This window comes from Protopterus annectens, chromosome 9.part0, assembly GCF_019279795.1.
Source record: "Protopterus annectens isolate FY-2018-M chromosome 9.part0, PAN1.0, whole genome shotgun sequence".
NCBI classification, from domain to species: Eukaryota; Metazoa; Chordata; order Ceratodontiformes; family Protopteridae; genus Protopterus; species Protopterus annectens.
Window position 1 is genome coordinate 695,757,687 of NC_056743.1, and position 144,179 is coordinate 695,901,865.

Consider the following 144,179-nt stretch of genomic DNA (forward strand, 5'->3'; position numbering starts at 1 on the left):
AGTTAAAGGAACTAGAGTGATTGTTGCAGCCATGGACCCTAAGGCTTGCAAATCTAGTCGTATTAGAGGAGAAGAATGCGAGATCACTTCCATGACCTGGGATATGAGTGTTTCTACTCTTGTTGGAGGAAGTGACGCAATCTAATTGGCTATGTCTAGACAAGCACTTATGAACTCCAGACTCTGCATAGGTGTGAGCTGTGACTTGCTGCAGTTGACTGTGATGCCTAGATGCCTAGAATGAGACATAATTGGAGCAAGTAATCCCTTGATTATAAAAGTAGATGCCTGGTTGGGGCAGTCAGGAGCCAGTCATCTAGATACAGAAATATTCTGAATCCCAGAAGTCTCAAGTGAGCTGCTACCACCCCAATGCATCAACACCCTGGGGGTTGTGGTAAGGCGCCAAACGGCAGTGCTCTTAACTGGTAATGACTGGCTCCCAGCTGAAAGTGCAGATATCTTCTGGAGTGCCTGCTAATTTTGATGTGATAGTACACATCTTGAAGACTTGTTGAGCACATCCAATCATCCTTTCAAAGCAGAGGCAAAATAGACTGAACTGTGATCATCTGGAACCTTGAATAGTTCACATGTTGATTTAGTTTGCTGAGATCCAGGATAGGACTCAAGTCCCCTGTCTTCTTTGGCACTAAAAAGAAACTTGGGTACGTTCTGGATCCTATCTGGTCTGGGGGACCTTCTAGCCATTTATTTTTTCTAGCAGCTTTTCTATTTCCAAGGCAGCTGCCTCCCTCTGATTGGGTGGGAGATCAGAGATTCTTTTCATTTTTGTAGGAGGAATTTGAGAAAATGGTATAAAATAACCTCTGAATATGATCCTCTGCACTCAGGAATCTTTATGATGGATGTCCATGCTTTGGGGTACAGATACAAGAGGCCCAGACTGTCTTCAGAGAACAGCAGCCGGGCAACATTTCAGGAGCACTATAGTTGCCTGAGAAGGAATCCTAAAAACCCTGGTTCTGCATGCCATCTCTGCCATGAGGGTGGCATCTTCTGTTAGAGTTCCCTCCATTGTCTATGGGGGAACCACCTCCTCGTGAGCCTTCAAAAGGACTCTGGGACTTGCAAAACCACATCTTTCTGCTTCCTCATTGATTCTGAGAAAATGGTCTCAGAGGAGTACAGAAATGAATCCCAATGGCAGAGAAGGTCCTCCCATCTTGTTCACTTCTGGACTGGAGAGTATTTCCTTCACTTTTGGGCCAAACAAGAATGATCCATCAAAAGGAGCACTGATGAATAAAGACTTAAACGGCTTTGCAAAATTGCACAGGTGCATCCGGGCATGTTTCCTGAAGTCTGTGCCCAAATCCACCACCTGTGAGATATCCTCTGTAGTGTGAGATATCAGCCTCATGGACACGTTCGATAAGGGCTGAAGAGTGGCCAGTTGTGAAGAGACCTTATTCTGGTCCTCCCCAGACATGGACATGGAAAGAGGTTTGGACAGCTCTTTGGTCAAATCTCTTTGCAACCTTGTGAATTGTGCCAAATAATTCAATGACTGCAGGTCACTGAAACAGAAAACGTGCTTTTCAAATCTGTCCAAGGCCCTGGACTCCCTGTTAGGAGGATGGACAGATGAGCTCTGCGAGCTCTTTCTTAGAGACTGTTGCCACACCCATGGCATCTTCTGGGACCCTCATGCTCCAGTGTGCTCTGTCCTTTGGGGAAGCTAATATTATGAGTGCTTGGGGATAGGCTCCACAGTATCTATCTCCTTCCATGCATTTTGGTGAGGCATATTAGCTCATGAACTGGTGGGGGGGGGGCATCCAAGATGTAGCAGGGTCACACCTGAAAGCCAAGCCTCCAGGAGCACTGTCTCCTCCGGGGAAGGGGTGTTGTAAGACCAACCACCGTTTGATTTTAGAAGTTCCAGGATTTCTCCAAGGGAGAAGTCCTCAGGTGGAGATCTAGGAGACCACTCCCCTTCATTGAAGTCAGTGGGAATCTGCCTCCTTTTGCACAGTCTGTTCTGTAAAAGTAAATGGAAAAGATTTTGAATTTGGGCCCTTAAGAGAGATTTGGACTCCTTTTCTGCTCCTATACCAGTTGTCCTTGAATTTTTAGTTTCAATTTTTTATGAGGTGGCTAGTTTCTCTGCTATTAAAATGCAGTTGGCTGCCATTTCAGACTTCCATTCAGGTGAAAATCATTCTTCATTGTCTTTTTCTAGGTTGTGCAAGGCCTTTCTGAAATGCATCTTTTTACTTAGGCCTCCAGTCATGGACTCTGCTCCTCCTTGGGATTTAACTATCTTGCTTCAAGGTCTGACCCAAGGACTCTTGAGCCTTTAATCAAGACAGACCTAAAATTTATGTCCTGGAAAACTATTTTTCTAGTTGCTATTACATCAACTAGATGAGTATTTGAACTCCAGGCTCTTTCCTTCAAATCTCCCTACCTGTTTTTTTATAAGGATAGAGTTCCTTGCGTACAAATCTGTCCTTGTTTTCCTAACATGCCTTCTGAGTCTAACTAATCAAGTCATTAATCTCCCAGTTTTCTTTCCAAATTTCTGTAATAAGGGAGAATGTTGTTGTATCTTTCGGCTTTTCCCGGTTAGGGGTCGCCACAGCGGAACTCCGGTCCGCTAATGATTGGCAGTAGATTTTTACGTACCGACTTTCCAGGTCTGACGCACAACCTTCAACGAAGGTATGCCCATTCACTCATGTCTTCACACAGAAGACACTTTAGCTGAAAATCGAACAGGACAACGTCTTACTGTGAGGCGACAACGCTACCGCAGCACCACCACGGAGAATACATGCTCCATCTTTTTTTTTGATGTGCACAGGCAACTTCCATTTTATCTCCATTGGACCAAAGATTTCAGGAAAATTGGAGGGACGGAAACTGCACCTGCACTTTCTCTTCCTGGATGACATGAACCTAAACAGACAATTGTACTTTTTCTCTGAACAGATTGGGTATGGCAGTTTTCAAAGTAACCTTAGCCAGATGGTTAATTGATTGCATATCCTTTGTCTATAGCCAGAGAGGATTGTGTTTGCCTAAGCCCCCATAGAGCACATTCCACGAGGTCTGTGGCTGCTTCTTTAGCCTTTTGGTCAAGAACATCAGTAGCTGACATTTGTGTCACTGCCCCTTGCTCCAATTATCATACGTTTATTGCTTATTACAAGATTTGGTCTCTAGGAACAGAGCTGCCTTTGGTTCGGTAGTACTCCAAAATATCCTTCCATGAGGACCACCCAAGGTTCATCTAGCAGGGGACTATGTCCCTTCAGTTGAGGAATGAATGAAAAGGACAACATCAAATACAAAAACTTATGTACTGACCATAATGATGCATCTGTGTTGTCCATTTTCATTCTTATTCAACTTCCCATCCTCCTTACCCTCTTCACGTTACACCTGCAGAGACCTAAGGGATATTACTTTGGGAATCTATTGTTTCTTATTTAAGCTCTAGTTTTATCTCTGTTGTCCTTCTTTTCTTATGTTGCAGGATTCCAAACCCTTGGGTTATCCTCTGCTATGCTTTCTGAACGTCCGGCCAGTATACAAAAGCTTGTAGTGACTGCTAGGTACGTGGGACGTTTGACCTTGGCCTAGGGAGCGTGGGCCATAAAAGTGACGTCTGCATGCACCTTTCCTCAGAACTTCTCTGCCAGCAGTCAAACGTCAGTGCTTCCTGCCATCTTCACTGTTGGATATTCAAGTTTCTAAGATAAGTACCCCATTGCGGCCGTTTTCTGATTCCTTTTTGTCACTGCATGTCTGTTTAGGTTCATGTCATCCAGAAAGTGAAAGTGCAGGTGTGGTTTCCATCCCTCCTACAAATCCTTGTCTTGACTTTTATTTGGGCATCTTCAGGAAGTCTGATATCCCTTTCCTTGTGTGACTTCCAGAACTACATGCTGTGCTCATTGTGTGGCCTTGCCAGGGTTCAGTAGAATGGAGGTCTTGCATCGTTGCTTCTGGAGCCTGTATTCTGAGCATACATCCCAGCATTCTGTTCCCTGCTTTCTCAGCCATTTCACTATACTGGGTGCCCATTACAGGAACAGTAAGCACCCCAATTGTTTTTCTGCTCTGTTACCATTAGTTATTTTTCCTGGCTAACACTCTATGCAATGGTATTTGAAGCCCAAGTGCAGTACTTTGCATTTTTCTGCATTGGATTCATCTGCCATCTTTGTACCCACATAGACCCTTCTCACATGCCCTTCTTGTGCATCTACGTTTTATCAGCTACAGAGCTGTTAACTCTTTTCACTTCCTTCATATTTGTCTGAAATTAATACATGGATGAGTACTGTTCACAAGACTGATCTTTGCAGTACTAACTACTCATGTACCTAATTACTGACAACATCCTTCTCACTACAGCCTTTTCTATCTTACTCTTTTTTTTTTCTTCAGTTCAGATATGTAGCCATAGTGACCATGGATGCTTCCATTTTGGGACAGGGAACTCACTTTTGGAAGTCTTCATACAAAGGTTCTGGTTCTTGGTGGATACCAAAAAGTGCATCACTATTTTTTGGACTTGAGAGCAGAGATTCTGTGTCTGCACAGGCTCAGTCACTTCCATACAAAGGATACATCATAGTCTAGTTAGACACAACACCACCTGTACCAAAAGGGCATTTTCCTCCAGGAGTAGGCCATTGTTCATAGCCATTCCCCATTAGCTATACATATTCCAGAGATTGCATAAAAAAATAAAACAGAAAGATATCATGGATAAAGGCAGATCCAAATGAGCTTCAGAACAAATAAAGTAGAAAGGACTGACAAACACAACTCGTACCTCTTAATCAAGCTCCATATTTTTATATATACATTTTTGCTATTTTGGTCATTCCTTTCTCCATTGTATATATTCTGGAGATTGCAAAATCCTTATTTCAGCAGGGATTCTGTCTCCTCTCATTTTATTTACAAAGATACTATAGCTTAAGTCTTTTGCAAATAGTCCTGTCCACTGAGCAATCATTAGGAACAGATATGAACTCAGTTTCAAAATTCCTTGCACTGGTAGCTTCTCCACAACAATCAGCAAGGGATGACTTCAACATACCCAGTATGAGTACCGAAGCATAGTCACCTTATGATACACTGAGCAAATCGTATGTGTTGAAAGACAGAGCAACCAGAACTGCTTCTGACATTAATTACAAGGCATTCTTTGTAGGAAGAAAGACTTCCAAGATGGCTGTACATTGAGTAACAGCTTAATTCTAGCTCTTCCAGTCTGAAAACTGAAATTCAGCAGAAAAGAACTTTGTGTTTCTTGGTAAATTTAAGTAACTAGCTAGTAAGTGCACTACCTCAATGCCAAGAAAAAAGAAATACAGAGGACCTGAAGGAAAATCAGCTACAAAAGGTGAGGAAAAAACACTGACTGGAAAAAGTTCTAAAGTTGTTCAGCAGAAAGCAGTGCAACCTCCAGACATGACTTCCAGTAATCCAGAGGAAAGTATAAGACAACTGCAGACAGACTCTGTTAAAATAAAACACTGATGGAGTATATCAACTCAAACAACAAAAAGCTGGAAAAAAATAGAAGAAGCTTTAAACACCTATTCAGCTGAGGAGATAAAACTGCAAAACTCAGAGGTCAAAATGAAGAAAAGGCTGGCTGAATATGAGACAGTTCAAGAAGAGATGTTTCAAAAAATATTAGAATTGCAGGACAGAGAATGTAGGGAAAACATGAGACTATTAATTTTATGAAAGCACAAGTAAGCAACTGGACTGGTATTCCACAACAGAGTTGTTAGTTGGAAGGGCAGATCATGTGTATGCTCCAAATCTGGCTATGAGAAAGCAGCCTAGACTTTAATAGCAAAGATGCAAACCTTTGTTGGAGTTGATTCTGACAAAACTGTGGCAGAAGGACAAAGTACTAACAGTGTTTGTGGAGAATGATTGCTCATTGTACACCAACTAGAAAAGGAGTAAATTTATTCCACTATTGAGGGAATGTCAAGAAGCAGGTGTGACATCCAAACTGCTATACCCAGCTATCTTCAAAATATTCTTCCCTGGAGAGACAACAATTGTTTTTATGAAGTACATGCTAAGGAGGAATTACAAAAATTTGTCCAACAAAAAGTGAGCTTTGAGACAGAAGGAGATTCTGCTTCTTATTCTTCTGGTAATAAACACCACAGAGAGATTGTGCCAGAGAAACCTTTTCCAATGTTTCAGTGTAAAATGCTGGAGAAAAGGAAGTGAGCACAAGTGTTGACTAGAAGAATCGAGAGTACATTGGAAAAAAAACAGAGACATGATTTGGAAGATGGAGATGAACAGGAATAAAAACAGTAAGTTGGAAATTGACAAATGTGGGATTACAAAGCAATAATTATATTTGTGAAATATGGCAGAACAAGAAAATCTGGAAATATTGAACTTTTTTGGACTTTGTTGGACTTCCGGAGGACTCTAAACCATATGCCCTACTTCATGTCATTAATGTTTGGAAAAATACTTATGACAAAGGAAGAGGAGGGAGAAAGTTAACTGTAAGTAAAACAAAATTTCTTAACAGTACTATTTTTATAGTATATGATTTTCTTTGCATGCTATAAAGTTTTCTCAGTTATTTTTAAGTGTAATGGGGGTGCTATTGAAAACAGAGGCTTCTGAGTTTTTTCTTTTTTCTTTCTCGCTTTCTCTTTGCAGGTGCATACATTTCTTAAAACTGAACAATGTGTTAAAAGGCAGAAAGGTCTGGTTAAAAGAACATGGCAAAAGAAAAATTAGTATTTTTTTTCTAATTCTTGCATGGGGGAATGACTGGATTAAGGTCCTTGCATTGATCTAGTAACAAGTTTTAAGAAAAAGAAAGCAAATGAAAAAGAATATTGAATATTAAGTTTTTTTTTTCTAGCAAATGTATGCTTGGTAGCAGTTCTGTATCTGTTCCTCATGTATCCATGGAGACAATCTGATAAAGAGAAATTGGCTAAAAAAAAGAAATTAACTAGGAGATAATGTTCTCTGAGAAAAAAATTCAGATGTTTTCCCAGTCGGGAGAGGTATACAGATAAGACAATACCAGACAGAACTTAGTAGAAGCACAGGCTGCACCATGAGTCTTAGCATGGATAACCTTTCTTTTAGGTTAACTCGGGTCTATCAGTGTGGCTGTCAGCTTGGGACATTTGTTCCTATTATGAAGATAAAACTTCAGTATTTGAAGATATACATAGTTTTGTGCATTAGTATTAAGTTAATAGGATTTGGGGTATTAGGGGTGTGTTTGTTTTTTTATTTGAGGGTTTTTGATAAAACAAAAAGTTTTGTAGACTATGACACAGATTCAAATGGATATGACAAGAAACAACTGTATAAAAGTTCAACTTGCCAAACAGTGTATGCTTGTAACACAAAAGCTGGAAGTAGACATTTAACAAAAAAGCTGTTATACATAAAACGTGGGAATAATAACTTTTTAATACAATGATGCTATCTGTAATGTCTTTAAATGCCAATGGTCTTACAGATAAATACAAAAAAAGAAATAGTGAACTATATTAAAAAAATGTAGAGTGCAAATAGCTGTGCTACAGGAGACACACTTGGAAGCAACTGTGGATATGCGAATTTGATAAAGGTTTTCTGAATGTTTATTCAGAGGAATACCTAGGACAGAAAAAAAGTGGAGTACTTATATTAATTGCAGGAGGAGCGCCAATAGTGATAGAAGAGAATAAAAAAGGTCATGATGGTAGATTTGTAGTACTAAGGGGCTACTGGCAAGGAGGATTACACTGACATTTATTTATTTATTTTATTTTATTGCATTTGTTTAATGGAAAAGTCCACTGGGCCTAAAAAAGCCCATTTTATATTCCACCTAAAACTGATATAATGGAGCCTAAGTAAATTCTGTGAGAAATAATCAGCTTTCAGTAAGGAATATTGTTTACAGATGGGCAGTGGAATTTGATTTCCAGCAATGAAGATGTGTCTCGGGGCCGAGAAGGGAAAAGTATAACAAAGGAGGGTCGACTTTTGAAGAACTGTATGAAAATATTTGGCATGGAGGATGTGAATTCAGTAATAACAACTTGGAGTGAATTTACATATTATTCCCCAATATACAAAAACTGGGCTAGGCTATACAGAATTTACATTTCACAGCAACATGTGCATTTAATTGAAGGTCTTGATATGCACCCGGTAATTATTTCAGATCATGTGCCAATAATAACTAAAATAAAAACATAAGATAATGAAATAAAAATGAGACACTGGCATTTTCACACCTATCTGTTGAAAAGAGAGGAATTTAAGTAATGGGTAGTGGAAATTATTCAGGAGCTATTAGAGAAGATTGAAATTTCTTCTGAAAATATAGCTAGGGAGCGAGATAAAATTAAAGTGGAGTTTAAAAGTAGGGTGAAAATGAAAGGGAGATATGGTTAAGAAGTAACAATAATTATTTAGAGGAACTGTCAAATGTTAATGCATTGCAGAATGGGAGGGATCTCACAGAAGAAGAGGAGCAACTTCAGAATGTTAATCAGAAAATAAGGGATTACCTCAATAATATGCATGAGTTTAGAAAAAATGCTGTTATGCAACTGTTTTTTGATAATAACTCTAGGGCACAAAAACTTTTAGCACAACGACTCAGGCAATAGAAAGCAGAAAGGGCTGTCGCCACGCTTAGGGTGCCTATAATAAGGAAAGTAATGAGATCCTGTAGAGGGATTAGAAATAGTTCAGAAATTCAATGAAAGTCTGTATAAAGCAGAAAAATATGGAAATATAGGAAAGGTACAAATGGAAATGTTTGTGGAAGACCTAAATATGCCAAGGTTAATGGTAGATGAGGCTCAATTTCTAACAGCTAGGATAGGATGAGATGAGTTAAAAATGGTGATGTATAACCAATCTACAGGAAAGTCCCTAGGAGTAGATGATATTCCCATGGAAATTTGGGAGCTAGGAGGGAAAACTGATAAAGATCTGGAAGGTTTTGTTTTAAGAAGAGGAAAAGTACTACCATCCTGGAAGAAAGTGGTGGTAGCTGTAACGCCTAAAAAGGGTAAAGATCCAGTTTCAACAGGCCCATTTGAATACTAAACCATGGATATAAAGTGTTTGTCTATAATGACTAAAAGAATGGCAAAAATGATACCAAAATTAATAGATTTATAGATTTGGATCAGTGTGGCTTTGTGGAGGGGTGGCAAAGATTTGACAATATTAACAAAACATTCATGATCCAGAGGGAAGCAGAATATAAGAAAATGCCACTGTTGGTGGGTCTGGACGCAGAGAAGGCATTTCACATAGTAAGCTGGGACATTATGAGTGGGGCAGTAGAAGCATTTGCATTCTCTGATAAAAGTATAAGGTTGATTAGGAGGATTTATGACGGATTGGAGGGGGAAATTAAAGTGGGTGGGCTTCTCTAATAATTTCTGCTTGAGGAGAGGAACCAGGCAGGGATGTCCTCTTTCCCCTTTATTTGTATTATATTTAGAACCATTGGCAAAAAAAAACAAGGGACTCAAAAATTCAAGGATGTAATTGGCATGGTATAAAGAAAAGCTAGCTGTATACATACATACATACAAATATTTCAAGCACGGGCATTAATGCCATTCTAGCTTTCCAATATCCCAAAATACTTGTTCCCATAATAAGTATCCAGGCTTTTCTTAAAAATATCTAAACTATTACTTGCTTTAATGTAATTTGGTAGTCTGTTCCATGCATCAGCTACTCTGTCACAGAACAAATTAATACACTTCTCATTCCTATAGAATCTTCTGCATAGGTTGTCTGATGATTCCCCAGTACTTTTTGATAACCCCAAACATTCCCACAGGTAATTGTCTCTAAATTCCATATAAACCTGAATAAGATCTCCTCTTAGATGTCTATAAGAGGCACTGTACAAGTGCAGATATTTTAGTCTTTCATAATAACTTAAATTTTCACATCCATGGATGCCCTTGGTATATTTCCGCTGTACTCTTTCCAGTTTATTCATGCTTGTTTTCTTATAGGACTTCCACGTTGTTATTCCATACTCAAGTTTGCGTCTAATGTAACTAACCAGTAATGGCTTCATAATTTTTGATTTCCTAGACTTTATAAATCTTTTTTGCACAACCTACAGTTCTATAACTAGCATTAACCAACTGGATTAGAAAAACTCATAGCTGAATCTACCTATATACCCCGGTCCTTAAATGAGTCTACAGTTTCAATCACTGTGTGCTATATTAAATATTTATCTTTCAATTTATATGTCCCAAATCTCATATGCTTAGTTTTTGGTGTATTTATCAGCATATTATTCTCCTGTGTCCAAATGATCAATCTAATCACGTTATTTTGCAGACATGCAAAATCTGTAACACATGTAACCAGTTTACCCAATTTCAGGTTGTCTGCATATAGACTGTAGAACACCTCAGATGAAAAAGTTAGGTCTGAAAGATACAGTCTAAACAGGTAAGGGCCTAGGACAGAGTCCTGTGGGACACCCTGACTAACCAAGGATTTCACCTGTCCAGTTGCTGTATGATACTTGACATGTCCTATTTGTAAGCCATGCAGCTATCTATCTTATCAAGAGTACATCAGTACCTAGTTGTGCTAATTTATTGATCAGTGTTTTGTGCATGACCCTGTCAAATGCTGAAGTTAAATCTATATAAATTACATCACAACACAATTTTTATTCATAGCTGTTATTATATTGTTATAGAACATCATGTTACAAGTGGTAATAGATCTATTTTCAACATATGCATGCTGATATATGGTTTCAAGTTCCAGCCTATCCAGTTCTGACAATAACTTATCCAATATTACCGTCTCCATTATTTTTCCACAACATGAAAATAGACTTAAGAGTCTATATGATTCTGGGTTTGTCCTATTCCCTTTTCCCTTAAAGACAGTTTAATAAGCGCATGTCTCCAGTTTTGAGGATTCTCCCCATATTTATATAACCTAGTGAATAATAGGGTTTTCTATCAATATGTCCCTCTTGTCAAGAACTTGTCCTATATTGTGTATAAAGTTGTAAGTGTTATTTTTTGTTAAGGACTGCTTATGTGCTGAAATATCTGATATGTTCATCTTTATGGTCCCTTTAGCAGCCTTATCTCATTGTTTAATAATTGTATTTGTCTTTGGAGCTTTTCTCCCGGGGCCTCTACTGTAAATGGACATATATCCAGTTAGACTAGCCTGGTCAACAAATGTAAAATAAAAAATAAATAAATAAATGTTGAACGTCAAAAAATGTTTTGACAGACATATTGAAAGTAAACTGCGAAAATCAAAAAATAGAACAAGTCACAATGACGAATCTGCTGATCAAATTTAGCAGATTCGACATTTTCATAAACATCACGTGATGTCAGTATAGGAGCTCACGTAAAGTAAACTCCTATACCTAACATCATGTTCTTGCAGGGGGCCAAGCCCCCCCCCCCCCACACCCCCTGCTAACTATATATTCCAACTCTGAGATCGCACTACAGTGAGGAAAGGGATGAATTTTCCAAACTGCACTGTACCAAAATCTCTGTAAAGTTCTGCCAGGTGAGAATTCGAACATCTGTGTTTCGAATTTTCCACCTGGGGACATCCCAACCACAAAATTTTAATAGTAAACCGAATAATAGATATAATGGTACTGTAAGTTCGTGCTGAAACTCTATTTGCAGATGATATTATTTTATATGTGACAAAACTGGAAAGTGAAATTACAGTGTTGCGGAACATTTTGAGACGGTTTCAGAACTTTTCAGTATGCAAAATTAATGAAACTAAAACAAAGGCAATAGCGGTAAATTATGTATCCAGACATGAATTGGTTCAGTAATATCCATATTTATGAGGACATGATAAAATTAAGTATTTAGGAGTATGGATTAAAAATTATTCTGATGTGGCTGCTAAGGATATGTGTGAAGAGACTAAAAACATGATGCGAAAACTGAGAAAATGGAAGCTCTTTAATATGGATATGATAGTAAGATATATGCAGTAAGATACAAGCAGTTAAACTGTATTTAGTCCCTTTAGTCTTGTACACAGGTCAGGCATATTTTATCAACCAATTGATAAGTTGTGGATAGCAATTAATAGAGAGCTGACGAATTTTATCTAGGAGGGGAAGACTGCAAGAGTCAAGTGGGATAAGCTGATTCTTCCAGTAAAACAAGATGGATTGGGATTACCCAATTTGAAGGTGAATTTCAGAGCAACAGAGTTAAGGCTGATATACATAGCACAATCAGAAAACTGTAATTCAAAGTGGAAAGGGGTGATGATGAAACAGGGGAAGCTCAAGAAACAAGGAGAGACTAGAATTTTGGATGCAAACCTTTAAGGAGAATAACAGCAATCATGTAAAATATTATATTCATAAAGTACAAGAAAGTATTCTAAAAACTAAGCCAACATGGGAATGGAGAAAGGAGATTCTGACGATAGGGGACTGCAATTAGGGATATAGACAATAGGTAAGAGGGGGATGGAATTTATTGGAGAAAACTGGCAAAGGAACCAAGGTATTAGGAGCAATTAACTAGAAAGGGAAAGGTAATAGAATGGGAAGATGCCAAGAATTTATTTGGACTGCAGGTTAGAGATTGCCTTCCTTATCAAGAATTGATATCAGAATATAGGCAAAGAAAAAGAAATATGGGGGGGGGGATGTAAAAGAAAGACCAGCACTAGTAGAGATTTGGTAGACTCTAGAACAGAAGCTGCTGCTAAAAAAAGGAACAACTAGTGCAGCTTATAAAATATTGCATGATAACTATAAGAATCAATCAGAGGAGGTTGGAACAGATTAGGAATAAAGATTGGATAAGCAATTCACAAAGAAACAATGGGGGATAAACGTATTTCTCCCAAATATGCAACAAAATCTAGAAGATTTAAGATTTTTGGAAATGTTTACATGGATATTTTTATACCCTAGGAAGACTCCAGAATTTTTTTTTCCTTAAACAGAAAATGTTAGAGGTGGGATTGGGAAGAAAGAGGTAATTGGGAACATATTTTCTGGGAGTGTAATGAATTGGTAGACTTTAAAGATTCCCTGCGGACTACTCTATCATAGATGCTGGGTGGGCAGATTGGTGTAACTAAGGAATTGATTTTTGTGAGCTATGATACAGAATCAGAATTGCCTAAACATAGTAAAGCCTTGCTGAGTCTCAATTGTGCTGGCTGCCAAAAAAGCAGTTACTAGAACATGGAAATCAAAGTCTAAACCAACCTTACTAGAAGTAGTGAATATAGTAACAGATAAAACAACTGGAATTGTGATTGTTAGAAAAGGGTAGGAGCAAATTACATAGGAAAAAAATGGGAATTGTAGGGACAGTACATACAAGGGCAGAATGAGGTTTAAAAGAAGGCAGGACTTGAATAAGCTATGTAATCTTTGACAATGACTTCTGAGTAGATTATAAGTGATGTATAATGTTTGTAACTGGGATTGTGTCAGTAAAGTTTGTGGTGTAAAATGCTTGCAACTAGGATAGTGTCAGTATGGTTTGTTTTCATTTATATAAATGTATAATTGGCTATAAGTGATAATTTAATAAAGACGTTTTTTGTTTACAAAAAGGCATTCTTTGTAGGAAGACAAGCCCCCCCCTTGTAACCACCCAACATGGGGACTTCACACACCCTTACTGAAGTATATACTAATTCAGTGGTCGCATAGCTGCAGGGAAGAAGAGAAATATCCTGCAAGATTGGGAAAATGGCTTATTCAACTGCTATCTTGCAGTGGAGCTGATGAATATAAAATTTTCTAGGATATGCATATTTGGGAGTTGGGGTGGGGTAAATTTACCTGCCTTCAACAGCTGTTGGCCAAGTTGCCTACTCTGCACTTCCGTCTCTGACCCAAATAGCTTGTCATGTAGCTTTTACTATCTTTAAGGAAGCATAAAAAAACACTTCATTAATAAAGTGTTGTTTATACTTTCTAGAAGACAATAAGATATCAGAAAATTTGGTTTAATAAATATTGGGTCTGTCTTCGGTCATGATTTGTTTATGTATTTATTATGTAATAACCGCAACACTGGTAGATATCAGTGTAGTTAAGCTAACAACAGAGCATGATTCAGTTGATCATTTTTGTTTTATTACAAAGTTCTTCAGAACCAGAGTCAACCTAATCATGCTCTATTATTTTTTGGCTCCAGTAATATCTACCTGTTTTGTGATTATTAGTTTTATTTTACAATGGATGAACTGACTGAGGTTTTTATTTGTTTTTGTCCTATAGCATAGCCTGTACTGGTGTTACTGTCAATCTGATTATTCTAACACCATTTTGTTCTAACCAGTCATGGTTCTCAGAACCTCTGAGTTGCACCAAGGCCTGTCCTTAGTGTCCTCATAATTTAAGTAGCACCTGACTTGCCTTTCTTGGACTCAGCATCCATTTGTATGGATGCTGAAGATTAATTATTTAGTCCTTTAATTCACTTAATAGCCCATACTCCCAGTCTTTTTGTAAAGCTGGTGATAATTGTCAGGTTGGCCCCAAAGCATTCTACACAGAAAAAATACATTAGAAAGTGGGTTAGTTTCTGTCACTGGTTGTTTGACAAATTCTGCTATTCTACAGCAGTATGTACACTACATTATCTTGGATGATTTGTTTTCCATGTTTGATGTAGGTTTAACCTATTAAATCTCTGAATACTACCTTATTTTCATATTTACCTTTTAGATACAGCATCATCAGTCATTATAATCAGGTAACAAATAAGAAAGTGGCCCTAAGTCACATAGTATGAATTAATTTTATTAAAACAAAGGATGATTTGCATGTCCCTTATTTTTTTTTCTTTTCTTTTTTGGCCTAGACCATCCCCACACTACAGACCTATTTATTCCCCTGTCCTGTGTGATATTATATTGCTGGTGATAGATCTGCCTTTTTCACTGGAGTGTACCTTTCAGTAATCTTATCTCATAGCCTGACTTTGAAGGCGAGAGAGTTGAATGGTGGTTGCTGTCTGGTTCTTTTTTATTTTAATGGCCTAAATGCAGACTAATCATGTGAGAAGAATATGCTATGCATGCGATGTTGTCTTATTTGTGGCATCTCCATGCTACTAATTTTGTCAACTCATTGTACAGTTATGCAGGCTAACTACCTACTTGTGCCTAGAATTAGACTCAATGCTCTACTACAGAACCCCCCCCCCCTTAGTGGAAATCCACTGCCCTTTGCACATAAGAAGAATGCTGATTTCTAATTACTCAGTCATATTTCTTCAAGTTGGCTGTATATGTGACAGTATGTAGACCACAGATCACCTATATCATAGTCAAGGTTTCAAGTTTGTCCACCAATGGAAAGGTTTATATCATGCCTATCTCCAACTTAGAGAAACAAAGAACATTAACATTACAGCTATAAATTTGTATACAGTATAACGAAAACTTAAAATTTGAGACTTACAGCTATATACAGTACAAAGTTTCTTGAGTAATTTAAAACAGAAATGTATTGTTACTCGTTTGTCAGAAAAAAAATGTACAAATTCAGTGTTCATTTAAGTCATCCAGAAATTGCTTACGCTTCATCAGCTTTTCTATATCAAGAAGCATATCCAAAAATGCTTAAAACCCCAAAAAAGATTTTTAAGCCCCACCTGCACCCCGTGTGAGGGAGATCAACCCTTCACATGCCCTGATTTAAACATACCCATTACAAGGCCATACAAGAATAGGAAAATTTGAAAAGTCCTACTAAAGTGCATTGCCAGCTTGCAAAATGTAAGTGAATTCAGTTTTGACAAACTGCATCAACCTAAAGCTACTCTTACAAACTACAGTGATTGCAGTGTAGGACAACAAAAAAACATTTTTATAAAGTAATTATTAAGGTCTTCATTTTTATCTGAACTCAGTCTAATTTGCACTTGGACTTCAAGGAAAGAACCCTCTTACTGTGAGTTGTTCAAGTCCTTTTCCAAGGAGTGAATCAGGTAAGCCCAGCACTTCATTTCCAAATTCCTTTTTGAATCTTGACAGTGTTCTAGACTTACTTTTTTTGAAAGTTTTGCTAGAAGAATTTCTGATTTGTATGCTATGTCCATTATCTTGTTTTTAATAAAGACAGGGTTTTGCTTAGGACAAACACTGCATAGACTATTATTTCTGCAGAATGTATGCTATTCACTTTCCGTTTTCCTCTCTTTCTGTAATCCAAGTGAAATTAAAATTGATGGATTTACAGTCATCTGTGCTGTTAAACTGCAGATTAAGAGAAGAAGGATCCCAAACAATAGCTGTGTAGATGGTTGGTTAACTGTATTCTGTTCTACTGTGAAAAGTATGGAAAGTCACTGTAAGAAAAACAAGAGGACTCCATCTTATTTGAATGTTTCCACTGAGGATAATTGCACATATACTTTATATGCTTTTTTCTAAGCAGTATAAATTGAGAGATATTTTCATGTCATGGAATCCACAGCCCAAAGAGGTCTGGATCTTAGGCAGTGCTGTGGACTCTGTATCCTATCACTAAATGTCTAAAGGTAAGTTGCAAGTATTGTGGAGGCTGTTACTGTGACAAACATGGACTAATGTCTCTCGATTCACACCACTGAACCAAAATTTATCCAAGATTATTTTTTTATTTTACACATGCATGCACACACTCATGCACATGGGTACACTCGTGTGCGCACGTACACACACACACACACACACACACACACACACACACACACACACACACACACACACACACACACACACACACACACACACACACACACACACACACACACACACTGTTTTCTAGGAGAGGTTAACAATAACTCTTCAGTACCAACATCCCCTTAGCTGTCCTTATCATAACACTGCCAGTGAGTAGACTAATCTGACATAACTATCACGTAGTTAATTTTTACCATTGAAATAAGCCAACCATTAAATATTTCTGTAGTAGCAGTAGCTTTAAGCTGTCACTCTTCAAAATGTAGATGCTAGCAATAGAGATGTCACCAGTTCTACCTACATACCAGAATACTAATAAAAAAAAACACCAGACACAACTTTCTGACGTGGAAGAATAAACTCTTAACTTGAAGTAAATAAAATTAAGCAGTGCGCTTTATAAAATTAAATATGGAAGCAGCTGAACGCTTACACAAGGAATGCAAAATAAATGGGTTCTAACAAACAAATGGCATATAGAAAAATTCTAATAGTGTATTTGATCCTATGACTAACAGCAGCAAAAGATTTACCAGACACTGTCTCCCTCTGACTTGGATTTCCAAACAGTAGTTTTACTGCATTTTAGGCAGAGAATTCCAGGCTTGAGCTTCTGTCCCAGAACTGTAGTCTACTGTTGTACAATTCAAAAGCAATGTAGAACTGAGAGACTTAATCCCTTTTTATGCTTAAAAGAAACCAGAAATCTGCATTTTCTTGTTTGTTTTTTAACTTGAATTAAAATTTTCTGTGTCCACAATAACTTAACTCTGGGGAAAACAGTTCAAATAAGGTAATGTATCCTTTGAGCTGGAACTCTAAGCTTTAAGCACTGAAAGCATCTACGTGTTCTGTACAGTATTAACGTCTTAGTCGTTATGCTTACATGCTGCAGTTTTTGGTGGAAGCAACATCCACATCCTGTTTACAGTTCTATTGATGTCATAGACCAGGTTGAGGTCGAGCGTGTGGGTTACTTGAGTGGAGCTTGACTTGCAATATGCAGCAGTCCCATCAAGGTGGGGTCTGACATTGCTTTGTGTGTCAGACAGACGTCACCTCTGAGGAATCTGTAGGAGACTGAGATAAGGGACAGAGGCTCTGTGATCTGTCCAGCTGCTGCATGTGCTTTGTGAGGTACATGCTGAAAGGGGCATTGTACTCAATAATGGACCTTGTAAGGGAAGAATATAGGAATGTTATGACCACCTTGTCCCTGGCTGAGATACCCTTACTAATGAGGTGGGCCATGTAGAAAGCTTTCTGTACAATGGAGGCAATATAGTGGTCAAAAGTCAGTTTGCTATCAACCTGGGTGCCCAAGTCTCTCACAACTGATTGCGTGCTTAGGACCTTGTTATTAATCTGATAATTTGTGGGGACGTCACTCTCCCCAAAGGAGATGATGTATTTTTTGGCATTCAGTTTGAGGCCATGTTTCTGGCACTAGTCATATGTTTGGGTGAGACCCTCTTGGAGGATGTCCACATCACTAGGGGAACTGATGGCAGTTTGTGTTTCATGATTAAAGAACAATGACTGGAAATTAGTCCTGTCAGAGTATAAATGTTTTGCTGTATCAAACATTCTAACAACAAATCAGGTGGAGGTGTTATAATAGGGATTAAAGACTGTTATGAGACCTTTGGAGATTACATGTTCGCTGATAACACCAGCACTTTAGCTTCCATAATTGTGACAATAAAGATAGCCGTGGAGTGTATAACAGTTTTGGAGCACATAGACCAGCAAAGTCAAGGGATGATGACCTACAGGAATTCATACATTTCTTGTATGAAACATAGGAGGGAAAAGTAATACTAGTGGGTGGAGATATAAATTTACTAGAACAGACTGGAAGAATATTGATTCAACATGATTAGTAAGGAAAGTATTTACAATGTTATGTTTATGAAGAACAATTGCTTCAGATTGTAAAAAAACTTACCAGGGCATGGAACATACTATACATTGCTTGTGCTCTTAAGGTAGTGACTGTTAATTCATGTCAGGTTTTACCACCATTGATGTGCAGTGATCATGGGGTAATAAAGGTTAAATTGCTGCTGGATAATTCTGCCAAAATGATATCTAAGCCAATATGCACATAAGGAGCGGCCTTAGGTCAACTGGTGCCCTAGGCAAAAGGGGTCCATGGTGCCCCCCACCACACCACCCGGTGCCCTCATCCTGGTCTACCTACACCAAATAAACACTGAAAAAGTGCCCCTGCTAGAGCGGTGCCCTAGGCGGCCGCCTAGTTGGCCTATGCCTAAGGCGGGCTATGAGATTAATAACAGATTATATGGAAGCAAAACAGTCAGCATGTAAAACTAAGTGGAGTGATGTAGTCACTGGAAAAACTGCAGAAGGAATGTGGCAAGTTTAAAAAAATAAATTGTTTGAATGAAAAAAATAAAAAAAATGTTTAACATCAGGATCTAGGCACACAAGGTCAGTAGGATGTATTTCCATGAGAGCAAAATACTTGTTTAAAATGAGAAATAAATTAAGAAATGGAAAACTGAAATATGTTGGACAGGGAAACAGTGTAAAACAAGATCAAAACATTTTGAAGAACATTTATATAAAGTTATTGAGTATAATAGGAAATTATTTTATAGGTACCTAAGATGTGGTAGGAGTAAAGATATACAAATTGATAAACTTTGCAATTTATTGATAAACCCATCAGATTATAGATATATTTACAAAATCTTATGCAAAGCAGTTTGGTTCCACATAGAGGGTGATAAATTGTCCTAGTAATATCCAGGTAACTTCAGATACTGAAATTAGATTATACTGACAAAGAACTATGCAAACTGGGCCCAAATGAAACATAGGGAGGAAACGGAATTGGTAATAATGATCTGAGACACTTCATCATGAGCCAACAGCACCATCGTAATGTGTTATTCACTAGGTCATTTAAATATAGTGAGATTGCTCAGTATTTGAGACATGCACTTTATCTTTGAGGAAAGGGAGTTGGACAAACCCAGAGTCAATAAAACCCATGAGTTCACTGTCTTGTTGTGGATAATAATGGAGAAGGTTATTTTGGATAAATTATTATCCAAATTGGAAAGATGTGAATTAAAACCATACATCAGTATGTGTAAATTGAAAACAGATCTATAACTATCTCAGAGACTGATATTAACATCAATTTGGTCTGTGACTTATTGGAATTGATATTGGGAAATAACATATTTGTTCATTGTGAAGACTACTATTGGCAGAAGTGGGGGGTAGCCATGGACACCCCCTGCGCCAATAGCTATGTTAATTTAGTGCTGGCTCAGTGGGAAAGACAATGGGAGGAGGAAATTGGTAATTGCCGGAAGGAACATATTATAGTCTGTAATAGATTTGTGGACAACATCATTATTGTATGGGAAGGAGAAGAAGAATTGCTCCTAGAATTTATAGAGTATTTAACTAGCACCACCAGTTTTTTGAGGTTTGAAATAAAATCATCAGACCATGACATTGAATTTCTAGATGTTAAATTAACTTTAGAAAAAGGGAAGGCATTGAAACAACTCTATACAGGAAACCAGTGTGGAAGAACCATATGTTGCATTATTCAAGCATGCATCCATGACATATTTATAAAAATGTAGTGGAAAATCAAGTTGTTCGGGTGTCTAGATTATGCACAAATGATGATACTTTCATGATTGAACAAACTAAGTTAATACAAAACTTTGCAGTGAGGGGTTACAGTAAAGGAAGACTAAACATGGACCCCGAAAAAGCCATGACCTTACGTCAACAAAAAGGAATGCCACTTTACTCCAAGAAAACACATATGGTCAATCGTCCTAACAGGAATAACAACAATATCCTAAGATGTATGCTTGCATTCAGTACTGATTTTTATGATATTTGCAACATCATTAAGAAATATTGGTCTGTTCTTACAGCAGATAATAAGATCAAGAATATTGCAGGGGATTATCCCCTCTTTTCATTTAAGAATAAAAAGAATTTAAATAGTCTGCTATGCAACTATGGTGGACAACTGGATACAAGTACAAGAGTGAATAAAGTGATAGGTACATGAAAATATGGCGTTTGTAAGGCATGCAACTTCACCAGTACCACAAATATTTTTGAACATCCTAACACACACAAAATCTATAGATATTATTGTTCTGCTAATTGCAACAGTTAAAATGTGATTTATGTGGCTCTATTTGATTCTTGTCAAGCCTACTACATAGGCAAGATGAATAGAAAATTTAAAGAGCACATTCTGCGGCACCAGCTGGATATAAAAAATAAAATAGATACTAATGCTTTGTACGGACATGTATGGGAGTGTAATGGGCACAAGTTTACTTTTATGGTGATTTCCCAAGTAAATGATGGAGTCCACAGGGGAGATCTTTTTAATAGAATGGAAAAAGAAGAAATGAGGTGGATTATGAACTTAAGAGCCAATCTTCCACCAGAACTGAACCATATTGTACCATTGAAACCAATACTAAAACAGCATAGTCTTAATAGGAAATACTAGTGGCATTCTGATTGGCTTAAAAGAAGGTGTGTTCAATATGGGCATTGCTGTTAGTCTGCATGGTTCCTCACTGGGATACAAGACAAAGGGGTATGTCAATTACTTGAAGTATTTGGATGATGTTCATTGTGTTTCACTGTTGCAGTCCTAACTAATGGGTTATCTGGTTCCTGGTATCTCTCGATCGGCCAGAATACCAAAGGTAAGTAAAAATGACATCGGCTGCCATCGGTTGTAAAGGACGTCAGGGCATCTGATACAAAAGGAGGCAGCCGATGTCACTTCCTCAGTTTTCCATGTCGCAGAGCCCGAAGCAGAAGCTTTTTATGCACGAGTGCCAGTCGGCAGTTTACCTTTGTTGGTTTCCGACTACAAGAGTTAAAGTCTACTACAGTAAGTACCCCATTGGAGATCTTCTATTCTTGCTTTAACGAATGTCAGAAAAGGTTATTAATTGCCTTACCTGTGGAAAGCAGATTCCCCATCGAGATTTTCATTCCTATTGCATTATTTGTTTAAGCCTTGACCACGGCGTTCCCAATTGTGATCTCTGTGCCTTCTTTAATCCGCGTACTATCCGTTATTGGGCTAAGATTTTGGCTAGGCATTTTGGAGTTTGGCCTAAGTTCATTGGTATGGCGTCTGCTGGTCTTGAGGCTTCGGATATTCTGAAGAAATGTAAGGATAAGGACCATGACAGGCCTCAGAAATCTATGTCCTCGGATGATGATAAGTTGGTTGTCAGTCAGGCAGGAGCCAGTGAGACACTTTCACAGTCCCTGCTGTCCACAGATGTTCAACCGCAGGCCTAGATTGAGTCTGAGTCCCTTAGGCCTTCGGTCTCCATTTTGTCTCCCAACCTGTCGCCGGTCACCTCTTTTGCTGGAGCCGGAACCACTAAGCTGACTCTGGTGTCCGAGGCCTCCATTTTGCTTCCTGACAGCAAACTTCTTCCTTTGACTTCTGCTGCACCTTCGGCAGTTGCTAGGCCTCCCGAGTCCTTCAGGCTTGCAGATAAATCTTCCATTTGTAACCCTGTGAAAAGGCAGGCTCCAGTTCCTTCTTATTCCCCTCAATCCCAGATGGTTAAAATGGCTAATGATCTGTTACCTCTTATTAGGGGTTCTCAGCCTCCTCCTTCTAAAAGGAGTAGGGATGGTTCTCCTGAGGTTTTGTTGCAGATCTGTTTCTTCCAGCATTTCTGCTGATGAAGAGGAATTTTCTCAGGCTTTTTCTCCTTTTGAGGATTCAGATGCAGAGGAGTCCATCACTTCAGCCTCTCCTGCAGAGGATTTCTCTTTTGGTGACACTTTAAATACCCTCAGGGAACATTGTAAATGGGAAAGTCAGGATTATCCCCAATCTAAGAAACGGATTAGGGAGTTTCTGGATTTGCCTCAGCATAAGCGTCTTGCTATCCCACCTGTGTTGGAAGCTGTTTATTATGTTTTTCTGGAAAATTCCTGGTCTCCAAATTCGGTTCCTCCTGCTCCCAAGAAATATGACAGGTACTACAGAGTCCCTGATTCTCATATGTTTCTTTTCAAGAACTCACTGGCAGATCCAGAGATTATTTCTCAGGGTCCTAAAGGAGTTAAGGCCACTGTTACCAGAAATCCTGTTCCTTCTGACAGGGAATCTATGAATCTAGGTAGGTGGGGCAAGAAAGTTTATACCTCTGTCACCCTAGCTATTAGGGCTACTAATAGTCTTTTTCATATGCTGAAGTACCAGCAGCACACCTTGGAGGCTATTAAGTCTAACACAGCAAGTGTACCTCTTTTGGCAGAGAGTAAAGACATGCAGGATTTGCTGAATTCAGCCAGGTAAATTCAGGTCAATAAGCATTCTTTGCATTATGGTTTTGACATCCTTGAGACCTCCAATAGGGCTATGGCTACTGGGTCTGTTATTATAAGGCACACTTGGCTAAGAGAACAGCCTCTTTCAGAACCTGTCAAGGCTAAGCTTTTGGCTGTACCTTTACATAAAGACAATCTTTTTGGCAGCAAAGCTGAGGAAGTACTTAAGAAGATGGAGGATAAGGCCAAGTCCATGCAAACTGTTAAGGATTTTCTGCAAGTTCAACCACCTCGCTTTAGCAGTAATTACCCTTCCAAGAGTTGGAGCAGCAGACAAAACCGTTCCAGGACTAGAGGTTACAAATCTTCTAGGGGGCAGGTGGCTACCCCTTAAAGGTCTAGACGTCAGGCTTCCACTTCTAAGGCGGGAAGCTCCAAGCCTGCATCTCAATCAAAACACTCGCAATGACTTTTTACAACTTCTACCTGTTCTTACTTGCCTGGAAAGTCCTTTATGGGGACGAAAAGTGCTTTACATAAATTAGTCTGAGTAATTCTGTTTTGAGTTTTTAAATTGGAGTACATGTGTGTACTTTTTACTGAGTTGCAGTGGAATTTTACGCTTAAATAAAGCCTTGGAGAGTACTGGTGCATTTGAAAGCTGGTGCTTTTGTGGATTTTCTTTAGGGGGAAGGTTGGCCCTTTTTTCAGATGTCTGGGCCACTATCACAAACAATAAATGGGTGCTCAGAACGGTGTCCCTAGGGCACAAGTTTTCTTTCCACAACTTTCCAGCTCCCAAGGGATTCCCAGACATTCCTCCAAACCAAAGGGCAGAATTAGAAAAGCAAATTTTGTCTTTGTCTCATCTGGGAGCAATAGAATCAGTTCCTGCTCAGCAGGTAGGCCAGGGCTTTTATTCCAGGCTTTTCCTAGTTCCAAAAAAAGAAGGCACCTGGCGTCCTATCCTGGATCTTTCCATTCTGAACTATTTTCTAGTAATCCCAAAGTTCAGAATGCTCACTCTGCATCAGCTGCTACCAGTGCTAGAAAAGGATTCCTGGCTAGTAACCTTGGATCTCAAAGAGGCTTATCTGCACATCCCTATCAGGGAAAGTTGCAGGCAGTATCTTTATTTCAGAGTGGGCAAGCAACATTATCAATTCTCAGCGCTGCCCTTTGGCTTATATACTGCTTCCAGAGTCTTCACAAAGTGCCTGGCCCCAGTCATTGCTTTTTGCAGGCATACTTGGATGACCGTCTGATTCAAGCAAGTTCTGAGGAACAGCTACTAAAGGATCTGGAATTCATAAAGACTATTTTCTCTTCCCTGGGCTACACTCTCAATGAGGAAAAATCAAAAATGGTACCATCCAAGGACATAACATTCCTCGGAGCGAGTCTGAACACAGCCGCCCAGATGATATATCTCACCCAGGAAAAGCAGACAATCTTTCAGTTTACTTCAAGGACTTGACAAACCTGTCCCAGCTCCCTGCAAGGAAATACCTGCAAGCTCTGGGATTCATGGCATCTTGTATTCTCATGATTCCATATGCAAGACTGCATATGAGGAAATTGCAATGGTACCTCAAGAACATTTGGTGTCAACACACACAGGACCTGGATATGATGATTCCTCTGCTTCCATCTCTGCAGACAGAGTTTCTATAGTGGGCAACAGCCTGTCTACAAAACAAAGGCATGCCTTTTCAACCACCTCCTGCCACTCAAGTTCTGACTACAGAAGCATCAGACTATGCCTGGGGAGCACACCTGGATGGCAGATGCATACAGGGACATTGGAATGCCCAGCAGATGCACCTGCACATAAATTTAAATGTGTGGATTGCAGTTCAGCCGGTCTTACTGGCTTTCAAGCATCTTCTTTCTCCAGGGACCCTGCTTGTCAGGACAGACAACACTACAGTCATGTGGTACATCACCAAGCAGGGAGGGACTCACTCTTACCCCCTGTGCAGGCAAAGCATGAATCTTTGGGCCATGGCAGTATCCCTGGACCTGCATCTCCTAGCTCAGACCAGTTGAGCAGGTGAACCCTGGATCTCACAAGTGGCAGCTGAACAGAGCAGTCTTTTACAGCATCATTCAACATTGGGGCACACCTCAGGTGGATTTTTTTCTCCTCCCCAGACAACCATCTTCTACTTCTCTTTTGCACCAGACAGCATCACAGCAGAACCTGGAGAGTGGATGCTCTGTCCTTCCCTTGGACGTTGCTATCAGTTTATACCTTTCCTCCTCTTCCTCTTCTTCTCAGAGTGTTATTGAAGATCAGGGATGAACAACAAAGGACTATTCTCATAGCTCCAGACTGGCCCAGACAGCATTGGTATCCACTGCTTTGCAGTCTCTCCCAATTTCCTCCTTGGCATCTTCCTTTGAAGCCAGATCTTTTGGTTTAGGAAGGGGGAATCATTCTGCATCCTCATCTTCAGTCCCTCCATTTGGCAGCATGGCTAATTGTCTTCTTCCCTTTCCCAGCAGGTGGTTGACATGCTGAATGAGGCCAGGAGGCCTAGCACTAGGAAGTCCTACGCTGGGAAATGGGAAAGGTTCTCTCATTGGATGCAGGCCAGAGGTGAATCTTCTTCTCAGCCTACTCTTCCTCTGATCCTGGAATACCTGGCTGAATTGCTTCAGGGTGGTCTTTCTTTTTCCTGTATCAAGCTCCATGCTTCAGCCATTTCTGCTCATTGTTCTTTTGAACAACCCATTTTTCTCTCATCCCCTGATAAAAATGTTTCTCAGAGGTGCTTGCAACTTAAAACCTCCCAGAAGGGCACCTACTCCAGCCTGGGGTCTTATTTTTGTTCCAGGGAAACTCACTCTTCCTCCTTTTGAGCCAGCTGCCACTGCAGATTTAAAGTTTCTCTCTTGGAAGACTGCCTTCCTCTTGGTTATAACTTCAGCAAGGAGGGTTTTGGAGCTGCAAGCTTTGATGGCTGTGGAGCCTTTTCTTATTTTCCATGCAGATAGGGTCTCTTTGAGAGCCAATCCCTCCTTTATGCCTCAGGTGGTTTCTAGCTTGACTCTTAATCAATCCATACACATTCCTACCTTCTTTCCTAATCCTCAAAATAGAGGTGAAAGGAGTCTACATTATTTTGATGTGCACAGACAGCTCAGGTTTTATCTGGACAGGACTAAAGACCTTCGGAAATCAGCATAGTTATTGGTCAGTTTTGCCCTTGGAGCTCAGGGCAAGGCTGTTTCTAAGCAAACCATTTCCAAGTGGATTGCACATTGTATCACCTTTTGTTGTTCCTTTCATGGCAAGGTTTCTCCTCAAGGGGTTAGGACCCACTCAACTAGAGCAGTTTTCACTTCTGCAGCCTTTTTAAGGGGTGTCCCTACTAAAGATATTTTGGAGGCTGCCACATGGTCTTCTGTTCACACTTTCACAAAATATTATAATTTGCCTCAGTTTTTCAGAGCCAGGGCAGGGTTTGCCACTGCTGTGTTGCAGGGCATTATCTCCAACCCTTGATTCTGTTGGTTCTTCCTCCCTTTTCTCTGGGCTTTGGTAATCAACCCGTTAGTTAGGACTGCAACAGTGAAACATGATTAACATAGTACAGATGTGTACACTTACCATAAATGTAGATGTTAGAGTGTATTCACTGTTGCAGTCCTGGTTTCCCTCCTTCCCCCTTTTTTGGTCCTTTCCTATTCTCTTTTCCTGAGGTGCAGGCTAAATTGGATATTATTTGCCAAAATTGCTTTTGGTTTAAGCCTTATTTCTGGGGGCTTCTGACTGTTATGGTAAGAAAGACTGATGAAGTGAAGTCAGCTGCTTCCTTTTGTATTGGACGCGCTGACGTCCTTTACAACTGACAGCAGCCGATGTAATTTTTACTTACCTTTGGTATTCTGGCCGATCGAGGGCTACCGGGAGCCGGATAACCCATTAGTTAGGACTGCAACAGTGAATACACTTGAACATCTACATTTATGGTAAGTGTACACAACTGTACTTTTTAAATATAAGTAACTCAGGGATACAAAAACTAAGGATCTGATGAAGGTTATACACTGAAAGCACTTATCATTTTTTCTGGTTTTGGCCTGAGACCACTTCGTATGCTTTTATGATTTATGTTTTAATAAAGAAGAATTTTATCCCCTTATTTTGGTGGAAGCCGCTTTCTACTTTTGCTTTATCTATAACATGATGTTTCATTAGCAATATAATATTAGCTGTAAATGAAAACTTGTGTTGCAGTGTCATTTTTATAAAAATTAATTTCTGCATTTGATAGGGTCAGACATAAACCTCTGATCACTAAATAATACAGCTAGGTATCAATGTAATCTTGATAGGATCAATAGTTGCATTGCTTACAAACAGGAGATGTCAGATGTCATAAAGCAATTGAATGGGTGAAATTCTTGGTTACAGTTAGTGTCCCATAGGGCTCTGTCATAGGCCCATATGTGTTTAGTTTGCATCTTTCAGATCTGTCTTTCTCATTTGAAGTCTTCCACAGTCTGTATGCAGATGACTTGGAAGTGGATAAACTAATTAGATCTGTCACAGACAGATCATGCACGCAAAAGAACTTAACTAAAGTGACCATTTGGGCACAGGAGAATAATAAGCTGATAATTACATCAAGCTAAACATATGAAATTTAGGGGACATTATTTGCTGTATTACATATTCTCCTTTCAATTTGTGATTTGAAACTGTAGATTCATTTAAGGACCTGAGTGTATCAGTAGATCTAGGTTTGGGTTTTTCTAATCATATCCATCAATTGGTCAGTGATAGTTGTAAAACTCTAGTTTGTATAAAAAGATTTCTAAAGTCTATGAAATCAGAAATGATGAATCATTGTTTGTAAATTACATTAGACCCAAACTAGAGTAAGGAATAACAATATGGAAACCTTGTAAGAAAATAAGCACAAGTAAATTGGAAAGGGTTTAGAGAGAGAATATACCTAGGGCATCCATGGATGTGAACCTTTAAGTTGTGAAAGACTAAAATATCTGAACTTATACAATGTTTCATGTTGTTATTTAAGAGGAGACTTTATTCAGGTGTATAGGACATTTAGACACAACTACTGGGAATTTTTAGGTTTCTCAAACAGTAGTAAAAATTATCAGGCAATCTACATAGAAGACTATGTAGGAATGAGAGATGTACTAAATAGAGCAGATGATGCATGGAATGTACTACCAAATTATATTAAAGCTAGCTGTAGTTTAGATATTAAGAACATCTTGGACATTTACTATGGGAATGATTGCTTGGGTATATTGGCAGACTCAAAAGGCAGTTTTGCCCGTGCCTAAAATGTTTGTATATATGTATGTACTTTGCAGATCAATTGGTTGGTATATTGTTCAGCACTGAGTTGCCCTTATTAATATATTTGTGTGATAGAATTTTAAAATTAAAAGTATTTGGCATATAAAAACTGAGTCAGTTTAAATGTCTGAAATGTTCTTGCTTGATGTAGTTCAATATGCTGTGAATATTTCAAGTGTTTTTCTTATTTCCTTCACAGGTGACATCACTTCACGCATCACAACTGATACTAACACCATGAGTGAAGCCTTGAGTGAGCGACTGAGCTTGTTGATGTGGTATTTCATGAGATCTGCCTTCCTTCTCGCCTTCATGTTTGGCTTGTCCTGGAACCTGTCTGTATTCACCATCATTGGGCTCCCTATCATTATGGTTATTCCAGAACTGTCTGGAAAGTTCTACCAGATATGCAACAGAGTATTCAGTAGCATCAAGAAAAAAATCCAGATTATTTTCTTAACTCAGACACATATATATGTTTATTCTGTCCTGTTTCTTTGTTTTTACCTAAAGGTCACCCATCCATTTCCTGTACTTGTAATTACAGTGGAGGGTAGTACACAAACATCATTTGTAAAGGCCTGCCTTAGGCTGACAGACGTATTTGATCCATTAAATTGTATGGTGGTTAAGATACTGTTTTGATATTGCACATTAAATATTCTAAAAGATTAATGTTTGTCATAAAAGCAGATTGCCCTTGGGACTCCCAAGATGGCTGCACATTGAGTAAGAGCTCAGTTCTAGCTTTCCCAGTATAAAAACAGAAACTCACCAGAGAAGGCCAGTAGACTTGTGTTTACGGGTAAATTTCAGTAACTGGCTAGTAAGTGTACTGCCCAAATGCCAGTAAAAAGAAATAGAGAGCACCTGGAAAAAATCTGCTACAAAAAGTGAGGAAGAAACACTGAGGGAAGTTCTGCAGCTGTTCAACAAAAAGCAGTGCAACCTCCAGACATGAATTTCAGCAACCTACAGGAAGATATAAGACAACCGCACACAGACCTGGTTAAAATACACAAAACACTGACGGAGTATATTTACACAAACAACAAAAGCTGGAAGAAGTTTGAAACAAATGTTCAGATGAGGTGATCAGGCTGAAAAAAATCGGAGGTCAAAATGAAGAAAAGGCTGACTGAACATGAGACTGTTCAGGAAGAGATGTTTCAAAAACTAATAGAATTACAGGACAGAGCATGTAGAGAAAACCTGAGATTTTGGGGTATACCTGAGAAGCTGGAAGGAACACACTGCGTTAATTTTATGAAAGCACAAATAAGCAACTGGACTGGTGTTCAACAACAGGAGTTGTTAGTTGAAAGGGCACATCGTGTATATGCTCCAAACCTGTCTGTGAGAAAGCAACCTAGACCTTTAGTAGCAAAGATGCAATCCTACCAGCTGAAAAGGACAAGGTACGAAAAGTGGGAGACAGCAGTGTTTGTGGAGAATGATTACTTATTGTAAACCAGGCAGAAGAGAAGCAAATTTATTCCACTGTTCAGGGAATGTTGAGACGTAGAGGAAATGTTGAGACACAGATATGAGATTCAAACTGCTGTACCAACTGTCTTCAAAGTGTTCTTCCCTGGAGGGCAAAAGTAATTTTTTGATGAACTACATGCTAAGGATTAAATACAAAAGTTTGTCCAACAAAAAGTGAGCTGTTCTTGTTTTTCTCGTGGTAAAGACCACAGAGAGACTGCACCTGTGAAACGTTTTCCAATGTTTCATCAGTAAATGTTGCAGTGAAGGAAGGAAGTGCAAGAGTTGACTAGAAGAATCAAGAGTACACTGGAAATGAAGCAGAGACAGGAATTGGAAGATGCAGATCAACAGTAATAAAACCAGTAACTTAATGTGGGATTAACATGCAATCATTATATGTGTGAAATATGCCAGAATAAGAAAATATGGAAATATTGGACTTTTTCAGAATTTGTTGGACTTGTGGGAGACTGACAAGGAGGGGATTACACAGGCATGTATTTATATTCTACCTAAAACTGCTATAATGGAGCTAAAAAAAATTCTGGGTGAATAATCACTTTTCATCAAGGAGTATTACTTAAAGGTGAGTGATTTGCAATAGTGAAGATGTGTCTGAGGTCCCCAGAAGGGAAAGTGTAACAAAGGAGGGTAGATTTTTGAAGAAATTTATAAAAATATTTGGCATGGAAGACGTGAATTCAGTAGTAAGAGTTGAGAGTGAATTTATATATTATTAACCAAGATACAAAAACTGTGCTAGGCTACACAGAATTTACATTTCACAGAAGCATGTGCATTTAATTGAAGGTCTTGATACACACCAAATAACTATTTCAGATCATGTGCCAATAATAACTAAAATAAAAACACAGGGTAGTGAAATAAAAATGAGACACTGGCACTTTCCCCACTTATCTGTTGAAAAGAGAGGAATTTAAGGAATGGGTAGTGGAGGTTATTCAGTAGCTATTAGGGAGGATAGAAATTTCTTCTAAAAATATAGCTAGGGAGTGGGATAAAGTTAAGGTGGAATTTAAAAATAAGTTGGAAATGAAAGACAGGAAGCTATAGTTAAGAAGTAATGAGAATTATTTACAGGGACTGACAAATGTTAAAGTATTGCAGAATGGGAATCTCACAGAATAAGAGGATCAACTGCAGAATGCTAAGCAGAAAATAAGTGTTTACCTTGATAATTTGTACGAGTTTAGAAAGACTGCTGTTAAGCAACTGTTTTTTGATAATATTAGTGGAGCACAAAAACTTTTAGCACAATGACTCAGGCAACAAAAAGTAGAAGAGGCTGTCACCAAGCTTAGGGAGCCTGTAAGAAGAAAGGTAACAAGAGATCCTGTAGCGGTATTACGGCTATTTTGGAAGTTTTATGAAAGTCTGTATAAAGCAGAGAAATATGGAAATCAAGAAAAGCTACAAATGGAAATGTTTATGGAAGAATTAAATATGCCAAGGTAAGAGGTAGATGAGGCTAAATTACTAATGGTTAGGATAGAGAAGATGAGATAAAAATTGTGATGCATAACCAGTCTACAGGAAAGTCCCCAGGAATAGATGGTATTCCTGTTGAAGTTTGAAAGTGAGGAGGGAAAAAAAAGTGATAAAGATCTGGAAAGTTTTGCTTAACATTATTTTAAGGGGCAAAGTACCAATATTCTGGAAGAAAGTAGTGGTAGCTGTAATACCTAAAGAGGGTAAAGATCCATTAGACCCAGCTTCATACGCGCCCATTTCAATGCCATACCATGATTATAAAGTGTTTATGACTATAATGGCTAAAAGAATGACAGAAGTAATGCCAAAATTGATAGATGTGGATCAGTGTGGTTTTGTGGAGGGGAGGCAAACATTTTGACAACATTAACAGAACACTGATGATCCAGAGGGAAGCAGAATGTAAGAAGATATGATTTCTGGTGGTGGGGTTTGATGCAGAGAAAGCATTTGACAGAGTTAGCTGGGACTTTATGAAAAGGACAATGGAAGCACTTGCATTTCCTGAAAAAAATTATAAGGTTGATTAGGAGGATATATGAAGGGATCGGAGGTGAAAATTAAAGTGGGTGGGGTCATCTCTGATCATTTCTGCTTGAGCAAAATAACCAGGCAGTAGTGTCCACTTTCCCCTTTGTTATTTGCATTGTATTTAGAACCACTGTCAAAAATAATAAGGAACTCAGAAATTCAAGGATACAATTGTTGTGGCAGTCAATGTCTGTATTTATGGAGACATTATAAAATGAAATATGTAGGTGTATAGATTAAAAATGATTCTGGTGTGGCAGCTAAGGATATGTGGGAAGAGACTAAACAAAAGATAATACAAAAACTGAGAAAATGGAAGCTTTGTTGTATGGATATGGATATGGATAGAAAGATAACAAGCATTCAAAGTGTTTTAGTCCCTTTAGTCTTATACACAGGTCAAGCATATTTTTATCAACCAGAGGAGAAGTTGTTGACCTGGCCTTAATGATTGTCTCTTGGCTCTTTGTTAAGGTTAAAATCAATGTATTTTATTTAACAATATTTATCAGTGGTTGACTTATGTAAATATAACAACTCGTATGAATTGATGGTCTTTTATTCATTTAATATTTTTTCAGGGACATTGTACCTATGAACTGTGGGTGTTTTGACCTTGAAGTAATGTGAAAAGGTTTTCATAAATGTATATGTGGTAGGGGAAATGATTTCAACTTATGTGTGATTTATTCAACCTGTGAAATGCTGAATGTGTTAGGGGAAATTATGTCAAGTCATGTGTGATTTATTCAACCTATGAAATGCTGAATGTGTTTTTAAAAAGGAAATTTCATTGATTTATTTGTTATTCTGAAGAGGTCTTTTGACGAAAACGTGCTCAATAAATCTTTTATTTATTTTATTAAGTATGTGGTGTGTGGTTCTGTTGCCTTTCTGTGCATATTTTCCTAGTTTTGTTGCTTGGATTTGGTGTTTTTTAGAAGTTGTGGATAGAAATTAATAAAGAACTTAAGGACTTTATCTGGGAGGGGAAGACTGCAAGAATCAAGTGGGATATGTTGATTCTTCCAATAGAACAGAGCTGAACTTGAATGGGTATTTCAGAGCCAGAAAGTTAAGGTTCCTACACTTGACACAACTAGAAAACTATAATTCAAAATGGAAAAGAGTGATGTTGAAATGTGGGTAAGCTCAAGAAACAAGGAGAGACTGGGATTTGGATGCATGCCAGCGATAATCATACAGAATATTATATCCATAAAGTAGCAGAAAGTATCCTAAGAACTAAGCCAACACGGGAATGGAGAAAGGAAATTCTGCTGATAGGGATGACTGCAATTAGGGATATAGACAATAGGCAAGAGGGGGCTGGAATTTATTGTAGAAAACTGGCAAAGGAATCAAGGTATTGGGAGCAAATAGCTAGAGAGGTAAAGACAATAAAATGGAAAGAGGCCAAGAATTTATTTGGACTGCAAGTTAGAGATTGCCATATCTATCAAGGATAGATATCAGAGTATAGGCAGAGTGAAAGAAATTGGGGAAGGGGTTCTAAATGAAAAACCAGCACTGGTAGGGATTTTAGTCATATCTAGAACCAAAGCTGCCATTAAAAAGGAATAATTAGTAGATCATATAAAATATTGCATGATAACTATAAGAGGAGGTTAGAAAGGATTGGGAAGATAAATTGGATAAGCAATTCATGAAGAAACAGTGGGAGGATATATGTATGTCTCCCAAATATGCAGCAAAAACTAGAAGATTTAAGAGTTTTGCTTGGAAATGTTTGCATAGATATTTTTATACTCCCAAGTAAACTCCAAAGAATTTTTCCTCAGGTAGACAGGAAATGTTGGAGGCATGATAGGAAGAAAGAGGCACTTGGGAATATATTTGCTGGTAGTGCGGTGGGTTGGCAGACTTTAAGGATTCCCTATGGGATGCAGTGTCATAGATGCTGGGTGGGCAGATTGGTGTGACAAGAGAGATGATTTTTCTGAGCTGTGATACAGAATCAGAGTTGTCTAGGCACAAGGCCTTGCTGTATCTAATTATGGTAGCTGCCAAAGAAGCAATTACTAGAAAATGGAAGTCAAAATCTAAACCAATTATATTAGAAGTTGTGAATATAGTAACTGTAGATCAGTGAGTACAGTGCTGTCTGCTGTATCTTTAAGAAGCATGTCAAAGACATAACATGTATATATAAATGCCAAGCACATGCCATTTTGATAGTGCAGCCAGAGAGTAAGTACGTATGACTCCAACAGTTACTTTGTATATAAGTTACTTAAGTTAGTCAGTAAATTTCTACCATGCTGTGTTTGTATAAAATAAAGCTGCCTGAACAGAACCCACAAAGACTTTTTTGTTGTGTCCAAAGTAGGAGAGCGGCAGTAACAGAGATAAAACAACTGGAACTGAGATCTTTAGGAAAGGGTAGGCGCAAACTACATAGGAAAAAAATGGGAATTGTGGGAACAATACATACAGGGGAGGAATGAGATTTAAAGGCAGGACTTAAATGAGCTATGTAATGTTTGACTGAAAATGGTTGGGTAGATTGTAAGTGATATATAATATTTGCAACTGGGAGTGTGTCAGTATGGTTTGATGTAAAATGCTTGTGACTAGGATTGTGTTGGTGTGGTTTGTTTTCATTTTTATAAATGTATGACTGCTTATGTCATAAGTGATGGTTTTATACAGACATTTCTTGTTTTTTAAAAAGGGGGCAGGGATTGAATAATTTATGTAATGTTGCTATATGATACATAGCAATATATGTGAAGTATAATGTTAATTTTAATTTGTTAATACACTTTGATTACTTTTGTATACATTTAAAATTGCCTATTTCACAAGTGATAATTCAATAAAGGTGTGTTTAAAAAAAAACAACTATTGTCCTTATTGTTGACAGGAAGATCTGAATACAGTGAGATGCATCTGTACACTAGTCACTATTCAGGAGAATGTTCAAGATTTCCCCGTGTTCTGACCAGCTTTTTTTCTTGCCATTATATATACCAGTCCAGGCCATCGTTCTTGAAATGCTAAGTAAGAGGCATACAGTCCATAAAATGCAGTGTATAAGTCATAATATTTTTTGAACATTAAATGTACTTTCTTGTGTGGATTTTTTATTTGTGATTACGGTTTCCACACAGATAATTGCAGGTTTTCCTTTTGGTACAGAAAGCTAACTGCCCGTACATGCACTGTGTTCATTCTTCAGTGCTGGCACCTACTTATATGCATGGATTCTTTGCTTTGTTTGTAGTTTTAATTTCATATGGCTTATTGTTCATACAGAAATAACTACAGATAGAGTAACTCAGCAATAGGTGTGTATGAAGGAGTCGGGAAGATTTTTTAAATACTGAACAGAGAATGTATAGACATGTTTTAAGTCAAGTTTAATAACTATAAAACCAACTAAAAACAGAATAGTTCACAACAATAAAATATAATAAGAGTAATAAATACAATATTTCACGTACAAACACTTTTTCAATTAATTTAAAAGCTCCACACTACACTGCAGAGATTTATATATATATATATATATATATATATATATATATATATATATATATAAAAACAACAGTCAGTTAATCTAAGAATCACATGATCAGTGTTGTAGAATCCTTTGCTTTAAAAAAGATTTAAGGGGACAGGATTAATTAATTCTAGGTGTACTTAAAGTGTTAAGTGTGCTAATCCATTCATATTCAAGCACTTCTGTTTTATTTACAATGTCTCCTCTTCTAATACCATTAAAGGTCAATTGTAAAACAGAAATGCATCTTTCATTAAAATATGCTTAGCTAAGGCATTCATAGTGTTCATTTTTTTAATATCATATATGTATGCTGAGCTATTCTGTCTCGCAGTCTTCTATTAGTTTTACCTACATAAAAAGACATGCAAGTAGTGCACTTTGCTATATATCTATATATATATATATATATATATATATATATATATATATATATATATACTGAATATATACTGAATTCATACTATTTCAGTCCACATGGTGATAAACTTTATAAATATAGTTAGTTGTAGGATGTTTAAAACAAGCCATAGAATCATTATTTTGGCAATAATTACAGTTCATACAGGAACAGTTCCGTTTGGATAGTCAGATTCATATCCCTCATGCCCTGTGTTATTAAGTTCACCCTTCTGTAACATACCTTTTTTTTAATTAAGTTTATTCTTAAACACTGTCCTAGGAGAGGGACATATTATCATTGTGAAGACTGGTAGAGATGGGTGAAGGCTGCCAGCCTAGTCAAATTGAATTTGATACATAATTCTGTCATTTGTGGATATATTGAAATACAGGCTTGTTTTCTTAAACGAAAGAATGTGCTGTGAAATGTTGAACTTCAAAAAAAAAATCTAACAACATTGCCCTCTGCTGTAAAGAAAGCTAAGACAAGCATTTTGTGCCTGTCCTTTGAAATTAACATTACTTCCTGTCTGTCCTTTGAAGTTAAAGATTCTGAGTCATTCCATCTGGGCTAGCACATTCTATCTATTGTTTTAACCAAGAGTTAGATTGCTAGATTTAAACATGCAAATGTATTTTAATGCTCTGGTTTCTGCCTAGGTGTAAAATAATGTAGATGCAGTTTCTGTGTGACCTGGGAACACAGGAAGGTGTAAAGAATGATGTAATGTTTATCAGAACTGCAATTTCAATTTAAACCGAGAGAACCAGAGATTATTAAGCATTTTTGTCTTAACCATCCAACTCACAACACTTCCTGTTGTCACATGTAAGTTATCTTAGACTTGTGTTTTCTTTTAGAAATAGCTAGAAACTAGAAATATTAGACCAAGTGTTTTTTATGTGATGTCAGAACTGTACTACTGAAGTATTTTAAGTAGTTCTGTGTGATCTCTGAACTCTTGACTAGCACTGTGTAGTAAGAATTATTGTCTTGTATTTTTATTATTTATTATTAAATATTTTAAAACCTTTCAACTGTGGCTGCTTTGTGTAGAGATAAGTTAAGCTCTGGAGTACATTGCATGCTTATATTCATCCTGTACCAAGTCACTCTAATAAGCCTTGCCTGTTTAGTCATACTTACCAATTGGATAATAATATTGCACAGTAATAATTGGGCACCCTTTTAAGGGCCTTTGAGTAGCTGATAATTATTAGCTGGGTGGTGGCAGGATTTCTACTGTATAGTCTGGGTAAAAAGGGCACAGCTGGAGAACCCGTGCCAGCCTTCCCCAGAAGTGTCTGTGTGGTTGTATAAACTCTTATCTCAAAGTGTGTGTGTGTGTGTGTGTGTGTGTGTGTGTGTGTGTGTGTATGTGTGTGTGTGTGTGTCAGCTACTTGGGCAGGGCCACAAAACACTGCTTGGACAGAGAGGGTGCAAGAGATTTTAGCTTGCCCAGCTGGCTGAGATCTGGACCCTATAGCCAATAAGTGGGGAGTCTTATTGGGGACCTGGAGAGCAAGGGAGTGACCAGTCCCAGACTGACTGTGATCTCTGTGTGCTCTTAAGGGAAATTGCACTTTACTTGGTTATTTGTTATCCTTTCCTCATATATGAGACTCCCTCTCTGGTCTTAGTGGTGAGGATTGAGGCTCATTGATTGCTGGTCTAGGGCATGGGCATCACATTTGTGGTGACAGTGGTTGGGATAGCCTCACATTTGTATTTGGCAGTGGTGGGATATCCACATCATGTATTAATTAGTTGGCAAATACTAACTGGCTTGTAGTGGTGTGGGTAGAGTGATTCCTGTACCTTGTGTACAGTGAGCTTTGAAGGTGTTTTTGTACTCTAAAACAACCACACAGTGAGTTCAGATCACAATTGTTTTATTTCTTTTGTTAGCTTAGTTAGTCAGGGTAAGCAGGCAGCATGTCAGCAGAGAAGTATGGAAAGCAGAAAAGGAGCCAGCTGGCGGAGATGTGCCAGGCTAGGGGACTGGTGCATGGAAACCTGACTAAGGCAGACCTGATTACAGCCTTGGTTACAGCTGCATCAGAAAACAACAACCAGGAGGACAAGCAGACTGGCAGTAGAGAGATAATACCCTCGGAGAATGGACAGCTCAACCTTTCCGCAGTTGACTTAAAAATCCAGTTGGAGCTAAAGAGACATGAGTTGGAGGCCAGGTGTGTGGAATTAGAAGCAGCTGAGAGACTGAGGCACCTAGAGAGTGAAGAGAATGAGAAACTGCTATGCCTAGAAGCTGAGGAAAAAGAAAGGCAGAGGCAGCATGAGAAGGAGATGCTGACTTTTCACCAGGGTTATGGAGGTAATGGGGAAGGGAGTAACTGGACTCCAGAAGCACAAAAGGTCAGTAAATTTCTTCCGCAGTTTAAAGAGGGGTATAATTTTGATAGCTTTATTCATATGTTTGAGTGGGTATGTAAACAGTATGAAGTTGACCAAGGGCTCTAGGTACGGTTCCTGACCCCCTTACTCCATGGTAAAGCTGTAACTGTATTATCTAAAATGTCTGACATTGCATGTTTTGATTATACTGCTGTAAAAAATTGTCTATTAGAGTTTTTTAAGCTAACACCTGAAACGTATAGGAAAAAGTTTCATGAGCATAGACCCAAGGCAGATGAAAGTGTGTGTGAATATGTTGCTGAATTGAGCACTTATTTCCATAGGTGGGTGGGTGAGTGGATGTCAGGTCACCACTTTTGAAGGGTTGTCAGACCTTTTGGTGAGGGAACAAGCCCTTAGCACTTTGCCTGAGGACATGGGGATCTGGTTAGCTGATAGACATGTGCTACTTCAGATGAGTTGGGGAAGAAGGGAGACCTATACCTGGCAAGCAGGGCAACCCTGCACAGGAAGGGGACCCCCAGTACTGCTCATGTGTCTAAAGGAACCCATGGTGGGCAGCACAGACTGCCACAACAGAATCTGCCAGTAGCAGGGGAAGCCACTATTCCAGGAACATGTCCAGGAGCAAGGGTTAAATGTTTTGAATGCAACCAGTGGGGCCATGTGGCATACAGATGTCCATGGAGGCAAGGTGGAGAACAAAAGGTGAGGGAGCCAATAAATGGGAAAGGCAAAATGCCAATAGTAGGTTGTCTTGGGACAACAAGGGTACCAAACTACCACCAGTGGCTATATCCTATTGCAGTGAATGGCAAAGAGGCCATAGCTAAGACAGCCTCTGATATAACCATTGTAAAGCCTGCAATGGTTACAGAGGAGCACTACTTGCCTGGGCAGTCTACTCCAGTCAGGGCTTTAGGAGGGATCCCATTCCAAATACATTGGGCTAGGGTTCACCTTGACTGGGAGGGTGGAAAAGGAAGCCAGCAAGTAGGTGTGTCTGAGGATATACCTGCAGTTGTCCTGATAGGGAATGATTTTGTTAGTGCAGTACCCTGTGCTTGTGCAGTTACACGCAGTCAGGCTTGGAGACAAGCAGGTAAGTCTGGTAGACTTGGGGAGACCCAGACAGACTGCATGCTTGCAGCCAGGACTGGTGAGGTAGCTACTTCAGGGAGGGAGCTATGCTGTAGCAGTGAAACTGAAGGTGAGCCACAGCTGCTTGTGGGTACAGAGGGACTGCAAAGGTCAAGGTGAGTAGTAGTACCCAGGCTGACAGTGAGGCACCACTGTCAGAGGATGCCAGACTTCCTGTGGAAGGGGAGCTGGGAAGGGTTACAAGGAGAGAGTTGACAGGCTCAGCTCTCAGACCCTACATTGCAAGGCCTGAGGCAGGTAGCTAGGGAGGCACCTGATTGTTAAGGAAAGGGGGAAGCAATATACTGGGACAAAGGGTTACTATACAGAGAGTGGACCCCTGAGGGAGGCCTAGAAGGTGAGAGAGTACAGCAGTTGGTAGTGCCTAGAGCCTGCTGTCTGGCGCTTCTAGCCATAGCCCATGATATTCCCTTTGCAGGTCATATGGGAATAAAATGTACAAACAGCGTATTATGCAGAACTTCTATTAGCCTGGAATTTCCAGAGATGTAATAGGGTACTGCAGGACCTGTGTGCAGTGCCAAAAGGTAGGCAAAGCAGGAGACAAGGTGAGAGCTCCTTTGATGCCTTTGCCTGTGATTGAGGAGCCATTTCAGAGGGTAGCTATGGATATTGTGGGTCCTCTGAGTACCCCAAGTTCCACAGGGAAAAGGTATGTCCTCGTGGTAGTACACTATGCTACATGATACTCTGAGGCAGTGGCTTTGTCCTCCATTGAGGCAGAGAAGGTGGCAAATGCTTTGTTAGAGATTTTCAGCAGGGTAGGTTTCCCAAAAGAAATACTGACTGACAGAGGTGCCAGTTTCATGTCAGACCTGCTGGCTTGTCTGTGGAAGTCCTGTGAGGTGAAGCACATGAAGACCACCCCCTACCATCCCCAGACTAATGGTCTTGTTGAGAGGTTGAACTCTGTAATCAAGTCCATGCTATGGGCATTTGCAGATCAGTTTAAGAGGGAGAGGGACAAATATTTGCCCTATCTGTTGTTTGCTTACATTGAAGATCCCCAGGAATCCACATGTTTTTCACCCTTTGAGTTGCTCTATGGGCGTAGGGTGAGGGGACCTCTAGATTTAATTTGAGATGAGTGGGTAGGTGAGTGAGAGTCTCACAAGGAGTCTGTTGTGGCATACGTCCTATATCTCAGGACAAGGTTGAGGGAACTCATGGACTTGGCCCAGGAGAACCTGTCAGAAGCCCAACAACAGAATAAGGTGTGGTATGACAGGAATGCTCAAGAGCATGCTGTGGGGCGGCAAGTAATGGTTCTCATTCCTGTCAGAGATAACAAGCTGCAAGCAGCTTGGGAGGGTCCCTACAAGGTGGTAAGAAAAGTAAGTGATGTTAAATACATGATGGAACTGCTAGGCAGACAGCAGGGGCACAAATTGTACCATGTTAACATGATGAAACCTTACCATGATAGGGAGGCCCTTGTGCTGAGCATTTGCAGTGGATTTCAGGAGGAGTCTGAGAGATATCTGGGATCTCCTCAGTGAGGCTTGGGCTGACACCTCAGTGGAAGGGGTAGCAATGTCCCAACAGCTATCTCCTAACCAGGTTTGAGAAATCCGAACAGTGTTGCAGGAATTTGTGGACATGTTCACTGGGAAGTCAGGGTGCACCCACCTGGTGCAGCAACAGGTTGATACATGACCCCAAAGGCCTGTTAGGCAGGCCTCTTATAGGGTGCCTGGGTACAGGAGATGTTGGAACTAGGGATGATTCAAGAGTCCAACAGTCCCTGGGCCTCCCCAGTGTTGCTGGTGCCAAAGAAGGATGGCAGCACCAGGTTCTGTGTGGACTACAGGAAATTAAATAGTCACACAGAGTTGGATGCTTTCCCCATGCCTAGGACAGATGAGGCCCTAGACCAGCTGGATGGGGCTAAGTATCCTACAACCATTGATCTTACCAAGGGTTACTGGCAGGTGCCCTTGACCCCCAGTGCTAGAGAAAAATCAGCCTTTGTGACTCCTTTTGGCTTGCATGAGTTCACAAAGATGCCCTTTGTGATGAAGAATGCCCCAGCAACTTTCCAGAGGCTGGTAGATCGTATCCTAGCAGGAGCAGGAGGGTTTGCCCTTACTTGCCTAGATGATATTGCCATCTGCAGCCATTCCTGGCCAGAGCACCTTCAGCATGTCAGGGAGGTGCTGGGCAGAATACAGAGGGCAGGGTTGACCATTAAGCCGAGCAAATGTCAGGTGGGTATGGCAGAGGTCTCCTACCTAGGACATGGAGTGGGGAGTGGTAAGGCTAAAACCTGATAAAATGGAAGCCTTTCAGGCATGGCCTGCACCTGTTACTAAAAATCAGGTGAGGGCATTTTTAGGGACAGCAGGGTACTACAGAAAGTTCTTCTCCAGTTATAGTACCATAGGTGCTCCTCTCACAGACCTGACAAGGAAGAACAGGCCAGATAAGGTAGTTTGTACCCCAGCATGTGAGCAGGCATTCCAGAAGCTTAAAGAAGCTTTGGGAGGACCCCCTGTGTTAGCCAGTCCAGATTACAGCAAATAATTTGTTATGCAGGTGGATGCTTCAAACCATGGGGTGGGGGCTATACTTAGACAGATTTCTTCAGAGGGGGAAGAGCACCCAGTGGTTTATCTCAGTTGTAGGCTCCAACCCAGGGAGGAATGCTATGCAGCTGTAGAAAAGGACTGTCTAGCCATAGTGTGGGCACTGCAGAAACTTCAGCCTTATCTGTATGGAAGGAAATTCACTGTTATGACAGATCACAACCCCCCTAATATGGTTAAACAGAGCCAGCCAGCAAAATGCCAAGTTGCTAAGATGGAGCCTGGGGTTGCAAGCATATGATATGTCAGTGTAGCACCGCAGTGGGATAGGCAATGCCAATGCAGATGGGCTGTCAAGACAGGGAATGGGGTAAGGTATACTCAGATAGACCTAACCCTCTCAAGCAGTGTTTCTCAAGAGTAACTTGAAAAAGTAGCCTGAGTTCTCATGAGGGGGGTTGAAGACTGGTAGAGATGGGTGAAGGCTGCCAGCCTAGTCGAATGGAATTTGGTACATAATTCTGTCATTTGTGGATATGAATGTTGAAATACAGCTTGTTTTCTTAAATGAAAGAATATGCTGTGAAATATTGAACTTCAAAAAAATGTAACAACATTGCCCTCTGCTGTAATGAAAGCAAAGACAAGCATTTTATGTCTGTCCTTTGAAGTTAACATTACTTCCTGTCTGTCCTTTGAAGTTAAACATTCTGAGTCATTCCATCTGGGCTAGCACATTCTTTCTATTGTTTTAATCAAGAGTTAGATTGCTGGATTTAAACATGAAAATGTATTTTTATTGCTCTGGTTTCTGCATAGGTGTAAAAGAATGTAGATGTAATTTCTGTGTGGCCTGTGTAAAGAATGATGTAATGTTTATCAGAACTGCAATTACAATTTAAACAGAGAGAACCAGAGATTATTAAGCATTTTTGTCTTGACCATCCAACTCATAGCACTGCCTGTTGTCATATGCAAGTTATCTTAGACTTGTGTTTTCTTTTAGAAATAGCTAGGAACTAGAAAGATTAGACCAAGTGTTTTTCTGTTATGTAAGAACTGTACTACTGAATTATTTTAAGTATTTCTGTGTGATCTCTGAACTCTTGACTAGCACTGTGTAGTAAGTATTATCTTGTGTTTTTATTATTTATTATTAAATATTTTAAAACCTTTCAACTGTGGCTGCTTTGTGTAGAGATAGGTTAAGCTCTAGAGTACATTGCATGCTTATATTGACCCTGTACCAAGTCACTCTAATAAGCCTTGACTGTTTAGCCACACTTACCAATTGGATAATAATATTGCACAGTAATAATTGGACAGCCTTTTAAGGGCCTTTGAGTAGCCGATAATTATTTGCTGGGTGGTGGCAGGATTTCTACTGTATAGTCTGGGTAAAAGTGGCACAGCTGGAGAACCCGTGCCAGCCATCCCCAGAAGTGCCTGTGTGGTTTTATAAACTCTTAACTCAAAGTGTGTGTGTGTGTCAGTTACTTGGGCAGGGACACAAAGCACTGGTTGGACAGAGAGGGTGCTGGAGATTTTAGCTTGCCCAGCTGGCTGAGATCTGGACCCTATAGCTGTGCCAGTGGGGAGCCTTATTTGGGACCTGGGGAGCAAGGGAGCGACCATCCCCGGACTGACTGTGATATCTATGTGCTCTTAAGGGAAATTGCACTTTACTGTGTGTATTTCTTATCCTTTTATCATATATGAGACTCCCTCTCTGGTGTTAGTGGTGAGGATTGAGGCTCCTTGATTGCTGGTCGAGGGCACGGGCGTCACAATCATAATATCAGGTGACATTAATAAAATTGGCCAATTATCTTTAATAATATTAATAATGGGTCTGCTATTACTAGTATATGCAGTAATGTAAGAAAGACTAGTGTCACCTACAACAGTAACATTGCGCCTTACCAGTTCAATAGAATTAAAATAAGGACACATACCTTCGTTTCAGTACTGTTTAACCTCACTTAATGCTTTACTTATCTTATTTTTCGTACCCACATCTTAAAAATCATCAAACGTAACCTTTGCTTCCAGTTCAAAAATATTATCAGATATCAATCTTGATAATCTACAAAATTGTTCCATAAAAATATTCTTGTATACATATCCTGGATGCATGATATGGCATTGTAAACACCCATTTCCTGTAGTGTCCTTCTTGTATATTCTGGTAGATAGATGTCCTATCTCTTTCCAATAAACTAATATTTATAGAAAATTAATATTTTCACATGAACTATTGCATTCAAATTTCAAGAAGATAGTAGTAGAATTCAGACACAATAAAAAAACTTTCAAGCTCATCCTCCATAACTAACCGTGTTTATAAATTTTATCACCATGTGGATTACAATGGCATGAATTTAGTATATCTGGCAAACTGCACTATTTGGTTATCATTTTATGTCATGAAAATTAATAGGAGACTGTGGGACAGAATAGCTCAACATATATATGATATTAAAAAATTGAACATTGTGAATGCCTTAACTAAGTTAATGAATGATGCATCTCATATTTACATATTTTCTGTTTTATAATTGGTCTTTAATGGTATTAGGAGAAGAGATATTGTAAATTTTAAAAAAGTGCTTGAATATGAATGTAGTAGCAGTTTTAATGCTTTAAGTATACATCAAATTAATGATTCCTGTCCCCTTAAACCTATTTTAAAGCAAATGAATCTACAACACTGATCATGTGATTCTTAGATGAATTAATAAGGTGTAGTTTGGAGCTTTTAAATTACATGAAAAAGTGTTTGTACGTGAAAAGATTGCATTTATTAATCTTATTAAATTTTATTGTCCTGAACTATTCTGTTTTTTGTGTCAATTTTATCATGAACTTTGAACTGTTAGTACTTAACCAGGAGATATTTTATTTTATTTGAAGTTTAAGAACTATGTGAAAGTTGTAATTCAGCAAGGGGTCAATTAGTGATGGGCTACACATCACAGGCTTCTACCTGTTAGAGCTGAGGGTGGGACAAGGATTTAATGTTTACAAATACCAGGAGAGTGTTGTGGACCAGCAGGGTTCAGTACTGAAAACTACAAGAGATGATACAAATGCCATGCTCCATCATAATCACATTTAAGCTGTCATCTCCAGACCTCCTCCTGTGTCAACTAGTTGACAGCCACTGACTCATTTTCACTAGATGTTGTCCAACCCAGTCTGCCCTATGCATCCTGTCTTAAGCCAGGGTTGAAATGTAAATATGAAACCTGTCAAGAGGAGGACAGTCTCAGTGATGGCAAACACCAGGAACAGTCTTGAGGGTGCTTCTGCTTGGCAGAGTGGGGCCTTGATATGTGGTAGGGAAAGAACATGAAGTAAAAATGAAGCGTATGGAAGAGTACTGAAAGACTTTCCTTTGTGTTGCTCTTATAATGTCTTTTCAGTTTAGTATACCATAGATTTATAGATATTTGTATGCCATCAAGTTTTATGACCATTCATGCCTTGCCAGTATCCTCCATCATGCTGCACCTCCTTTCTGCAGGAGGGTCATACCAGTCAACCACAGAGTAAATTTGTGAATACCAACCCAGTCGTATAGTATATGTTGGGAGATGTTTGGTTATAAATATGTTCCTCTGCCATGTTTTATTTATCTGTTCATGAAGATTTATGTCTGTGCTGATAGTATTGGTGGAGATATTGGACTTGAGGAGATGCAGGAGGTGCAAGACAACATGGGTCTCTAATTGTTATGGTAAGTGAGGCAGAGATATCACCTCAAAAATCTGTAAGACACTGAATAAAGGGATAGAGCATCCAGTCTGTATTAATAGCTCAGGGACGTCCGGCAATCTTTTTGATTAGCAGCCTTTGGGGTATTTCTTTTTGTTTAATATGTTTAGTGAGAAACATCCTAGGGGGGTGTTGTACTTAATAATTGGTTTGAACAGTTCTCAGTATAAGAGAGTGATTATCTCTGTAGACATTGATGATGTGGCTTTGATAATTAAAAGTATTTCCTGATAATCATTGTCACATTATGGTCAAAAGAGATGGAATTGTCAACCCACGTTCTATGATCCATCACTATACTTGGTGCTTTGTAGTGGTGTTCTGTCTATATGATGAGGGGAGGGTTTGTCTACCAACAATATGGAAATACACTTTTAAGCATTTATTCTGAGCCCATTTGTAGTACACCAAAGTTTCCTAGGGAGAATTAATTCTGGAAGATTTGAGAGTCAGAAGATAACAACCCCAAGTTTACAGTCTTGGTTCTCTGCGTGGAAGTCTCTGAAATAAATATCAAAGAGGAGAGGTCCGTCCCAGCACCAAGCCCTGAGGAGAAGTACTGGACACTTTCATACTTTCAAATTAAGCACCTGCTACTTGCTTGGGTTATGTCTCTCAGCCAGTTTGCTGTCCATCTTACCAAATATGGGACAAATTTTAAAACATTTTGAGATGTTATGATGCCAGCATTAGGAATGGTATTGAAGGCCTTGGCCAGATCAAGATACACCATATGTATTACATGGTCGCTGTCTATAGCCTTTGAAATCCTTTCAAAGAAGTTTACCAGATTCAAGAGACACAATCTACCTTTAGTCAAGCTGTCAGAGGTCAAGTCTAATAATATTATTGATATCATAACTGAGGTCAGTTATAGTATGTTTCATGGCTTTGTGGATGAAGCATAGAAGACTGACAGGTCTGTAATAACCCAGGTGAGTTATAAGGCCATCCTCATGGAGGGGCATCACCACTGGAGTGCACTGCTCATGGAACAAAACTTCTAGCTAAGCTGAGGTTATACAGTTTAAGGAGTGTATCCACAAGGGCTTGTTTAACATTAGTAAATAAGCAACCAGCCATATTGTCAGGTCCCATGAAGAAAGTAGTTTTGGTCTTTGATAGCACTTTCAAAATATAATATATAAAGATAATTGGGGAGTAAGGGATTCAGACATATCAGAGCTTTATTTTCCCTCTTTAAATTCCCTCTCCTGAGCACTGTATCCAGATCCTCATACATCCCCATTATTTTACTCAAAATGTTCTAATCATAATTTGTACAATACCTATATACACAAATTTTCCTTATAACCTTTTCTGATGCGATGTATAATGAAACTAACTTGTATATAATTTTGTCTAACTGATTTTAATTGTCTGTGTGATGTCTGATTTTAGTTGTGTATATGAACTCAATTTGAACTAAGTGATAAAGTTTGAGTCACAAGGTTATAGTAATGTTATCTTCAGTTGAGAATTATTGATCTCCTATTCTGATTATTACACTATTATTTTTTCCATGTATAATTTTGGAGCTTTTCTCCCCGGGCCTCTGCTGAAAAAGGGCTCAAGCTCAGTCAGACTATCCTGGTCAACAGATGTCAAATAAATAAATTTAGATTGAAGCCATGGAGTGGAAGTTGAGACTAAATTCCTTTGCGAGGATATTGGCAACGTCTGTTGAATCAGAATAGGAAATAGCATTATGAATAAGTTCAAAGTAATCTAGCGTATTGTTTCTTAGTTTTCTAACAGCAATAAAGAAAGATTTATCATTATCTTTGGCTTCATAGATAAAGAAAGATTTATGGCTTCAGAGGCAAGCCAATGGAAAGTACTCAGAGATGAAGGGATTCCATTTATACCCAGACTATTGCAATAAATGTGCCAATATTTTAGTGTTCTGTAGTGTTTTTGTAATGCTTTTGATATTATCCTTGAGAAAATGGGTTTTGGGTGTTCTTAAGTAATTTAAGGAGATTTTTTTCCTGTCGTTATATAGATTATTTATGGCAATGGACTACCACAGTGGTTTGTTTTTGAATTCCTGTGATACCTGGCTCTGGTAGGGGACTCCTAGCTCTTTTTTGTAAATATGTATAGAATTCTTTAGTGCAGATTGCCGCTGTACCAGGGTCAGTGGAAGTGCAGTCATGAGTGAATTTTAATCATAGAGTAGATTGGGGTTGGTGTTTTTTAGTACTTAAATTCAGTGCAGTTTGCTCTAGGGGCTTTTGGGATTTTAAAAGAGAAAGTCACATGTTTTTGGTCAGAATTTACTGGGGAAATTAATTATCAGAGGAGAGGTGGAAGAGGCAACCATATTTGTAAGAATTAGATCAAGCATACATGTCCTGTAGTAGGTTTATTTATCAACTGCTCATGGAAACTTTTAAGTCTATGAATTTGTGGGCAATCCTACATTGAAAGTATAGGTATTCCAGTTTATTGCTGGAGAGTTAGTCACCCAAAATAATGGAGCTTTTGCTAATAGGGAGATCATTTAGAACACTGAGGAATCTTAAATTCTCATCAGGGAAACGAGCCATTACTTGATAATTAATCATGTATTCAGTGGGTCCCTAGAGATCTGCCTGGATGTGGTATGTTCCTTGATAAACATGAAGATTCCACCACAGTTGCCACTGTGTCTGAAGTCATGAACATTGCAAAATTCAGGTGTAGAGTGAGTGCTTTCTTTCCATTTTGTACACATACATAGCTGTTTTCCAAATGCAGGAGTAGCAGAATCTGATATCGGAGTGTTTGGCCAGGTGGACCTGAAATTTAAATCAGTTTGGAATTTTTAAATTGGAAATTTATAAGTGCTACAAGGCTAACAGGAAAATCACATTGATGTCACCTTATATAATTCTGTGTAAAGCAACAAAGCTAGCACTGTACAGCTGAGGTTATCAACAGAACCAGCAGTGTAAAAATCTAGAAAATCAACATAGCGGCAATTTTTTTTTCGCTCTAGCTTCTGTTGAAAATTTTAGTAGTTGGCATCAGAGTATATACAGACAGTTTGAGTGGTACCACCATGGAGATTTCAGTTAGCGAATGATTTTGACATCTGTGTTATTTTTTTTTTTCATAAGGCATGTTTGCTTAACAATATTTGCTCTGATTTGGTCTTCTCACTGTGGTGTTAGTCTTGCTTTTTCCAGGATGTTACTCAGAGAAAATGCAGTATAAATTTATGCGCCGTAAAGTGTATTTTGCTCTTTCTTTGCATTAGTGTTGTGTCAGAATTTGTATGCATAAGAAGGAGATATGTAGGCATATGGAATACTTCCCCTATTAAAAAAAAGGTTGTGTTATAGGTTCTTTTTGTTCAAATGTTTCTTCTTTTCGTGTTTGCACAAATAGCACACTCTGTCTACTCACCTCACAATTACACCATACCTGTACCACTCCTCAGTCCATCCCAGTTACAAATTCCATTCAAATCTATCTCACAAGTACAAATACAAAACTCACTATACCTCTCATATCGTCAATCATATATTTAGATCCCCCCATCAATCTACAGTGTCATGCACCCCAACTCTGGTCCACATAACCATTCAACCTATGCCAGAAGTTGCAACCTCAGACTCTACATATAAACATTAGAAACATATTAAATAAAATAGCTGACCTTCACTTGTGGGTAGCTCAACACTCTCCATGTTTATTAGCATTTACTGAAACCTGATTAAAGCCACACATAAAAAAATGAGGAAATACTTTCCCAGGACTACAGTATCTATAAACTAATTTAAAGCCAGTTTAACCATATCCTCTACCCTTCAGGTATTCCCAACTTTGACAAAACAAAACTCTTAAAAACCTACCTTGCCCTTAATGAAAAAAAAAGTATGCATCATTTTACTCTATATAACTCCAAACAACAATAACAACATCCTAGAAAACATTCTTTCCTGGATTTCATGTAATATAACCTGTGAAACTATAATTCTGGAAGACCTCAATATACTGGACATTTGATTGACTGTTTTTCCAACACCAACACGAAAAGAACAACAGTTGAAATACCCGACAGTTTAAATGCCCGACAAACCACAATCCCGAAACTCAACAAAACAAAACAGATCCGTTTCCAAAAAACACACAACACAAGCACACCAAAAACATTACAAACCTACACTAAACCTTACATACACAACTATCTATGCACTAACCTTAACCCAAACCCTAACCCTAAGGTCCGTCACTATCGCACACTTACCTTACCAGCACCCTAACCCCAAAGTCCATCACTATCGCACATTTACCCACACCCTAACCCTAAAGTCCCTCACTAGTACACACTTACCTTACCCACACCCTAACCCTAAAGTCTGTCACTAATGCACACTTAACCCACACCCTAACCCTAAAGTCTCGCATGTCGGTGTTTTCAGCGTCGGGATTCTGGACTGTCGATCATTTACGTTGTCGGTCTTCTGGTGTCGGTCTTCTCATTGTTGGAGTTCTTTTCAGGTAGATCCATATATATATATATATATATATATATATATATATATATATGTGTGTGTGTGTGTATGTGTGTGTGTGTATGTGTGTGTGTGTGTGTGTGTGTGTGTGTGTGTGTGTGTGTGTGTGTGTGTGTGTGTGTGTGTGTGTGTGGATTTTTTAGTGTATTTTACTTTAAAATTCTTTAAAAGATTTATCATTTGAGATGAATAGATTTATGTACATATATATTTTCACAAGTGTTTGGTAGATTTTTATTTAGGATTTGCTTTTTGTAGTACATTTTCTTAAATAATATGTATTGTTTTTAGCACAACAAAATTTAGTGTTATATATGATTATTTAACTTTTAATATTTAGTTGCCTTTCCCACTTGACACACAACCCTGAAGAAGTTCTAATAGATGAAAGCAATCTATGTTAAAAATGTTTCTGAATGTTGGTAGAAAAGATTTCTAAGGAATTTTGGAGACTTGTGTTAACTTTCTTTTTTGATGCTACAATGAAATGCTTTCAGGAAGTTTTAGCAGTTATCAGTGCATAATTTCTAGTTTAACTTTTAGTTTAACATATCCTGGAATCACACAGCTTGAAGTAGGGCGCCACTGTGTCGAATAGCACACTGGTGTATGGGGGAAGGGGTATTTAGCTAGTAAACATGCTAATTGTCTTTTACAACAGAGCTACCCTAGTAAACCACTCCCATGCTTTTAAACAGGTATATAAATGGAATGGTTAATTTCCACACTTTTTTCAAGTACTATTTGGATCGCTTGATTTTGTGTTTCTAATAAAGAAGATTCAACTTGAACAAGCTTGTGCTTCCCTACTTTCATTAGTGGATTTATACTTTGAAAGTTTTTAGAGAAAGTATTTCTACCACCTGTTATTAGGTGGGATATTCACAGTATGGTTGTTATTGGGTACCTGAACTCTAAGAAACTCTAGGGAATCTTAGATCTTCCACACAGAAAAGTTTCCTCAATATTTGTAGACATTTACACACCAAATTTCCTGTTATCCAACTCATGATTTATACAATTTTATTCAACTCATCTCCACACCTACTAGAATAAATAAATCTATAGACTATGAATTAACACTGAATTGCATCCTCTAACCCAAATAACATAGCCCTAGCAAGCATACTTATCTTCCTAAGCAACCATTTTTTGGAAATGATAAAATGCTTAATAACATTGGGCCACTGAATCATGAGAGGAAAATGTTGAATCTAGTAAGGAAAGGAGAAAGCATACAAATGTGATCAAAGAAGTAAAGATTTATTATACAATTGCTCTTTATTCTTACAAATGAAATTGAGGGATTACAACCACTCTGTAAAAAATATTCTGTAATTACTAAAACTGGTAATGTATAGGAGTGAATATTCCTAGTTGTATAATGTTTGATTGCCTCAGATATGATAGAGGTGGGTCAGGGGTTGTTTTTAATACCCTATATTCTAGACTTCTCTTGTTGAACCACCATTTGGAAATTTAGTGGAGTTTACTGGGGTTACTGACAAGAATTCTGTTAAACCACTAACTTGATATCAAAGTCATAAGCTCACTGGTATATATGTATATGTAAACAAGCATTTATTTTATGTGATTTTAATTTTGTGCATCTTATTAGTTTGTAACCAGGGAAACTAATTCCCCAGATGTATTACTAACTAATATACCAAAAAAGTGCTAGAAACTGAACAACTTAACTCAGTGGAGAATTCTGATCTCTCTGCAGTTCAATTTTTTTGCAAGTATGGTATGATTTTATCTGAAAAGACAAAGTTTATTTATGATTGAGCAGAACTCCATAATGTGGGATTTATAAGTAAGATCAATCCTATGGTAGACACGTTAAAAACAACAATGAAGTTGTAGCTTTGTGGACTATATTTGGAGATAATTGTTTTGTCATGTAAACAGTTGTGTGAAAGTGAATGTAAGGAGTAGAACCCCCCACCCCCAAGCAGGATAAATGCGCAAAACATTTGCAAATGAAAAGATGGATTTGGAAAAGGTCTCTCCATTGCCAGAAAGGCACATTATTTTGTGAGTAAAAAGTTAACAAAAGTCTCTGAACTCTGCTAATATGTTTGAAGGCAAGTTAGCTGGGTTGGGATAGTAATAAACATTTTCTCATATGTAAATAGACACAAAGGAATGTTTAATAATATTGGGCCACTAAGACATGAGAGGAAAATATTGCATTTGCTCTCAGAATTAGCAAAAGTATTTAACTCCTGTTTTTCTACTAATAAGCAAGTGGAATGTCATACTCCAGTTCCCTTAGATGAAGTTAATGAAGCTTCCTGCCAAGCATTTACACTAAATTTTGTAAGTAAATTTATACCTAAGATAAAAGATGATAGTCATCCAAGACCAGATAACACACATCTTTACACATTTTCGAACTACTCTGCTAAACAAAATTAACCAGTAATGCAACAAAATTGCTAAATTTGCCAGTAGTCTTTTCAGTTGTACCCATTACTAACATGCAACCCAGAATTTTAGTGGGTTGGAACTTCCTTACCACCTGACTCTCACCCAACTGAAGAATGCTCAAAAATACTATATGAACTCATGAAGTCTCCATCCATCTCAACCCACATCAGCTGGTGTGTACCTGGTTGAGAGTTCCATTCCTAAGACCAAGGTATAACCATAACTGTCTAAGCACAAAACTACTCAGGAGCATCATTCTGCTCAAATTATGTCTCAAGAATGTGGAACAAAATGCCCCCTGATCTCAAACTAATCAGAAGTTCCGTAATCTTTTCAGACCACTTGAACACATACTTACTAGACTCCTAAACCTGCAGATGCTCTTCTTCCCTGAGTAATTCCACCTCTTGTTCCTCCTGGACATGCCAGTAAAGACTTGTCTCTATGTCTTACCACTATAGAAATCTCTGTGATAGACTGAGCTGTTTATTATTTGTGCAATTTTGAATGCTGGTATTCGTTAAACATTTGGTTTACCTCAACTTATGTATTGCTGCAAATTTTATTTTATTTTTTTCCCTTCAGTCCTTTTACCACTTTATTATGTTGTTATTTTGATATGATTGTAGCCTTTTCTAGACTTACCATGATGTGATGCTAAATGACTGGTTTGTTTTTTTGTATCAGTCGTGGAGCTTTTCCCCCTGAGCATCTCCTTAAAAGGGGTTTTTACCCAGTCTGGCACTCTATCAACAAAGGTAAATAAAATAGTTTAGTGTTAAATTACATTGTCTTGTATTATACTCATCAGGTTGGATTTACTATTATTTATTGACAACAATCTCCATGTAGTCTAGGATCCTGTCCTGTCCTAATTTTCCCACCACTCCTTTCGACCTTTGCAAGAAGAAACCTAAATCAGCTTTCAAATGTATTTTTGCATGAGGGCTGTGCTTGCTGCCCTTGATTTGGGAGCTCTGCCCCTTATCCTAATCTCTAAATACACTTATTCACTTTTTTCCTAGTTGTACAATCTCTGAGGAATTATTGAATGTGTGGGGTAGAGACCTCGTATCAGAAGGAGTATAGGGGTTATGCCCCCTGCAAAAATGATTCTTACAGTCCTACTTCAGCAGGATAATGATGATGTGAGAGATACTGGGTGCAGGATACCAGATTGTGGGAAGACAAAGTTGCCCCTTCAAGTCATACGCCCTGCTGTTCAGTAGTACCCTGCACCTAAATTATCCCAGTGTTTACTGTTACTTATCTTGCTGATTTCTCTTGTGCTGGTTATTGTGGGATTGCACCTGTTCTGTTCAAGATGTGTGCAGTTTGTGAGAGCTGTAGGAGTACTTCTAAAAGAGTATGCTAGCTTTGTTCATCCCAACTTTGTTCAGCCACTAGAAACATGTGTGTACTCCCTGTATTCACAAGCTGTAGGATGGTTTGGAATAAAGAACTGTTCTAATCCCCTTGTTTTATTTGTACCACCATTGTGTCTGGAAGTAGGGACTGCCTGACACCAAGAACTTATTACAGCTGTTAAAATGTTTAGCACTTTGATAAGAAAGATGAATTTTAGTGGCACAAAACTCAAAATCACAAGGTTCACATAGTGAAAAGGGTGAAAACCATGAAAAATATATAAATCCACATCTCCAGTGAATATCCACAGACTGTTTTTGTTGTATAATGTCAAGGAAAACAAGAACTGGTTAAGCACTTTTGTCCCTCAAATGGGACTTCCTCAGAACCAGTAGAAGAAAAAAATCGCACCAGTCAATGTACATTAATAAAATAATCATGTGACCGTATTAATTAAAAATCAAGAAAAAAACATTATGTCTGTGTAACAATATGGAGCTTTTCTCCCTGGGCATCCGCTGAAAATGGACCTGTGTCCAGTCGGACTTTCCCGGTGAACAAATGGAAAATAAATAAATAACAAATGGAAAATAAATAAATTATCCTAGGAGACTTATACAAAACTATGTAAAACCAGAAATACATAAAATCACACAATTAAGATCACCCTATAAAAATCACATCTGTAAAAATAACATCTATATAAGCAAATTGTAAAAAAATATATAAACAATATATATTTAAAAAATAAATCAGGAGCTGTCATGCTATTTTTTTTTTATGATCGATATGGGTGAAACCATTCAACCGTAGAAAAAAACGTAGGGGAAATAGTATGACTAGAGAGACTGAAAGACATATATATATATATATATATATATATATATATATATATATATATATATATATATATATTTTTTTTTATAAAACACTTCATGAAAAAAATGCCTCTGCAAAAAAAAATAAACACAGTATATAAAAAGTATATATAAATCTGACTAAACCATTTAAAGCTGGCAGCTCTTTTAAAACAGGCAAAATCATAAGATGTTCATTTAGGCCAGAGTAAACGGAGGTATTTAAATGGAGTTGCCTAATCAACTCTTTGTGTTCTACTCGGTTTTCCCAGGAACCACCCCATTCATTTTGAGGGACAACTTCCAAAATACCAAACATAATTTTTTTTGAAATCAGGACAAATAAGAGAGTGTTTTAAAGAGAATTATTAAAATTATGTTTAAAGATATCATAGTTATAGTAGTCTCTATAGACTATAGTAGCCCCTCAGTCTCGCCGATGTGAAAACACGGGAAGTTGGAACACTCGTCAATATATATATATATATATATATATATATATATATATATATATATATATATAGCCGCTGTAGTGAGGCAATTACCATCTGCTAACTTAGTACTTGTCCAAGCTAATTTATTCCTGTTGTAGCATGTAGGAACTTTGACCGCAAGCCCTGCATTTATGAGTACCTTTATATATTTGGTTTGTTTTAGGGGTGAATGTACTTTCAAATAAATGTTATATGTTTTCCTTGTCTTGAAAATAATTTTAGGTACTTCTCCTAAGTTACTAAAAGCCTTAGCATCCTCCTTGAGAATATTCCAATTCCTAAGCACTATGTCCTAAATATACTTGGAATCAGTATTATATTTAATGATCAAAGAGTTAGTATATTCACTTTTATATGTATTGTCATCTCTTTTTTATGTAGATAGGTATCTTCTAGCGATTCAGAACCTAAAAGGAGACAAAATTTTGTACTCCAGCTCCTAGAGACCTCTTGTTGGATAGAAACCAAAAGGTTATATGGGTAACTCCTCTCTTGAAACATGTTAAAAATGTGATTGCATTCTCTTTTAAAAATCTCAAAAGTAGACCTTTCACTGTTTCCATCAAGGGCTATGTACACACTTCAGGAGTGAAAAAGTCATTATTATCCCACGGACAGGTTGCTTGCGGAGAGAACATGCACTACAGAATTGCATACATTTGGAAGCCCATTCTTGCTGTTTAAATGGCAAAACCTGCCAGCTTTCTGTATAGGAGATGTGAGTGCACAGAAAGGTGAAGGGACAGTGCATTATAACATTATCTTGAGCCATTGTTATAAATTGGGGTAATTCAGGATGGAATACTACAATTTTTATACACACCCCATTTATGGAGCTGTACAGTATAGGTTAATACAGTAGCCTATAAGAAATTAATAGGATTTGTTTCTAGTCATTTAGCAACAAATGCCTTGTTGAGTTATGTTTAGTCAGTACATTTATTTCATTTATTATGTTTTGTTTTTGAAATCTCAGCTTCTTTTATTCACTACCATTTCTGTGAATTTTCTAATGCTCTGGTTTTAAACTGACATCTAAACCTCTGACAGTTGTTGAACTACCTAATTAGTTAATTAAGTTGTGTATTTAAGAACTGACTCACTGTCATTGAGCTGTGTCATTCCAATGACGGTAACTGACAAGCCACCCTTTTCCCTGTTTTTCTTAATTTTTTCATTGCACTCCCCCTTGACACCCTTTGTCTTCATGTTTTGCAGCAAAGACATAATTGAATTTTCTCTTTAGATTGTGGTTTTGCAGTTCACAGTAATTATGATTATTCTTTGTATGCATGTCACGTGTGTAAGAGTGTGTGTACATTTGTGTGTGTGTGCTTTTGTTTGTTTGATGTTGAAGGAGCATGCTGTTATTCATCTGGGTGTTTAGATTATGTTGGTGCAGAGCTGGGAGAGCCATTGAACTGTAAATACCTCACCTCCAGTGAATAGTGACTTCGGAAAATACAGTCAAATACCATAGCATGATGTGATGTGATACATTATGGATTCTAAAATATTCATTTTCTTTTCCTTTCTCACACTCTCTCCAGAATCTTGCCAAGGAAGTACAAGAGTTCTTGGCCAAGGCCAATGATGTGGCAGTGGAGACCTTCTCCTCCATAAAGACAGTGCAGAGCTTTGCTAATGAGGATGGTGAGGCTGAACGCTACAGCAAAAAACTGCAAGAAACATACAAGCTGAACAAGAAGGAGGCAGTAGCCTATGTAGGATTCATGTGGACCAACAGTGTTAGTGTTCATTATTACTGCCTTGTGTATTACACATCACTGTGGGACAGGAAGTACCTGTATTTTCCAAAACTGCATTCGTACAGTCATTTAAAGAGGCAGAACACTGCAACTAGGGACTGTTGGGGATGGTCCCTGCCTCTGACATACTTGTAAAAGTATGTGATCCATATCGAACACTAGAAATGTAAATGTTTTTGTAAAACATTATTTTCAGTTTCTACTACTTAAATACATTTTTGTTCTTCTAAATTACTACTGTAGATCTCTTTGTTTGTAAATAAGTATTTAGTTAATGTTCTTAGGGTCATTTCTTGGATGCAAATCGGATACAGCTTGCTTGTATTTGTCACAGAGGCCTTTGCATTTGTTTGCATCTGCCATAGAGTTGTCTGATCACTTAAACACAGTTTGCTGCATCCATTGTTTTCTGTCATATTTTGGATTTTAAGTATTCATGTCAGTCGTAGTATTTCATGTTCAGAGACCAGAATTTATTTTGTTGAGGAGCTGTTTGAATAAATTGTAATAAGGAGGAAGGTAAATTCATATAGAGTACTGTGGAGTGCAAGTGGTCTGTCCAAAAGACCCTTCAAATTCTAGGCAGATACCCAGAGTTTTTATTATGTTTTTTAATCATTTGGCAAATGAGTGAGTACACTGATCCAAGGCTAGACTGTTTTCAAACACAACCTAAAAACAGTATCTCTGTGCTGCCTCTTTGTTCGTTAGATTTCTGAGATGGCAGAAAGTATTGAAGAGTTGTTTCATGGATTTTAAAATTCTGCTATCTGAAGTAAATGGCATAGTTTTCTTTTGGTTTTGCCCCTGATTCTTCAACAGTGATGATCCAAGGCCCAAAATCATGGGACAGGTTTTAATATTACTGTTTCACTTAGGATAGTCAAAGCGCAGGTTTTGCATCAACATACATTTTTTCAAAGAATTAGAGATATGAAGTCTAATGTCTGGCATTATCAACTGACTGTAATGTTCAATTATTTATCAGAAAATCAACATTTTATGAGAGCCAGGGCAAAAATATGAATCAAAGTCAGTGGTGTTCTTCAAAGTCAGGGGCAGCTGAGAGCTATGGAAACTAGTTTAACTTAAAACCTATTAATGCTTGCATCATTTGACAGTAACCATTTTAATCAATACTAATAAAAAAATGTGTATGATTTGAATTATAATTGGACAACTGTGATTTACTGTTACTTCATGGGAAGTACATCTTGCATCCCTCTATTCTTTTTTTTTTTTGTATATACCTCTGACGAGGAGCTGGAAATTGGAATAGTGTGGTTGGGTCTAATAGTACTTGTAAACATAGAAGGATGAGTATGGCATTTCTGGCTGACACACTTCTGGATGACTTGTGCTGCATAGATGGTGTAGTCTGTTAGTCTGAAAACAAGTACAGCACATGGTACTTTAAAACAGTACAATATGTTTTAAATTAGCTGAACTTTGTATAGACTGGAAGGTGTGTCTGTTTTGGAATTTTGTTTCACATTATGTACCCTAAATTAAAGTGCAGTACTTTACATTGTTATAGTACATTCATAGTCTGCTAAAGTGTCCTGATTAGAGAAATATTGTGACCTGTATTGTTGTTATGCCACTTACATTTACTTACCTTCTCCTTCACAGTTGTCAAGCCTGGCTTTGAAGGTCAGTATCTTGTACTACGGAGGCCGTCTGGTGAGCCATGGTGATGTTAGCAGTGGAGATTTGGTAGCATTTGATCTGTATGAAATGCAGTTGTCGTATGCAGTGGAAGTAAGTCAGAGCTGAGCACTCATCAAAGGAATGCATTCTTTCAGCAGCAGAATGGGATGGTGTACATTACCAAAGAGTGGCACTAAATCTTTGGGGAGTGAAACAAGGGGCAAACCCAAGAAGTGTCACATTTTTCAGTCATATGCTTCTTTGAATACTATATTACTTTTATTAAAATTATTTAGTAAACTTTACTTTTGTAAGTATATGCGGTATATGCTGAAGTTCTATGACTGTAAGTTATTGCTTAGATTATTTTTTGGTTCACAGTACTCATTTTTAGATTGTCATTTGACCTACCCATGAGTACCATGGAAGGTCAAACCTGACTTCTGATCTTAAGAGTTTTCTATTGAGAGTAATTCCTGAAATAACCCTTTCAGGAAGTCTGTAACTCTTGACTATCCTACTTAAAAATGCTAATATTTTGCACAAAAAAATTCAAGCAGTAACAGATTATTATCTTTATTTAAAACTGTTACATAATATTCTTGCACGTTGTCATTACTCAGAAACTAGAGCTGGACCTCTTACAACCTGACAGGAAACTACATTCTACATCCGTAATATAGTTTAATGTCCATGACTTCCAACACCGCCCTACCAGTGCTAAAAAATAAACACATTTAAATGTTGAACATTAAACATTGTAATGACGTTAGAAAACTAAAAAAAATGGAATGGAATGCTGATGTTCACCATCCAAAGTGAGTAGCTGTCACTTCGATTTTTTTCTGTTCAAACGCTGTTTCTCTTCTGACAAAGAAAGTACTGACTATTTCACCTGTGTCATGGTATAATTGCAGTAATCCACAGTTTAGCGATGTGGATCATGATTTTTTTAAGATAAGACTGAAAAAAATGATAATGTTATTGTTATTAATAAGGCATTATATAACTTCATTAAGGCAGTCTGTAGTTATAATATGCTTGTGCATTATTGTATAATAATATCAATCATGGGGATGGGTCAAGGCAAAAAACAAATACCAATCATGTGTTACTGTGTAATAACAGCTGTGTTGGGTGGATCAAGGCAGTAGTCAAAGACCAATCAGTAAAATGCACAGTGGCTTATCGTATCACATAATTAGCTTCTTCCGGTCAAAATCTCAGATTCATTGCCGATTCCCAGGGTATTGAAAAAAAGAGACTGAAAATACAGGAGAAGAGCAAATATCGAAAAACACTCTTCTCCTTTAAAGTTGTTTTTAGAGGCTGCCTTTGCACCCCCTGATACAGGAGCCTCCTCCCCAAGATATATAGATACCAACTCGGAGATTGCCATACATCGGAAAAAAAGGAATATTCTGAGAAGTAGCAATCTCAGACTTAGTATATGCATGTCCATATTTTTGGCTGTTAGGTCTCTAAATCTCAGGACTTGGCAATGTGGGTCCCTAGATTTGAAACATTTATGTAATTAACACAAGAGCACAAGAATTTAACATAATAACACATAGATTGGTTAACTGTTTATTATTTATTTTGCATCTTTTTCTGTTATTTCGTTAGCCAAGTCATGTATTCATCTTTTCATTGTTACTGTTTAGTTTCTGATGGAGTGGTGTACCTGATACCTTCCCTCATATCCTGTCTAAAAAGGTCTCTTCTCTGTTTGGCTCACTGATCAACAGAAGCCAGGGGTTACTGCATTGTGTTTGTGTAATAAAAGGTTTCCCAATACTGGGACAAACATTTTATTTCAATTTTGCTCTGGTACAAGCACAAAATAGTTCAGGGTGGAATTTGATTACTTTAAGGCTGCTATACCTTGGGGAGAGGGGTATTACATTTTCAGTAACCTCTGTTGAACTGAGTTTATTTTTGCATGGAAGTTCATGGACCATTGTGTAGTAGAAGGAATAACACTTGGCCTTTATGCCATGATTTTCTACCTGGTTTTCTGTGACTGTTGTGTAGCATTGATGTACATGATGCTGAACTCAACCTAAGATGGAGGAATCTCCACTGAAAGTGTCATAATAAGGAACAGACATATATGATTCATATAATTTTTACTTGAGTATTGGGGAGTTCAGAGAGTTGAGTCAGTTGCTTAGACTTCTTCAGCTGGCAGGAGGCTGTGTAGGTGAATGGAGATGTATAGCAGGTACTAAGCAGACTGAGGTGGGAGTCTAGCACTTTATGTGAAGGAGGTAGAATGTTGCTAGTGTGCATATTTGTGGCTGGCTTCATGGTGGAGGCTGTGTGACTTGTGCCAGCCTCCATTTTTACCTTATGCAACTATGTCTTTTCAGGAGAAAGGTTGAATTTCTCCACCCACTTTTGTGAGCAGAATTATGCAAATAACTGGCTGTATACAAATTCTGGGGTTTGTAGTTTCTTGGACAATTTGCCATGTTTTAAGGTATAGCAGCTTTGGAATTAATATGCATAAGCAGCAGTGATAGAGGATCTCCGGTTCAATTTTCTGCTGGGGTGCCTTCACTGCAGTGTCTGCATGTCCTCCCTGTGTTCGTGTGGGTTTTCTCCAAGGGCTCTGATTTCCTCCCACATTCCAAAGACATGCAATAAGTGAACTGGACACTTTAAATTGGCCATAGGTGTGAGTGTGCATGTAAGTGTATGATGTGGAAAAACTACTGTGGCAGGGCTAACCACCCAACGGTGTAAATCTTGGCTCTAAATGATTGTTACTGTTGAAGTGACACCCTGACCCCATGTGCAAAAAAATGGGAAAAAGGGATTGTGATTGATGGATGGATAAAAGGAACACAGCCAATTACTTTTACAACTGAACAGCAGCAGTGCATTGAACGTAAGTTATGCAGCCCTCCTTTGCTGTTGCACTTGTGCAGCCTCAGAAAAGCTTACCATACATTATAGAGATATGGGAGGTGTGAGACATGTAGTAGTACTAGTATGTCAGTGAGTGAGTAGTCAGCCATGTAGAATATTAGCAACATATTTGCCAATTGCTTCCTTAAATATGTGCTCAGGCAGAGGCACTAGAGCGTAGTAAGAAGCATTTCACATTGTACGACTACAATGAGCGATGCCAGTGGCCCCCCAAACCACTTATTCTAGAGCCATCAGTGATGTACATGGCAACTTTCATTCCCATTTCAGAACCTGAAGTTTCTATCATAATTTCATCCCTTGCTTTATAAGCTAAAAATATAGCTTGTTGTGTAATATATAATTGTCTGAAATATACATTTGAATTTTCAGTTCTTGCTTGAAAAAATAAATTACTTGTTCTTTAATTTGGTTCTTAAATACATCATTACAGACTTATTTGCACTTTTTAAAAATAGAAATGTGACACTGTATTGAGTATGTGATTTCCTAAACAAGTTCATAGGAGAACACCAGAAATGAGCCTTAAAATCTAATCAGCTGTGTCACATTTCTGAATTACACTTCAGCTTTCCACCTATTTGTCAGAGTGTATGCTTTGCATTTTGTATGTTGGAGGTTTTTTCTTTGCATCTGCAATGAACAAGTACATTTGGCTCACTGGGATTCACCCTTAATAAAGTGAAACTAAAAGTGGTGCTTACAATGTAAGAATATGAGTCTTTGTACTCTCTGTTGGTTTGGTTTCTTGAGAACTTTGTTGCATGCTGTGATTTTATCAGGCATTCCTGTGAGATTTGTTTGGGCATAAGTGAGTACAGTGTGCAGGGATTTGTCATTAAATTACTGTTTTCTTGCACCACACCCCACTACTGGTTCCCCTTTTTTTAACTCTGCCAGCCTGGTAACCGTGGTGTCTCCTCCAGGCCAGTAAATAAGATACTGTGTGCTAGCAAGGTATGGAGTCTGCTATAGGCTGTTATCATCCCCTCATCAGAGAGGATTTGTAATGTTTTTATTTGATAACCACTGTTATTTCCATAAGTTACTAGTGGGAATCTTGGAATAGTGAGAATGAATGAGAAAAACTGTGGACTTACATAAAGTCTGAGTTGTTTGTGTGTCACATTATTTCCTTTTTTACAAGATATGCCAATCTCAGAGTCTAGATGCATAAACCATAGGGGTGCATCCCCCCCCACACACACACACATTGGTGGAGGGTGCAGAGGACTTGTCCCCTGCAGAAGAACAGCTTTAAAGGAGGACAGTAATTCTTGACATTTGCTGTACTCCAGTGTTTTCATGTTTTTTTACTATACTTCTGAGACATTATTTCTTTTGTTTAGTTGTGAGTATTTAGTGATGTAATTATGGAATGTATATGATTTCTGGCAAAATCAAAAGATGTCTACCTCCCTGTCTCTTTGGCTGCTCCTGTAAACTGTTCCCAGTGTTTGCTGATAGTCACCAACTTCATTATTTTTAAAACTGTGGCAGTGAAAATGTATACAGAGTGTACAGCTCTCTAGATGGAATAGGAAATATATTTTGTTAGACATTGACTGAATTGTTTTCTGTTGGAAAACTGAAATACTGAAATAAAGTTGACAGAAATGAACAAAAACAAGAATTGAAAGGCTTAAAAGCCTGAAATAACATATACTGAAAGCAAAAAAGTAGTTTTGTTATAGATCAAAATCATGCCCTTTAGAAATTTTAGACTGTGTTTGTGGGGAGAGCAAGCCACCTAATGTTTTTCCTCTACCTCCGTGATTAGCAACTTTGAAAGGAAAACCTTCCAATTTTTCAACAAAACCAAATTTTGCAATTTCTCCATAGTCTGTGACCCTTAGAATTAGACTGTATAAATAATGATGATTTGGGGAGATAACTCCCACCCAAATGGGAGGGTAGAGAGTGGCTTAATTTGTGTGTGTGTGTGTGTGTGTGTGTGTGTGTGTGTGTGTGTGTGTGTGTGTGTGTGTGTGTGTGTATATGTGTGTGTGTGTGTGTGTGTGTGTGTGTGTGTGTGTGTGTGTGTGTGTGTGTGTGTGTATGTGTATGTGTGTCTCTGTCTGTGTATGTGTGTCTGTGTGTGTGTGTCTGTGTGTCTGTGTGTGTGTATGTCTGTGTGTGTGTGTCTGTCTGTGTCTGTGTGTGTGTTTTAATATATTTAATTTTGTCTGATTAACTTCCTTTATTTAGTTTATGATGTTCTGTCTGAAGTATTTGGCAAGCATGCTTTGTATGTTCTTGTGTTTGCTGTTACAGTATTTGAAACTGCCTTGTTTCCAAAATTCTGGCAGTGTTTTTACATTAGATATAATGCCAAATGTACATTTATGCATATTAGCTTTGTGTTCTGATTTGTAATTTTATTTAGAAAGGAATGCAGGTGTTCTTATAGTTGGACAGAGAGGAAGTTTATATGGAATTAAGTAAAAGACAGAGTGATATGGGATAATGTAGTAATCATTATATTATTTTGTAGTGAAGTGCAGTACGTAAGAGGGCATGAGTAGCTAATTAAAGGTAGATGAGATAGTAGTGCATGCTGAAATTAATTGTTCAGCTATTCATTTCATTTTACTACTCTTTTATCCTTTGTATATTCTGTCATTTTGTTTTGTTGTTTTGCAGTTTAGTCTTCTAAATTGGAAATGAACTGAGCAGATTCCACCGAAAATAATAATACTGACAGAAGAGAAGAGTTTTTCATTAGTTATAAACTATACTAAGTAAAAAAGCTGAAGTACGTAATAGTTGTAGACTTATAAGATTATATAATGCAATATGCTATTTGAATCACTGAATGTTTTACAGTACCTTCGGTTAGAACTCGATATAAGTGTTGAATGAGCATGCATGCCCTCCTTTTTTTCTATGGTTTCTTGAAAACAGATTACTAATCTCCCCTTCCCCATTGCAGTGTTTCCTTCTGTGACCTGTTCTGTTATGGCCCACATTGTGCCCCTAAGGTATTGCTCATACATGTTCCCTATGTTTGGGGTGGGTTGGTTTTATATGAAATATTCAAGGGGAAAGCCAATGATCAGGTCTGATTTTGTTGCAGAAGGCTGTACTGTGGCTTTGCTGTGTTTTTAATTTTGCTTTATTCTGTTTTGCTTTCCTGTTTTTCTTGAGAAAAGGTTTATGGTATACAAAGTCAGCATGTCAGTGGACATGCATTTTCTTGTAATACAGTTCAGTTCAGTTCTCCTATTGCCTGAAACTGTGATTGTATAGGTGCCTAATGCCACTAAGTTGTTAGCATAGTAAAGCATGTGACCCTCTTGCCCTCCCCCCCCACACACACATACTCATACACACATATAAATGTACTTATAGCCCATAATTATGCAAGGTCACAAGCATTTGTAATAGTGATAAAAATGCCTATTTCAGTGTGTGCATGCTCATCTTTGCTGAAAATATTGTGGTATGTTCCATTAATGTAATCAAGATTGTGTTTGAGAAATGAATGCATCATGATGGTCCTTAATGTAATGTCAATTTCTGTTCATCTAGGCTCTGCTATTAGTGTATCCCAATGTGAAGAAGGCAGTAGGGGCATCAGAGAAGATATTTGAATACATGGACAGAACACCCAAGATATCTAGGATTGGAACACTAGCTCCTGAGTCACTTACAGGCCACATTGAATTCAATAATGTGTCATTTTCTTATCCCAACAGATTGGATACTGTAGTATTAAAGGTACGTTGGATTGTTTATTTTCTAACTTCATATTCTAGAGTGACTGCAGTAAGTTAAAATACTCAAATAAGAGGAAGAGCACTGTGGCACATGAAAAGTTGCATGAAAGATGTAATTATTCCAGATGTTATTTGTAATTAAGTAATTCATATTTCCATATACAATTTCAAGGATACAATGTGAAAAAATGTAAAGTGAACGAAACAAAAGTGGTACCAGACAACTGGGATATTAGTGCATGCTTTGCTCAATCACACATTTTTCAAATGAGGTCACTGTAGCTAGGATGTTACCCATAACCTGAGGCAGAGCAATTTTGGATATGGCTTTAACAAGTAAGAGGATGTAAAGAGTGCATTTCCCCTGTTTCGTGTTGTGGAAGTTTTGGGCAGTCGTCAAAACCCATGTAAAATACTTTGTCATTCAGCAAGGCTTTTGATGAAATACTTTTGAGAATGTAGCTTTGGGGGAAAAGAAAGAAAGGTGTTCACACTGCTTAATTAAACCAGCAGTAATTACCCATTTAGATTAAAAACGTCAACCAAAACACCTAATGTTTCTTGAACTGGATAAAATCATGATTCTCAGACATTTCGTAAGGGGTAACACATTTATTTGGCTGTAGGACATAGATGAATTCTGAAATTGGTGACACAATTGTCTGCTTAGTTAAAGCATGTTCATCGAGTCTGCGAGTTATATTCTTGCAGTTCCACTAAGTTTGCAAAATCACACCTTGTCTTAAATTTAACATTTATAAACACTTAAAAAATAGATTTATTAATGATTGTAGCATGTTTGTATAAAGCATTAATCAGTGACTTGTTTTAGATAAACAAATAAATAAGTGATGAAGGTATTTAATAACCACATTTGATGTCCTAACTAGATTTACAAATACTGATGCAATCTAAGCACCTGAGCACTTTCAGCTTCAGTAGGACTGCTTGAAAGCAGACAGCTAAAGCCATAAAAACTGTCTCACCAAAGACTTGCTGCATCCTGTATTCCTTAGCTCTCCTCTTCTTTTCCACAATCTAAATATTTCATCATGTTTGGCATCTACTATGTGTGTTTGGGTGGTCTGTGTCAACCTTGTCCCTCTGGCAGGGATTGAGTTTACCCAAGAATCTCTTGACCCATTTCATTACTTTGTACACTATGCAAGATATTTTAAAAGCTAACAACTGCTTATGTAAACCATTTTATGAAAGATGATAGCATAATCTCTGCGAGGCAGAGAGGCTTTTCAGAATACTTACCTGCATGTCTTTGCTGAGTAAAATAACAAAACTCAATTGCTCATTCCTGTAAGAACAAAGAAAATTGTGTTCAAGACCACTGTGCACTATTAAGGAGATGTTTTCTTTATCCCAGTGTTGTGTGATGATGGAGATGATGTATGTAAGTTTGTGAAGTGTGAGGGATGCCAGTCTTGACCCCTGCAAAAAAAAATAGTTTCATGTTCTGACATTCCGTCACGTCTATAGCTTTTGAGGTCATAAATTAAGCATATGTGATCTAAGTGTTGCAGTTGTGAGGCTTGATAACAGAAGCCTTTTTGGCTAAGATGACAGTATAGTACAATGGTTGTTTCTTGTGTGTCACTGGCCACACCATCTTATAATGGGATGCACTGTGGTAAGTTAATAGGCGTCCTCTTTATAAAAGTATTGAAAGTTTTTGAAACAGTAAAACCCTCACTTTTATTTTAATAGCAAAAAAAAAATTAGTATGACTGTGATCTCGCTTAATTAGTTTACCTGCTAGTTGTTCAAAAGTTGTACATGAAATGTAGTGATAAGAGCTTCATAGGCAGAAAAACAGGAACTGTTCCTTGTTATAACTGCTGTGCATCTAAATATATTGTGAACAGTGATGAATTCATATATCCCAAAACTGGTAAAAAGTTTACATTCAAATGTGTTGCTACATGCAACACTAATATTGTGTATTTGGCTACATGTGCTCAATGTTCAGCTTTCTATGTAGGCAAATCAGCTAGGAAATTGAAAGAGTGTATTATTGAATGTCAGTCAGATATTAGAATAAATGTTTGTTCTAATGCATTGGCCAAGCATGTAATCAAGTGTGGAATACAGTGTAATTTTAAATTCAGGGTGATAGAAAATGTTTTTAAAAATATGAGGGGTGGACATATAAATAATAAACTTGAAACAAGTGAATATAGTTGGATAATAAGATTAGAAGTGGATTGTTACCCAGGAATTAATGCTGCGAATAGTGTTATGCCTATTCTGAAATATAAGCAAATGTGCTTACGAACTTGAATATATGTGATATTTCTTTAAATTGTTAACTGCAATTTTGGATTGGGCTGGGTTTGTGATGTTTTTTAAAGTTGTATTTAAATATGGGAAATTTTATGTAATGTTAACACAGTGATGAAGGGTCTTCCCGAAAGCTTTGTGATTTTGTTATTTAAAGTATTTTAATGTTTTTGATGGTTTGGTAGTCCAATTTTTATTTGAATTATTTCGAGTTTGCTGTTGCATCCTTTTTGTTGCTGTAAACTGAAAATGGACAGGGGTGAACTTTGTTTTATGTGGATGGGGAAGTCTGTACCACATCAGTGCTACCTGTCCCTCCAAACCATTCTGTGGATGAAGCAGAAGAGGTTTAGATCTCTAGATCGAGTATTTCTGATGCCATTAGACTTTTGATGTGCAGTAACTCCATCAGTAATGGGTTGGAGGATGCCTTGTATGCCAGGCACAGGTCATCTCTTAGCAGTCTATAGGACACTGAGTATTGTGACAGGGCTTTGAGTCGGTCCATGTAGGACATGTTGTATAGGCCTTGTATCCTTTAAGTAAGGTATCTGTGTGGGCATTCCTGTTGCTGCATGTGTCTGAACAGATACATACCAAAGCAGGCATTATATTCAATGACTGGCCTAATGAGGGCTGAGTAAAGGGGAACAATGACATCTCTAGATTTAGCACAATCCCTTTGTTTTTAAGTTGTGCAATATAGAAGGACAGTCTTCAGTAGACATGTTGGCCAAAAGTTAGGTCACTGTCCACATAGGTTTCCAAATCCCGAACAACTAGGTCAACTCTTAGGGGTGTATTGTCATAGTGGTAGTTCCTTGGGGTAGGGGACTTCCCAAAAGATACAATAATGCATTTTTTGGCATTTAGTTTCACTCCATAATTTTGGTACCATTTATTTATTTGAGACAAACCTTCCCGCAAGATGACAAAGTCATTTGGGGATTCAGGGACTACTCCTAGCTTGCAGTCTGCAAAATTAGTCAGACAGAGCCCTTTGGTACTGGCTTTTACTTAAGAAAAGTAGATGCCAAATAGGAGAGGTTCCAGCACAGAACCCTAGGGGAATCCACTGGTAACTGGTCTCTTTGTGGAGGTACCTTCCCCTATTTTGATTATCTACATCCTATATGTGAGCCATTTGGCAATCCAGCAGATAACATAGGGGTTTATTGTCAGTTTGTTTAGCTTTTCTACTATTGCTGAGTGGGGAATTATGTCAAAAGCTTTGGCCAGGTCAAGTTAAGCACTGTGTATCATTTTGCCTTCGTCCATTGCTTTGGTGACCTTTTAAAAATCCACCAGGTTCACTAAGCACAACCTGCCCTTGACAAATCCAAACTGAGATAGGTCCAGTGTTTGGAGGTTCCCTGTGTCCTGATTGATTAATTTTCATGATACGTCTTTCCATGGCTTTGCATACGAGGCTGATCAGACGTATAGGTCCGTAATTGCCTGAGTCTGTGGAAGGTCCTTCCTAATGTAGAGGAAAGACTGTAGCTGGTCTCCAGTCATTGGTACAAAACCTGAATGAAGGGTGTGAGTGGACAGTGTTGTTAGGGGTGAGGCTAAATTGTGCTTCTTGCTATTTAAGATCCATCCAGGTATATTGTCAGGACTCATCAATGCAGTATTTTAGGTTTTGAGCAGAACTTTTAGAACTTGGTCTTGAATGATAGCTATAGGTGAGTCATTTTCAGGTATATCTTGATCAATCCTTTTTAGGAGGAATATGGGGCAAATATGTAGACATTCTGCAAATACCTGGATAGCTGAGGGTATGCTACCTTTCTCCTCTTATATATATGTACGTACATACACACACACACACACACACACACACACACACACACATACACACACACACACACACACACACACACACACACACACACACACACGCACACACACACACACGCACACACGCACACACACACACATGCACGCACGCACGCACACACACACGCACGCACGCACGCACACACACACACACGCACAAACACACACACACGCACGCACACACACACACACACACACACACACACACACACACACACACACACACACCGTTCTGCTTTCGTGCACACTTTCATTCATACACAAGCAGGCAGACAGCAACATAAACACACACATACTTTTCCTTTTTTTGATCACTCTCATACACACAAACAGCACCACCACCATAGCTATGAGACATACAAATTAACTGCCAAAGAGGTCTTCCTTCATTGCTAACGTGCTCTAAATTGCTGGTTTCTATATTCAGCCCAATAAAAAAAAGAATATTTCTGAAAAGTGCAGCCCAGCTGTAATGCACTCTCTACTGTTTAAGCAGTATTAATAAATGAAATACAATTCATAATTGCTATAATGCATTGGCATTCCTTAAATATATAAGGTACTGTATTAATAAAACTGAAAGGTTAAAGGTTAAACAATTAAACATGTCCCCGCAAAAAAAAAAAATCGGGGTAAACTACTTGCAAGGCTTTTAACGTTATATAACTTGGCAGTTGGCAGTAATACATTTGGTGTAAATCACTTTCAAAAAATACAAATAGCAAAGACAGCAAATATGCAATATGCATGAGGTGAAATATTCATAACTGGAATATGGAAAAAATCAGAATGACAAGCTAAGCTATGCAAGTGCTTGCAAGTCAATAGTTCAGAAGAAAATGCCTCCTAGTTGCTTAGACTAATCTGATCAGCCGGTCATTTATGAATAGGTTCATAGGTTCATAGGTTGGTACTAGGCTATCAGCCCTAGGGCCTATACAAGCCTAGCCATAACAATTCCCTGGCTATTTCTTCCCACAATATTTACTTTCCTGGACCCCTGTCTAGCAGGGCGACTGACGTGATCCCTGGGGTGAATTTCCTTTCTCCCATCCAATCGTCAAGGTTCCTCTTGAAGAGGTCCAAAGAGGCACTCTGCTTGACATGTATGGGCAATCTATTCCAGAGTCTGGGGAGTCTCTGGGTCAGGAACCTATCCCTCCAGCATGTTTTGTTTATTGTGATGACAAGGTTTAGATCCCTGGAGCGTGTAGCTCTGAGGGATTGGGATTTCTTTAAGTGTAGCATGTCCAACAGCTCTGGGTTTGACATGGCCTTGTATGTCAAGCAGAGATCGCCTCTGAGTAGACGATATACGACAGAGTACAGCTGGAGTTTTTTAAGATGGTCAGCGTAGGGCATCTGCTTTAGGCCTGTGATTCTTTTAGTGAGGTATTTCTAAGGCCTTTCCAGTTGTTGCAGATGTCTTGAGAGGTACATACCAAATGGGGCGTTGTATTCTATAATGGGTCTAATGAGGGATGAGTACAGTGGGACAATGACCTCCTTTTTTCTGGAAGAAAAGCCCTTCGTGATGAGGTGTGCCACATAGAAGGATTTCCTGACTGTTGTGGTGATGTGGTTATCGAAGGTGAGACCACTGTCCACCTGTGTCCCTAAGTCTCTTATCACACTTTCTGTGTTTAGTGTACTGCCACCTATATGGTAATTCATGGATACATGTTTTTCCCAAACGGGATAACAATACATTTCCTGGCATTGAGCTTGAGCCCATGGCTCTGGCACCAAGCATCTGTTTCCGTAAGGCCCTTTTGTAGAGTATCCACATCATTTGGGGATTCAATAATGGCTCCCAGTTTGCAGTCATCTGCAAACTTTGTTAGCCAGAGTCCCTTAGTGTTGACCTGTACTTCAGAGAAGTAGATGCCAAACAAGAGCGGCCCCAGGACTGAACCCTGAGGTACTCCACTTGTCACTTGTCTGGAGCTGGATTTGGAGTTGGCTACTTTTACAGTGTGGGTTCTATCAGTAAGCCATTTAGCAACCCATTGGGTGACATAGGGATTAATGCCCAACTTAGTAAGTTTATCTATGATTCCAGAGTGGGGATGGTGTCAAAGGCCTTGGCAAGGTCTAGATAGGCTGTGTGGACCACCTTACCCTTGTCCATGGCTCTGGAGACTGATTCAAAGAAGTCAATCAGGTTCAGGAGACAAGATGGGCCCTTCACAAACCCAAACTGGGTGGGGTCCAGTGTTTGAAGGTTGCCAATGTCTTTGTTTATAAGTTCCATGATAATACGCTCCATGGCCTTGCAGATAAGGCTTGTCAGACTGATGGGATGGTAGTTTCGGGATCCAAGGTGGATCCCCTTGTGGATTGGGATAACTGTAGCTCTGCGCCACTCAGTGGGCACGAAACCTGAGGTGAGGCTATGATTAAACAAGACACTTAGGTGAGGTGCCAGTTCATATTGTAGTTCATGAAGTGCACAGCCCGGGATGTCATCTGGTCCCATGGATGCTGTATTCTTGGCTTTAGAGAGTGTGTTTTGTACCTGTGTGGCCATTATTACTGGAATTTGGCAATCTTCCGGTATTGAGATGGGCCATTTAGGGGGTGAGAGGGGAGTGAAGTTGGCACTGAATCGATCTGCCAGGATATTGGCAATATCCTTTGGATCAGTATATTTAATGCCATTCTGTTTTAGCTCAGAGCAGATCTGAGCATTGCCATTTAGATTCTTGACATAGTTATAGAATGCTTTGTGGTTGTCTTTGGAATCTTTGGCAATTTTATTTTGTAACTAGCTTTGGAGGATTTTATGAGGCATCTCAGTTTCTTACTGAGGCTAGTAAGAGAGTTTTTTGCATCCTGGGATTTTCCTCTTTTCTGCAAAAGTTTCTTCCTTTTGTTGTAAAGTTTGTTTATGGCAGGGGACCACCAGATTGGCTTCCTTTTTTTGGATGAGAGCATTTTGGTTCTATTTGGGATGGCACGATTCATGCATGAGTGGATGTGCTCGTACAGTGCCTTAGTGTAGGATTCAGCAGTTGAACTTTCAATTCCTGTCTGCATGGGTGTCATGAAGTTTGTCACTTCTGACTTGAGTAGCATGAAGTTGGCTTTGGAGAAGTTTTTTATGGTGGTTTCTTTACTGGGGGTGGGATGTGGATGTTAAGGGTGATTAGCTTATGGTCAGACCTGACTAACGAGGGGGTGACCATAGGCATGGAGCATTGATTTCCCATGTTGGTAATGACCAGGTCTAGGATATTGGAGCCCCTGGTGGGACTATGGATTAGTTGATCCAGGGCGTTGAAATTTATGAATTCCAAGAACCGTTGCAAAGGTGTTGGGACATGAGTAGTTTTCCCAGTTAATGGCAGGGTAGTTAAAATCACCCAGTATTAGGGTGTTTGGTTCTATCTTAATATTTTCCAGTATGTTTAGAAAGGTGTAGTGAGAATCTTGGGGTATGGTGGGGATCTGTAGCAAGCTACAATTTGGATTGCAGTCTTACCTAGTGTTAGTTGCACTTGGAGAATTTCAGACACATTGTGTTGGCCAACTAGCCTGGTGGTGTGAATATCCTTGGTGAATATTGACACTCCTCCACCTTTAGTGTTTCGGTCCTGGTTTGGTGGCCGAAAAGTGTGGTAAGAGTTGTAGCCTGGTATTGCAGGGGTGCTCTCTGGAGCCTTGAACCAGGTCTCAGTTACTGCACAGATATCGATGTTCTCCATTTTTAGGAGTGCCTCGAGAGAGTGCATTTTGAGGTTTAGACTTCTAGCATTGAGTAGCATTACCTTCAGATTTTGCATGCTTGTACCTGTTACGGTGGTAGTTTTGTACTTTGAAGTTTGCCTAAAAAAAGGCACTATAGGGGTGGCAAGAGCCTTTGCCAGTAACCTGAATCCCAGGGGTGACAGGTGCAGACCATCTCTGGCAAAGCATCGTGGTCTGTCAATCATGTCATCCCAGGCAGACAGATACTGGATCCCCTTTGAATGACACCATAAGCTTAGCCAATTGTTGAAGTCAATCATTTTATCCTTATATTGTGGTATCATTCTGGGCGAAGGCAGGATGCTACTCAGGGCTAGGGTCATACCTGCCTGGGCCACATGATCCGAGAGCTCTTCCATGTCTCTTTTCATGCAGTCCAGGGAGGTACGTCTCAAGTCATTCACTCCAACATGGACAATGACAGAGTCATATTTGTACTTGTTGTGGAGTGACTTGAGTGCATGCATTATGTGGCAGATCCTGGCACCCGACAGGCAGCTGACTGTAATTTTCTCCTTATTCAACCTGGTGAGAGGGACATCAGTGTGCCGGACTGTAGAGTCACCTATGACTAAAGTGTTAGGTACATTGTCTTGCCATAGGGGCTGTTTCTGGGTGGCACACTGGTGTTGTGAACTATGTGACACATTGGTTGTGATTGGTGTTTGTTTGCGTTTCAGCTTCAGAGGTCTTTGTTGCTTGGGCAGGTTACAGTTAAGGGCCTCTGCATATGTGGATTTAGTGTTGCTATATGTGGGTGTTGGTGGTACGGGTTTAGAAGGGCTATGTGTTGCTTGAGGTGTAGTGTGGGTGTTAACCTTCTCCTCTTGACTGTTTAGCACAATCTTGGGTGGAGAGAGCTTTGCTTCCATTTTGGCTATGTAAGTGCATCTCTCACAGGTTGTAGTGTTGGGTGGTAGGAGGAGAGGGTTGTCTGTGTACATGAGGCAATTGCTGCATTGCCCCAGTATGCCCAGATTCACCAGGTGGACAGGAGAAATCACCGGAAGCTGACCCTTGGACATGCCTGGTTTGGGGCTTTTTTTTCTTTGTAAAGTATAGGAGCTGTTTCCTTAGCAAGGTACTTTGCAATTATAGGCTGTTTAGTGCCTACTATTAATTTCTCCTTGTTAACAAGGAGAGTTCAGTGTTTGTATGAGTTTAAGGCTTCCTAGTGCTTTCCAGCAGGTATTAGAGAAAGTGCTAGTCACAGGGATGCTTAAAGGTAAGATTGAAAAGAATGCACTCTGCAGTGTGCACTAGAGAAGTTAGATGTGAAAGTAGGTAACTTGAGTTTTACCTGTTTAAAAAGTTAAGGTTTAGTGGAGAGTTACTATTTTTAAAACAGCAAGATGTATTGAAAGGGGTGGTCACTTTTGTATTTTGGTACTATGAAATACTGTAGGATGGCCAAGTTGAAAATTCTGGCTCTGGTCTCCACCGGAACATGTTCTTATTTCACCCTTGACTTTCAAGAACAAAAACACCGAAAATACAAATGTCTGGGAGTCAAAAACATGATATATGGTTTTAGTGGCTTAACACATACGTAGCTATCTGTATTACTTGCAGATTAAACTGAAAAGTAACATTTTATGCAGACAGCCAGACATGGCCCCATCGACAACTGTTTGGGAGTGGGGAACTCTGCATTCAAAGACTAACTCTACCTTAAACTTATACCCGATTTAGCCCAAATTTTGCCCTTCATCATAATCCTCTTTAAAACTGTCGATTTTGGAAGAAAAAAGTTAATGAATTACACTTGATAATGACAATAGTTGGAGTAACAGATGCACATTAATTCCATTTCTCTTATCCTGTTAGCTTCTCAAGTTAATCAATTTTAAATAGTGAGCTTCTGATGGTAGCAGTACTAATATTTAAAAAAAAAACTGTCCCTGATTATTTCTGGATTTGTTCCTGATTCTGGAGATAAAAGGCAGAGCTATGAAAGTAGTGGGTTTGCTTTCTGCAAATGTATACGTTCACTCCAGAAGCATGTCCACCTGAAATTGAGTCTGCTGTGCCAAGCATCTTTAAAATGATACCTTGCGCCCCTTGTACTTAAAATGAACAGTGATTGTTGCTGAAAGTGGTGGCAAAGTATGTACTAATAGGAGTGTCCCTCTGCTTGTGTGTAGCGCACCACAGAACCTGACTGGCAAATAGTTGTATTTAAATACAGCATTATGTATGTACGTGTAGCTGTCAATGAATTGGAGAGAAATATTAACAGAACCAGGGACAAATCCAGAAATAATCAGGGACATTTAAAATACTGATACTATTAACCCCAAGGCATTAACGGAATAAGACCAATGTGAATTAATACACATTTTTGGAAATAAAATTTGTCTGTGTCAGGCCAAAAAGAGGCCACATGACAAGTTGAACATAACTAGTATGGGCACTTGGGCATGGCATCGCATCATGGATGCGGCGGAGAAGCTGTTAGCTTCAGGAACTGTCTGCACTTACAGCAATATGGGCATTGGGATGAGAATGGGAATGGGGAGGGCAGTAATCCACTAGGGGAAACTACTGGACACTCTGTCTCAAGTGCGCCGCTTTCACGGTTTGGCATCAAGCTGGAAGCTGCCATTCAGTGTAAAAAAATTACCTCTGATCTTTTTTCTTGTTGTCTCCAACTCCAGATCAACCTACCTGTTCAATTCTACAAAACTATATGCTGCTGCTGCACTATACACCAGTCACACCACACAAGTCAGGAAACACTCACTCTTACTCTTTTTTGTCACAGAAATCTTCTGGATAGCAATCCATCTGCCGCCCACATCAAAACTCTATCGCAGTCAGTCTGCAATTGTTAACAGTCAAAGATGCAGTCCGAGGAGTAACTGATGCTTGTTAACTGTATCATGTGATTGCAACCTCCAGTACGTCTCCTCTGAATGCAGTTTTCATACACACAAAATAAATGTACATTGAAATGGAAAAATACAAGAACTTGCTGGAAACCACCTGGAAAAAACAGCAATCTACACATGGAAAATAAGCGCTAATTATTTTCCATGTGTAGATTGCTGTTTTGTTTTTTCCAGGCTGTTTGCAGTTCACTTGGTTTTAGGTGTTTTGTGAAATGGAAAAATGTATGGTTTTGCCAGTACATTTTCCGATTTCAACAAGTCACAAATAACTTAAGTCAAAATCCAGGGAGCTGCAAGTGCACCCCCTTGCACCTGCCTGTGGGCACCCTTGTTGGGGAATGTTCTGTGGATTACGCATTTTCAAGGATGCAGTGCCAGTACTTCCTGTTCTTGCAGTTGGAGCTCTAAAGTAACAGTTCCTGTTGTGTTGCTGTCATCAGCTAGAATCTAGAGATTCAGCTTCTGAGCCCAGTGTGTGAGCATCTCACAAGAGTAGAATACTTGCTCTTTACCTAGTTCATTTCTGGGATCTATATGTTTTAATTTCATACATTTGTTAACAATGAACGTGGAAAGAATCAAGACAGTATACCTTTTGGGTACAGGAAGCAGTTCATTAACAGTTCAAAGCTTTAATTATCTGCGCTAACCAAGCTTTTTAGTAGTATTCACATTTATGTGTTTTTTTTTATGTGCACATCAATCTTTTTTGTGGTTACTAGTCATTTGCATATGTGTTTGTGCATGATTATGCATTCTTCTGTGACCTGTGTATTGTGAATCATAGCTATGAACTTTTGAGGTGAGGGTTGGTGATCTGCCCAAACACTGATTCCGTGATGGGGTATAGTGATGATAAAATATCACTTAGTCCATGGGATGCTTGTGCCTATCCTCTGCATAACTGCATTCTACCTTTTCATTACTTGCATATTTCAGTGGAGCAGTACAAGTAATGGTTTTGCACTTAGAACTACCATAATTGTCCAGTAGCAGTGCATTTCACATTAAAATCGTAATTTTTTGCTCATAATGTCAAAAGTAGTTTCACAACTGACAACATTGGTGCTATATAAACATTGTGACTTCAGAACAGGAACTGTTAGTGCCGGCAAATATTATAGTTGAATTCTTTTAATACCGATTTGGAAGCAAGACAGTCTTTCGATGTTATTCAGAGTATAAGCCATAAATGTAGCCAGATGTTTTCTGACTTGTGTTCCTTTCTGAAGCCAGTATAGGACATCTGCATCACCCTGTAATCATCATCTGTTATCTTTGCTGTAAGTAGATCAAGCTGATACCTTTTTGTTAACTGGTGTAAAAATAATATCTTGTTATCTGAATAAAAAGTCTCACTGAATTTAATTTTAATTCATTAATTTTATTCATTCATTTCGTAAATGGGTAAGTGAGCAGGTCCTTTGCAGAACATTGTCAGACATGGCAGGGGCTGCATGGGTGAAGTAAATGCAATAAAAATACAGGCAGTTTAGCAGCTGCTTCAACTAGCTTTTTTTTTTTTTTTTTTTTTTTTTTTTTGAGGGGTGTAGACTAGATTATCAGAAGTAAAAAAACAAAAGCCCTGAGAGCCATGTATACTTCAGATAATAAAGAGAGACCAGTGTTGAACTCTGGAGCTGCGAAGCAGAATTTTTAACCCATGAACCACAGTACTTGTGCAGGCCCATCCTCCATCTTAGGGCACTTCATTTATTACTATATCGCTGTAGTGTAACTGTGAAATTGTATACACTCACACAGAAATGCAGAGAAGCTGCGGCCTTAGGCATTGTTAGAATTTTGGAAACGTGGAAGGAAAATATCAGCTCTCGTTTGGGATTCTAGCCTAAGATATCTTTAAAAGCCTTTTTTCCTTTTGGCTAGGAAACCCATAGCATGGTGATTATGGCCAAAGGGGATTTTAAGGGCATACTCAGTGCCTTTCTGTCCAGAGGCTCATGTTAGTCTACAGGCAATGACACCAGCACTGAGTGCTGAAGGTCTTGAGTTTCCTAGCTGAAAAGCAAAAGTGCTTTTAAGGTAAAATTTAATACCTCTCTGTCCAAAGGCTCTTATTAGTCTAGTGCCTGTGACACAAGAGAAGGATGCAGTAAAGTTGTGATACTTTCAACAATGAGACAGTTTTGGTTCATTGTATCAGGTTTTCTGATGGAGTCTGGTGGACCTTTCTTCATAAATATTGCTGTGAATACTATCTTATCAAAAAATGGCATTTTCAGTTTCAGACTGCCAGTAAAGGAACACTGCTGTCACCTCAGAAATGGAACTATTTTTGAATATATTATTTTTCATTAGATTCAGATGGGGATGAAGTTGACCTGTTTGGGTGGGTGGGGGGTACAGCCCTATGAAAAGCAGTATTTGGGTGATAATTTATGAAGAAGCTATCTCAGCAATCTGCAGTTGTGTCATTGTTTGCTACATAATACTAGATTTCTCAAGAACATGTGAGCTGTCAGAATATAAATTATGTACTATTAATATCCCTGAAAGCTGTTACAGAGTGACGGTTATATACAGTAGTGGCCAGAGAGTAGTATTTCCAAGACCCAGTATAAAACGTGATCGCTGGAGTAAAAGTTCATTTGAGAAGGCCAACCGAGTTAGCTTCTGCTCCTCCTTTCCCCTTTCCACTTTACAAAAATAAAAAAAAATGCTTCTAAGCTTGTTTCCTGCCTTTCCTATAAGTTATCTAGTCCAGATACAGATTTGCTGTATCCAGGACTGTTTATAAGCTTCTGAGCCCCCAAGCCTTTCTGTGTTGGAGGAAAGCCTTCTAGCTTAATTTTGTTTCTTAGAACTAACCAGTTTTCTAGTTTCAGCACTCAAATCTGTTTCTTTGAGCTCAGCACTTGTTCAGAACTCATTGTAGGCACTAAATAAGCTACAAATTACTACAGCACTCAACTTTCCTCACTTGTCTAGAGGAAAACAGTTTTTAGTACTTAATAAATAAGCATCTATCCAGGCATGTGTAAGGGTCAGCTCCCGATGTTTTCAACTGTCTTCCTGATGAATCTGGGCATCTTGGGGCAATGCAGCAATTGCCTCATGTACACAGACAACCCTCTCTTCCTACCAACCAACACTACAACCTATGAGAGATGCACTTATATAACCAAAGTGGAAGCAAAGCTCTCTTCACCCAAGTCTGGACTAGACAGTCAAGAGGAGAAGGTAAACACTTGCACCACACCACACTTATCACACAGTCCCTCAAAACCTACACCACCAAAACACACACATAGAAACACAAAACACACACTTACATTCATGGAGGCTATCAAAAAAAATCTACCCAAGCAACAGGGACCTCCAAAGCAGAAACGTAAGCAACCTCCACCCCCAACACAACCCAAATGACGCATAGCTCACAAACTCAGTGTGCCACTCAACCACAGCCCATAAGGCATAACAACGTACCTAACACTCTGGTGACTCTATAGTCAGGCACACTGATGTTCCACTCACCAGGCTAAACAAGGAGAAAGTCACTGTCAGCTGCCTGTCAGGTGCCAGGATCCGCCACATAACGCATGCACTCAGGTCACTCCAGAGCAAGTACAAATAGGACTCTGTTATTGTCCATGTTGATGTGAATGACCTGAAACGTACCTCCCTGGGCTATATGAAAAGAGACATGGGGGAGCTTTCTGATCTTGTAACCCAGGCAGGTATGACCCTAGCCCTGAGTAGCATCCTGCCATCACCCAGAATGATATCACAGTACAAGGACAAAATGATTGACTTCAACAATTGGCTAAGCTTCTGGTGTCATTCTAAGGGGATCCAATATCTGTCTGCCTGGGATGACATGATTGACAAACCACAATGCTTTGCCAGAGATGGCCTGCACCTGTTGTCCTTGGGATTCCGGATACTGGCTAAGGCTCTTACCACCCCTATAGTGCCTTTTTTAGGCAAGATTCAAATGACAAATTCACCACCGCAACAGGTACAAGCAAGCAAAATCTGAGGGTAATGCTACTCAATGCTAGAAGTCTAAACCTCAAAATGCACTCACTCAAGGCACTCCTTAAAATGGAGAACATCGACATCTGTGCAGTGACAGAGACCTGGTTCAAGGCTCCAGAGAGCACCCCTGCATTACCAGGCTATAATTCATACCACACCTTTCGGCCACCTAACCTGGACCGAAGCACTAAAGGCAGAGGCGTGTCAATATTCATTAAGGATATCCACACCTCCTGTCTAGTTGCTCAACATAATGCATCTGAGATTATCCAAGTGCAACTAACTCTGGGCAAGACTGTAATGCAAATTGTAACTTGCTACAGATCCCCCACCATGCCCCAGGATTCCCACTCCTCATTTCTTGATACACTGGAAAATATTAGGGTACAACCTAACACCCTAATAATGGGTGATTTCAACTACCCCACCATTAACTGGGAAAACTACTCATGTGCCAACTCTTGTGCTCAACGTTTTCTGGAATTCATAAATTCTAATGCCTTGGATCAACTTATCCACGCCCCCACCAGGGGCAGCAATATCCTAGACCTGGTCATTACCAACATGGGCAACCGGTGTTCCACACCAGAGGTCAATTCCTCGTTGTTCAGATCCGACCACAAGCAAATTACCCTAGACATCCACATCCCAGCCCCACCCCCCATTAGGGAAACCACCGTAAAAAATTTCTCCAAAGCCAACTTCACGCTTCTTAAGACAGAAGTGGCAAACTTCACGACACCCATGCTGACGGACAGTAGAGATACGACTGCTGAATCCTATACAATTGCACTTTATAAGCACTTACACGAGTGCATGGATTGTGCAATCCCTAACAGACCAAGATGCTATCCTCCAAACAATGGAAGCCAATCTGGTGGTCCCCTGCTATAAACAAACTCTAGAACAGAAGAAAGAAATTGTTGCAAAAAAGTAAAAAGTAAAATCCCATGATTGGAGGAACTCCGTGGTCAGCCTCAGTAAGAAGCTGAGATCCCTCATAAAATTCTCCAAAGCTAGTTACGAAAACAAAATCGCCACTGATTCTAAAGACAACCACAAAGCATTCTATGGCTATGTCAAGAATCTCAATGGCAACACTCAGATCTGCTCTGAGTTACAGCACAATGGCACTAAATATACAGAACCAACTGATATTGCCAGCATCTTGGCAGATAGGTTCAGTGCTAAGTTTACCCCTCTCTCATCCCCTAAAGGGCCCATCTCTATAGTGGAAGAATGCAAAGTACCTGTAATCACAGCTGCACAGGTAAAAAACACACTCTCCAAAGCCAAGAACACAGCATCCATGGGACCTGACAATATCCCAGGCTGCGTTCTACATGAACTACAGAACGAACTGGCACCCCACCTAAGTACCATGTTCAATCATAGCCTCATCTCAGGCTCTGTGCCCACTGAATGGCGTACAGCAACAGTTATCCCACCCCACAAAGGGGGAGCCACCACGGACCCCGGGAACTACCGCCCCATTAGCCTGAAGAGCCTGGTCTGCAAGGCTATGGAGTGTATTATCATGGAACTTATAAACCATGACATTGGTAATCTCCAAACTCTGGACCCTACCCAGTTTGAGTTTGTTAAAGGCAGATCATATCTCCTAAACCTGACAGACCTCTTTGAAGTGGTCACCAAAGCTGTAGATGAGGGTAAGGTGGTACACACAGCCTATCTAGATCTTGCCAAGGCTTTCAACACCATCCCCCACTCTGGAATTATAGACAAACTCACTAAACTAGGTATAAATCCCTATGTCACAAGATGGGTTGCCAACTGGCTCACTGACCGAACCCACACTGTGAAAGTAGCAGACTCTAAATCCAACTTCACACCAGTGACAAGTGGAGTACCACAGGGTTCAGTCCTAGGTCCTCTCCTGTTTGGTATCTACTTCTCTGAAGTACAGGCTAACACAGAAGGTCTTTGGCTAACAAAGTTCGCAGATGACTGCAAACTAGGAGCCATAATCAAATCTCCTAACGATGTGGACATCCTACAAAAGGGCCTCACTGAGACAGATGCCTGGTGTCAAAGCCATGGCCTCAAGCTCAATGTCAAAAAGTGTATTGTCATCCCTTTTGGTAAAAAATGAACTACCACATAGGTGGTAGTCTACTTAACACCAAAAGTGTGATAAGAGACCTTGGGACACAGGTGGACAGTAGTCTCTCCTTTGATAATCACATTGCCACAGTAGTCAGGAAATCCTTCTATGTGGCACACCTCATCACAAAAGGTTTCTCATCCAGGAAAAAAAGAGGTCATTGTTCCCCTCTACTCATCACTCATTAGACCCATTATAGAGTACAACGCCCCTTTTGGTATGCATCTCACAAGACATCTACAACAACTGGAAAGGCCACAGAAATACCTCACAAAGAGGACTACTGGCCTCAAACAGATGCCCTATGCAAACCGTTTCAAAATACTCCAGCTTTACTCTGCCACATATCGCCTACTCAGAGGTGATCTCTGCCTAACATACAAAGCTATGTCAAACCCAGGGCTGTTGGACATGTTCCACGTAAAGAAATCCCAATCCCTCCGAGCTACACGCTCTAGGGATCTAAACCTTGTCACCACAATAAACAGAACATGCTGGAGGGATAGATTCCTGTCTCAGAGACTTCCCATACTCTGGGACAAACTACCTATCTATATCAAACAAAGCTCCTTATTAGCACTCTTCAAGAAAAATCTTGATGACTGGATGGGAGATAGGAAATTCACCCCGGGGATCACTTCTGTGGCTCTGCTTGACAGGGGCACAGGAAAATAATTTTCTTGGGTGGCAAAAGCCAGGGTACCATTTGGCTAGGCTTATATAGGCCCTAGGGCCAATAGCTTAGTACCTACCTATGAACCTATGAACCTATGAAAAGAAGCACCAGACCAACTGCCCGTGTCAGTATGCATTGGGAGATTATCTGTGATAAGTATAGTGTTTAACTATTCATTTATTTTATATTTCACCATTTTGTGTTTCATGGTTTAGTATTACAAGCTCGAGATTTGGAAATCAATTTGAGCAATTTTGAAATCTGAATGACTCTCAGAATGATGAATAGCAACAATACTGAATGCATGAACTTGCACTTCCCCTATCAGGACCCATGTTGGTGCTTGATCCTGGGTCAGGAGTGGTTGAGAGTTTTAGGATTCCATGTGAGTGCGTGATTGTCATTGCTTGGCATTCTGAGTTTCAAAGTTTAATTTCAATTATTGCCCCAATCAAAGTTCCAATTGTCAAGGATTTAGTAGTTAGTATTTTTCTTTCCTTACTCAGAAAATATACTTTGAATTGAAGCCTGGAGAGATTACAGCATTGGTGGGACCTTCCGGTGGTGGAAAATCAACTTGTGTTTTCCTGCTAGAGCGATTCTATGATCCTGTGTCTGGTGAGATTCTTCTTGATGGAACGCCAGTGGATGAGTATGAACACAAGTATTTCCACAGTAAGGTAGGCTTTTTCATTGGTTACTGAGAGCTAAAACCTGTTGATGCAATAGGGCTGTATATTCTTCAGGGACCCAGAAGACTGTTCTAGTCAGTAAAAGGCCTGATTGATTTAGTCTGCTCTTAAGCTGTTTTGCTGTCAGTTTTACCAGTTATTTATAAACTGCATTTCTTTGGTGGAGAGTCAGTCAATAAGTTATGCTGCTGGGGGAGGATTATTGTTCTTTGAGTTTTACTTGAAGGCTGCAAGACTACCCATTCTATAAAAGTAGAGTGAGATTAACCATTACTTGGAAATCATGAAAGATGTTCTTACTTTCCAGTGAGGTGATGGGCAGTTCCATACCTCTGGCAACTGGAAAGCTATTCACGTCTACTGCTATCTTCTTTAGCTGCTCCAATTATGTGGTTGCTGTTAGGTTGCTATTTTGCTTTGCCATGTACAGACAGATTTGTTCATTTTGCTTAGAGCAGGTAACTTATTCCTTATTGTTGGCTACTTGTTTGGATGTTTATTATGTGGGAATGACAAGCTTTCCCTTTCATTTAGGGAATAGAAAAGTTGGTACTTAAAATTCATTTTACAATTAATTTTTTCATTATTGGATCTAGGAGTCATTTGGCCGGACAACAAATTAGTGGAATTAGATGATTTTTCATTTTTTTCCAGGTTGTCCTTGTGAGCCAGGAACCAGTGCTGTTTGCTCGTTCAGTGGAGGAAAACATTGCTTATGGATTAGAAAAGACTTCTGAAGATGCCATTGTTGCAGCAAAACAAGCAAATGCACATGCCTTTACCTCTACTCTGAAGGACGGATATGAGACAGGTGGGAAAAAGGCACTATAATTACAAAATAATGCAGTATCTTGTGATACAGGGAGTACTTCAACAGTGAAAAAGTATTTAGACTCTATTTCTGATTTTGCTTTATCTAGTGTATACTGGAGTAGGAGGTCCTGAAGTGATGAAACTAGCCAAGGATGTTTCTCTGGTATTATTTACTTATTTCAAAACAAAACACTGTTGAAGCACTGCAGTCACATGAAAGACGTAAGTTTAGCATTTTCATCCAAACAGGACTTCCTCATTTTATCCATCTAAGTTTGGATTTGTCAGGGGCAGGTCATGCTTACTCAACCTGGAGGATACAGTATACAAAGCAAACCTCTACCTGGTGAAAGCTTTTGACATAGTCCACCACAGACATAGTAGAAAAGCTAATTAAACTGGGAATAAACCCATGTCGCCTACTGGATTGCCAGCTGGCTTGCAGAAAGGATGCAGGAAGTCAGGACAGGGTAAATTATTTCCACAAAGAAACCAGTCACCAGTGGAGTCCCCTAGGATTATGTAGTGGAACCCTTCCTGTTTGGGATCTACTTCTCTGAAATAAAAGCCAAAACTAAAGGGCTCTGGTTGACTAAGTTTGCAGAAGACTGTAAGCTAGGAGCAGTCATTGAATCCCCAAATGATTTAGCCAGCCTGCAAGAAGTTTTTTCCCAAATAAATAACTGGGGCCACAATTATGGACTGAAACTAAAAATGCCAAAAAGTGCATTTTTGTATCCTTTTGGAAGTCATTTATGTGGGGAACTACCACATTGACAATATACCTCTAATAACTGACTTATTTGTTTGGGATTTGAGAACTTATGTGGACAGTGATCTAACTTTCAACCAACGTGTCCATTGTTCTAAGAAATTCCTTCTATATTACACACTTATAAACCAAGGGATTGTCTGCAGATCTAGAGAAGTTATTGTCCCTCTTTACTTAGCCCTCATTAGGCCAGCCACTTGAGTTTATTGCCCCCTTTGGCATGTGTCTGTACAGAAACATGCAACCACTGGAACACCCACAGAGATACTTTACTAAAAGGATATAAGGCCTAAAGAATATGCACTACATGGACCAACTCAAAACCCCATCACTGTACTCAGTATCCTACAAGACTGCTGAGAGTTGACCTGTATCTAGCACACAAGACATCCTCCAACCCAATACTGATGGATTTACTGTATATCAGCAAGTCAAATGGCATTGAAAATACTCTGTATAGGGATGTAATTCTCTTTTGCAGCATCAGCAAAACTGTTTGGAGGGCAGGTTTGTCTCACAGAGGATACAACTGCTCTGGAACAGACTCCCCATGCAAATAAAACATAGGTCATCCCTGTCCGTATTCAGGTGCATTTTGGCTTTATGAATGGGAAACAGAAAATTTACCCTTGGACTACTTCCTGACTACAAATGAACAGAGAGTGCTTTATCATGTGCATGGGTCCCCTCAAATTATCTATGGTATGATTCCACTTATTCTTACTAGGAGTAATATGTAAGTATAGACCTAGACCATGGAATATGTAAGGCCATTCTAACACTAAATGGAATAGAGAGATTATTTGCAGCATAAATGTTTTATGAGATGAGCTTAGACTACAAAAGTTTCATACTGATACAATGTTTCCTGTAACATTCTATAAAGGTGCAAGCAGCAAGTTATGTCAATTACACATCGTATATTTCAGATCTATTCACAAAAGGTTCCAGACAATTTTGCATGCTCATGATGCCATCATACAGTGTCTGATATTACTGTAATGTATTTTACACTGTTGAGTGTCACAGTTATGCTCCAAATTTGGGAAAAAGACAACTTTGTCAAGCACATTTCTAGGTAGCAAAACTTGTTGAGCACCATTCAGCACTGTTAGCCTATAGTTTCACACTACAATATAAACAATGGCCACCACAGAGCAGCACTGAAAAACCAAAACAGTTGTTAAAACTGTAAAGCATTTTAAAATGTCACACATTTTGTGCATGTGTGTGTGTGTGTCTGTGTGTGTGTGTGTGTGTGTGTGTGTGTGTGTGTGTGTGTGTGTGCTTATGAGCGAACACAGCATCTATTGCAGCTTTTAAAGCTGTTGCAGAATCAAAGATGCTGCATTTCTCATTGTTGCCTAAGGCATGACTGCAGTTTGTTCAGGAGAGATGTGTGTAGGTTATTGAAAATGGGGCAACCATAGAGGAGGGGGGTAGAAGTAGACTATTAGCTAGTTTCAACTTGGTAGACTTGTCAAAATAGAGTTTATGCCTATAGAGTTTGCCAAGCTTAAAATGGGTATTTTTGATTGAGCTGAGTATATAATTCTCAAAGGATAGTTTGTCATCAATTGTGATGCCAAGTAGTTTGACTGTTTTTACAATTTCAATTTCTGTATTGTTTTGAGAGAATATTTTAAAGTCTAGAGTTAGAGGTTTGGTTGTGAAGAGTAAAAGCTTTGATTTTTTGGGATTAAGTAGCAGTTGAGCTTCGTTAAGCCAGGATTCCATGGAAGTAATTGCATTTTGTGTTAACTTTAGGAGATCTGACATGTTGTTAGAGGATGTAATTATTGTTGACTCATCCGGGTATTGAATGAGTGTACTTTGCAGGGATGCTTTATGGAGATTATTAATAAATATGGTAAAAAGCAAAGGCCCAAGAACAGACCCTTCAGGAACGCCTGTGTTGTTGAGTAGGTAATCGGAATGCTTACTTTGCCATCTAATATTGTTTTCTGTTGTGTAGATAGTTATGGAACCAGGATAGTGTGTGTGGGAAGTAGTTTATGGTCTCAAGCTGTAAAAGTAGTTTTGAGTGAGACACTGTATCAAAAGCTTTTGATAGCTCTAGTAGGATCACTGCTGTTAGTCCTGCATCAAGAGCTTTGTATACAGTGTTGGTAAATGACAGTAAAGCTGTTGTTGTGTTGTGTGCTAGCCGAAAACCATGTTAGGTTGGTGCGAGTAGGTTATTGTCTGTGAGATGTTTTAGCAATTGAGAATGAATACACTTTTCTAAAATTTTAGATAGAGGTGAAAGTATGGAGATGGGCCAGTAGTTAGATAGATCACTAGGGTTACTGCCTTTGTGAAGGGAAGTAATAATTGAGTTTTTCCATAGTTGTGGGACATATGATTCAGAGATTGATCGGTTAATGAGAATGCTAATTGGAAGTGCTATAGAGTTTGCTACAAGTTTTAGGTATTCAACTAGAAGGCCATCGGGAGAGGGGGAGCATGGTTTTAGTTTTGAGAGCAGTTAATGAACTAGAGAGGTGGGTGCGGGTTGTAATATAAATAGAGGAGTGGATGGGTTTTTGTTGGAATTGCAGTTGATGTGGGGGAGTGATTAGAGAGTGTATTGTCATTTATGTTGCCGATTATACTTTTGCTAGTTTGTAGAGAGAAATCATTAACAAGTTTTTGGATAGTATCAATAAAATGAGAATTGAAGGCTTGGGCAATTTTTTGTGGGTCTTTGTCAGGAGATGGGGAGGAGTTGTGTTGAGTACCAGGATTTAGGAGAGAAGAAAGAGAGTTCCCGAACAATTTGGGGTTATTTTGTTGGGTAGTGAGTTTAGTGAAGAAATAGCTTTTTAACATTGATGACTTGCTTTTTGGCATTGTTGCAGAGTTGTTTATATCTGAGTTCAAGTTGTGGGTTCTGTTTCTATGCCATTCCTTCCAGGCTTTATCCATGGAGGTAAGTAACTGTTTAGTTTGTTTAGTTAGCCATGGGGCATGCTTACGCTTTACTCTTTACTCTTACTCTTATTATGGTTAGGCTTTACTCTTACTGTTTTGGTATGTGTGGGGGCAAGACTGTCTAGAATATCTAAAAAGACTTTATTGAAGTAGTTGGCTGCTTCATCCAGTGTTAGCAATTTGGTAGGGGACCAGTTGTGGGTTTTTAGAGACTCTTAAGAATATTAAACAATAAACATTAAATAATAAACATAAATTGTAATCTTTGATTATATTTTTTAATACTTGTAAATAAACATTAATTGTAATCTTCTATATTGTATTGTACAATTTGAACCTGCACACTTGGCTACACCCATTCAATGCATTATCAAATTCTACTTTGAGAGTCATGATGATGACCGTGCTTGAAATCACATGAGTTGGGCCACCTGGTACTCTGGTGCTTAGAACAGCCTGAGCCAGACCAACTAGTTTATGATGAAGCTGGGAACTGGAATATCTTAAATGCTGGACTGTACAACCCTATGAGGGCTAGACAGACTTGTCAGACTATCATTTCATGTTGATAGTCTAGATTTTGAATGCTGTTATATTAATTTAAAGTGACCAAGAGTATATTATTTAATAAGAAAATTATGTTAACAGAAGATGTTTTGTCTTTCTCAACTTATTAAAGCCCAATAATTTTCGAATTTATATGTGCTCAAGTAAGTTACAGTAGTGCTGTTTAAACACAGATGTGATTTACCTCTGTAAATGGTTCTCAAAGCCCATTTTTAACTGGCTTTCTTGGAGGGAGTTGTATAAAAAGGCATAAAATGTACCATACTGATTTTTATCTCCCCAACAGTAGAGTGGGAATAGGTTATATGTGAGTCTCCATTTCCGGGCAATCCCAAATTTAGCTGCTGCGTGTGGGTAGCAGGCTAAAATTTGACATGTGTGCCTGACACATTAAAGTGTTGTCCAGAGATTGCATTATCTGTTCAGTCACCCTGTCCAATGACTTTTCTCCAAGATACAGTAATCCTGCAATTAGACTATGCAATATGTATGTATGTATATATGTAGCAGGATTATGTAAGACTGATTTTCGATTATTGATATTTTATTTTTTGTTTGCTCTTTAGTGATGATGTCAGTCACTGCTGAGTTGAACTTTAGCCAAGTAGCTCATAGGTTCATAGGTAGGTACTAGGCTATCGGCCCTGGGGCCTATATAAGCATAGCCAAAAGGTTCCCTGGCTTTCACCACCCAAGAAGGTTATTTTCCTACGCCTCTGTTGAGCAGAGCCACAGAGGTGATCCCCAGGGTGAATTTCCTATTTTCCATCCAACTGTCTAGATTCCTCTTAAAGAGGGCTAATGAGGGGCTTTGCTTGACGTGAATGGGTAGTCTGTTCCAGAGTATGGGAAGTCTCTGGGACAGGAATCTATCCCTTCAGCATGATGTTCTTCGTGTTTCACTGTTGCAGTCATCACATTTGGGTTATCCCTGCCAGGATAGCCCTCAGTCTGCCCAAATACCAGTCTGCATCGGTTGCTGTCACATCAGGACTGACATCAGGTCATCAGTAATATAAAGTAAGGCAGCCGACGCCATTACATCAATCTTTCTTGTCATGGAGCCCAAAGCAGAAGCAGTTCACATGAGTGCCGCTTGGCCGCTACCTGAGTTTCATCTACCAAATTGAAGTTGAAGCCTTCTAAAGCTAAGTACCCCATTGGGGATCCTTTTTTCTTGCACTAACCAATGTCAGAAAAAGTTAACAATTGTCTCTCCTATGGAAAGCAAATACCACACTGAGACTTTCATTCCTACTGCATCACTTGTTTAGGCCCAGACCACGACATGCCCTGTTGTTGCTTCTGTGCTTTATTCAATGCCAGAACTATCTGTCGTCTGACCCTTATTGTAGCTATTTTCGCTTACAGTCCTCAAACTCCGATATGGCTTTGGTAAGCCATCCGACAGCAGATCTTCCAAAAAAACGTAAAGATAAAGACAGAGACAGACTGCACAGGTCCAAACCTACCGACAATGCTCCCGTTAAGCTAGTCATCAGTTCTACGGTCCTCAGTGAAGTGCTTTCGCAGCCCCTGATGCCCACTTCTATGGATTCGCAGGCCGCTACCAAGACCCTTTCTGATTCCGGTATGCTGCAAAAACTCTTCTTTGACTATACCCTGTGGTCGTCTCTAACTTGGATGGGTCCGGAGTCACTGAGCATGCACTGGCTTCAGAGGAAGTCCTTTGCACTACCAATTCATGACACAAACTGATGTCTTCTTTCACGACTACCGTTCTTTCAAAAATTACCAAGTTTCTCAGGCCCAGGGTATGAACCACACCCAAGAAACTGACGACCCAATCTCAGGCACCTGCTTCTTTGCCTCAGTCTCAAATGCTTAAAATGGCAGAAGACCTTATCATGCTGATCAGGGGAAGCCAAGCTACCCCCTCCAAAAGGAAAAGAGATTTGTCCCCTGTAGTTTTGTCTGAACAAGAGTCAGATGATGCTGATACATCTGAATATGAAGACATGCAACCCCTCTCTACTTATGAGGATTTTGATGCAGAGGATTCCATCCCTTCAGCCTCTCCCCCAGAGGATTTTTCCTTTGGGGAATCCCTTCATACCTTAAGGGAGCATTTCCAATGGGAGAGTCAGGGCTACCCTCAGTCTAAAAAGAGACTCAGGGAATTCTTAGATCTTCCACAGCACAGACTCTTGGCCATCCCCCCAGTCCTGGATGTTGTGGAGGATGTTTTCCTGGAATCCAGCCCAACTCGACACCCTCCCTCCTGCACCCAGAAAACCAGCCGGGTACTATAAAGTCCCTGACTCATACAAATTTCTTTTTAAAAATCCTACTGCTGTCCCCGAGGTAATTTCTCAAGGGCCCAAAGGGATTAAAGCAACCTCTGCTAAGAATCCCACCCCCTCAGATAAGAATTCCTGAGCACTAGACAGATGGGGTAAAAAAGTATACACCTCAGCTACTCTTACTATCAGGGCACTAAATTGTCAGTTCCATATGCTAAAATTTCAGCAACATACCCTGGAACTCCCCAAACAAAAAATGTCTTCCTTTCCTGCTTGTGCAGAATCTAGAGAGTTACAAGAGTTAATGCATTCTGCAACTCAAGTAACTAAACACACCTTGCACTGTGGTTTTGATGCCCTAGAAGCTTCCTGCAGGGGTGCAGTCACTGGATCTGTCATTAGAAGGCATGCATGGCTTAAGGAACAGTCCTTGCCAAACCATGTCAAATCTAAATTTTTGGATGCCCCCTTGCACAAATACAACTTATTTGGCACTAAGGCAGAAGAGGTCTTAAAAAAGATGGAAGAAAAAGCAAAATCTATGCAGACAGTTAAGGATTTCTTACAGGTCCAGCCAGCCGGGTTCAGCAGGCATTGTCCTACCAAGCACTGGTCCTTTCCTGCTCCTACTAAGCCAGTCCAGCCCAGGCCCCGGGGAACCAGACCCCCCCCCCGACAGCAGCCACAGGGAATGCAGAGATCTAAGCAGTGGACTACCTCCACTTCAAAACCAGGGAGTTCTAAACCACCCCCATATGGTAAGAACTCACAATGACTCACCTCCCCCACCCCCTCCCTCTGTGCACCTTCACTTACCCCTAGGAGGAAAACTCTCCTTTCACACAGGCACCTGGGCCACCATTGCCAACAACCGCTGGGTTCTCAACATAGTGTCCCAGGGATACAAATTTTCTTTCCACACCCTTCCAACCCCAAAAGAGTTCCCATATCTATCTCCAAACCAGTGGGCAGAGGCTGAAAAGCAAATCCTTTCCCCTGCTTTCTATGATGGCAGTACAGCACGTTCCTGCAGAACAGACGGGCCAAGGTTTCTACTCCAGACTTTTTCTGGTACACAGAAAAGAGGGCACCTGGCACCCCATCCTTGAGCTATCCATTCTAAACACCTTCCTGGTGATCCCAAAATTCAAAATGCTCACCCTCCAGCAGCTGCTACCCATGCTGTCCAAGGATGCTTGGCTAGCCACCCTAGATCTAAAAGAGGCCTACCTCCACATCCCTATCAGGGAATCATGCAGGAAATATCTCCGTTTCAGGGCAGGATCTCAGCACTTTCAGTTCTCTGCACTTCCCTTTGGCTTATCTACTGCTCCCAGAGTTTTCACAAAGTGTCTGGCTCTGGTCATTGCCTTTTGCAGACAAAGGAATATCAAGATTTACCCATACTTAGATGACTGCCTTATTCAGGCAGACAGCCAGGAAAAGCTGCTCAAGCACCTGGCCTTTGTCAAGTCCCTACTAACCTCCCTAGGGTACACAATCAGCAAAAAGAAATCCAAACAGGTGCCCACCCAAAGGATTATATTCCTGGGAGCAAGCCTGGACACAGCATCCCAAATGGCATTCCTTACACCTGAAAAGTAAATTTTCCTGACAACCTACTTCTCTCAACTAGCCGTCAGACCCCAATTATCTGCAAGGAAGATCCTGCAAGCTCTGGGGTTCATGGCATCTTGCATACTACTCATTCAATATGCCAGACTGCGTATGAGGAATCTTCAATGGTACCTAAAAAGCCTTTGGTTTCAACACTCTCAAGACCTGGAGACTCTTATACCTATAATTCCTTGCCTCAGCAAAGATTTTCTTTGGTGGGCAACAGCATGCTCCCACAACAAGGGACTGCCTTTTTAACCACGCCACCACCACCCAGACCCTCACCACAGATGCATCAGACTATGCTTGGGAGGCACACCTGGATGGCAGGTGCATACAGGATCAATGAAGCCCACAGCAAATCCCTCTGCACATCAACCAAAAAGAGATGATGGCTGTCCAGCATGCCTTGATAGCTTTCAAGCCCTTTGTCTCCCCAGGGGCTGTCCTGATCAAAACAGAGAACACCACTGTGATGTGGTATATCAACAAGCAGGGAGGGACTCACTCCTACCCTCTATGCAGGCTGGCCATGACCCTTTGGCACACAGCCTCTGCCATGCAACTGCACCTGTTAGCACAATTCCTACCAGGTTCTCTCAACTCTCTGGCAGACCAATTAAGCAGAAATCTTCTGGACCCACAATAGTGGCAGCTCAACAGAAGAACCTTCACCCTAATAACTCAGAAATGGGGCACCTGAAGGTTGACCTCTTTGCCTCCCACACCAACCATCAGCTCAGCAAATTCTGCACCAGGAAGTATCACTGCATGGCTTGGAAAGTGGATGCCCTGTCCTTCTCCTGGGTCAGTCTATTGGTCTATGCATTTCCTCCACTACCTCTCATCCCCAGGGCACTGCTCAAAATAAAGGAGGAAAAACCTAGGACAATTGTTATAGCGCCAGACTGGCCCCACCACTACTGGTACCCCTTGCTGCGCAGCCTGTCCCACTGCCACCATGGCATCTTCCTCAGATTCTAAGCTTCCTGAGCCAGAGGGAAGGGGAATTCATGCACCCCCAATTGCAGACACTCAACTTGGCTTATTCCCTAACCCCCGATTAATCTGCCAACCTCAGTAAACAGGTTTTAGATGTTATACATGAGGCCAGACGCCCTAGCACCAGAAAGTCTTATGCTGACATATGGAAAAGGTTTTGCACCTGGATTCAGGCTAAGGGAGCCAATACAGCACAGCCCTCCCACCCTCTCATCCTGGATTACTTAGCTGACTTACTACACAGTGGCCTCTCTTTCTCCTCTATAAAAATTCATGCCTCTGCTATCTCTGCTCATTTCCCCAGTGAGCAGCCCCTTTTCTCGCACCCTTTGATCAAACAGTTCCTAATAGGGGCTAGCAACCTGAGGCCCCCAGAAGAGCACCAGCCCAAGCTTGGGACCTTAACTTTGTGTTGGAAAAACTCACCCGGCACTCTTTCGAACCAGCTTCTTATGCAGATCTAAAATTTCTCTCCTGGAAGACAGCTTTCCTTCTGGCCACCACTTCAGCCAAAAGTGTCTCTGAGCTGCAAGCGCTCATGTCTGTGGAACATTTCATCACCTTCCATGCTGACAGGGTATCCCTCAGAACTAACCCATCCTTCATGCCCAAGGTGGTGTCCAGTGTGGCTCTCAACCAATCCATTAATTTGCCCACCTTCTTTCCTAATCCCCAGAACAAGGGGGAAAGGATCCTGCACTCTCTAGCTGTGCACAGACAGCTCAGATTCTATGTAGACAGGACTAAATCCTTCGGAAAGTCTGATCCATTGCTGGTTAGCTTTGCTACAGGGGCAGAAGGCAAAGCCATTTCCAAACAAACCATTTCCAAATGGATAGCACACCACATCCAGTTTTGCTACAAACAACATGGAAAGTCTCCCCCAAGGGTGTCAGGACTCACTCCACCAGAGCAGCCTCCACCTCTGCAGCTTTCCTCAGATGAGTCCCCACCAGGGACATCCTGGAGGCTGCCACCTGGTCATCTGTTCACACATTTACCAAACATTACCACCTGCCTCTCTTCTCCAAATCCAGGGCAGGGTTTGCCTCTGCAGTCTTGCAGGGCATCCTAGCCAGCCCCTAGTTTCCATGACTGCCTCCACCCATTTCCCAACTTTGGTAATCCACCCAAATGTGATGACTACAACAGTGAAACATGAAAAGCATAGCACAGTTGTGTACACTTACCATAAATGGAGATGTTTGAGTGTATTCATTGTTTCAGTCCTGGATGTTCTTCATGTTTCACTGTTGCAGTCATCACACTTGGGTTATCTGCCTGCAGGTAGCCCTCAGTCGGCCCGAATTCCAGAGACTTAGTATTTCTGCATCGGTTGCTGTCACTTCAGGACTGACATCAGGTCATCAGTGGTATAAAAACAGGCAGTCGATGCCATTACATCAGTCTTTCTTGCCGAGGAGCCCAAAGCAGAAGCAGTTTGCACAAGTGCCGGCTCGGCCGCTACCTGAGTTTTTGTTTCCAAATTGAATCAAACTGAAGTCTTCTAAAGCTAAGTATCCCATTGGGGAACCTTTCTTCTTGCTCTAACCGATGTCAGAAAAAGTTAACAATTGTCTTGCCTGTGGAAAGCAAATACCACACCAGGATTTCCATTCTTACTGCGTCACCTGTTTAGGCCCATACCACGATGTACCTCGCTGTTGATTTTGTGCTTTATTTAACGCCCAAACTATTCATCTTTGGGCTCTTATTGTTGCTAAATACTTTCGTTCCCAATCTCCATATTCCAAAATGGCTTCGGTAAGCCACCCAACTACCGATCTTCTGAAAAAATATAAGGATAAACTCAGAGACAGACCGCACAGGTCCAGAACTGCCGATGACGCTTCCGTTAAGCTAGTTGCCAGTTCGCCGGTACTCAGTGAGATGTTTTGCAACCCTTGATGCCCGCTTTGATGGATTCGCAGGCCACTTCTGAGACTAGTTCAGAGTCCGGTATGCCGCAAACCTTTTCAACTATGGAACCTGTGGACGTCTCTACCTTGGATGGGTCAGGAGTAGCTGTGCAGGTACCGGCTTCTGAGGAAGTTCTTCGCACTACTGATATTCAACACAAACCGACAACTTCTTTTGCATCTTCAGTTCTGTCTAAAACTACCGAGTTTCTAAGGCCAAGAGGACGAGCTACGCCTAAAAAACCGACGACCCAAACTCAAGCACCTGCTTCTTTGCTACAACATCAAATGCTTAAAATTGCAGAAGGCCTGATTATGTTGATTAGGGGAAGCCAGCCTTCTCCTGCTAAGAGAAAAAGAGATCTGTCCCCAGCAGCTTTAACAGACCAAGAGTCCGACGACTCTGAGGTTTCTGAATATGAAGACATACCTTTATCTGCTTATGAGGATTCAGATGCAGAGGAATCAATTCCCTCTGCTTCCCCTCCAGAGGATTTTTCTTTTGGTGAAACCCTACATACTTAAAGAGAGACTTTCCACTGGAAATGCCAAGATTATCCTCAGTCCATAAAGAGACTCAGAGAATTTTTACATTTGCTACAACATAGACCTTTAGCAATACCTCTAGTTCTTGATGTTGTGGATGATGTCTTTATGGAATCTAGTCTAACTCCTGATACTTTAACCCTGCTCCAAGGCAACCAGACAGGTACTACAGAGTCCCTGACTCTCACAAATTTCTTTTCAAAAATCCTACTGCTGATCCAGAGGTCATTTCCCAGGGGCCTAGAGGTATAAAAGCATCTGCAGCTAGGAATCCCACCCCTTCAGACAGGGATTCACGAGCTTTAGACAGATGGGGTAAAAAAGTATACACCTCTGCAACTCTCGCCATTAGGGCATTGAATTGCCAGATTCACATGCTGAAATACCAGGAACATATTATGGAACTTATTAAGCAAAAATTATATACCTTTACAGACTGTGCAGAAAATAAAGAATTACAAGAGCTTATGCATTCTGCAAGCCAAGTCAGCAAGCATACTTTGCAATGTGGCTTTGATGCCCTAGAAGCATCTTGCAGGGCAGCAGTCACTGGTTCTGTACTGAAAAGGCATGCTTGGCTTAAGGAGCAGACCTTGCCAGACCATGTCAAATCATAATTACTAGATGCTCCTTTGAACAAGGACAGTCTGTTTGACACTAAAGCAGAAGAGATTCTAAAAAAGATGGAAGAAAAATCAAAACCTATGCAGACAGTCAAAGATGTTTTGCAAGTGCAGCCTCGATTCAGTAGGCATTGCCCCTCGAAGCATTGGTCCTTTCCAATATTCATCTGCAAGCTCAATTCTAGCCAGGCAAACAAAACTCTCTTGCAGACAACTTAAGCAGAAATCTCCTAGACCCACACAAGTGGCAATTAGACCCCAGCACTGTCAGCCTTCTAACTCAGAAATGGGGGACACCGAAGGTGGACCATTTTGCATCCCCCTACAATCACCAGCTCAGCAAATTCTGCACCAGGACACCTCACAATAGGGCCTGGAAAGGGGATGCCCTTTCCTTCAAATGGGTAAACCTCTCAATCTATGCATTTCCCCCTCTGCCTCTTCTCGCAAGAATACTACTCAAGACAAGACAGGACAGACCAAAGGCAATCCTGATTACCCCGGACTGGCCATGCCAGCAATGGTACCCACTGCTGCGCAGCCTGTCACCGGTGCCAACCTGGCACCTACCCCAGATCCCAACCCTCCTCGCTCAGCAGGAGGGACAGATCATTGCATCCGCAACTGCAAACCATGAATCTTGCAGCCTGGCTTATTCCTTGAATTCCCCCCCAGTGACCAGCCTAAGCAAGCAGGTGCTGGACATCATTCTTGAAGCCAGAAGACCCAGTACAAGGAAATCCTATGCTGATAAGTGGAAAATGTATTGTTCCTGAATTCATTCAAAAGGGGAGGACACAGCACTGCACTCCTTACTTCTAATCCTGGACTACCTTAGCAAATCTACTCCACAGAGGCCTATCTATCTCTTCCATTAAGGTCCATGCCTCTGCCATCTCGGCTCATTACAACACTGAGCCACCTCTCTTCTCTCACCCTCTCATCAAACAGTTCCTGAGAGGGACAAACAACTTACGGCCACCAAGGGGAGCCCCCACCCCTGCTTGGGACCTTGATTTTGTACTGGAAAAGCTCACGCTACCCTTTGAGCCTGCAGCATCGACAGAGTTAAAATTCCTCTCTTGGAAAACAGCTTTTCTTCTGGCCATCACTTCAGCTAGAAGAGTGTCTGAGCTACAAGCACTTATGGCTGTGGAACCTTTCATTATTTTTCATGCTGACGGGTCTCCCTCAGGACTAACCCTTCCTTTATGCCTAAAGTGGTGTCCAATGTGTCTCTCAACCAATCTATCCATTTGCCAACCTTCTTCCCTAATCCTCAAAATAAAGGGGAAAGGATCCTGCACTCCTTAGACGTGCACAGACAGCTCATATTCTACCTTGATAGGACTAAGCCCTTCAGGAAATCTGACCAGTTACTAGTCAGTTTTGCAGAAGTGACAGAGGGCAAGGCCATTTCAAAACAAACAATTTCCAAATGGATAGCACACTGTATCCATTTCTGCTACAAACACCATGGGAAACCAACCCCTCAGGGGGTCAGACCGCAATCCACTAGGGTAACTTCTACCTCTAAAGCATTCCTCAGGGGAGTCCCTACCAGGGACATCCTGGAAGCTGCTACCTGGAGTTCTGTTCACACCTTCACCAAGCATTACCACTTGCCTCTCTTTTCCAAATCCAGGGTAGGTTTTGCAACAGCAGTCCTACAGGGCATACTAGCCAGCCCCAAATCTTCTTGACTGCCTCCACCCATCTTCAGCTTTGGGAATCAACCCAGGTGTGATAACTGCAACAGTGAAACATGAAGAACATAGTACAGTTGTGTACACTTACCATAAATGTAGATGTTCAAGTGTATTCACTGTTGCAGTCCTGGTTTCCCACTCTCCAGCCCCCTTGTCTCTCTCTCTCTCTCTCTCTCTCTAGGTCTCTTAAGAACAAACCATGTCTGGAACAGCCAACAAAAGAAGAAAATTGTAGCACCAAGAATCCGTTCACAGCAATCGCATGGAAATATGCACTGGCACCGAAAAGTTTCAATCGTCCATTTATTGATTAAAATAAATAAATGGTTTAAAACAAAAATCCTATTACAACACCAGGGTTAAGCGCTTTCATCTACCCACTAATAGACTTCATCAGAACATTTCATTTTATTTCCAGTGGTATTAAGTGCTCTGTGCATAAAAACTTGGCGACCGCCCTTTTAATAATATTGCTTCAATCCTTATTTATTCTACCTATTGTTTCTGTGTTATTTACTCATCCCCCATCCTTCCACAACTCAACTGTTTATTCTGTGTACCATATACCCACTGTATTATAAATGTATGAATCTGCCCCCCAGTAATATAGATATTGAATGAATAAAACTACCCATCTAAAAGCATATTATGCAATAATCTAAAAAACCTTAAAATTCAAAATATATACAACAAAGGGAAATTGAAGAATGTGAATATATAAACCCATTTAGATGCCACTAATTATGTTCAGGAAGTACTGGACTGAGCAAAGGCATGCATGAAGAGTGGTATAGGGTCCACCCAGCAGCCTCATGGGGAGGGTGATAAGCAACAGAAGAACAGGTTGGTCCCCCTCAGCTTAAACCAGGACATGGTTGGAGTTATGATGTAGAAAAGTTATTTAGCTAGAGCCATACAGATGTTTGGCTGGAGCATTAAAAACATAGCTTTGTCATGATGCACCTTACAGGAGTCATTTTAGAAATTCTTTAAAATACATTTACTGCTGTTCCTTCAGTTCATCCTTTCATCTCTTTGTAAGTCCAGAAAGCTCTCTACAATGGTGAACAGAAGAAGAATATCTTAGTTATAGCCCACTGCCTGAGCACTGTAAAAGTGGCTAACAAGATTATTGTTGTGGACAAAGGAGAGATCGTAGAACAAGGAACTCATGAACAGCTGCTAGAGAAAAAAGGAAAGTATTTTCAGCTAGTGGAGAAGCAGTTCCAAGGGTATGAGAAGAATTCTGAAAACACAGAACTGTGTGAGTCGAATGAAGAGTCTTAACAATGTAGTCAAAAGTTGACTTGCTTAAAAGAAGAAAATGCTGGTGAAGTGTCGCAGAGTCCATTAAGAGACATTTTGGCTCTGAAGTGTTATACTTAAAAGAACTCTAAAAATACCATCTGTAAATACATCACATCCTCCTGTTCCCTTAATATGTTCTTTAGTTCTTGTAGAATATTGTAAAGGGGAATATTGATGCTGTGTCAGAATGTGAAAGTGTATCAGTTTGTGTCTTTTTATTTTATCATTTTGTCAATAGTTTTATGCGTTCATAATCATAATATTTTGTGAACAGTCGCAGTAACAGCACACTTTTTAACACATATGTTTTGCCATCTTATTTATAAGTTCAGAGCCGTAGAAATCCTTAGCTTAAGACATTGATATACAAGTTCTGGGCCACGAATGTTGATTGCACATTCATACTTGCCACATATCTGAGGATGGATTCTAACGAAGTGAAGCCAGAATATTTAAATCACTATGCCTTTTTCCTTTTCACACTAATGCACTGCAGTATTCTGTTACAGTTAACTATACCCATCTAAAACATTTTGCTTGTCTCTGTGTATTCCTATTAAGTCTTAGTGGTCAAACGTGGAGATTGTCATATTTGTGTGGGTAGTTGAATCCAGCGTTGCATCAGTAGTTATTGTAACCCCTATCAAATGCAAGATTTTCATTATGTAATCTCAATAACCCAGTGGCAGTGGAATTGTAAGTTATACCAGAAATAAGAGGTAGCCGACTTTAATGCATGTCCATATTCAAGTGCAACTTGGTTCTATGGATGGGTAATAGAACATTTACCCCAGGAGTGCTCCTGTACTACTAATGGACTGAAGCAGTTTGTAAATTATCTAATGCATGGGTCCCCTGAAATTATGTGTGGTATAATCCCAGTTATTCTCACTAGAGGTTGCATGTACTTAGCAACCATGGGATGGGTAAGGCCAATCTAACATCAAATAGGATAGGTTAATTCAACACCAAAAGGGAAGTTGGCCTCCAAGTGCAGCTAGCTTTACAGTTACCTATGAACCCAAGTATGAACCTAGGACGGGTGACATGAATCACATCTTTAGCTCATGATGGCTCAGCATAGAATGTCACTGCAAATAGATGTGAACAACATTGTTTACCTTTTACCTTTCCTCTGAAATAATATTGGTGTGTTAATTTGAGAATAGAAAGAAAGGAATGTAGTAACATGCAGAGTTGCTAGCAAGAGTTGGTGTATCTTTTCTGCAAGGAGCTGATGCCTGAAAAATATTTAAGGTTAGAGTAGTACTTGTAATTATCCTCAGAACAGGAACATTATTGCAAATGTCCTTTCTTTTTTGTTTTATCATTTTCATCTGCCTTTGACCCAATACATGTTTCTGTAGAAATTTCAGTTACATTTTGTCACCTTGATGAAATTGTATAAATGTTAAATTTCGATTATTAATTGCATTTTCCAGCTACAGAGCTTAAGTGATTACTGCTGTCCTGTACCTTGGTGAGTTCCATTTGATATTCCAGAAACCAAAGCTATGATTTTTAGAATGGTGATACTGAAACTACAGATATGTGGCATATATATTAGGTCAAAGGTTTGTGGTACTGTGGAGAATTCCCCTTAGTCTAAGGTACAGCAATCTTACAACTAACAACTATTGTGGTGTGAAGGGCACAGATCCCCCACACACAACTCTGTGTGTGTGTACAGGGCATAGTGCCACTGCAAAAATGCTTTAATGGCATTACAGTGATTTTCAAGCTTTGCTGTAATTCTTTGAGAATTGTACATTATTGTTTATAGCTGGGCAACTAGCAGTTATGGGTTTCATACTTCTGCACAGAATCAGCACACAACGGTCTTTTGGAAGTCAAACTGCCATATCTGATGTCGTCATCAATGTTACAGCTTAACTTGTACTCATTTATTATATATAAAAAGAAATATGATCAGAGGATCAAATTTAATTAAGCAATATTTTATATTGTGAAGTACTTAGTTTTGATCTATTTGAAATCTAGATATGAATATCATAGATTGTCTTCTGCTTTTCTGCACATGTCTGAACCACTCTAATCTGTTCTCTTTGAACTTTTCTGCAAATGAAGCTACTTTGGCTTCTGCTATTATGTCCTCATTTCTTCATCTGTCCCACAGTGTGCATCCTACCACCTTTCTCTGGCACTTCATTTCCATCACCTCTAGCTTCCTCATCTCCTGTGCCTTCACTGCCCAGGTTTCTGTACCATACAGTAGTACTGGTTACACCAATGTCTTGTACACCTTACTTTTCAGATTACTTGGCATTCTTCTGTCATAGACTACACCTGACACTCTATGCCATTTGGCTGCAGCCCCTATGATTCTAGCTTTGACCTTTTCATTCAGACTTCCCTTCTCCTCAACCACACCTCCCAGACACCTGAAGCTATTAACCTATTTCACTATCTTCCCTTTTGTCTCAGTTCTCATCTTATGATTTCCCCAATTTGCTATCATTACAACTGTCTTATCTTTGCTTATTTCATCCCATGTGCATTCAGTGCATTCCATTCCCCTATCCTTTGCTGAAGTTCTTGCTCAAAGTCTGCCTGTAATGCCACATTGCCTGCATACAGCAACCTTGTTGATCTGTCCCCTCTGACCTGTTTGCTAATATAATCCATCATCAGTATGAACAGTAGTGGGCTCAAAGCTGAGCCCTGGTGCACACCCATTCCCACTGGGAACCCATCTGTGACACCAAACACTGCTCATACTCACAGATTACATAATACCCAGGGAAAGGGAAAGGGAATATTCCTCTATTGGGTACTGTCGATCTTGTACACCTGTCGGACATCTGTTTGAGTTGACCAAGTGGTGTGAACTGAACAGATGTCAGTGTAGCTGGGAAATCAACCCACTTCCCACAACCAATAACTATACATACATATATATATATATATATATATATATATATATATATATATATATATATATATATATTTTTTTTTTTTCGATAAACTTTTGCAAGCAGGTCAGTATGGCATACAGAACTTCCAAATGAATATTTTGCCACATCAAGCAAAGCTATTCAAAAACACATTTTTAATGGGGGTAACTAGTACCCATCACTCAGAAATATTATCAGTATACTCCCTGCAGTTTGAAGTCCAGTGTGCTAAATCTTGTACCAAAATTAGAGAGCTTAATGGGTTACTACTTAATGATACTAAATAATTAATAGTACCATTTTAATAATACAGATTTCACTGGGTAATATGATTGTATTAATAGGGTCCCCTAGTTCACTATTTCATCAGTCTAGAAGGATAGTGGTGATTCAGTATTGGGGGACATTCTGCAGTACTTTATAGAGGAGACTTCTAATTTTTGCTGCAACAGAAAATAAAGCAAGATACCCTTTTGGCTGAACACCAGTCTGTGGAAATTATAAAAGTAAATGAAACCAGACTGCAAAAAATTATAAAAACAACCACCTTCTACAAAGAAGATTAAGCAGAATTGATTAAATAAGACATTTTTTGCATTACTTAAAACACACCTTTGAAGTTAAACTATATTTCTCTATCTCAAACAAGAAACAATATTTTAAATATGCTAGTCATATTTAAAGAAAATTAATTTAATCAGATTTGTATCATCCAATGGTAAACTACTTGCCAATCCTAAAGAGATGACTTATGAATGTAATCTCGGTTGTTCATATACTGTATCGGTTGACTTTAATACTCACACATTCAACCCAGATTGTTACCTCCTCATAAATTTCAGTGTCCATTTATTTCCAAGAATTTAAGTGTAATATACAATCAAATCTAAAACCTCTATGGGGTCAGATGTTATTCCTGCAGTATTAATTGTATAATGGAGATAATTAAAAATGTTCTCTACCAAATATTTAATACAATGTTAAATGAGCTTGTTGATCCATCTTTATGGAAACGGTCTATTATCTCACCAATATTTAAAAGGGGTGATAAACTGACAATTTCAAACTATAGACCTTGTTGTGTCTTGCGGCTTTTCCCGGTTAGGGGTCGCAACAGCGGAACTCCGGTCCGCTAATGATTGGCAGGAGATTTTTACATGCCGAGTTCCCAGCCCTGACGCACAACCTTCCACGAAGGTACGCCCATTCACGTATGTCTCTACACAGAAGATGCTCTTGCTGAGAATCGAACCGGTATAGACCTATCAGTCTTAATTCAATTTTATGCAAATACTATGAAAATGCATACTACAACTATGTCAAACTCTTTATTCTATGATGGTTTGGTTGATCTATATCAACAGGTTTAGTTATGGCAGATCAACTTTAACAAACATATGTTGAATTCTTCAAAATCACATTGGCTATTGTCAAAAGCTTATCTGTTGGTGGTGTTTTCACAGACTTTGCTAAAGTTTTTAACTCTCTTGCAAGTCTATTAATGACATACTATGCCTAAGTAACCCCTGCCTAATCAGTGGGTTACTGGCAGAACACAGTGTGTTTCAGTACTAGGCTATGATTCTTATTTCTTCCCAGTAAAGTCAGGAATTCCTCAAGGCTCAGTCCTCAGACCATATATTTTCTTTTAGTTCTTTCAACATGCCATACTAATCACTGCAGGATTTCCAAATATACAGACTACTGCAAAATCTTTTTAAGTAACAATGCAGAAGGGTTCTTAATGGGTTTATAAGTGAGTTTTGTAACAGCGCAGGAGGGATAGGCTTAAGATTTAGTCCTAACAGATCCCAGATAATGTATTTTGGTCTACAAAGTATCAGACAGAACCTATTACTTGATGGGAAAACTCTAATTGAAACATCGGTCTATAATGATCTCAATATTCTAATTACTATCTTTTTCTAGTCGTCTTAACTGTATTCAAAACAAAGTTCATAAAGTCATGGGATTAATCTTAAAATTAGTATCTTTGTGAGACCAAAATAATCTATTACTTTTATATGTGTCTAATTTGGGGCTATGACAGGTGTTTCTGCATGCACTCTACGATAAATTTAAAGAACTTGGAATCAGTATAGCGTAAATATACTAAAAAATAAAAAGTCTAAGCCATAGCGATAGGTGTAAAGAATTGAAATTATTTTTTATCCATTACATGAAGGGTAAAGCAATAGCTGTATATAGCATTTATAGTGAGTTCATGAAATCTAGTTCAATGTTTTTTTTATCTGCTAATTTAAGATCAAGAATATGGAGACATGAACATCAGTATATACCATATTGTCATTAGAACATGCAGAGAAAATGCTTAATTGTGGATTCCAGGATTTGGTATATAGCTGTCAATACTTTCACCTAGTATTTCCTCCTTTAAGACAAAACTTGATAATTTGATGGAGGATGACTTGTATATCATTACCGTTAATGAATCAATGTTCCTCAGCAACCTTCAGGCTTGAATGTTTCTACAAGAAACCATGCTATCTGTGCTGACATTAGTACAGTTTTCTAATTATAAACTGTTTGGCCAGTTCCATCTTCACTTACCTTTGTTGTCTTAAACTGTTGCTCTTTCAGATATTTTATTTTTCATTCAAAATTAGTGCACCAGTCTTCTGACCAGTTTCTCCAGTTAGTAACTACACAATCATGTTTCCCCTTTTGCTTGTTCTCACTGTTAATTTATTGCTGCTGTTATTTTTTAAACACATTTTTTGGATTAACACTTGTGGCATAGGCAAACTTACATTTATATAAAAGTAATCAAACCATATTAACAAGTTCACATTTACAAACATTATACATCACATATATTGTTGTATATAATATAATCTAAGCAACATTAAATGTTCAGTCGTTGCCTTTTCCTAAACCTCATTCCTCCTCAAAAACTTTTTTTCTGCATGTATTGTTCCTACAATTTCCATTTTTTTCTTTGTAATTTACTCCTACCCTTTTCTAAAGATCCAATTTCCTGTTCTTTTATCTATGTTACAGTATTCACTAATTCATACAAAGTTGATTTAGAATTTGACTTCCATTTTCCAGTAATTGTTTTTTTGACAGCCACCAGATTAAACCAAACAAGGCCTTAGTATGTCTATGCAATTTAGATCCTGTATCTAAGCTAAAATAATAATTTCCTAAAGTACATGCATTTGCTCGTCCAATATTACTGGCAGAGTGCCCTGTAGGGAATTTTAAAAGTCTGCCAACGCATTACCTTCCCAAAACATATGTACCCATTTACCTCTTTCTTCCTCATCATACCTCCAACATTTGCTGTCTAGCTGAGGAAAAATTCTTTGGAATCATGTTAGGGTGTAAAAGTATCTATGCAAACTCTTCCAGTCAAAACTTCTAAATACTCTAGATTTTGTTGCATATGGAGCCATACATATGTCCTCCTATTGTTTCTCTGTGAATTGCATATCTAATCTTTTTCCCCAAACTTTTCTGACCTCTTCTTATGATCTCTGTAGTTATCATGCAAGACTTTATATGCCCTACTAATTTTCTCTTTTATATCAACAGTTACTGCTGTAGGTTAAATTAAAAATTCAACTATTGCAGATCTTTCATTTAGGATTCCCCTATCCCTTTCTCTTTGTCTATACTCTATCAGTCCCTTTTAGGGAAGGCAGTCACTAGCCTGTAATCCAAATATATTCTTGACCTCTTCCCATTCTTTTACCTTTCCTTCTCAAATTATTTGTTCCCATTACCTTGGTTCCTTTGTGATATTCCTCCAGTAAATTCTATCCCCCTCTTGTCTATTCTCTGTACCCTTAATTGCAGTCACCCTTATTGACAGAATCTCCTTTCTCCATTCTTGTGTTGGCTTAGTTCGTAGTATACTGTTTCTTTATGAATATAGTATTCTGTATGACCGTTATTCTCCTTGAGGATCTGCTTCCAAAATACCATTTTTCCTTTTTTCTTGAATGACACCCCCCCCAGTTTCATCATCATCATCATCCCCTTCCAGTTTGAATTGTATCTTTCTGCTTGTGTTATATACAAAAGCCTTAACTGTATAACTGCAAAATATCCCTTTAGATCAGGTAATCCTAAACCTTGTTCTTTTCTGAGGATCGGTTTTTCCCACTTGACTCTTGTCCACTTCCCCTCCCACATAAAATCCTTCAACTGTTTATTCATTACCATCCACAACTTCTCTGGTTGATAAAACTATGGCTGATCTGTTACAAAGCTAAAGGGACTAAAAAGATTTTTCTGCTTGTGCCTTGCTATACATATCCAAAGGCAAGAGCTGTAAGTTTCTCAGTTTTTGTATTATCTTTTGTTTAGTCTCTTCCTACACATCCTTCACTGCCATAACAAAATCCTTTTTAGTCTGTACTCCTAAATACTTCATTTTATCATGTCCGCATAAGTATGGATATTGCTGAACCAATTCATGTGTGGGTACTTAGTTTATCCCCAGAAAAACTGGAACTGTCTCAGAATATTCCACAACACTGAGATGTCCTTTTCTGGTTCCACCAGGTACAAAATAATATAATCTGCAAATACAGCCAACTTTTGTCGAGCACCATACCAATTATATCCTTGAATTTCTGAGTCTTTTGTTATTAACTTTATTTTCTTCACTATGTACATGCTAGAGCCTTTTCTCAATGACATCTGAATACTTTATATTGTTAGTATCATGACTTCACAGAATTCCATTAATAGATGTCCAAGTGTGGATATGTAGCACCTAAGTGCTTCTGTGGAGTTTTTTTAATTAGAAAAAAACATAAAGTGGGACATGTATAAGGAAATGAAGAGTGTAGATTAGCAGCTGAAACCTTGTAAACTTCTTTCTTTCAGCAAAACTTTGAGACTCTGAAGAGGAAGCTAAAGAGGTAAAAAAAGAGAGAACCTACAGAAAAGCATAATTCTAACAATAGACAACAGTACCTAATAACCCAATCTTGTATCCAGAAGGACAAAAATAGTGGTTTTAGGCATTTAACCCTTTAAGTGTGCCATAAAGCGTATGACCTACTGACCTTCAAGAAGCTCAACTGATACATCCCCTTGATTATATCTTGTTCTTCAACCAGAACACGCAAGTGCACAACACCACTTAAAACAACAAAAGAAAGTGTGCAACCATTGCCTAATGTCAGACAGCAATAGGGGGTCAAAAATCCAAGCAGTGTTTGAAATGACAGTGAAATTATAACAGCAGATTGACAAATGGCTAAAAATAACTGTTTAATAAAAATATATTTTTTAGCCGTTTTTGACTTCATTGGTGTCTGAGATTCCATAGTGGTTGTGCACTTTCTTTTTATATTTTCTTCCCGTGTGTTTTTAGATCAAAATTATTTTTGATGAAAATTAATGAATGAGTCTTTTTGGTAGTAAGGAAAACCTTGTTGTATAATCTTGGAAGATGTCAGGTAATGAATCTCTCACTTTGTGCTACTAATGATATTTATTTTTACTGTGATGGTCTCAATTCTAGTGTTAGCTCTCTTAGTGATGCATTCTGGGCATGGACTTTTCCCTGGAATCAGATCATATATCACACGAAAGAAAAACCTAGCCAAGCTAGAGTTTTTACTATGTGATACCTTAAACCTCCTGTAATGGAAGCCCATGGGATATATGAAAATGTTAACCAGTACACACAACTTCCAAAGTTGAAGTTGCAAAAAACAAAAAAATGGAGACAAACCACACTTCAGTGGACAATAAAACACAGGTTTAATGAGTTAAAGTGCTTTTGTAAGTCTGTAACATAGACGTCTTCAGAAACAAAGAAACACAATAACCCACAAGTTTAAATACCTTCCAAACCAGAACTGAGATTGGCAAATCAAAATGAATGCCTCCAAATTTCCAGGCTTGAATGAGAATGTTTCGATCAGTAGTATTTTGAAACTTCGTTGTTTTGAAGTATGATTAAAGTACTTTTTTTAGCAATTTTATTTTTAACAGTATTGTATTGATTTGTAATTACATTTAAAATTATGTAATTTTGGATATATGACAGTTCAGGTTGAAAGGATTTTTATGAATGTGAGAATTAGAGATGTAGCTTTTGGATTGGTTGATTGTAACCATGTGACTGATTTGGAGAGTATTTAAACGTGTGTTATTGTGTTGCGTATTATAGGATCATAGGTTCATACTAGGCTATCTGCCCTAGGGCATTTATAATCCTAGCCAGAGTGTGTTTGGCTTTCGCCACCCATTTTAAATTAATTTTGCTATGCCCTTTTTCGAGGTTAGTATACTGTGCCTCTGTCTAACAGTGACACAGAAATGATAGCCGGGGTAAACCTATGATCTCCCATCCACTCATCAAGATTCCTCTTGAAGAGAGTCAATGAGGGACTCTGCCTAACCTGGACTGGGATTTTATTCCAGAGTGAAGGGAGCCTCTGGGTTATTAATCTGTCCCTCCAGCATGTCCTATTTATTTCAGTGCTGAGGTTCAAGTCTCTCGAGCGCGTAGCTCGATGGGATTTGGATTTTCTGAGGTGCAACATGCCCATTAATTCTGGGTTGGACATGGCTTTATACGTCAGGCACAGATCGCCTCTGAGCAGCCGGCATGCCACTGAGTAGAGCTGGAGTTTCTTTAACCGGGCAGCATATGGCACCTGTTTGAGCCCTTTGATCCTCTTGGTGAGGTACTTTTGGGGTCTTTCCAGTTGCTGCCGGTGTCTGGTAAGGTACATCCCAAAACGGGCATTGTACTCAATTATGGGCCTGATGAGGGATGAGTAAAGAGGCACGATGACCTCCCCTGATCTAGATGTGAATCCCTTCATGATTAGGTGGGCTATATAAAATGTTTTTCTAACCACTTTGGCCACGTGGTTGTCAAATGAGAGATTGCTATCAACTTGGGTCCCCAGGTCCCTAATTACTTCTTCTGCACTTAATGGATTACCACCTATGTGGTAATTTGTGGGCATTTTGTTTTTGCCAAAGGGGATGACTATACACTTTTTGGCGTTTAGCTTGAGGCCATGACTCTGGCACCAGTTGTCTGTTTCTATGGAGGATGCTTGTGTTGGCTGGAGAGTCAATTATGGTGCCCAGTTTGCAGTCATCTGCGAACTTGGTCAGCCACAGTCCTTCCGTGTTGGCCTGTACCTCCGAGAAATATATACCGAACAAGAGAGGTCCCAGGACTGAGCCTTGTGGGACGCCACTTGTAACTGGTTTGGAGTCTGACATGGCTCCAGCAATTCTAACCATGTGGGCTCTGTCCTTGAGCCAGTTTGCAACCCATCTAGTGACATAGGGGTTTATATTTAAGCTGGTGAGCTTATCTATAATGCCCGAGTGGGGTATTGTATCGAAGGCTTTTGCGAGGTCCAGGTAGGCTGTGTGGACCACCTTCCCCTCGTCAATGGCCTTGGTGACTGTTTCAAAGAAATCGACCAGGTTTAAGAGGCAGGATCTGCCCTTAACAAAGCCGAACTGGGTAAGATCCAGTGTCTGTAGGTCCCCAATATCTTTATTTATGAGGGCCATGATGATCCTTTCCATAGCTTTGAAGACCAAGCTAGTCAGGCTTATGGGGCGATAGTTTCCAGGATCCGTTGAGGCACCACCTTTGTGGAGAGGGACCACTGTTGCTGTACGCCACTCTTTGGGTACATATCCTGTAGTAAGGCTGAGATTGAACAGTAGTTTTATGTTTGGGTTTAGCTCTTCTTGGAGTTCATGTAGGACGCAGCCCGGGACACTGTCTGGTCCCATTGATGCTGTGTTTTTGCTTTGGAGAGGGCAGCTCTTACCTGAGCATCTGAGATGTCAGGGGGGCAGCACTCTGCTGGAATAGATATTTGCCCTTTTGGTGGGGAGGGGGGGGAGAAGTTTGTGCTGGACCTGTCAGCTAGGATGTTGGCAATGTCTGTGGGTTCGGTGTATTTTTTGTCATTTTGGACTAATTCTGAGCATATCTGGGAATTCCCACCTAGGTTCCTAACATAACTAAAGAAAGCCTTGTGATTATCCTTAGTGTCCTGTGCAATTTATCTCTCGAAGCTGGCCTTAGACGATTTTATGAGTGCCCGTAGTTTTTTGCTAATACTGATCAGAGATGCCTTCCCTTTTTGGGATTTTGCTCTTTCATGTAGTAGCTTCCTCCTTCTATTGTATAGTTTGTTTATGGCTGGGGTCCACCAGACAGGATGTCTGCCTTTGGAGGATTGCGTCTTGGTTTTATTTGGGATTGCATGATCCATGCATTCCTGAAGGTGTTCATAGAATGCGTTTATAAAGGATTCTGCAGTCTGGGCCGTATTTTCCATAGGCCCGGGGGCTTTGAAGGATTCCACCTCGGTTTTGAGGAGTGTGAAATTTGTTTTAGAGAAGTTTTTCACTGTGGTTTTCTGGACAGGGGGTGGGGTTGGGATGTGAATATCCAGTGAGATTTGTTTATGGTCTGATCTTACCAGTGAGGGATACACTTCTAGTCTGGAGCATAGAGTCCCCATGTTAGTGATGATCAGATCCAGTATGGTTTCCCCTCTTGTGGGAGTGGTAACAAGTTGTTCCATAGCATTTGAGTTTATAAATTCTAGGAACCTTTGGGCTAGGGTGTTGGAGCTAGAGTAATGCTCCCAGTCTATGTTTGGGTAGTAGAAGTCGCCCAATATAATGGTGTTTGGAGAGACCTTCATATTTTCCAGTGTTCTCAGGAAGGCCAAGTGGGGTTCCTGGGTTTGGGAGGGTGGTCTGTAGCAGGCTATAAACTGGAAGGCAGTTTTACCCACTGTTAGTTGCACATGGATAGTCTCTGATGCTACGTGCTGTGACACCAACCTGGAGGTGTGGGTATCTTTGACGAATATTGATACTCCCCCTCCTTTTGTGGTTTGGTCCATGTTTTGGGGCCGAAAAGCATGGTATGAGGTATAACCTGGTACTGCTGGGGTGCTCTCGGGAGCCTTGAACCAGGTTTCTGTTACTGCACAGATATCGATGTTCTCCATGCTAAGGAGAGTTTTGAATGCATGCATCTTGAGGTTTAGACTTCTGGCATTGAGTAGCATTACTCTTAATTTCTTATCCCTTGTGATACCTATGGAGGTGGGTTTGTCTTTTGAGCCTTGCCTAAAAAAGGCACTATGGGAGTAGCAAGAGCCTTTGGCAATATCTGAAAGCCCAGGGGTGGCAGGTGCAAGCCGTCCCTAGCAAAGCATCGTGGCTTGTCGAACATGTCATCCCAGGCTGACAGGCATTGGATCCCCTTTGAATGACACCAATACTTAAGGCAATTGTTGAAATTGATCATCTTGTCTTCATATTGTGGCATCATTCTTGGTGAGGGTAAGATGCTACTCAAGGTCAGAGTCATACCGGCCTGGGCTACATGCTCAGAGAGCTCCTCTATGTCTCTTTTCATGTAGTCCAGGGAGGTACGTCTCAGGTCATTCACACCAGCATGGACAATGACTGAGTCATATTTGTACTTGCCTTGGAGTGACCTGAGTGCTTGTGTTATGTGGCGGATCCTAGCGCCCAACAGGTAGCTCACCGTGACCTTCGCCTTGTTCAGCCTGGTGAGCAGGACGTCAGTGTGCCTGACGATAGAGTCACTTATTACAAGTGTATCAGGTGTGTTGTTTAGCCTTAAGGGCTGTGACTGTTCGGCACACTGGTTTTGTGAGCTATGTGTTGCATGTGTTTTGTTTTGGGGTAGCGGTTGCTTGGGTGTCTGCTTTGGAGGTCTCTGCTGCTTAGGCAGATTTTTATTTAGAGCTCTGAGTATGTTTTCGTGTGTTTATGTGTTTGGTTTGCTGTCGTGGTAGGTCTATGTGAGACTGGAATTGTAGTGAGTGTGGTTTCCTTCTCCTCCTGACTGTTTACGCCAGTACTGAGTTGAGAGAGCTTAGCCTCCAGTTTGGCTATATGGTTGCATCTCTCACATGTGCTGGAATTTGTTGGGAGGAGGAGAGGGTTGTCTGTGTACATGAGGCAGTTGTAACATTGCCTCAAGATTCCCAGATTCACCAGCTGGACTGGAGAGGAGATTGACAACTGACCTTTGGACATGCTAGAATAGTATTGGGAATTCCTTTATAATTGAAAAAAGGGCCAATGGGGAACAAGGTACTCAAGGGGAGTTTGTGAGGGTGTAGTGCTTATAATTTTTTAGTGCTGACTTATATAATTGCTTTAGTGAGCAAGTGCCAGGTAACTTAAATGCAATGTGTTACAGGTAACTTAAATGCAAAAATGACAAACAGTAACTTTCTTTCAAGTGAAACAAGGAAATAAGTACAGTAAGCAATGTAGATATCACTAGGGATCCACAGAAGCGCTGAAAAGCCGTGTTTTAGGTGGAATTAGCATTTCAGGGAAATAACAGGCAAACAAACAACAAGCATACAAACAAAGCTAGATTCAGCAGGCCTGGATCTAGTCTATGCTACAGCAAACAAGGTGTACCAATTTCAGTAAGAAACAGTTCAAATATGCAGGCACTATAAGCCTTTAACCAGAAATTCCCAGCTCAGAAGGGCAGAGTCCAGCATCTCCTCCCACAAGAGTGCAGACCACGAACCTTCTTTATGTAAAATAACTGGCCTGAAGCCCAAGTGCTTAAACCAGAACTAATACACTTTTAGAATAACAGACACTGAGCCCTCAATCAGCAGTTCCCAACTTAAAAGGATGTAAGCTACCTGTTCTGCCACCACAGTGCAGGCCACAAACCTACCTAATGTAAAACAACTGGTCTGAAGCCCAAGTGCTTAATCCAAAAGACTTAGAATGATAGCTACACTTTAATCAAGTTACTACCAAGCAGTAATAAATACAATTGAATACTTTAAAGAATGCCTGGATTAGTGCTCAAGTTATACAAACAAAGATAGATTCAGCAGGCCTGGATCTAGTCTATGCTACAGCAAACAAGGTGTACCAATTTCAGTAAGAAGCAGTTCAAATATGCAGGCACTATAAGCCTTTAACCAGAAATTCCCAGCTCAGAAGGGCAGAGTCCAGCCTCTCCTCCCACAAGAGTGCAGAACACGAACCCTCTTAATGTAAAATAACTGGCCTGAAGCCCAAGTGCTTAAACCAGAATTAATACACTTTTAGAATAACAGACACTGAGCCCTCAATCAGCAGTTCCCAACTTAGAAGGATGTAAGCTACCTGTTCTGCCACTACAGTGCAGACCACAAACCTTCTTAATTTAAAACAACTGGTCTGAAGCCCAAGTGCTTAAACTAAAAGGCTTAGAATGAGTTACACCAAGCAGTAATAAATACAATTGAGTACTTTTAAGATGACGCAAAAGCAAAATAAAGTAGGAAGAAACACAAATACAGTAAAAGCAGATAATTTTTTTTTTTAAGTGGAAAGAGAGAAAGGAAAGAGAGAAATGAGTAGCAGAAATTAACCTGATTGGCCTTCTCAGATGTTCTCCCTGTACTGGGTAGAATGAGGTAATGACACTAGACTGGGAGGAGGGTCCCAGATCAAATTTACCCTAGGGGTGGGCAACTGCAAAGCCACCAACTATAAAAACACTATACCAACAGGAAGGGAGGGTGGGAAACAAACTGCAGAAATGTTTCTCACAGCTGAAAAGCAGCAGTGAGCCTTTAAATGAAAGTTTTAAACAGCTAAAGGAGCCTCTAGAAAAAAGTGTTTAACTGTAACAAGTTATCAGAAACAAACAACCCAACAGATGCTTTATAAAAGTGGACAATTTCCAGTTAATACCTCACACACAGTGCAACTAGCTAGAAAAATACACAGTACGCAAAGTGCTATAAATAACAAAGAAATAAAGAACAAAATAAACAAAAAACAGGATACTTAATGTTATATATTATAGCTCCAAGTTTCCTCAGTGTCCTTCCTTCGATCAGCTCAGTGTGAAATGGCAGAACACTCACAACTGAACTTCTTAGGTAACAGAAAGTTGAAACCTGAGACAGCTTTTAAGAAAGAAATCTCAAAGAACCAATGAGGTGCTTAGTCTAAGCTGTAGTCCAGGTGACCTCAGTCAGCCAATGACCTCAAACAATTCTCTCTCACTGAAATGCCTGATGGCTTTGGCTAAACCAAGATGTCCCTAAATATGTGCTCAGACACACAGCCTCCACAAACACTAGGCCCAAATACAAGCCTGAATATGGAAATGCTACAAATATCCCCACTACTTAGAACAAACTGCAGAAATGTTTCTCACAGCTGAAAAGCAGCAGTGAGCCTTTAAATGAAAGTTTTAAACAGCTAAAGGAGCCTCTAGAAAAAGAGTTTAACTGCAACAAGTTATCAGAAACAAACAACCCAACAGATGCTTAATAAAAGTGGACAATTTCCAGTTAATACCTCACACACAGTGAAACTAGCTAGAAAAATACACAGTACACAAAGTGCTATAAATAACAAAGAAATAAAGAACAAAATAAACAAAAAACAGGATACTTAATGTTATATATTATAGCTCCAAGTTTCCTCAGTGTCCTTCCTTCGATCAGCTCAATGTGTGCTTAAACCCATTAAACCTGTGTTTTATTGTCCGCTGAAGTGTGGTTTGACTCTGTCTTTGCAACTTAAGTGTTGGAAATGTATGCAAATATCCCCTTAAGCACATCAAATGTTTCAACTACATGGTTCTGAATGCCCGTGACTTTTTACTTTTTAAGTCTTTATGGATACATAAAGAGTCAGAGATGTGAGATACAAGCTTTTCAGCAAAAAAGAAAAAAAAGTGTTTTATTCAAATTCTGCTGTTATAGTGCTCCATGTCATGATACTTTTTTGTACTTCTGTGCTTTCTGTCCATTTACTTGTTTGCATTTTTATAGTTTGTTCTGGGACCTTAGTCTTGTTGCTTCATTTGTAGCTTGAAGATTGTATATTACTGCAAGATTTTAACATTGTTTATGCATTATACTGCACATCTAGTTATATTACAATTACATATAAAACACAGTTTGTTTTGTATTTTGAAACCAGTCTGGACAGTCCAGGATTTGTGCTTCAGTACGTTTTATAGCTGTATGTACCTGCTTAGAGCTGCAGTGGAGTGCCTTTCTGTTTACCTTGCTACAATATTTTCCCCCTGTTCTTGGAGTCTGCCCCCTGACCCAATAATGCTGAAGCTAAAAGTTTCTGAAATTCTTAACAAATAAGACTTGAGCTCCAGTTTGAATTTTTATACAACCATTTTCTTGTGGTTTTAAAAGACATTGTCTCTGGCTTCTGCCCCTTATGGTAATCTGATGTAAAAAGTCCCTTCCTCCCTTCTTTCATTGCTATTATCTGTTTAAGTGCTTTCCCACCCATTGTTTTCCATACATCCATAGTACTAAGTGCCCACCTAGCAAACCACAATTGCGCTTGAGCAAACCTCTGTTACCACAAAGTGTCTCCTTATTTTCCAAGAGCTCCTATCTGCTTGGCTCCATGGCCTCACTTTGAGGGGAGTCTTCAGTTAATCCTGCTCCATCCTTGGCAGATGACAGATTTATTTTTTATTATTTTGCACTTCAGTTAACTGTTTAGGGTGTTGCTGCTTTATTTTTACTTTATTTGTTGAGCTTATCTTTTCATAATTTTAAAGGTCTCTAGTACTTGAAATTACTTTGCCAGGGTAGTTTTAAATTTGTTGTAGCATTGCACTCACAAGCAGCTTTTCTTAGTGTTATTACATGAAGAGGTTAGTAGTGCCCCATACAGACACAAATGCCCAGAAAGTAAATTATATCTATAAAATTTCCCTTACAATCGGACACTGCAACTTAGTGTGGCTAAAACAAAGCCGCTGTGAGAAGTCAAGCTTAGAGCAGGTAGTTTGCACATTAAATGGCACTACTATCAAATCTTAGCATAATCTAACCTAGTGTAGTGCCAAAGCCCAGAGACCACCCATGGAGACCTCTGTATAATCCAGTTCACACCCTACAGTAGCCCACCCAAATACTGGTAGAGACAACAAGGCTATGCAATTTCAAAATGCCTCTATAGCCAGCTTGGTAGATAGGGCATCCTGGAACAATGTACCAAATGATTCATATTCACCAAAAACATTTAATCCTTAAACAAACACAGTGTGCAAGAAATGCTAATAAAACATTTCACTAGAGACAAAAGTCTTGCATACAAACAAAATTGTCAAGAACACACACACTACATCACCACTCAGAAGAGACTGACTTCTGCTGAGGCACTAAAAAAGCAATCTCCCCAAACTTCAATGCTCTCCTAAGCCCCTTAACAGTAACATTTAGCCTCAGCAACCTTTAAAGCACTCACCAAAAGCAACACCAAACAACACACATACTCCTACACCCAGTGGAATTCCAAGAGCAAAGCTCATAAGCCAAGTCAACACATTACCCAGGACGCTTGTCATAGGGGACTTCATTGTATGACATACAGATGCTTCACTCACCAAACTGAATAAGAGAAGATAACAGTTATTTGCTTATCTGGAGCTGGGATCCACCAGCTTACACATGCACTGAAGTCACTTTGCCACGGGTACCAGCATAATTTTGTCATACTCCATGTGAGAGTTAACCTGAGACGTACTTCCTTGGACTATAAGAAGAGAGAGATCATTGATCTCTCTGAATGTGTGTCTCAGGTGAGTATGTGCATTGCTTTGAGCAGCATTCTACCATTCGCCAAGGATGACACAACAATATCAACAGAAGGTGATTAACTTTAATATTTGGCCTTGTTTCTGGTGACCTTCCAGGGGGGATTCATTATTTGTTAGCATGGGAGAACTAACAAACCACACTGCTTTGAAAAGAACTGTCTGCAACTGTCACCCCTAAGTTTCCAAATATTGGCTAAACATTTATCTACCCCTTTAGAACCGTTTTTAGGCAATGACAAATCGACAGACCTACTGACATAGCAAATAAAAAAAAAAAAAAAAAACTAAAGGTGTTACTGCTGTATGCTAGGAGCCTAAATAAGTAACTCCACAGCCTACAAGCTGTCCTAACTCTGAAGAATATAGACATCTGTATCATTACTGAGACATGGTTTAAATCTGCAGAAAGTGCTCTGGTAGTGCAAGGCTTCAGTGCTTTCCACACATTTAGACCATCAACTGCACATACAGGGTCAAAAGTTGTAAGGGTCTCAATGTATATTAGCAACAAGCATAACGCTACAATGGTTAAACAGAATGATGCCCTAAAATTTATCTATCTACAAGTCACCACAGACAGAATCTCATACCATATCCTAGCGAGCTATAAATCACCCTCTGTCTCTAGAATCCCATAGCACATAACTAGACCTGCTGGAAGCACTTGCCAGTAAACCGGGTCCCCTTCAAAACATCTAAAACCCATAACATCTAATTTCATTACATTGAGAACAGAAACATCTAAAACCCAAAACATTGAATTTCATAACATCTGACAGTACAAATCACATGAAAATATCTTCTCCACATATAACGACATATAATGACACCAAACTACCAAACACACTTTTTACTTTGTTTCTGCAGGGGGACTTGATACAGTGGGATTAGGAAATTAACTTTTTCCCACTGTAGTGCAATCTTGGAGTTGATGGGGGGTGCAGGGGTGCTTGCCCTCCTACAGAAATGTAGTAAAAGTGTGTTTGGTAGTTAGGTGGTGGTATATGTGGAGGGGATGTTATTTTCTTGTGATTTGTACTGTTAGATGTTATGAAATTCAATATTATGGATTTTAGATGTTTTGAGTTTTAGATGTTCTGGTCTCAGTGTTATGAAATTAGATGTTATGGGTTTTAGATGTTTCAAAGCAGACCCCACTAAACCATATACTGTATTTATGGAAGAGTTTAACTACCCCTCTGTAGACTGGGAAACTTGCACTACTTCAGACACAGGCATAACGATTTCTGGACTTTATTAACACAAATACCCTTGACCAGATAGTGTTCACACCCACTAGCGGTTCAAACACACTTGACCTGGTACTCACCAGTATGGGAAAGCACTGGACCCTCTACCAAATGTCATGTCCTCACTAGTGAGGTCAGACCACAAAAATGGCTTCTTCGATAAAAAAATCAACTCTGTAACCCCAGCAAACCCTGTTACAGTTAGGAACTATTCCAAAGCAAACTACACACTATTAAGCTATAGTTTATCAAAATTCAGTGCCCCTCCCAACCCAAAATTCACAAAAACCTATGCAAAATTGTTGTACAACCATGTAAATGGCTGTACAGAGGCTGCTGTACCTAGTAGAAGAAAGCCCAAAACAAACTCTAAAGACAAACTACACTGATGGAATCCTATCCTTAGTAGTATAGCTAACAAAAGGAAGAGACTAATTAAGCCCAACAATGCCAGTTACGAGGTCAAGATTACCTCACAGGCTAAAGACAACCACAAGCCTTTTATAGTTATGTCTGAAACCTCAGACAGCACACACTAATGTGCCAAACAGGTGGTCAATGGCTCTCCCTTTTCTGGGCATTGACATAACAAATTTGTTGGCTGATATATTCAGATCAAATTTCACTCCCACCTCACCCCCTTGTCTCCATCCATGAAATATCTACTAGCATAATCATCCCAGATACTAACAGGAAACAGGTACTGGCGACGCTCATTAAGGTCAAAAACACAGTCTCAATGAACCCCGACAATAACCTGGGATGCCTCCTAAATAACTGGAAATTACCTATCAGGGTTACTTGAATTCCTTTTCAATTATATCTTCAAAACAGGTTTTGTATGGTGAGAATGGAGGACTGCAATTGTTAGCCCACTTCACAAGGGTGGACCATCAAGTGACCTCAAAAACTACAAACCTATTAGTCTGAGTAATCTAATATGCAAAACCATGCATCAAATTATCATGGAAATGATCAACAAAGACATAGGCAACCTTCAGACACTGGACCCAACCCACTTTGGCTTTGTCAAGGAAAAATTGTACCTACTAAAGTTGGTAAACTTTTCTGAGAAGGTCAGCAAGGCAATGGATGAGGAAAAACGGTGCATATCAACTACCGGGACCTGGCTAAGGTGTCTGATACAATACCCCCACTTGGGTGTAGTTGACAAACTCACCAGACTAGGCATAAACCCCCTACATAACTCACTAAATTGCCAGATGGCTCACAGGCAGGACTCGGGAAGTCAGGATTAGTGATACTACCTTCACTAAGGGACCAGTCACCAGCATGGTGCCTCAGTGCTCTGTGGTGGGAGCTCTGCTAATTGGCCTCTACTTATTGGAGGTAAAGGCTAATGTCAAGAGCCTTTGGCTGACCAAGTTCACAGATGACTTCAAATTGAGAGTTATTATAGATTCCCCCCCATGAAACCAACATCTTACAAGAAGGTCTAGCACAGTCAAATGACTGGTGCAAAAGTCAGGAACTAAACTCAGTTCAAGAAATACATTGTAGTGCCTTTTGGGAAAACTATCACCCAGGCTAATACTCCCATCAGTAAGACACCCCTGACAGTTGACCCAATAATCAGAGATCTGGGAACAGATGAAGACAGTAATCTTGCTTTTGACCAACATGTTATCAAGTTAGTAAGAAAAGCATTCTGTGTCACCAACTTATAAGTAAGGGCATGGTATCCAGGTCCAAGAAAGTCATAGTACCACTTTATATGGCCCTTATCAGATCCATTATTGAGTATTGTGCCCCCTTTGAAATGTACCTGACCAAACATATGAAACACTTGGAATGCCCACAAAGGTTCTTTACTAGGATAACCTGGGGTATAAACACATTGTCCTATACAGACTGTGTTAAAGTCCTAGCTCTATACTTTGTCATCTACAGGTTATTGATGGGTAATCTCTGTGTGGCATACCGGGCATCCTCGGATACAGGTCTGGACCTTTTGCCCATCCAGAAAATGAAAAGCATCAAAACCACTTGATCCAAAGATTTACATTTTACTTGTGACATAAATAAGACAAGTTGGAGAGACAGATATTTGTGTCATAGGATTCACATGCAATGGAAAATACTTCCTATTCATAAGAAACAGAGTCCATCCCTAACCCTATGTAAACCTAACCTTGACCAATGGATGGGAAATCAGAAATTCACCCTGGGTCTGGACCCTATGTCTCTGATAGATAGAGGCAGACAGTAATGGCTAAACTAACATACCCCCCCCCAAATAACAACTAGAAACTTCCTAACATACACCTGCCTAATAAACATCCATGATATATAGGGATACAGTTGGGTTGGTTTGTGCAGTTATGCTTATGAAGACCTTGGTGGTCATTGCCCTAGTATATAACTATAAATATTCAGGCCAGTAAAGTCAAACCCCTAGCTATGGCCATGCATGTTTTAGCGTTTTCACTAACTTCATCAACACAGCATAAGTGGATTCTTTGGCTGTACTTTAGAAACACAGGATTTTTAAACCCATCTGATGCCCATAACATTAAGATGCGTGCAAAATATCCCAACTAAATTTAAATTGGTGTGCACCATTATCCCTAGGTCTTCATTGGTGGCATTATTTTTTCATGATTTCACCAGTTAATTTATAATTATACTTTATGACCATTTTACCAAGTTTCTCTGTGTTTTATTTACTGACATTAATGGTGAGGTCATTACAACTTTACCAGTTGTGTACAGTTGTAGATCATCTTGGTTAATTTCAGAACTTTATATTGAAGAAATTATATTATCCTGGTTTGCAATTGTGATGCCTGTGCCATGGCCCAGCAATCAAAGAGCCTCAGTCCTCACCACTAACACCAGTGAGGGGCATCTCATATAAGAGGAAAGGATAACAAATGCACACAGTAAAGTGCAATTTCCCTTAAGAGCACACAGAGATCACAGTCAGTCCGGGGCTGGTCACTCCCTTGCTCTCCAGGTCCCCAATAAGACTCCCACTGGCACAGCTATAGGGTCCAGATCTCAGCCTAGTGGGCAAGCTAAAACCTCCAGCACCCTCTCTGTCCAACCAGTGCTTCGTGTCCCTGCCCAAGTAGCTGACACACACACACACACACACACACACACACACACACACACACACACACACACACACACACACACACACACACACACACACACACACACAGAGACAGACACACACACACACACACACACACACACACTTTGAGAATAAGTTATACATCCACACAGACACTCCTGGGGAAGGCTGGCACAGGTTTTCCAGATGTGCCCCCTTTTTCCAGACTATACAGTAGTACCAGCTGCCACCACCCACTAATATTTATCAGCTACTCAAAGGCTCTTAAAAGGGTGTCTAATTATTACTGTGAAATATTATTATCCAATTGGTAGTATAGCCCAGGGCTAAAGCTATAGGAGTGGCTTTGTACAATTTTTCCAGAGGCATGCAAGTACTCTAAAGACCTTAAATCATCTCTACAAAAACAGCCACAGTTGAAAGGGTTTAAAAATATTTAATAAATAATCAAATCACAAGACAATACTTTCTACTACACAGTGCTAGTCAGGAGTTCAGAGATCACAGAGAAATACATAAAATAATTCAGTAGTACAGTTCAGACATCACAGAAAAATGCTTAGTCAAATCTTTCTAATTTCTAGCTATTTCTAAGAGAAAACACAAGTCTAAGATAAACTTACATATAGAGCAAGACAGTGCTGGTGAGTTGGATGGTCAAGACAAAATGCTTAATGCTCTGTGATTCTCTCTGTTTTTAAAATCACATTCCTGGTTCACATTACGTCATTCTTCACACTTCACTGGGTTCCCAGGCTAACAGAAACTACATTTACATTCTTCACCTCTGGGCAGAAACCAGAGCTATAAAGGACATTTATGCATGCAAATTCTGGCCATTAACTCTAGCCTTAAAACAACAGGCAGGATGCCTCACTCTAGACTTGCTGGCTCCGGGTTTTAACATCAAAGGGTCACAACATGCTTTACTTGGTCAGCAGAGTGCACTGTTGTTACATTTTTTTTCCAGTTCCACATGTAGCACTATTTTTACCATTTAAGACAACAAGCCTGTGGTTTACATTAATATTTACAGATGACAGAATGATCTCCAAAATTCTATCTGGCTAGGCTGGCAGCCTTCATCTATCTTCACAGCAATCATCAGCGTATTTGGTTTTCCATTACCCCTTTACCATTTTTATATTTCTGAGAAATAGTATAAAAAGTAGAAAACTTTGTTCTGATAGAGAGGTAATTCTCCCCAACTTGACTACTTCTTTCCTGTTATTTAACCAGTGCTGTTCACATGTAATTACATACTAATTTGTCAATTATTTCAATATGTGAAAGAGTGCTAAATGCTATAACAAGGCCACAGTTAGCAGTATGCACTGTCTACCCTCTATCAAGTGCTTGTCAGATGGAACCAGTCATATGTAACATGTCTTTCTAGAAGGAGAAACACCAATAAAGTGTACTTCTTCATACTTCTCTATTTCTATTGGTCATTTTTACCTTGACCTCAACAGATCTGGTCTGTTTTTTTACTTTTATTGGTGTTTTGAATTTTTTCTATTTCCATATGTCCATATTGGGTTTTTTAAATGTGATTTAGTTGGAGATTTTGATAGGTCTGTTTTTACTTTAAATAAATGTTTGAACTGTATATGCTTGGTCTGAAAAGCAGTGTTGATTTACAGCGAAAGAGCTCACCATTTTGTCAATAAATATTATTTGTATTATTCAGTCATGGCAGTTTGGAGTATCCATTTTTTTGAGTTTTGGTTCCTGTTTTACTCCACGCTCTTAGTTAGCAGTCTCTGTTTTTGTTCTCAGGAATTAATTTTTTTATTACCCATACATTGGTCCAAGTTGTGCTTAAATAGGGATAGGCAGGATCTCAGCTCCAAATGGATGGGCAGTCTGTTTTAGAGAATGGGGATTATCTGAGAAACCTTTCTCTCTCACTCCAACATGTCATATTTGTGTTACAAGCAAAACTTTGTCGGTCTTTTAATCTAGTAGTTCTGATGCTACTTGTTTTGAGGATGTGCAAAATGTTCAACAAAACAGGGTCCAGGGATTCCTTGTACACCAGGCAAAGATCACCTCTCAGAAATCTGTATGTAACTGAGTAAAGAGACAGAGCTTTGAGTCACTCAGCATAGGACATGTGTTATTTTTGCAAGGAACCTTTGTGGGCATTCCAGTTGCTGCTTGTGTCTAGTCAGGTACATCCCAAAGGAGACATCATACTCTTTTTTTTAATTTCTCCAAGTCTTTTGGGTTTCTAATACAGTGATGAGAATGAACTCCATTCCTAAGTCAAAGTATAATTAAAGTTCAGGAAATTAGTATTGTTTCAATCTTTGATGTTTACCAGAAGTGTATTGACAATGTCTGCGATTCATACGAAGTTACATCAGTAACATATTTAAGTATGATTGTAAATTATTTTTATAAGACCCATTGGTCCTACTACTATTGGAACTGTCTGGGCAACCTTCTTCCACATTGCCCTAATTTCTGCTTGCAAATCTTGGTATTTTATGACTTTGTGTCTCTCTGTACATAACAGACTATAGTCAATGGGTGTAGCAACTTCAGTGATTAATGCTACTTTTGTTTTCTTTTCATGGACTACTATATCTGGTTTTCTTTCATCTATTTTTTGAACTGTTGGTAATGAGTGATCCCATGTGATATAAACTTTATTTTCCATAATGCTTTGTGGCTTATGTTTCCAATGTTTTTCAGCTGCTTCAACATTATAATGTTTGCACAATAGTGACTACAACAGTCGTGCCACATTATTACACCTTTCAGTATACAGTCCTTCTGCCATTAGTATATCACAACCAGCAACAAAATGTGAGACAGTTTCCAATTCCATTTTACAAAACCTACATTTATCTGTTTCTCCCACATGTCCAATGAACTTTGCATACCAGCATGTAGCCCACTATCTTGGGCTGCCAATGTTAACCTTTCATCTTTTGGTTTAAATTCACCTCTCCTTAACCATTCCTGTGCTCAGTCATGATCAACACGAGGTTGTTCCAGGAGTTTTCTGTACTTGCAGCAATATTTATGCATTTGCCACATTTCTTGCCTTCTTATCTGATCCACCTTATATTTTTTCTTTTGTTTTTTTGCGCATTCAGTCGCTACCTGATTTTTATCGACTTCTAGTTTGATTTCCATTCCCAATTGACACCGATATGCTACTGCTAGTGCTAAACTAAACAGAGAGGTCATTTTAGACTTATTTTCCTCATGTTTTAAAACTTTCACTATGTTTGGTCTTGTGAGGTCAGCAAGTATATATGCAGTCCTACAATTGCAGATCTATACATGTAATCAATTTTGAGGAGGCCCATACCTCCTTCAGAATGGGGAATATATAGTCTTGAAATACACTGATTTTTATAAGTCATTTGATAAGCAGGAAGCATCCTTCTTGTTTTCCTGTCCAAACAATCCAACACCTTCTGGGGCCAGTCAGCCACTCCAAAACTGTAAGTTAGGACAGGAAGTGCAAATTGGTTTATAGCTTGGACTTTGTTCCTAGATATTAGTGCTATTTTCAGTATTAATTTTAGTCTTCTAAAATATTCCTTACTAAGTTTTATTGCATTTGTTCATGTTTTATTGTTGGTCCTTCATCAGTTCCCAAATATTTATACACTGCCTGTTGCTTAAGTTTTTATATTACATTCCTGTCCCAGGCTGATGTTTTCTTGGTGCTGCAGCTTTCCTGCTTTAAAGATTGCTTTTGCACATTTATCAAGACCAGATAACATTCTTATATCATCTGAAAATGTTTTGACCACTTGCAGTTGTAATTTCAGTTTCTCATCTGATGAACTATACAGTTTTAAATCATCCACAAAAAGATGAGAAATCTTCACTTTGTTGCTTTCTGGGAGCCAAACTGTAACAGTGACCTAATCTGTTAAGTAGGCAACTTAATGGGCTAAGGGTAATACACAAGAGCAGCAGTGACAAAAAGTCACCCTGGAATATCCCCCTTTGAACTTTTTATCCTTGGAATAATAATTTGTCCTTTATCATGGCTTAACTGTACAGTAGCTGGCCACTGTTTCATGGTCGCTGTAATGTAATCTATCAGTGTAGGGTGTATCTTATATATTTTTAAGCACGCTTTTATCCATGAATGTGCCCACTATGGCATGATGACAAACTCAAGAGGTTAGGTACAAACCCGTATGTCACCCGGTGGATAGCCAACTGCTCTTAAGTAGTAATTTTTTTTCTGTTGTTAACCAGGTTGTCATCTTTTCGAGGTGTGCATGTAAATAGTTCTTACTCATGGCTAAGTCTTAATGTAAAGATGTTAATACTTCAAGCCAGAAGTTAGATATTGCACCTTGGCCTGGGATTTTTCCCATTAGGAGCTTTTCTTAACTTTATTTCAATTTCTGGACATTACCTCACCCCATTTCATATCCTGCACATTTGAACTTCTTACTCTTTCTTTTACTTACTGCGGTGGTGGTGCTGCGGTAGCATTGTCGCCTCACAGTAAGACGCTGTCTGGTTCGATTCTCAGCTAAAACGTCTTTTGTGTGGAGACATGCGTGAATGGGCATACCTTCATTGAAGGTTGTGCGTCAGGGCTGGCAACTCGGCACGTAAAAATCTACTGCCAATCATTAGCGGACCGGAGTTCCGGTGTGGTGACCCCAACTGGGAAAAGCCGAAAGACACAACAACAGCATTCTTTCTTTTACTTCTTCTGTCCATTCAGCATCTTTGTTATGTTCCACAGGATCTTCATAGATATTTCTACAAAATGTATCTATTTCTTCTTTTTTTGGTGGTGTTTCAATTTCTTTCACCTTGTTTCCCAATTCTCTATAAAACTTGTTTTGGGTCATCAATAAATTGCTTTTTTTGCACTTTTCCTTGATATTTATCTGCATATCTCTTAAGCTTTTCAGCCTGTGCTGATATTTTTAGTTTAGTATTTGTAATAGATCTTGATCTGTTCTGATTCCGTGTATTGCTTTTATCATGTCTGTCTTTCTAAGTATTTTGTTGATCTGTCCATTTTTCTGTACTCTTCTAACAGTGACACATTTCTCCATTTCCTGCTGCCATTCTACAGAAAGTTCCAGAGCATCTTGCTGTGCCACATTTTGTTCAATGTCATCCTGTGTCATCTGTTGCTCTTTCATATGGAAACATACTGGCCTATCACTCCACAACATTGACTGCATCAGAGTTGCTACAGTTTCCTGTTCCTTCCCTTGCTGTAGCAACCTATCTTATGTACTGGTTTCCTCTGGTAGGCTCCAAAGTATCGTCATATGGCAACTGATCAGATCCCGTTCCACTGGTTTCTCCTTAATTTGGGGATCCATTGCTCTATCCTGCTGTGATGTTATCAGAGTTAGATTTTCTACAGTAAATCCTTCACTTCGCTGGTAATACATGACCTCAGTTTCTATTTCTTTAACTTCACATTCACTAATCCTGTTGTCTACTTTTCCTCTTTGTTTTCTTATTTTTTATATTATAAAATTTTCCATATCCATATGCCTTTGCCCGTATTTCTCTTCAGATATCTTTGGTGCTGCTCTTTTTATATTGATTAGTTTGGTTTCTCCTTTGCATATATATTGCAGCATATTAAATCTCTTTCACTTTCGCCATATCCATATTTCTTCTTCAGATGTCTCCTGCTCCTCCTGTTTCTCCTTACTTGGGGGACTTGTTCTATCCTGTTGTGGTATAACCTGTTAGACTTTCTACACTAAATCCTTCACTTTCCAGGTATTCAATAACTTCAGCTTCTTTCTAGTTTTTTTTTTAACTTCTGCTTTACTGATCTTTTGTTCTACATTCTGTCTTTGTGATCTTATTTTTTGTATTGTGAAATTTTCCATGTCTGGGTGCCTTTGCCTGTATTTCTGTTCAAATATCTTTGGAGCTGCTTTTTTTTGTATTCATTAATTTGTCTTTCTCCTTTGCATAAATATTGCACCATATCAGATCTCTCTTTCTTTTCCCTGTTCATATTTCTTTTTTATGTTGTTGTTCTTCTTTTGGCTTTTCCTGGTTAGGGGTTGCCACAGCAGAACTCCAGTCCACTAATGATTGGCCGTAGATTTTTACTTTGCCGAGGTTCCAGCCCGACACCTAACCTTCAACAAAGGCAGGCCCATTCACGCATGTCTTTTGAATGCCACTCAACCATGGGAGGACATGCAGACTCCACACAGAAGGCGCTCCAGCCCAGAATCGAACGGGAGAACCTCTTGCTGTGAGGCGACAACGCAACTGCTGCACCACTGCGGCTTATACCTTTCAAAAATTTTGAAATTTCAAAGATTTTGTTCTTTATATTTTCACACTTCCTCAGTCACTTCTTTTTTTAAAATGGCCCAAGGTTTCTTGGTCTATGTAATGTTTTTCATAAATCTGTTGTATTAATGACACAAATTTGCATTTGAAGCTTTTGACAGTTTTTCTTGTGTGTTTTTTCCCTCTCATTTCTGTCTTAATCTTTTTGTGTATCTTCTGTCTGGAACTTCTGGGATTCTTGCGTAATAGTAACAATACATGATTTCTTGTATTACACTATATGATGAGCTGATGTGAGATGAGTACAGTGATATTATGACCTCTCTGGACCTGGATGCCATCCCCTTGCTTATAAGCTGAACAACATAGAAGGATTTTTTTGCTAGCTTGGACACATGATGGTCAAATTATCTACATGAGTTCCTAGGTCCCTGACTAGTGAATTAACTTTTAGTGGTATTTTATTGATGATGTAGTTACCAGGGGTGGCTGATTTCCCAAAACATAATATAATGCATTTCTTGCTATTACATTGTAAGCCAGTCTTTAGTTTTAAACCGTTGTCTGTGTTAGACCTTCCTGAAGGATGTTCTTGTCTTGGGGGAATTCAATGACTGCTTCCAATTTGCAATCATTTGCATATTTGGTTAGAGAGAAGCCATCCAAGAAGTAGATGCCAAAGAGGAGCGGGCCTAGTACAGAGCACTGGGGGACTCCACTATTGACCAGCCTCTTTGTGGAGGTGGCCTCACTGATTCTAACCTCTTGGGTCCTATCAGTGAGCCAGCTAGCTATCTAGTGTGTTATAAAAAGGTTTATACCTATTTCTGTAAGTTTGTTGACAATGCCCAAGTTGGGTATTGAATCAGATGCTTTAGCCAGATCTAGTTAGGCAGTGTAGCACCACTTTCCCTTCATCCATTGCCTTAATGGCCTTTTCAAAGAAGTCCACCAGATTCAGTAAGTATGACCTTCCCTTGACAAAGCTAAACTGGGATGGATCCAGGGTCTGATGATCTCCTATATCCTTGTTGATAATTTACATGACAATTCCTTCCATGGCTTTGCAAATAAGACTAATCAGACTGATGGGTCTGTAGTTTCCAGGATTGAAGGTCCTCCTTATGAAGGAGGATGGCCTTCGCAGTCCTGCATTCACATGGCACAAGCCCTGTTTTAAGACTATATTTAAATCATGACTCCAAGGGTCATGATAAGTCACATTTTAGATTGTTCAGGAGGCATTCTGGGATTTTTGGGGCCCATTGAGGCTGTGTTCTTGGCTTTAGCGAGTGCAGCCAGTACATGCTGCTTAATTACAGTTAAGGGGTTATGTTTGAGGGTATTTTTGGGGGGATGGTTGGTGGTGAGAGGGGAGAAATTTGGAAACTAATTTTTCCACTACCCTGTTTGTTATATTGCCAGGCTTGGTGAATGTGGCACCATAAACCACCAATTCAGCACATTGTTGTCTGCTGCCCTTGAGGTTTCTGACAGGCTGTCTTTCACTGGGAGGCTATCCTAACCTCAAAGTTGGCTTTGCTTGACGTAATTAGCCCTCTTAGCTGCATATTTAATTTGGTGAGAGAGTTATTATCTTTATGGGAATTACCCTTTCTGATTTTTGCCATATTTTTTCCATTTGTTGTATATCCTGTTTAATTTGGGTTGCCACCAGGGTGATTTGTTTCTGGGGCTAGTCCTATGATTACTTCTGCTAGGTGGTCAAAGTCATGGACTAAAACTAGATGCCAATAAATGCATAATTGTATCCTTCGGTAAGTCATCCACCCATTGTAACTATCAAATTGACAATACATCCCTAACACTTAGCCAAGTAGTCAGGTACTTGGGGACACACACAGTAATTTAGCCTTTGACCATCACTTTATGTTATGCAACTTATAAAAAACAATATGGCATCTAGGTCCAAGGAGGTTATTATTCCACTGTATTCAATATTCATCAAACCTCTCATTGAGTACAATGCCCCCTTTGGTATGTACCTCACCAAGCACATCCAACAGCTGGAATGCCCACAGAGATTCCTGCCTAAAAGAATACAGTTTCATGTCTTATGTATACCACCTCAGAGCACTTTCCTTGAATTCTGTCTCCTACAGGCTGTTGATGGAGGTCTGTGCCTGACATGCAGTGCATTGTCAGACCCCATCGTGACGGACCTGCCACATACCCACAAAACCAACAATACCAAAATTACCCACTCTAAAGACTTAAACCTTGCCTGTGATGTAAATAGGACCTGCTGGAGAAAAAGGTATGTATCCCAGACACAACCCCTTCTCTGGAACAATGTCCCATTCATGTGAATAGAGTTCTTCCCTAGCCCAATTCAAGAGTAACTTTGACAACTGGAAGGGGAACAGGAACCTTATTCTATTGGTTTAGCATCTATGTCTCTATTAGACACAGGCAGTCTGTAAATTGTTCACCTCCCAGTCCCCTGCTTGTAAATGTTTCATCTCCTCTTATACTTGCCAAGAGTATCAGAACTTATTAGAGATTTGGGGTGCATGGCTAGGCTTAAAAAGCCACCAGTGGTTGTTAGCCCAGTACACTCCTATGAAGCTATGAGCCTATGAACATAAATCAAGCTATATGAAGACACTTCCAAACTGTTACTTAATACCTGTATAGCACGTTAACTTTCCTGGTGACTTCCACTTCCATGTGGTATTTCATAAGAGCTTAAAATGTTACAGACAGCTGTTATGCAGGTTATAAAAAGACATGATTATGTTAATGTCATTGAGTATATACTCACCTGAAGTTCTATCAGTGAAGAACATGACAGAAGATTGATTAATTTAATGAATATATTCAGACAGTAGAACCTCAAGCTGAACATGAATAAGTGCAAGATCAGAGTCAGAGTTTAAATGTATTGGACATATTTTACATTCAGAAAGCTTAAAAGTAGATGACAAAAGAACAGAACTGTAATACAGTTACCTCTAACAAGGGATATAAAAGCAATTATGAGATTTATAAGCATCTTTTAGAATCTTTTAAAGTATGTTCTGAATCTGTCTGAAGTACAGTAGAGGCTTGATTATCCGAACTAATTGGGACCAAGGGTAGTTTGGATAATCAAACTGTTTGGATAATCTAGCATACATTGAACTGGATAAAAAAACTTCTAAAATCTTGTTTTTTTCTGCATTCAGGGAATGCACTTTTCAACCATTCAGCAAGTCCAGTGGACAATAAAGAATATTTTTCACACACAAGCAGGCTACAAGCTCAAAAAATTGCACACGCTAATACGTATAATATTTACATATTCAGACTTTATGATTTTTCCTACCCAAAACCTTTGGAAGACTGGGTTTAGATAATTGACGTTTCGAATAATCGACTCTCTACTGTGTGTGCCATTAAGGAAATTAGTGGCACATGATGTGGCATGGCATTGGAGTGAGAAGCATTAAAATATTATTGTATTACTCAGTTATTGGAGCAATAACAAGTATTTAATGTGGATAAGCCAATTACATCTCAGGTTGATGCCTGTCAAAATGACAATGATACAATGATTCTGCAAGAAGAGTACACAGCTGCACATTTTTAAGAGTATTTATTGACTGCCAGAAAATATATGCTTAGATTCCAGTGGTGCTGCTTTTGTATGCATACAGTTGAGAGAAAGTTCATCAGTATATTTTTGGAAAACAGATTCAGTCTGAGAGCAATGATAAACCATTTCATAGTATTTTCAAGAAGGTCTTGCATGAGGGATCACCAGGTTTGCAAAGAATACCATCATGTTTATAGAAATATGATCTAAAAGTGAATTGTAAGCCACTAGGTGAGATGCATGTAGCAGATACATGGAGTTATTTATACCTACCAAAGCACAAAGGTGATCTTCAGGAGAAGAACTTGAAGAGAACTGGGTTAAAGTACAATTATTTAAGATGGAAAATAAGCTTAAAGAATTTCAAAAATGGAATAAGAAAAATCCAGAGATAGAAATGTGTGTATAAGTATCTGCAAAGGATTCACTACAGTAGAAAATGCAGTTGTGAAAGAAATTTAAATTTACATTTTTATTAAAGAGGAAATTAGTTGTATGACGGGTCTGCTGTTCAAGCAGGTAAGCTGATATTCCTGAGTCACCTGAAAAAGGAGTGTTTCAGAAGTGCAACGAAACATCATTTAATGTGTTATGCTGGCCATGCACAATTCTGCAGATAGAACAAACAGTGCCAAACTGTGTTGTGTCTAATTTTTATCATAATAAAAAAAGAGAGGCAGTGATATACTTCTCATTTTGGTTAAGAATATAGTCCGAGGGTGGTGCAGATCATTTCCAGCATCAAGACAATATCTATCTGATAAGTGCTAGCTCCTAAATTGAAATTTCTGAACTTGTGAAAAAAATCATAGTGTTATAAATGTAGTGAAAGCTGTCTTTTCAAGACATGGTATCACAGATACTGTCATGTAAGTGTAGAATTCAAGAGTTTTAGAGAGAAATAAGTGCTTCAGAGCATTGCTTGAAGTCTTTAGTTATGATCAAATAGTCAAGATCAAAGAACAGTTCAATTCCTGAAGCTGTTAATAAAATGGCTGTAGCCCAACAACGAGAATCAAACTGTATTAATGAAATGTAGAAATGCTTTGCTGCAAAGTGTTGGATTGTCATCCATTCAGTTACTGATAGACTGTTGAGTGAAAATAGAAACTGAGGTATTCACTCATTTGTTAACCCGTAAGAATAAAGTTCAGATACAAGAGAGGCTGAAACAGAATCATTCAGTCAAAAGTTCTTCTTTTGGCTTTTCCCGGTTAGGGGTCACCACAGAGGATCACCTGTCCGCTCATGATTCTCAGTGGAGTTTTACAGTGTCGAGTTGCCAGCCCGGCACCCAACCTTCCACAGAAGGCACACACTCACTCCTAGGGCCAATTTAGAGTGTCCAATCCACCTACAGCATGTCTTTGGGATGTGGAAGGAAACTGGAGCACCCGGAGGAAACCCACGCAACCACAGGGAGGACATGCAGACTCCACACAGAAGGTACCCCAGCCAAGGATCGAACCAGAGAACCCCTTGCTGTGAGGCGACAAACAAAAACTTGTATTATGATATAAACACAGTCACAAATCCTTTTGAATTGAAAAAAAGAATACAGGTTGCAAAGGAAGATTAAAACAGAAATGCCAAGAATTTTTAAAAAGAAAAAGGGGAGTAGAATGACAGTGATTAGACAGAAATTGTCAACACATTTTGCTTCATTCCTCATGAAATTGAAGGAAGAAAAATTGCCAGAGTTAAAATGGCAAAATATATAAGCGGTAGGCTGTTAACCAATGGTATAGCCCGTGAAGCTGTAGTAAGGATCTCAGGGAACTCATAAAGGAAGGACAGCGGAAAAGGCTGAGAAGGCATATCTCTCAGGAACTCAGTTAACATGGCAAGCTGTGTGACAGTACTCTTCAAATAGACAAGGCAGCGGTGTTAAAGTCCCATGGGGGTGTAAGAACATTGCAGTATTGCTAATTCACAAATAGGGAGTAAAACCAAAATTGTTGAACTACAGGCCGCTTAGCCTCACCTCAGCAGATGAGAAAGCAACACGAAGGGAAAATTAGTTCAATTATTAGCAGCATAGAGGCCAATGGATTAAAAGAAGCACTGGTTTCTCAGAAGAATTTCCCATTTTGTATATAAAGGGAACGTGTGTTCTAATCCAAGGTAGAGATGTTGAATACAGTAGTGAGGGTGAGGTGCGGAGAGAGAACCCCAGATTCCATACAAGTCAGTGCTGACTTTGAGGTCACAGATGAATAGCTTCTCATGGAACATAGTGAGGTACTCACACCTGAAAAGAGGGAAATAATTTTTCAGAAAATAGTCAAGGAAGGTGGACAAATCACAGTGTTACAGGACATTAAATTAAAAATCATGGCTGCTTATAAACTTAAATGTTGAGAAATCCCAGAAATGATGATTGCTTATAAACCAGGGAGAGGTGAGGAGAGAGTAGCTGTTTTGTTTCATAAGAGTACTAGAATACAAAACGAGGCAGTGGTAATTAGCTGTCAAGGAAGATGGGTTATATCCAAAGGATTCCTTGAAGGTAAAAAAGATAGCGATAGGTCATATTTATGACCCTAACAAAAATGGTCCTCAATTTTCAAAGATTTTTCACCCAGTGTCATTCAGTATGTCCTGGCACTTATACCTATCTAATGGGGGGGGGGGGGGATAATGACAACTTTAGAAACAGAACTGGATAGATAATGTGGGGTAGAAAAATGCATAATAAGGTACACAGTCAAATCAAGCAGGAAATGGATACTTGAGATTGTATAGACTTATGGTAGTATAGGAATGCAGGGAGTATCACTGTTTTTTTGGAATGAAGAGACAGGAAAACCAACTATATTACTTTTTAGTCTCTAGGAAAGATATTCCAGACATACAGAAAATATATGTCAGAAAGAGACATATCTTGAATCATGTGCATTTTCAGTTGGAGTTAAGTATTCTCCTTTTTCTTCCATGTTTCTCCTTTTTATTCTTTATCTCTCTGCTTCTCTGTGTTCTCCTTATGCTCTGCCATCTGAATATCTCATTTCCTATTTTCATACAGAACTGCTGCAGATTTGTTAGTGCACCTCAAGCTCTAATACTAGATGTTCCATCGATCTGTGTGCGTCTTTTACTTTCACCAGTACTTTACTGCCATGAACCACATTCTGTAATTCATACATTTTAATTAACTACTGCTTTTGTACTTCATTGCTTTATGCATTTTGAAAGTGTATTGTACTGTGCTGTAACCTTGTGGGATTATTGTTTTTGTACTTTATTAATTAATTTATATGTATTTCTTATAAATGTACTATACTGTTTTTGCAACTCTGTAGAGCTTTTCTCTACAGGTTGCTGTTGAAAGGGGGCTTTTTTTAGCTCAGTCAGACTTTCCCGATCAACAAATAAAAAATAAAAATAATAAGTAAATAATAGGCAGGAAAGGAGGAAGCACTGAAGATAGGTGCAGTACAAATAAACAATATAACAGTATTACAACAGACAGTAGTCTATTTCATACGGTACAATGTGCAGAATGGAAGTGAAATAGGAGTACTGTGGTGGGAAGGAGTGAAAGCTGCTATTAGAGCATCTCTAATGGGTGAGTAGGGCTTGCACAGACAGTCAAGAAAGATCACAATTTTGACAGGGAAAACAAATTAGTAGAGCTACAACAAACACTATCAACTTGTGCAAGAGATAGGGAACTCATATTAGGACACATGAGTATATTGAGATGTGACTAAGCTTAGGCAGCTATAAATAGTATATTGTGAAATATGGTAACATATGAGAATTGCAGGTGGTCTAACAGAACAGTTATAAATGAGCAAAGTTATATGGGAAGAAGTCAAAATAAAATCTGCAGACAAATACTTGGTGGAAGAGTATTAATAGGCTGTACAAAACTGGGCTATTTTTTGCATCTATAATCTCAGTTTTGGATTTCAGTGGCATAATAGGGCACATATCAAGTGCTGGGAGGAATATACAACTGTTTGATAGGGCAACTGAAAATTAAGCACAATGGGATAACTCCAAGGAATAAATGGAAAAATGCTGTAAAAGGAAGAGGGTGTGTGTATAATATATATATATATATATATATATATATATATATATATATATATATATATAAGATTTGGTCAGTACTTATTAGTATTCATGGCACTTTTTTTGGGATCAGCAAGTGACAATCGTATGTGGTAAAATGCCCCCAACCCCGGCTCTGTAAGTTAAAGTGGATGAAGGTAAAAATGATGAATATTGGAGGTGTGGTGAAGAAAATGCAGTATTATACATATGTTATGACACTGTATCATATCCCATAGCAGACGGAAACATTGCATGGTGGGATGAAACACATTTTTAGTAAGGAATTAGAGCCGTCTTTTTTTTTTTGGTATGAAGAGTGAAAGTAAGTAAAAAGGAACCCATTTCTGGATGAACATGACAGTTTTGCCTTCTACTTTCCTTTGTGCTGAAGAAAAGCTTGGTACAAGAATAGGTTCATAGGTAGGTACTAGGCTATCTGCCTGAAGGCATTTATAGGCCTAGCCGGAATGTGTTGGCTTTTGCCACCCCCTTAGATTAGTTCCCTGTGCCTCTGTCCAGCAGAGCCATTGAAGTGATCCCTGGGGTAAACTTTCTGGTTCCCATCCACTCATCAAGTTTCTCTTGAAGAGTGTTAGCAAGGAACTCTGCCTAATGTAGATTGTAATCTTGTAACAGAGCATGGAAAGTCTCTGCGACAGGAATCTACCCCTCCAGCTTGTCCTATTTATTGTTGTGGTAAGGTTAGATCCCTAGACTGTGTGGCTCGAGGGGATATGGTTTTCTTTAGGTGGAGCATGTCCAACAATTCTGGGCTGGACATGGCCTTGTATGTCAGGCAGAGATCACCTCTGGGTAGGCTTTATGCAATTGAGTCAGCTGGAGTTTCTTCAGTTGAGCTGCATAGGGCATCTGTTTGAGGCTAGTGATCCTCTTGGTGAGGTACTTCTGTGTTTTTACCAGTTGTTGCAGGTGTCTTGTAAGGTACATCCCAAATGGGGCATTGTACTGTATGATGGGTCTGATGAGTAATGCATAGAGGGGCACAATGACCTCTTTTGATCTGGATGCAAACCCTTTTGTGATTAGGTGGGCCACATAGAAGGATTTTCTAACCGCTTTGGCAATGTGATTATCAAAGGAGAAATTACTATCTACTTGGGTCCCCAAATCCCTTATTACATCTTCTGTATTTAGGGGGCTACCACCTATGTGGTAGTTTGTGGGTACTTTGTTTTTTCCAAAGGGGACGACTATGCATTTTTTGGCATTTAGCTTGAGGCCATGGTTTTGACACCAGGTATCTGTCACAGTGAGACCCATTAGGAGGATGTCTGTGTCAGCTGGAGAGTCAATTATAGCCCCTAGTTTGCAGTTGTCTGCGAACTTGGTCAGCCATAGTCCTCCTGTGCATGCCTGTACCTCTGAGAAGTATATGCCAAACAAGAGGGGTCCTAGGACTGAGCCCTGGGGAATGTGACTTGTAACCAGTTTAGAGTCAGAACTAGCTCCCACAACTCTTATTGTGTGGGTTCTATCCGTGAGCCAGTTGGCAACCCATCTTGTGACGTAGGGGTTTATATTCAAGCTGGTGAGCTTGCCTATAATATCAGAATGGGGAATGGTGTCAAAGGCCTTTGCAAGGTCTATGTAGGCTGTGTGTACTAACTTTCCCTCATCTATAGCCTTGGTAACTGTCTCAAAGAAGTCCACCAGGTTTAGAAGGCATGATCTGCCCTTAACAAAGCCGAACTGGGTAGGGTCCAGTGTTTGGAGTTTCCCAATGTCTCTGTTAATAAGATCCATGATGATATGCTCCATAGCCTTGCAGACCAAGCTAGTCAGGCTTATAGGGCGATAGTTCCCGGGGTCTGTTGTGGCTCCACCTTTGTGGAGCGGAATAACCGTTGCTGTGTGCCACTCTATGGGCACATAGCCTGTGGAGAGGCTGGGTTTGAACAGTGTGTTTAGGTGAGGGGTTAGTTCATCTTTGAGCTCATGTAGGATGCAGCCTGAGACACTGTCCGGTCTCATTGATGCTGGGTTTTTGGCTTTGGAGAGGGCTGTTTTAACCTGAGTGTCTGTGATTTCAGGGGCACTACATTCTTCTGGTATGGTTATGGGCCTTTTTGGGGGTGAGAGGGGGGTGAAGTTTGCACTGAACCTGTCTGCCAGGATGTTGGTGATATCATTCAGCTCAGTGTATTTTGTGCCATTCTGCACTAACTCCGAGCAGATCTGAGAATTGCCACTTAGATTCTTGACATAGCTAAAGAATGCCTTGTGGTTATCTTTGGAGTCCTTGGCAATTTTTCTTTCGAAGCTAGCCTTGGATGATTTTATGAGTGATCCTAGTTTTTTGCTGATACTGATCAGAGATGTCTTCCCTTCTTGGGATTTTACTCTTTTTTTGTACTAGTTTCCTCCTTCTATTGTATAGCTTGTCTATGGCAGGGTTCCACCAGACTGGTTTCCTTTTCTTGGAGGAGTGAGTCTTGGTTTTGCTTGGGATAGCATGATCCATGCAGTCTTGTAGGTGCCCATAGAGTGCATTAGTAAAAGATTTTGCAGCTTGGGCAGCATTATCCTTTAGCATGGGGGCTTTGAAACTTTTCACCTTGGTCTTAAGTAACGTGAAGTTTGCTTTTGAAAAGTTTTTCACGGTGGTTTCTTTGACCGAGGGTGGGGGCAGAATGTGGATATCCAGAGTGATTAGTTTATGTTCAGATCTAACCAGCAAGGGGTTGACCTCTGGTGTGGAACATCGGTCGCCCATGTTGGTGATGACCAGGTCCAATATGTTGTCACCTCTGGTGGAGGTGTTGACCAGTTGATCCAGGGCATTTGAGTTTATAAATTCTGGGAAATGTTGAGCAAGGGAGTTAGTACTTGAGTAGTTCTCCCAGTTAATGTTTGGGTAATTGAAATCACCCAATGTCAGGGTGTTTCGTAGGACCTTTATGTTTCCCGGTGTTTCTAGAAATGTGGAATGTGGGTCCTGGGACATGGTGGGTGATCTGTAGCAAACTACAATTTGAATTGCAGTTTTGCCCATTGTTAGTTGCACGTGGATGATCTCTGAAGCTTCGTGCTGTGCCACTAACCTGGAGGTGTGGGTATCCTTGATGAATATGGATACGCCCCCGCCTTTTGTATTTCGGTCCAGGTTTTGTGGCCGAAATGTAATGTATGAGTTATAGCCTGGTAGTGCTGGGGTGCTCTCTGGAGCCTTAAACCAGGTTTCTGTTACTGCACATATATCAATTTCCTCCATACTGAGGAGTGCCTCAAGTGAGTACATTTTGAGGTTTAGACTTTTGGCATTGAGTAGCATTACCCTCAGTTTTTTGTTACTTGTTCTATTTACGGCGGTGGGTTTGTCTTTTGAGCCTTGCCTAAAAAGGCACTATGGGGGTGGCAAGAGCCCTGGCCAGTATTTGAAAACCTAAGGGTGACAGGTGCAAGCCATCTTTAGTGAAGCAGCGTGGCTTGTTGAGCATGTTATCCCAGGCTGACAGATACTGGATCCCCTTTGAATGACACCAGAAGCTTAGCTGATAATTTTTTCTTTATACCATGGTATCGTTCTTGGTGAGGGCAGGATGCTACTCATGGTCAAGGTCATACTGGCCTGGGCTATGTGATCAGAGAGCTCTTCCATGTCTCTTCTCATGTAGTCCAGGGAGGTACGGCTGAGGCCATTCACACCAACATGGACAATGACAGTGTCGTATTTGTACTTGTTCTGGAGTGATCTGAGTGCTTGCGTTATGTGGCTGATCCTGGCACCAGACAGGCAGCTAACAGTAACCTTCTCCTTGTTCAGCCTAGTGAGTGGGACATCAGTGTGCCTGACTATAGAGTCACCTATTACTAGTGTGTTGGGTATGTTATTTTGCCTTAAGGGCTGTGATTGTGTGGCACACTGGTTTTGTGAAGTATGTGTTTCATGGTTTGCATTGGGGGGGGGGGGGTTGCTTGGATTTCGGCTTTGGAGGTCTCTGTTGCTTTTGAAGATTTTTATTTAGAGCCTCTGAGTATATTTTTGTGTATTTATGTGTGTTTTTTGCTGGTGCAGGTTTCATAGGTCTATGTGAGACTGGTGGTGTGATGCAAGTAATTTCCTTCTCCTCTTGACTGTCTGGTCCAGTCTTGTGTTGAGAGAGTTTAGCCTCCAGTTTGGCTGTATAATTGCATCTCTTGCATGTATTAGTGTTTGGTGGTAGGAGGAGAGGGTTGTCTGTGTACATGAGGCAGTTGTAACATTGCCTCAATATGCCCAGATTCACCAGTTGGACCGGAAAGTACACTTGAAACTGCCCTTTGGACATGCCTGGATAGGTACAGTGAACTGTTTTACTGATTGGCTGATAAGGTCAAATAGAGAACCTTGTCCTTCTCTACAGTATAGGGGGGTCTAGTGCTAAGGTTTATTAGTGCTTGCTATGAGTTTTGAGCAAGTACCAGGCTGAGAAGTGAATGGTCTGCGTGCTTAAGTTGAAAGTTTGTCTAGTTTCAAGGGAAAAATTGAAGAGTAGACTTTGTGAAGCCGGGAATAGTTATACCCTAGCTAGCCGGTGCTGCCCGGTGGGCAAAACCACGCAAATGCGGGTTTTATAGCAGAGAAATGAAAGAGATAGAAATTAGCCCAAAATGGCCAATAAACTACTAATTTCTAGGCTGAAACCACTACTCCAGGGACAGATAGGCTGCTCAAAGCTCCCCTCTCTCACAGGTGAACAGAGAAACTTCCTTCTATCCAAGTAAGGTATGGCAACACAGAAACTTGGAAGACTGGTCAGGCAATACTTGAAGGTGATGCACAGAGTAGAGAGGTACTACAATTTCAATGCATCTACAAAAAAAGTTATAGAGCAAAATACAGTCCTTTTACAGCAACTCAGATGTAATCTCTACTTAATAGGAATCTAAATCTATAGATATTTATAATGGCATCTCACAATGAAATGGTTAACTGGGATAAATGTATCTCAGTGAAATTGTGAAACAAAGTAAACAGGCAAACCAACGTGTTCTTGCACAAGAAGTGGTCACTTTAATACGATAAAATCACCAGAGACTTAGCGCTTTCTCCTTTTACAATCCAGGCATCATAAGAGTCAAATAAAAATTCACAACAGTCACATTAATAGAAAAAACAGACTGACATCATTTCCTGCAACATGATGCGTTCATGAACAATGTATTAGTTTATGAATGACATCCATGTTATTAGAATTGCTGCAATAACAGAATAAAATACTAAGTAATAAAACCATATATATGTTATTAAAAATTGTTTAAAAATATTATTTTTAAAAAAAATTTTCTTTACTAAAAATTGCTTGCATTCACACAGGCTTGAAGGAGCCTGTATGTAAACCTGTTTTGCTCTTTTTTTCAAGGTACTCAAGATGGAAATTGTATCATCAATTCCAGGTTTCACCCTGGCATTGAGTCTTAATTGCCATTCAGTTTCCGTGATCTGTGGATCAAGGTCAACATTGCCCCCTCTTGTACTGGCCAAAACTCTATCAATAACAAAAAATAGGAACTTTTTGAAATTTGTACACTCTGAACTGTGTATATAAAGGGCGCTGGTACACTTTGCATTTCTAAAATCCCTGTTGTGTTCTATAATCCTGTCATGCAGTTTTCTGCTGGTCTTGCCTATATAAAATGCAGGGCAGAAAATGCAGGTAGCAATACAGACAACATTTTTAGAGTTACAATTGCAGTGCCCTGGACACTGTAAGTTCCTACCATAAGAGTCAATCTGGACATAGGGTCCATCATTAATAAATCAGCAGCTTGAACAGTAGCCACATTTATGCATCCTAGAGACATACTTGTCCTTTTTAGTATCCATGTCCCTCTCCAAAATTTCTTTAATATTTTTGCCTCTACTGAAAACAATCTTAGGCTCTGACCCTAATTTGTTTTTCAGGTCATCATCTAATAATGCTCCCCAAATTTTCTTCATGCTCCCCTTTAAATGCAAGGCATCTTGATTAAATGGTAAAATCATAACATCATTTTTGGAGCCATCATCATGATTTACGTTAATATTACTGTGATCCCTTCTTAGGATGGGTAGGAACCCTAGTTGCTCGGTTCCTGGTTACCTCTTTCTTAGTTGACAGTAAAAGCTTAATAGGGTACCCCCGTCCTTGAACATCCCAATCAACTTAAACAATTCTTCATAAAATTGTGGAACAAGACATTATGCCTGGGATGTGAACATAATACAAAGCTGTGCTGTGAAAATTAGTTGTATTTAATTATGAATACCGAATCTGTTATCGGAAACAAGACCTGAATACCATTTTCTTTGGACTGTTTTTTGAGTATGTAAAATTTGGTAAAAATTATTTAATCAAAAGAAGTACTGGCTTGTAGTCAACAAGCTATGCCAATTCATTCTGATTTAGATCTACATTTTTATGCTGGAACATGACAAGGATAACCTAATGCATGCATTGCACCTAGATTTCAGCAAAGCTTTTGATTCAGTCTTACATAACAGACCTGATAGGAAAAAGAAAGGGCTAGGTGTGGGAGAAAACTAACAAAACTGGTACAAGTATGGTGGAGCAACAAGAAATAAGGTGGATTGAGAGTAGAATATTAATGAAGGAGACAGAGGTGGATAGTAGAACCCCACAAGGATTGTACTGAACCCAGTGTTTTCTCTCACTTTTCCTTGCTTCAGTTTCACAAAGAATGAATCAAATGTGCTAATAATTTCTGTCTCACCACTATCACTACATTTCCTTCTTTGTTTGTTGTCCTGGGTTCCCTGTTTTGACCTTCTGTATCTACTCTATGCATGTAAATAATCCATTTTTATTCTCCTCATTACTTTACTCTCTAGTTTTGCTTTTGTATTTTATCATCCTTTGTTATCCATTTCCTAGCATACTTATTCTCCTGTCTATACTCATCTGCTTCTCATTTTAGCCTCTGTAATGTCCTTTCCTGTGCTCTCACTGCCTGTTTTACTTTCTGGCTCAGTCACTTTTATATTCTTTCTTCTTCTAGCTTTGCTCTGTTTGCCTAAACCTTTCCCCAGTGTTGTCAGTGTTGTCTGTAAGCTTTGTTGAATAGTGATCTGCAAACAGTTTCTTCCCCTCTGTCTAGTTCCACTCCTCCATTTCTCCATCAGTGAACGGCACTGACAGCATGATCAGTCTTTTCATGAATTCATAGTATTCATAATATTCATACTAAGTTCAATTTAGTCTTGTGACCATCAATGCCTTGTCAATACCCACCATCAGGCTGAACTCTCTTTTTTAAGAAAGGCTAGGTCAGTTAGTCTCTCGGTAAATTTGAGGGCACCCACCCGGACATCTGGGTTCTGTTTGAAGGATGATAACATATCAGACTGCTTGACCTACAAGGACTACTTTAGTCTAGAGGTGAGGAAGGTACAGCATAATGAATATATCCCTACATTATGTTCTGTGTATCTGCTGGTGAAGATTTAAGATCCTAATTCTTTTGTTTGCAAAGCTATTAGACGTGTAGATATAGGAGATCAAGGGTAACAGCATTTCTAATGATGTAGTAGGTAAGGCATTGATTGCCTCTCAGGACTTTATAATATACTGAGTAAAGAGACAGATCTTTTCACCTCTCATAGTAATGCGTTGTCTTTAAGCCCGAAATCTTCTAAGTTAGAAACCTCTGGGCATTCTGTAGTCATCTGCTATGTAAAGTATGGTACCTCATGAAGTGGACATTTAAATCTACAAATGGTCTAATCAGTGCTGAATATAATGGAATGATGACATTTTTTAGATCTGGATCATGCACCCTTAGCCGTTAGTTGTGTTAATTAGAAAACTTTTCTCTCCTTTACTCTTTGTATACTTACTAATCCTGTGAAGCCTTAGCAAACTCCTTGTTACACTCTTACAACTTCTAACCTCTCCCACCTTACCCCCCCTTCCTCCCTTTCCTTGATCAACACTACTCTTCTTCCTGCTTATTAATACTCTTCCTCCTTGGTACTTCCTTTTCCTATATCTTACATCCCCTTTCTTTACCCTCCACTTACATTGCCTTCATCTCGTAGAATTATCTTCCTCAGATACTATCCATCCAGCAACCTCCCCTATTAATTGATATAGTACTCACATTTTTTATTTTCATACAGATATCTGTTTTGACTTGTAATCAAACTGTCCTTGTTAGTACACCTGCATGTTAATTCACTTCCTGCTCCATCATGTATTTTTCACTTGTAATGACACTGCATTGTTAGTACACCTATATATTAATTTCTCTTCCTTCTACATCGTGTATTAATGTCAAATATTTCTAGGAGCCTGTCTCCTTCATTATTTTCATGAGTAAGTTTTTTTTCTTATTATTGTGCATCTTTTGTTCTCTTGTTTTCACTTTATCATGTAATAGGAATTTTTCATGTATAGTATGTCTTCATATTGTACTATCATCATGTATGCTTAACTTTTACTTTAATCGTGTATGTTTATTTTTGCATTTTACATTATATTTTGGGAGCTTTTCTCCTCGGGTCTCCACTGAAAATGTGCCTCTGGCCCAGTTGGACTAACCCGG

At 39.4% G+C, this 144,179-nt stretch overlaps 1 protein-coding gene across 1 annotated transcript; it reads left to right on the forward strand.

The window, feature by feature from the left end:
* Positions 1-21,921: 21,921 nt before the first annotated feature.
* LOC122810572 (ABC-type oligopeptide transporter ABCB9-like) lies at positions 21,922-99,781 on the forward strand. The gene is made up of 8 exons (XM_044082151.1): positions 21,922-22,045; positions 28,629-28,846; positions 56,940-57,137; positions 58,791-58,919; positions 65,274-65,462; positions 83,543-83,716; positions 84,383-84,550; positions 99,542-99,781. Exons 1-8 carry the CDS (start codon positions 21,922-21,924, stop codon positions 99,779-99,781), a joined length of 1,440 nt encoding a protein of 479 aa, XP_043938086.1.
* Positions 99,782-144,179: the final 44,398 nt, after the last annotated feature.

Bases quoted from the DNA above. Each gene is read 5' to 3' on its own strand.
- LOC122810572 (XM_044082151.1), top strand. From the start codon at position 21,922: ATGGCGTCTGCTGGTCTTGAGGCTTCGGATATTCTGAAGAAATGTAAG. The intron at 58,920-65,273 runs GTAAGTCAGAGC...CTGTTCATCTAG, and splicing joins AGTTGTCGTATGCAGTGGAA to GCTCTGCTATTAGTGTATCC. The intron at 65,463-83,542 runs GTACGTTGGATT...TTCCTTACTCAG, and splicing joins TGGATACTGTAGTATTAAAG to AAAATATACTTTGAATTGAA.